Below are 141,953 nucleotides of genomic sequence, written 5' to 3'. Positions count from 1 at the left end.
AAACTGATTTGGCTTTCCTGCTTGCAAATATGCTCCCTAACCCTTCAAATGCAGATCAAGTTTTTCCTCGTGTCGTCCGACGCTTTCATACAATTAACTTGTTTTTTCCTCTCGGTTTCCTTCAACCTGACTATGGTCCAGATTTGTACTGGCAGCATAATCTCTCTCCAACCCCCATCGTATCACTGCACAGCAGCCAAGTCACAGCACATAACAAAGAGTGTTGATTACATAGCCATCCATAGCTATTACCCAAGAGGTGGAAACCACGAGCCATTCCAAACAGCAGGCCTTTAGTTCACCGCTATTCCTGCATTCCCTCACTGCCTGGGTTGTTCTTCCCAGAAACACTGACCACTAATGATAGTGGAGCAACACCTGAGCATCCTGAATGACAGTGTGCACCAGGTTCTCGTGGGAAGGACTTCCATAATGTGATTCAGAGGAATGATTTCCTGAATCTTAAACCACAGAATTTTCCTCAGGCAAATGTCATATAGCAATCGAGGTTGTGGTCAAAGGACAACATCCACACACCTGAAAAAAGGCTTTTAATATTCAGCAAATCTTACACAAATCAATACACTGTATCAGCAGAGTTAGAATTGATGCTTATTGAAATACAGTAAATATCATTTTAGCAACATGTATTGACAGTCCTGCAAATTTGCGATGGCTGGTACTGTTGTTGCATGTTGACTAATGGGCAGATGGTCAGAAAACGCATCGATTAGATGCTGGGTTTAATTACGGAGATAGCTTCCACATAACAAATAGTTTGTAATGGATAGGAGTAAATAGTTTTATTGTTTGGAAACGTGCTTAGTTTAGCTGTAAATTATCCACAATTATTGACAGATTATTGTGCTTGTTTTCTCCCTGCTGATTTCCCCTGAGAGGTAAACAGGCGGCACAGAAATTATAATGCATGCAGCCATTTGAGTTTCACTGTAAATGTATTCTCTATGGCTGCAGTGTGTTTAATGAAATGGTAAACAGTGTGTAAATGCAGTGCTAACTAATTTTACCAAACAATTAGATTTTACATCAGTCAAGTAGTTAGATCAATTAAGACATACTGCATATTATTGTTGTTTTTTTGAGGGTGTTTCCAGGTGGGTAAAAACAAAAAAAGAGTAAATTTGTAAGGCTTTAGGAAAAGTTCATATTCATTTCTGTTGCTAAGTAATGGAGTAAGCATACATCCATTCATTCACTCACCATGCAAGGAATAAGTCATTTGTGAACATGATACAGGGAGCCTGCTAGCGTCTGTGGGCCAAAGGTAATTTAAATGGACTGAGGCAGAGTGGAAAACTGTTCTGTGGTCAGATGAATTTTAAATTGTATTTTGGAAAATATGGATTGTGCAGCACGGTGGCACGGTGGTTAGCACTGCTGCCGCACAGCAAGAAGGTCCTGAGTTCAATTCCACCATCAGGCTGGGGTCTTTCTGTGTGGAGTTTGCATGTTCTCCCCGTGTTTGCGTGGGTTCCCTCCGGGTACTCCGGCTTCCTCCCACCGTCCAAAGACATGCAGCTTGTGGGGATAGGTTAATTGGATAATCCAAATTGTCACTAGGTGCGAATGTGAGTGCGAATGGTTGTCTGTCCCTGTGTGTTGGCCCTGCGACAGACTGGCGACCTGTCCAGGGTGTACCCTGCCTCTCGCCTTATGACAGCTGGGATAGGCTCCAGCGCCCCCCGCGACCCTGAAAAGGATAAGCGAATGGATGGATGGATTCTGCATCCATCTGACTAAGGAGAAGAGGAACCAGCTTATTATCGGCATTCAGTTCAAAAGCCTGCATCTCTGATAGTATGGAGGTCCTATGGTATTTGCAGCTTGCACCATGAGTGCTGAAAGCTATACGCATGTTTTAGAGCTTCCATCCAGGTGCCATCAGGATTATCAGGAAAGGCCTTGTGTATTTCAGCAATGCCAAAGCTGAAATTCACACTGCAGCTTTTACAGCAGTATGATTTCATAGTGAAAGAGTAGCTTGTCTGCAGTCTAGACACCAAATGAATACATTTTGCACATCATAAAATGAAAAATACAACACAGAAGATTGAGGACTGTTGAGCAGCTAGACTTATATTTCAGACAAGAAATATAAGTCGGCCAGCACTACTCTCTCAAAAGTCCAGCATCTGGTCTCTTGAGTTCCCAGATGTTTATGGACTAAGTTAAAAGAGGATGCGATGCTACACAGTGGTAAACTTGATATTGGCGCAATATTTTGGAGACATATTGTTGCCATTGATTTCAAAATGACCATATCTTTACCTGAAAATAGTCACAATTTAAATGGTAACAGTTTTCCACAGGTTTATTTTGTGCTCTCGGTACCGATTTATTTATAGCCTCGTCTGCTTAACTGTTTTTACTGTCATTTACCATTTAAGTAGTAAAATCACAGCGAAACTCTTTTTCTCACTCTTTAAAGACTCTTTAATTGATGACCAGTTTTATCCATAAAGACTGATTATTATCCCCACAACATGACCTCACAGGATATGCGAACACAACTGTCAGGATGCTCTGTTCTCTAGAAATTAAATTCTGAAGGCCATAATGTCAGATGACACATTGAAGACAGTCCAGGGGTCATGGGAACAGGAAATGCAAACTACTGAATAATGCCAGGTAAATGAAAGACAGAGAGGGGCTGGCTGTGCTCCGAGATGAACATGCACCCTGTGGAAAATTAGAAGCACTGGAGACTAAATTGCCTTCAGCTGGACGCACGGCTCAGATGCTGACAGAAGAAGGGACGAGAGGCACTCGTGCTGTAGCACTGATTGGCATGCACGAATACAATTTGCCTGTTCCAAACAGCACTCATTAGGATTTTTGAGTGGACTACATTGTACCTCTCTGACCTTCTGCTGCTCAGATATCCATAATGGGCAGTTTGAGAATTTGAGTAGCTAATTACACGGACATACTCTATGCACTGCATGCAGAAATGGTTATCTCACATGTCCCAGTACACCGGACAGGTACATAATCTCCATTTATTTCTGCAGCACATGTCATATCTACTGTGTCTGCTGCTACTTTACTTTGACAAAGGCTGCGCACAGTCAAAAACAACGAATAAATTATCCAAAAATTTATTTAGAAGACTTCGTTTGCAGTCACATTTAGAGCATTTCTTATTTGCATTGCTTGCAAAACTATTAATATTTACATAATAAACTTTGTCTACTTTAGTAATCATTCTGTTCATTGCAGCAGTGAAGTTCAGCACGGATGTATTTCATCAAGGGAGCAAAATTCCTCTATAGTTTGTTCTGCTTGTTTGGATTCTAATTTTCTCAGGTGATACACACTACAGGGAATTAAATTAAACTTCCAGAAAGAAACTGATTATGCAGGGCAGGCTTTCTATTACATGGCTTGGAGCAAGTGTAAACATTGCCATATTGTAGCTCACTGAGAGTCTCTCAGCGTTTGTATTCTGAGCTTCAGTGCTCGGTGTCTTGGAGACGCCCGTCTCTGTCACTTGCCGGGATCAGCCCAGCCCAGATTAATCTAGCAGACATGGTAAGCATCTCTCCGTGTCTCTCTGCTCTTTTGGAAACTTGATAAGAAATTCGCAATGCCTCCTATCACAATTTAGAACCACAGAGGAATACTACAGTAATGAGTTTTTTCCAAGGGCATTTGATTCCCATTCTCCAGGTGGAAGATGGATATGATGATGATGAAGTCCCTCAAGACCCTCAGGCTATAGTCACTCCATAGTGTGATTTAAAAGGAGACTCCTGCAGACTGGAAAGCAGGCAGAGTGGCTAATGGAAAGAACCCACGGAGACATAAGGATGAGATAAACAGAGAGGAAGAAGGGAAAAGAGGAGATGGTAAAAAAAGAGGGAAAAGAAGGGAAAGTGCTTCCAGTTCCCTTGTGTTTCGGCGAATGAGCATCGATCAGGAAAAGTGTCTGTTACTGTCCGATGCTTCTGAGAAGAGAGTCTCACTAGTGTCTAGTGCGAACATCAACCAGCCAAAAAGCACCATGTGGGACTGCTCTCATAACAGGTGGCGAGAACTAGGCTGCTAGAACTCTGCTTGAGAAGGCCACTTCTTCTGATATCACGTAGACATTATGTTAAGCCCTGTGTTCTGCTCAGTCTAAATATTACATTCATCAATTACTGCTAAATTTGTGAGGGAATTTGCTGCATTAGAATGAATAAGGTGGTGCTGTTCTGAGGAGCCATACATCACTAAGGCTTGGTTCAGCTGTCATTAGCAGGGGGTTGTGTCTGTTCTTGTCAGAGATGCTGGGAACAGCCCCTCAGAGGCCTATGGGTAAATCTGTCCATGCTCCTGATTCACTGGGTCATAAACATTGCAGGGAGTTTGTGATTACAGGGCCTCAGTTTGAACTATCTGGGTCTGGGTTGAATGCAGGCTGCGAGGGATGTGCCAGCTTGATGTAAAAAGACCCTCTCATAGAGGACAGGTACAAACAGCACTGAGTGTGGAGGGAGAGGCGCTGCATGACAGAACAGGATTTTAGGTTACAAGCTTCACAGGCAATGACAGCTTAACAAGATGGCACATTTGTAATTATCATTTATAACTACCGTATCATTACCTCTTCCAAGAGTTTGCTTTCCAGCCAAACCATCACAGTTTTTGTGTTGCCCAGCAGGTATTTTTATATGGCCTAGTTGTTGCAAAGGGTAAACTCTTCCTTCGGGGGATGGAGCTGAAAAACTATAATGTAGATCCTCCTGCAGTGAACTTGCTGGCCTCTAACTGTACCAGAAGTGAAACTACTTTCAAAAGGAAATCTGCAAAAGACTAAATTTTCTTTTATTTTTGATCTGGAGCAATTTAGTGTGCACTAATGTATTATCGCATTATCTTTCTATTGTTGTGTTGTTTACATTACATTACAGCTCTGTAAAATGAGCAATAAGCTTTGCTCTCAGTTTAGAAAACAGAAAACACCCTTTCATGTAAAATCGAATGCAAAATGTATTTGCATATTGTCATAGACACAGCACACACAAGTATAAATGCTGGTAATGACATCAGACACTACTGTAAGCCAAATAATAGGCTCTACATAGATTCACTGCAGCTTTTTGCAGCCATAAAGCAGACAGTTTATGCTTAATCAAAGAATTTTCTGCCATTTTTCCTCACAGAGCTACATTTCCAGGCTGTCTGGCAGGCATTTCATCTTTTACATAATGTTCCTTTGCAGATAAGTGAAGGTTTTGCTTTGCAAATCTCCCCAGGAGAACAGTAATAAGTTCTGAAGACTAATTTTAGTTTTCTTTTGAGGTATTAACTTGTTTTCATTATAAAAGATTTTATTTTTCATATATTTTTCTAACAACTGTTATGTGTGAAGTCAGAAAAAAGAATTTAAACTGGGAATGCGTTCAAGGATGAGTGAAAAACACCTGCTACATTCTAGTGGTTAACACATCTGGCATTGGGTGATGTTCCCAAGTATAATGTCTATCTTGATGATGTAGTGATAGACTCTGATAAGTAGACTGATCCATCCTAAAGTCAGCGTCGTAATGGCTGCTCCAGGCTTCTTTATGCTCAAACTCATCTATAGACAGGTCCATAAGGCGGATTCAAAGATCACTAGAGGCAGTTTCTGGTAAGGACCAGATACTATTCGTGCTTTTTTAAACTTCTCTGTGATGTTGCCCCTTTGATCAGATTCTCATCCAGGAAATGCATGTTCCAAAAGTAGCACATTTTGCAGCTTAATCTTAATCGTAGTAATGTTTTGTAAACACAGCTACAGTATAACCATGCCAAATGATTTCAGCTGATGAAATCCCTCCCTCTCTCTGCACAGTGACAGTCTGTTCCCCCAAAAGGTCATTTAGACTTGAATCAGCAGCATGTTTTGGGCCAAAAATACTCTGTTGTTGGACCATCTCCTTTCTGCCCTGGTAGTTTGCCATATTTCCATGAGTTCCCTGTTTGTATTGGATGCATGCAGCAGCATTTTGTCGGATAACAGCTGTGGGCCCCAGTAATTGTCCTTGACGGTATGAGAGAAAGCCGTTTCAACTGGTGGAGATCGGGGTCATGCTGGCCATGTCAATCAAGTGACTTGACCCAACCAGGCCGAGATGGATCACCCAGTGACAGAGTCAGAATAAACTGACTCTTCTGTAATGGCCTGTCACCATACCATTTTCTAGGTGACAGAACACACATTTACAAGATTGGTCAAAGGCTCAGCCGTTGATAGTAGTTGATTGATTTTGGCAGAAAGAAAGAGGAAGAAGCACAACAAAATATTTTTGCAGACAGAAAAACTTGAATTTTATGTTTAACATTTTATGTTTAACATTTTCCACTGTTGAATTATGGATTTATTCCCCTTTGTTATGTATTTATTCCATAGCTTCATACCGATACTTCCTATGTTTTGTATAATGTTTTTAGCCATGCTACCTATGGCTGTGCCAATGACAAAAAAAAGGTCCATATCCACGCTGTATACTGTGCCCCTATTTTGATCAGCTGATTTTAGCGCAAGTGCTACTGGAACTGATAAGCAAGATTGATAGGCGGGGAGACTAACGATTACCAGGAATTGAACTACTGGGTCTTGATTCCCATCCATAGTCAACATTAAGTCTTTATCCTCATGGCACGGTCATGTTTAAGCTAAACAATTCAAGCATGTTTTGTGACACATAGGCAACAGCACCCTGACTCCCATTAGGTATAGGGATGGACCCATTGTCAGACCTTACACTGGTGCAGTGGGTCCTGGATTCCTTCTGTTGCACAAAAATGCCTGGCCTATTTTGGTGAGAGTATGCAGGCAGTTCCTGGAGGACGAAGGAATTGATACCATTGACTATCTCCCATGCCTTGACCTAAATCCAATGGGAGACCTCTGGGACATTATGTTTGGGTCAATCCGATTCTCTCAGTTTGCACCTAAGACTGTCCAGGAGCTCAGTGACGCCCTGCTCCAGATCTGGGAGGAAATCCCTCAGGACACCATCCATCATTTCATTAGGAGCATTTCCCAAACTGTCATAAATGCATGAAATATAATAACTTTGGTGAATTTTTAACTTTCCGTGGATTACCATGAACATGCCAAACCATCCTCATTTCTCGGATACTTGGTTTATGACCAAAATACCTTCAAAACTGATAACAATCTCATCATTACATTTTATTCAGTGCTAATTAATAATAATTACTAGTATGTCTGCAGAATCAACTAATATGGTTGATGTACATCTGCCAAATGTGAACATCCAGGATGTTAGCATTAGCATTTAGCTCACAGTATTGTTTTAAAGATGTTAGCATGGCTGTAGTTGTTTATTGGAATAGTATGAGAAATGGTAAACATCACTAACCCATGCAATAAAATTAAGAGGTTTTTGAGAACAGGATTCGTGAATCAGAGTGAATTGTAAAACTTAAAAAAAATCCTAATGAAAAGTTTGATTTCTCCATTTATTGCATCTTTTGTCTTAGTACCATTATCCTACCATCTCCAATATTCCTGCACGGAGCCTAAATTATGTTGTTTTTACAGCTCTGTAGATAAAGCATGTAGTCTTGTGCTGCTGTATCTTCTTCATGTGCCCATTTCTCTGTTTAGGATATCATTACTGGGACAGGGGCACAGGGAGCGATCAGTATGTGGGTGCAGGTGACCTCCTCTCTTCCTGGACTGATTGTTAGTTGATGGATCTTGTTTGAGAGAGGAGTGAGCAGTGATAAGAGTCAGCGAGAGTGCACCGGTACTGCAGATAGAATGACCTGCCACAAAGAAATCTGTGGAGGGGCAAGAAATCCTGCAACAAGATACGCTTCTTTTTAATAATGTTCATAGAAGGAAGCGAGGAGATGTTTTCACTGAGCTGCTAACCATGAACAGAAACACTCACCTCACTCACTGACATTCACTCTACTATTAATGTCTTATCTTGAGTCAATAGGGATGCAATATGGGGATATTGCTATGTGTGTGTGTTTCTATGTGTGTGGCGAGACAAAGGCTGCTTGTTTACAGTTTTTCTGAACAGGATCTAGTTACAGTTATGTTCCCGCCACCATGGCAAAGCAGGAAACATGTATCACTTTGTGGCACGGTCTTCTTTTGCAGTCGGTGGACTGAGAGATCACAACATAATTTCCAGGCAGGAAGGAACATGCTGGTGGAACATGCGTGAGGCAGAAGGCCACTGAACAGGCGTGAACATTAACACAAACACTGCCAGTCAAAATGACTGATTACCTTGGAGGACGTGCTGTGAAAAGTCAATTCAGCACTCAAACCCCCCTCTATCCTCCAGCCTTTACATTCTGGCCCACCACAACCTCTCCCTGGGGTATTCAAAATGTACAATCATTAAAATACTACTAGTGGTTGGCCTCTATTGTAATTTCTAAGTCATGTGGTTTGAAACTCCTTGTGCCTAAGCTGTTGCCATTAGTCTCCCACTGACACACCTACAAGAATTGATGCATTTTGTTTTAAATGTTCCTGAATCTATTCTGGTGCACCACTGTGATGTTAAATTGATTTTACACAGACTCGGATTCGGCGCAGCTAAAAAACATGCAGTGTGGAAAGAATGCCATATCTCCAAAGGAGCATCAGTAGAACACATAAATAATGTAGAAGATTCAGGAAATGACATCATACTTTCTGTATTTTTGAGCACTTAGATGAATGAAAACCTAATGAAGTTAAACAATGGAGCATTTTTTGGCGTCAGAGCTTTAGCAGTGTCTCTGCTACTTTAAGTGCTCACATACCGGTTGAGTCTCCCTCCCTGTGGACTTGGGCTTGGCTTCTGTTTGCTTTCTGTATTTATAGTCTATTTTCTGCCAGCGGAGGACTAGCTGTCCTCAAACTGCCCTTCATGTGTGCAGAAACAGTACTCTGTCCCATTGTGCCAGCACATATCTGGAGCTGACATATCACATTATTCTCCCTCACACTTAGAAATAAAAAAAGAAAATAGTGCACCACACTACAGATTAGGGCTGACAAATGTAAACTGCACCAACAGGTGTCTTTACATACAAGGAGCTGTAGCAGAGGATAGACTGTTTACAAGAAAATATCATTTAATGATTAGTCTTTTGTTTGCTTTTTTGGTCTATTAACACATGTTCCTTTAAAACACTCATTGTTTATTTTAGACTCAAATGAGTCTTAGCTATACATATTGCAGCATTGTCAAGAAACTCCTCAACTGTGCATATGGCCTTTCTCAGTAGTTGTTTGCCTAAAGCCCTTTCCCACTGACCATGTCAAACGGCCTTCTGTGGATCGTGAGCCTTTGACAGGAGAATAGATTGCATGTATTATTTCACAGGAAAAAAAACAGCAGTCTATTGCCTGAGGGTTTGGTTGCCTATCAATGTCCTTCACGACTGTTGGAGAGCGGATGCGACACACTTTCTTCTGTCAACATGAACAAGAAGAATGTCGCTCAGGTCTCAAATGGAAGCGTATAGTAAACAGAATCTGCAGGCTGGGGCTGCTTTTACATTCACAGTATAAGATATGAAATATATGGATCGATAGATAGATTTGTGTTATATTACCTTAGATATCAGCCAGTTATTTCATATATGCTCTTAAAACTTGAATTAAATTTTACTCTTATGCAGGGAACCAACTTAGACAAAAATGTGCCATTTATTTACAAGATGCTCCTCTATGTCTCCACCCACATCCATCCTCTCTCTTGCAATGTGACAGGTGTAATCATGGACCAGGACAACATTTTATGGGGGCTTCTTTAATAACCACCAGAACTGTTTGACCTCTGCGAGTCCCCCAAAGGCACCGCCTCCCCCAGCCATCCCCCTACCTTAGCATCAGGACCCGGTTGACTGTCCCCTCGCATCACCCTCCCTCCCTTTTCCCCAAACATTCCCCTAGCCTCCATCCTCCCATGCTGACATGCTCAAATGCTCCAGTAATGTCTTGTAGGTCTAAAGGTCATGCCTGACCTGTCACGGTGGATTGGGCCACAGACATAACAGCGCTCTTGGGTGGGTGGGAGCATAGAGAGACGTGCCTGTCTCCCTGCCAGTCATTTCTCAGCACTTGAAAATTGAGTAACCATGTGTCACATATAGGGTTAAAATTTGGTGTCACTATTTTGCGTTTGACACTGGAAGCACATAGTTTAGTGTTGGATATTGTCCATGGAAAATAATTAAACTTTTAATAAATTGCAGTAAAGGTTGAGGCCACCCATTCCCTCACAGACAGGTGTTGTTTTGATTGATTTCTTTTGGAAACCTGAAGAGACCAAAACAAAGATTAAGTGGGTGATGGAAACCTGCTGCATGGGGGACGTTTAAATAAGATCGATTAAAGTGTGCCGACATCGATGCTGTGCTCAGTTGTCTTGCTTTTGGAGAGGAAGTAGGGATCAAAGCTCAGGAGGCAGGAAGTTCTCTGTGTTGCTCTGATTGATCATTACACCATACACACCTTTTTGTGTGGGTGTAAGATGACTGCCAGTATTTCTCATGTTTTTGGTGCAGATGAAATATTAATACAACAGTGTTAATGACAATAATTATATCATTTTGGGTCATTAAGAGAAACCAAAAAGTCAACAAGCGTCTTGTGAGCTCCATTACTTGTTAGATTTTATGTGCGCTTTACACACTCAAAAAACAGATTCAGGTCCTCCTTTCAAAGAACACATGCAAATTATGTTAGTTGTTCACAAATGCAATTAAAAAATACCAAATTAATTTGATTTTCTTTGTGTAAACCTAAAATTATTCAAAACCAGCAGAGGCTGATTCTGAACACAAAATGAATGAGTTTGTTGGGGCACTGGGGGTAGGAGGAGTACATTTTTGCACTTAAGTATTTGTAAACTCAAAGAAATAAATTCAAGCCCCTCTTTAAGCTTAAACATTATTTTTAATCTCATTCAACGCAAATGTAGCACTCCAGCGTTACTGCAATTATTATTCGTGTGGTGAACCTAAATTATTTTCTCTCAAAGCAGTCTTTGTCACAAGAACACAAAGTTACTGAGTTACACAACGGTCCGCCTTCTTTGAAAATTTTGCGCTCTTTCAGGATCACCTAAATGAATCCAGCTGCTCTTGGCCTCTCTGTACTTTTTGGATAAAACTACACCTTCAGGTAAGGTAACATATTATTTTTCCATATATCCAATTGTGTATTTCTTTATCAGCTAAATCTATAATGCTATTTATCATAGAAGCTTGTAACAGTTGTCTTTTGAACTTTTGGTGGTGCTACCATTCTCTTCTCTGCTTGAATACTATTTTTTTTTTTTGACAATATAGCCAGGTCTTTTCAAAAGTGCCTTGTTTTAGAGGAGAAATTGTGTAGCTGCCAACTTTTAAGTCGGAGCGTGTGCTAGCTTATTAGCAGCTAGCCATTGTGCTCAATGAAAGATGATGTCCTATAGCTAACTTCTTTCTTACTGTTTTCTTTTTATAATCTAAAAATGTGGTATTCTGTGTTTATTATTATATGCCATTTTCTAGTAGAAAGTATCGTTTTGAGGTGTCTTTAAAAGCACTACATAGTTTACTGAGGGTGCTACCAAAAGCGAACCATGTGGCCGGAAGAGTAACTGCAGGCAGCACAATGCGCACTCCCATGACGTTCAAACCTATTTATTATTATAAAAGATTTCGGCTACGTCCACACTTACACAGGTATTTTTGAAAACGGAGATTTTCCGTTTTCGTTTTAAAAAATAATCCCGTCCACAGGTAAACGCAAAAATGAAGGAAAACGCTGCTAGGAACATGCCAAAGCAACAGGTGGCGATATATTCCTAAACTCAGCTAAAAACAGTTTAGGTCTTGACAAACTTCACTGATGGTTCAAATGTTTAGCAACTTTCAGTGTGTTGATTCAGCAGTCTGTATTTAAACTTCTAGTTTATTATATTTGTGTATGTTTTATTTCCAGGTGAATGCAGAGTTCCTGCAGATCACTACAAAACCCCTGCAGGCGAAGTTCTTGGCTCAGCTGGACAATTTAACAGACAAGCTGATGCAAAATTTTCAGGGGAGCAAAGGAGCAAAGGGCCAAAAGATCAAGGATATCATGGCGATCAGTAGTTTGGTCGGTACTAATGATAAACCCATCAATTAAATGCAATCAATCAATTCCATTTTTTTCACCATTTTTTTTCCACCCTTGCATTAGTATGATGACATCGACATAAAGAGGGAGCATACTCTTAAAAGCCTGGTGATCTACTTTAATGAAGATCCAGACCTACTGTTCAAGGAGTATCTGGTACGCTTATCACACCTTCTTTTCTAGATTCAATTTGAGTTAGGTTCATCGCACACAAAATCCTCATATATTCAAAAGAGACAATATAATTGTGAAATAGTATTATTCTTAATAGTCATTGTTGAAACTTGCACTGGAGAGCACTTTTTAAGGGGATAGTTTCAGCAAAAATTCAATTGTTCATTCTTTTGGTGCTGCCATGTAGGTATCTACTGCCTCTATAAACACAGTAAATGTGGACAAAACATTCATCCATTTTCTGTCAGTGTTTCAATTCAGTTTATTTATATAGCGGTATATCACAACAACAGTCATCTCAAGGCACTTCAGAAAGTAAACACTCCAGTGGAGTTCAGTTTATTATGCCAATTAGTAAAAAGTCTTCATTATAAGGAACACAGCAGATTGCATCAAGACACTAACTAGTGTCACTGCCATTACAGCAATCTCCTGGTTTCAGGAATAATGTGCATAAAACAAGCTGTTTCAAAAGGTTCCCAATTGTGATGAAATAAGGGAAATTGACCCAGCCCACACACACACACACACTGATAGACACTGGAGGAGCTCCTGCTCTATATCAAGCCCCTCCCAAAGGGAGGTACATAATACCTGAACCCAAACTATTGATAGGAAACAGATTGACGGGTTTTATTTATGTTTGGAGTGTTTATAGAGGCGGTAGAGACCTATGTTTCAGCACAAAATGATACAAAAGCTGAGTTTTGCATAATATGTCCCCTTCCAAGTGACAGAGCCCTTAAACCTGAAACAACCTGTTTTTCAGACCTCCTCCACTGAGGATGAACGGTTGAGGTCCACTGCAGCAACTGTCACTGTATTTACACCATCAGAAGAGAAGGGATTCAGGAGCCAGAGGATGTTGGAGTTGTCATTGAAGGTACTACAGTTATGAACAACCTCGGTAGTGTCATCATGGCATTCATCGTCCTCTTTGGACTGATTTATGCACTTGATCTGAGCTATCCAAATGACCACAAGTACACTTTTGAGTTCTGTCAGAAGATTTTGATGAATCTGGATGGACAAAGGCTCAGTACAAAGATGCAGCAAATGAAAATGAAGATGTTTGCTTAGGCAAACAAGACCCAGCACAAAAGTTGATTTTGGCCTTTTTATATCTTTTGTTCAAACTGTGACCTTTTTTTCTTTCTTTTTTTTGGCCAAATGGAAGTTGTCTATTTTTGTCTGCTGTTATGTTGTGAGTGATGTGACCTTTAATCTGTACTACTATAGATGGATGAAAAGACTGGGGATTTAGCTCAGAAAAAGTTTCATGGTTGTAACCACCATTTTCTTTTTGATTGCTTTTGGGATTTGCAAAGGTAATAGAAAAATGTTGACAAGTTTTGTGTCTTCCAGTGTTTTAAAGTTGGTCTTCCCGTTCTTATAAGCTTGTAAATGTTTACATGTAATTGGTTTTGGGGAAGTAAAGTTGAAAGATTTTTTTTTTTATTAAAATACCTCCCCCTTGGTAACAGAAAAATGTTCGTCATGAAAACACACACACACACACACACACACACACACACACACACACACATATATATATGTACATATATATGTATATATATATGTATATATATATATATATGTATATATATATATATATATATATATATGTGTGTGTGTGTGTGTGTGTGTGTATTTATGTATATGTGTGTGTATTTATGTATTGTTGGGTTGTTTCAAATCTTCAGTGACTGCCATACTATGGTGTGAATTGAAATGTTTAGTAGGTTATCATTGTGAATTTGCAAGTGTCACTATAAATATATACAATGATTCTGAAGTGAAATCTGATTTTACAGATTCCAGTTTGTTTTCAGTATTGCCTAGTAGTACAGAGGTGTGTGCTATTCAGATTTGACATTCATTACAAATGTACGTCAGCACTTTTTTGTGAGCACTTTGATTTTTGTTAAGGTTGATTTGACCATGTGACATGTATGTTTATTTACAAAATATTCTGTTTCTGCTTTTAATTCAAGTGAATAAACCTGAGTTGTAAAAACAAATTCATTTTGTCATTATTTTAATAATTAAATTAGTTTTCTGGTAATGAAAATTATGATTTAGTTGAACTCAAAATAATGATTTCAATGCAATGAAAATCTAGCTCAAGTGAATGACATTGTATTGAGTTGGACCAACCAAAACCTTTCACATCATTTTAATGTACTTTTTTTCATTTTAGCAGTATTTACGAAATTGTGTTCTACTGACTCAATTTAATTGAATTGTCATGATGTATGTAGATTAGGTTGGACCAAAATAGATGTATTACGTGGAAAACCTGCCATCAGTCCAATTGAGTTCATCCAATGACTTATTTTTTTGAGTGCAGCTGTGCTATGAATTACTTGTATTTATTTATTTGTTTTACAATGATAGCTGTTAAATTATCAGAGAATATGTGCTTAATCCCAACAAGAAATGCTGTTTCTTACTCATTATTGCCATGATTACGGGCAGTAACTTGTGACACAGGCCTTAGATGTTGGAGAGCTGCACAAGGCAGTGATCCTGCTAGTCAGTACAATGAATATAAAGCCAGGTCTTGGTAGAGCAGTCATGGCCTAAGAAACTCAGCAGGAACAGTGATGCTACATGCAGGCAGGATGCATTTCTGATTGTATGTGTTCTCTTTCAGTGTATATCTCCATTTGTGTTTCTTTGTACATATCAAGGGACCCCAGTGATGGATAGGGATGTTTCTATTTCCTCTGGATGTTCCTGACAGGCCATCCATCCTTGAACAATTTGGCAGTGCCCTCAGAACACAAAAAGGCTGAGAAAAAAGATGGGCCACACAACTGACAGTTGCCTTAATGAAAGACTCATCGGAGGCTCCAGGCAGCCATGAGACATGAGACAAGTTTCACTGTCTTGGATGGATGGAAGAATAACACGCTGTCAGGTATGGGTGGTCATTGAAGCAGGAGGAGATTATGAGATTAGTAGGCAACAAGTTTTGGGTGATGGAGCTCTGGTCAACCGAGGCTGCTTTGGAGATATAGCCTAGTCTGAGGGTTACTGGTAATGGAGACGTTTCATTTAATATGGCGGGGACAGAAAAGATGTGCAACAGATTGATTTTATGTAGAAGCAGTTTCAGTGTAATTACGTTACGTTTAGTAAACTGAATTGGAATTGATGATTTTTATGTTGTTTTGTAGAGCTTTAGTCAGTGTTAATGTGGGTTTTTTTAATAGAAACATGTTAGATTACATTTTAATGGCAGTAATCTTGTAATTTCTTACCGTCTGAAAAAACTGAACTCATAATTATTTTTGGAGAATTGAACAGCCCTTTGAAATAAAGTTACATACGTTGGTTGTGTTGTCCAGTGTCTGTATAATCTACTTTTCATTCACCACTAAGTGCATTTACTTTTTGCACAGCAAGTTGATATTGGTAGCATATTCATAACCCACAACATGATTTTTCCTTACAGTGAAGCATTTAGCTGAAAGCTGAAAAGTACTATAAGGTCCTCCCTGTGGGTCCGGTCCCCAGTTCCTGCGCCTGGCCCTCTGTGGCAGAGTGGATGCCATTCATGGAGGGGTCTGGTGGGCGACCATTGGGGCTGGGTCCTCTTGTGACACTGGAGGTATGCCCCGACACTCTGGTTGTCCTAAGTGGTGTCCTTCCTGGGCTTTGGGTCTGTTCACTTTCCCTCGGCTTGTGTGTTTCCAGGGGTTCCTTTTCCTGCATGACCAAGCTAAATAGAAAAGGACTTAAGCACAGAAAAAAAGTGCTTGGTGAATGCAACATGTTGCATAAAGCACTTTAAGTGCTCAAGGAGAGTAGAAAAGTGCTTTATAAGAAGCAGTCCATTTACCATTTACAACACTACCTATAAAGGAAATGGAATTAGCCCTTACATTAGGATTGTGGAAGGTCACATGCACATGATCACAAACTGAAAAGAAAAGAGAGAGATAGCAGGGGTGATAGAACCTTGTACTAGTGTCTGAAAGCTAACATACACGTATCATCACATTAGTGCAAAACTATCCAAATACTTTGCAATGTAAACACTGTCCTCTCTGCCTTCTGGCTAGCTGACCTGAATTACCTAACCCTACATTTTTCTAGTATGCAGCTGTATGCCAAGGAGTCATGGGGAGAAAGCAAGACTGCATGTATACATACCACCGAAATCAGTGAGGTAAGGTTCTGGGATGCTGGCAAGCATGGAGATTTATACTGGCCAGCTTCATAGAGTCGTTTTTGGTCTATGTAGCAGCTCTATAACTGCAACCTAACCTTCTTGGCAGTAACTTGCTCGCTGTGATGGATGGATGTGTTTAAGTCAGGTTAAAAGTCCACTCCCAGCCACTCTGTGAGACGAACAGTATTTAATCTTGAATCCTGAAAGGCTGCCGGTAATATAGCTATTGCTGGGCTTGATGAACAAAGTCAGGAGACTTGCTCCATTGAGTCGAGGCTGGATGGATGAAACCCTTTCTCCTGTCCCACTCCTCAGATTACCCACCTGCTCTGATCATGGGCAGCGTGCACAATTGCATTAGCTGTCGCTCTCTACTATTAAGGCTTGCAAATGAATCTGAACGATAGCGCAGAGTCACCGCAACAGACTTCCAAATTTGTTTTGACTCTCCTTGATGTCATTTCCATGTTGTAAGTGATTGCTTTCGCTTTTCCGAGAGCTGTTTGTGTGTTTCCCAATGGGAGCGGGCCAAAAACAAAGCCAGGTAATAAAAGCAGCATTAGCAGGGCAATTAGGCTACGGTCCTGCTTCGGCAAAACAAATCATTTCATCGCATCTTTGACAATAGGGCATCACGGCTCTTCTGAGTAGCAATATTTCATAGCCAATTTCCTGCGCCTCAGCTTTATTCACCAACTTTTGTCAATAAATCGCACCTCATATCCATATTTATTGAGCTGAGAGTTGGAGGCCAGGAGTGCTGGGCCCAGATAATGAAGACAGCGTGGACTGAAATCTCTCCGAGGTTTAGCACTTCCCACTGATACTCATTCTTCGGATGCATATACAGACCTTGCAAAACTGACTTGATGCCAGATCCATGTCTTGGTGATCAGATAGGCAATAAATTATTTTGACTTACATGAATTCACATGTGTATGCTTTGTTCATTTTCATGGCGCGATTTGTAAATAATACTACAGACCACTTTCAAGTACTTTGTATTTAGTGAGGAATGTATTCCGAACGTAGGAACTGTTGTGTTGTCCCAAAATTGCTTAGCGTGTTACATACCAAATCCTGCTAGGACTAAATCTTGCAGAATTCAATCCTGCAGTATCTTTGAGTGGAGATAACAGGCATGGTTCTGTAGACAATATATGCCCTCCGCATCCGTATCCATGCATGAATAGTCCTGCTCTCACTATAAGAGAAAGTAGGATTATGTGTCTTAGCTTTTAGAGTCTGATTTTCCTCCCCGCCTGCCCTTTTCTTCTCTCTGCAGAAGGTCACCTGAAGGAGGCAATCCCTATTCCTCTCTGTTTTCTCTTTTATCTGAGGGGCTTTGTGGCCAGCACTGGACCCCCATCCACTGATCACTAAAGCAAAAGCTGTAGTGCAAACTGAGAAGCAGAGGAGAACAGCTTGATGCATGAGATTGCTGCCTTTTATCCCCCTGGTGAGAATAGCAAAATGAGTGCCTTACTATAAAGCACGGGACGGGATTTAAAATATGTATGAGTTCTGGTTTTCTAATACATTGAGCAAACTTACTTATAGGATGGAATCGCTGTTCCCTCCCAGATTCAGAGCAAATGTGTGTGTAGCATGGGACAGGCGAGTGTTCCAACACCCAGGGGATATGAAGATATATTTACACTCTCTTGTTTTCTGCTGTTTTATGCCTGTTGTTTACATACAGTGCTGAAGAATATCATGGGTACGCCCCAAAGGGAGATGCCACCTGCTATCTACCCCCTTGTATTGTAGCTGTTTGACCATGAGATGAGGTTGCTCTATGTTTTACAGCTACAAAGTATAACTTTGTTTTTGAGCATTTAACTAAGTGAGATGTAACAGTGTAACTGCTATTTGACAAATGTTGCTGGTTGATACCAAACTTGATGCCAGAGGCATTTGGCAGAGATGATGCATGCTTCTACTTGGCTGAATGACTGATGGGACAGTAAAAAATGAATCACCTCCAAGCAGGAGGAAGGGTTAGCCATGCTATTGAGGAACATTACCCCCCTCTGTATGTAATGAGACATACTTAAAACAGCAATCATCCCCTCCTTTGAACTCTGGGTCACAGTGTGGAATCAATCCCTCAGGTGATTGAAAAGAAAGGCCATATGTGAGCGAGAATGAGCATATTAACCAAGGTCACATGAGCTGCACACACTTTCTGCATGTGGAATGGATGTTCTTTCAGAACTGCTGAGTGTGATTAAATCTATGGCTTAGACTCACATTCAGGCCCTAAATCATCAGTCAGGTCATTACGTGAGCTATGAGGTCTTCTCCAAAGCTGTTTCTTTCAATTGAATTAGGGTATTATTCTGGATAATTTGCTTTGGAGATTAGCACTTCATACAGGCTACAGTGTTCATAATTGCTTTAGGATGAACAAGGAAGAATAATTTGAGACAGAGACATCGGAGTGGGTAGGAAGTAAATGTCTGGACAAAGAATTATTATTTTAGGTGTATTTGTATTGTTCCTACTTATTAAAAGCTGTATTTCAAAATTTAAAGTCAGTGTCAGCCATTTTCAGTTTTTCAATTTTCATTACTTTGTAGCTGATAGCTCATTGTTAGTTTTATATTTCCATGTGGAAAGCAAGACCTCACAAACCTCTTTCTTTTCCGTTGCTATCATCACAACTGGGCAGGGAGGTGTGAGGTTTCATAACTTTATAACAGTGAACTTTAAAATGTAAAGTAATATACTGACTCATATGGAAGAACAGCTTTTGTTTCATTGTTTTTGTTAAATGTTCTGGTCTTGGCTGACCGTGTGTGTGTGTCATTGCAAAGCGTGGTTCTTTAGATAGCTCCTGTAAAATAAACTACAGCAAAGAAGTTTTATGTACATGGGCAGTTGTTTATTCAGCTGTCCATCTGTTGAAAATTTTTATCAATGTAATGATATCGTAACCATGTACAAGCCACAATACTTTATAGATGGGTAACAGGGGTCAAAATAAAGGCTCAGTGATGGATGTGGTCTAAGCCATGAGTACTAAAATAAAGAGGAGCAGGGATGGGGTCGCTCAGTCAAGAAAATACATTTAATTAAAAGTTATCAATTCATTTGCTTGTCGCTGAGAGAAATAAGAATTTGATCAGCTACAACGGAGCCAAAATTCTGGTTTCGCATATTGGCTGTGTGCCCATGTAACATACAGATTGCAGTTAATCAGTTAACAATTACAGATACTCCTGGTCTCAGCTTGTTATATGTATGAAGCACATCTGTTGACAGAATAATTTTCTTCCAATCCAGCCACTGCACCACTATGGGCAAGACCACAGAGCTCTTAAAGGATGTCAGGGACAAGGTTGTAGAGCTGCACAAGGCTGGAATGGGCTACAAAGACCATCATCAAGAAGCTCGGTGAGAAGGTGAAAACTGTTGATGCAATTATTTGGAAATTGAAGAAATATAAAATGAGCACTAATCGCCCTCAGTTTGGAGCTCCATGCAAGATCTTGCCTCATGGGTTGAGGATGACCATGAGAAAGATGGAGGATCAGCCCAAAACTATACTTGATCTGCTTTAATGATCTGAAGAGAGTTGGAGCAGAAGTCATCAAGAACACCTTTAGTACCACAATACTCCTTGCTTCTGCAAGGTCCCCCTGCTTAAGAAGGCACATGTACAGGCCTGTCTTAGGTTGGCCAGTGAATATCTAAATGACTCCATGAAGGCTTGGGAGAACGTGCTGTGGTGAAATGAAACCAAAACAATCGCTTTGGCATCATCTTGACCCACTGTTGTTGGAGGACAAGAAATCCCCATAGTCAAGCACAAAGGTGGAAACATCATGCATTGGGGCTATTTTTCTGTTAAAGGTTCAGAAAGACTTCGCCACACAATAGATGGGGCCATATAGTGCAAAATCTTGTACAAGAACATCCTTCCCTCAGACAGAACATTAAAGATCATGGATGGGTCCAGCATGACAACAACTCCAAAAAATATCGAGTCAAGGGCAACAAATGAGTGGCTAAAAAAGAAGCACACTTAGCCCCCATCCTCAGTTCTATAGAAAAGCTGTGGAGGGAGCTGAAGCTTTGAGTCAAGCGGCAGCCAATGAATCTAGAGGATTTAGAGTTTCTGTAAAGTGGTGTGGGTTAAAAAAAAAAAGAATTAGTGATCAACAACAAGAAACGTTTTACCTTTTGCTTGCCAACTAGGGTTTCTCCAGCAAATCTGTGTGAATAACTCCCGTTCTTGATCTAAGACCGTGATAAAATACCTCTCTGTTGTGATTTTAGCTTTAAGTTGGATAGGAAAGGCCCAGTGACATATACATATTCACCACGTAGAAGATAAATCCTTGCCGAGGGCAAAGACATCATGGAAAACAGAAAGCTATAGTGCTGTGGTAATGAACTGACAAGACCTGCTCTGCAACTGCACTTCCATAAACCCCCGAAAGCAATTTACGAGGTCAGAGTGACCAGAACACCTCACCCGTACACAGAGGACTACAACAGCCTTTCAGATCACAGTTATAGTGTCAGCTAACATGAGATGGCATGGCCTATTGGAATCATGTGTGACAGCCAGAAGCGCACAGGTCTGTGGACTGAATGCAGTAAATATTTGGCCAAGCCAGCATTGTCATCTGTTGATTGTTAACGCTTCCTCGCTGTGCCACTCTAACACTATAAATGTTTTCTGGGATCACTGCCAGAGACACAGCGTGTAAAATATATGATATATATATATATATATATATATAAAATGATGTAATATTGAACACTCAGTTAGATGAACTTATAGCCAGAGGACAGTGGTTTCAATTATTCAGGGGAATGTAATTACAAACCTCAGCATCCAGGGTTGTGCAGTTTTGCCACAAGCAAAGATCATCCAGGGTCTGTTTTTATTGATATTCTCATTTTGCCAGAGTCAGGGATTTCAGCAATTCTACACCACAGATCGGCTGAACACAATTAGGGCAGCGTCTCCCATGAGAAGCTGGCCACATAGAGTGCCTGGATAACAAGCCCATACTGAATTAGTAATATGCTAAATAAACTACTGTTTGGATGGAAAACCCAATATGCCAAGAAATGGAGTTGCAAAAACTCAGTTAAGGAAATCTATGGGGTCTAAGAAGCATGCTGCTGATGCTATTGATTTAGGATTGCCAAGGTAATAAGGGATACCTTTTATTACACACTGCCTTAATATCTTTCTTGTTTGAAGTGATATATGATATATTAAGTTTTCAGAATTTAACTACAGAAAGGATTGAATGGCTTTACATAACTTTATACAATATTTCATACAAAATTTCATCAATAATATTCTACACTTTGGTTACTTACCTCTTTCTTCTCCGAAAATAAGAAGACTGGTCACACTTTGTTGGTTAAAATGAACTGGGGGCCAGGGGTTGGGTAATTTTAGGCTTTGATGGCTAACTCACACCATTAGTCATCAAATAAATTCTGGCCACCCCTCTGGTCACACTACACAATCAATGATGAAGACTGTTAACCAGATGTTCGAGTCTCTCTCTAATGGGAATGACTATTCGTCCATGAGTTCTGCAGCTTTTCATGTCTATGTCTGCAACTGAGTGCAGTCCTTCAGGCACAATCACAGAAGCGGGGTTATCTCACGTGAAACTGCAGATTTTATATTGTTTTTCTGCTAAATTTCAAGACAATTGCAGATTGACTTACAGAATAATTATTTACTCTTTTTCTGTAAAAAACCTGACTTGTTATTCCCTTAGTCTAGTGTACTATCTATAAGTATGTGTATGTAAATATAATTACATTGTAATTTCAAATGAAACACGGCAAAATTCAACTACAGGAGCATTATGCCCATAATCATAGCCCATACTATAATGTGTTACCACCTGATGAACAGCTAGGCTGACTACCTCCTAGTCAGAAATCCCCCCCCCCCCCCCCCCCCCTCAAAAAAACCCCCAATCATCTACCTGTTGCTAACCAACAGACATGCCATTTTGTGCTAAATAAACAAGCTGTTGGCTCTTTCTTTTATATACCTTACACAAAGAGCTGTGTTCATCTTCTCATCTTAATGAAAGTCAAAATGGTGAACCATTCCTTTATTTATTTATTGTTTTGTATTCTACACCAAATCTGGAAGAAAAGCCCACACTGGCACCAAATTGAGCTCTGAAACTTTCCTTTAATCCTCTGATTAGCTCTTGAGGTTAACACTCCAGTCGGTGTGAAGGTGATTACAAAAGAAAGCTTAAATCGCTAAATTGCCTTTGGAGCCATTGGCTCCCTGTTGTTATTTTTATTTAAAAGTAGCAGTTGGATTTGCAAAGAAAGGAGGTGAAACAATGAGTGGTCATTGTTGTTAGCAGTCTTTACCTACTGAGCAATAGAGATGTTTCTTGTGCAAAATACAAGATGTCCTCGATGTATTTGTTTGTTTTCATGTCACTTCACAAGACCGTTTCCCTTGTCCTCCCTCCATTAATACAAATAAAACTGTATGGTGCAGCCTTGCATGAAAATGTAATCTTACTTTTATACCATCAGAGAATGCTTCGGTTGATTCAGGGCATCATCAACATGTACGTTATCCGGGTAATGCCGGTGATAGACCTTGAGAGCCTCTGTAGTGCAGAAAGCATTGAGTCTGTGTTTTAAAGGCAATAAAATCTCTCCAATATGCAGCTTATGTCTGTACTCACCTCTCACAAGCCTATGCTTCTCTTTCCACTTTGCTTGCAGTGGCAGTGGAGATGAAATACTGGCCCCCAGAAAGCCATTTGGCACCTAATTGAGCAATCCTATTACTTTTCTCTCCCTTTAGACTGTGACTTTCATTGCTTCAAAGCGATGGTTGAAAGCAGGTAAATGATTGTGTTACAGTAGGTGTGAGTATATGTGTATTTAAGTAACTTTGTTGTGACAGCCTGTATGTATACGTGTGTGGTGTTTGTCCACCCGTGTGCACCCAGATCCCCTCTTCTCACCTGAGCTACCTCAAATATTAAAAAATGATTGGGTTCAGAGATGGACCACATTCACCAGAAAAGACTCAATCTTAACTCCTCGTGTGGTGGTTGATAGAGAACCAGTTCACTATTTGTGACCTTGGAAACAACTTAAAAAAAGATTCTGTTTTGTGGGTGAGACCTGACCTCACAGTATTGAAAGTGAATTTACTGGGATTTATTTTGTATTTATTTATTTATTTTATTAGGCTGCATCTTCGTAGGCATCTGGGAATGATTCATTACAGATACAGTTCGCACAAATGTTGGACTTTGATTCAGCCATGGGCACAGAAAAACAAAATGGGGAATTATTCTGCTAATAGCTTCATAACTTTGCAATAGTCTGAAATAGCTTTTCCTTCAAATTACTTCAAACAGACATAGAGCCAAGTCCTGAAGTCCATTAATCCAAAATTCAAAAATCCACAACTACTCCAAAAAATCAGAGAGAGGCCAATATTTAAAACACAAGGAATTGGGTGGGGGTTCGTAATGATAAAAAAAGACTAATCGAATGCAGGTGTGGCACAGAAACAAGAAGGGGACTGAACAAAGGGTGGAAATGCAACTAAAACGTTTTAGGAAAGAAATTTCAAAATAAAACTGGAACTGACAAAATGGAAACCAACATTATAATACTGCTAGTTTACTTCCAAAAAGGTGAAAAAGTAAGCAAAGGCCAGAATTTTGTGACTTTTATAGGTCAAGCTGGATCAAAACAATTGGTAAACCAGCATGTTTGACCTAATTCATTTAGATTTGTTTGCTTTAACTCTGGACCCCTGAAATGTGCCCATAAATGCAGACAGGTTGGGCAGCTCTCAAGTACAATTAGCTTAGAACACTTAGAACACCTTCTCATTCAAGTTCAAGTTCTGGACTTCTATTTATAGCAAAGATGGCAGAGATTGCCACAGGTTTAGATGAAGAGCACTTCCTTTGTTATCTTTTAAAACACTCCTATCAGTGTAAGAACGTACAGACTTTCCTGCATGCCTGTTAAAACTGTACATCCCTAGTTTTGTTCCAGTTGAATCAAGTGCATGTAACTTGTAATTTCCTTTGAAAATGTAAAAGGCATGTGATTAGTTCAATATTTTTTCTCAGGATTTCCATAATTAGGCTCCCTGACCAGAATCTTATTTCAATCTTTGCTGGTTTAAGATATGCACAGACATTCTTTAGAGATGATTAAATAATCTTCAATCAGCATTTAACCAGGAGGGTGTCATGTGGGAATTGGAAATGGAATCTCGTGGGGAGATGTCTGTCCTTTGTTAGATGATGCACACACTGGCTTTGTGCGTGTGCATACTTGTGCGGATGTATTCCTGATTGGCTACATTTATGTGCCTCCTTCTTCTTTTGATCAGTTGTTAGTTTCCCTATTTTGCGGACATGCTGGTAGACTAGATGAAACATAGGCTTGTGGTGTACTGTGTGATCATGAGGGTACGCACTTCAGTTTTACATATTAGCATTTCAAAAGAAAAACTACAGCCAATACATGGTTAAGAAGCTATGTAGGCGAGAGTGTAGCTAGCAGTGCTCCATTAATTATAGACATTTGTAAAACAGAATGTGACATGATGCTTTGGAGCCAGCTATGCTCCTCATACCTAATGTTGTGTCTATGTTATTGCCACTGCAAGCTGGAAACCTAACATGACTAATGTTGCATTTTCATGTGTGTGCTCTGGTTTTATCTTTGTCTCCGTAGGGGCTCATCAGGGCTTTAGATGTGTGGCTACCACAGAGCAGCTGTCCGTGCCCATCCATTGTCCCGCATTTTATATAATCAGATAAACAGAAAATGGGGGAGAAAGTCTTTTTTTTTTTTCTTTTGCTGTAGCAGGTCATGGTGAGCGTGCAGCGCACCTTACTGCATAATTCAGCAGGCTTGATTAGTTAAATTTCCCAGGTTTATTTATTCTATTTCAATGTGCCTTGAAATCCCATTCACTGTGGAAGTTCTGAACGGGAATGCAAGTTTTTGCTCATTTAGTTATTAATTCAGAAGTAGAGCCACACGATGGACGACTGCTTTCAGCTTCAATTTGTTTGAACAATATAAATGATTTTGACTCAGCTCATTTCCTTTGCCTCTGCCTGCTAATGTCTTGATCCATCCAAGGATAGCCTAGAACCTCTAATTACTCTCTGTGCTATTGATGTATTAGCTCTCATTCAATGATAAAGAAAAGACTGGGTCCCTAAATTGAATTGTCAACTCTCCTCTCTCTGAAACATTAATGCTATTCCTACTGTCTTTTTGCTGCCTTTTCACAACTAACTCACGTCATTAAATCTGAGCATTTTCAAGGCTGATGTCTGTGATTTATTTTTATCAGAGATTTCTGCGAATTCCTAGAAAATCTGTGACAAATGTCTCTCTCTGCATCCCTTACACTGCTTTGTGTTTGACTGTAGGTCATGGCTGTTAAGGGCCAGATATGGCTCGAAGGGACCCAGAGTCTTATCAGTCCCAGCAGCCCTCTTTATGGGCCACAGAGCCTCTGTGGGCTTGGAGCCGCACACATACTGGGACTGATGCTCAGCCTGCTGGGCCTGGTGTCTGCCTACATAAGACCCAAAGCAAAACATCCTAGCTGCTGTCCCAGCAGTACCCAGTAATGTATAAACCAGCTACTGCAAAGTTTAAAACATCCTTCATTATTTCTCAGTGATAAACTGTAATCTCATTTTATCATACACTTACACATTTATACACATACTGCATAAATTGTACTGCACACACATGGCATACTACCACGAATTAAAGCAAAAGTAGAACACACCATTAGAGAGAGGAAGTGGGATATGCCCAGTGGCCAAACCATCACTAGTTATCACAAAGGTGGAAACCCAATTTGCAGTTTGGTCCAGTGGCTCTGAGAGCATTTTAGGGCGTCAATTACTTCAACCACTTACACTCCGGCTGTAATTGCAGCAGACCAGGGGAGGATGTTTATTCATGCGGCCATGCATTGACGGCCTTTCACCCGTGTGCGTCTCTGCTGAATATTTATCTCTGCACTCCAGTGATACCCAGATACACAGACAAGCTTACAGAAGACCCCCTACCTGACTAAATCCATAGATGCAATCTTCCCTAAATTATTAGCTTTGCTTCGCCATATAGCTAACGCTATGAATCTATATCGGTAAAGCCAGGCGGACCTCGCAGCTGGCAAAATATGAGATCTCAAGGTTGGGATTTCAAAAGGAGGATAAAATCAGAGGCACAATATTTGTTTTTTAGCGCTTTTGTTTTCAATCTGTAGTTGCATGTAATTATAAATCCCCAGATATTAAAAAAAAAAAGACTATTTTCTCCCATGAACGGAGAGGAAAGGAACAGAAGTGTGCTACAGCAATGAAAGGACTATGTTTTTTTAACACGCCTCGAGCTCCACGCCCAGTCTGTCTGCACGTGGCCACATGCTGGGAGTGATAATGGCTGGACATGGCCCTCTAAACCTATTAACAGCAAAGACCTGGAGGACATCTTAGGTCAACTGAACTCCTCCTCCTGCTGTTTAGATGTCCTGCCAACAAGTTTTTTCAAAAAGGTCTCAAAGACTTTAGAGTCAGACCTGTTACAGATCGTCAACTTTTCTTTATTATCAGGTGTGTTTCCAGAATCACTAAAAACTGCTGTAATCAAACCTATACTGAAAAAGGACAATCTTGACAAGACACAAATGAACAACTACAGGCCGATCTCAAATCTCCCGTTTTTAAGTAAGATCATTGAAAAAGCAGTTTCTCAACAGCTCAGTTACTTCTTAAAACAGAATAATTGCTACGATGCCTTCCAGTCAGGTTTTAGACAGAATCACAGCACTGAAACCGCTCTGACCAAAGTGTTCAATGACATATGTCTGAATACAGACAGTGGAAAAATGTCAGTCTTAGTTTTACTGGATCTCAGTGCAGCATTTGATACAGTTGACCACAACATATTACTCAAACGACTGGAGAACTGGACAGGTCTTTCAGGAACTGTACTAAACTGGTTCAAAACATACGTAGAAAACAGGAAATACTTTGTATCAATAGGTAACTTCACATCTGAGCAGACAAGTATCACATGTGGAGTTCCCCAAGGTTCCATCTTGGGACCCCTTCTGTTTAACATCTACATGCTCCCACTGGCACAGATTATAAACAACAACAAAATAAACTATCACAGCTATGCAGATGACACACAAATATATATCACAATGTCACCAGGAGACCGAGGCCCTGTACAGGCTCTTGGTAAATGCATTGAGGAAATCAATGACTGGTTGTGCCACAATTTTCTCCAGCTAAACAAAAACAAAACTGAGGTAATAGTCTTTGGCGCCAAAGAAAAACGATTACAGGTCACCAGAGAACTTCAATCTATACATCTAAAAACCACAAACCAGGCGAGAAATTTGGGTGTAGTGATGGATGCAGACCTAAACTTAGAAAAACACATTAAGACAATAACAAAGTCAGCTTACTATCACCTCAAGAATATATCAAGGATAAAAGATCTGATGTCTCAACAGGACCTGGAAAAACTAGTCCATGCATTCATCTTTAGTAGGCTTGATTACTGTAACAGCATCTTTACAGGTCTACCTAAAAAATCAGTCAGACAACTACAGCTCATTCAGAACTCTGCTGCTCGAGTCCTCACTAAGACCAAAAAAGTGGACCACATCAGTCCAGCTCTGAGGTCCTTACACTGGCTGCCTGTCCGTCAGAGGATAGACTTTAAAGTTCTGATGCTGGCCTATAAAGCTCTGAATGGTTTAGGACCAAAATACATCAATGACCTCCTGACCCAGTATGAACCATCCAGATCCCTCAGGTCATCTGGATCCGGTCTTTTATCAGTTCCCAGAATCAGAACCAGACACGGAGAAGCTGCATTCAGCTTTTATGCTCCTTATATCTGGAACAAACTCCCAGAAAGCCTCAGATCAGCTGAAACACTCAGTTTATTTAAATCCAGGTTGAAGACTCACCTGTTCTCAGCTGCATTTGAATAAAGCACCAAATCCACACTTTAAGCTTAAATTTCAAAACTTACATTTAACTACTGATTTTATCTACTGTTCTGATTTTATCTGTTTTGATTTTATATACTGTTGTTTGTTTGTTTGTTTGTTTGTTAATTAGTTAGTTAGTTTATTTGCTTGTTTTAATCAATTTTAAATCATGCTTTTTATTTGTTCTTGTTTCTAATGTCTCTGTAAAGCACTTTGAATCACCTTGTTGTTGAATTGTGCTATACAAATAAACTTGCCTTGCCTTGCCTTGCCTCTCTCTGGTAGTCAGCTGGTCTCTGTCCTCAGCCAGAGAAATGGAGGGGGCAAGGGGAGAAAGGCAGGGTGCATTTCTGTGTAGACAGCACTCAATAGACTGGTGTTGACAGCTGAGCCGGTGACAGGCTGGATTAAACCCTGGGTTGCCATTTAGAGTTTACCTTGGGTAACCTGACCCAGTGCCTTTTCCCCAAGGCCATTACTATGATTTTAAATGAGTTTGCACTGAGGGGAAAAAAGGATGTTTACACATCCCATGTAAGTTACTTGGGAATAATAATATAGCATTTCAAGGGAACCATTTTACTGCTCATTATACCCCAAATCCAGCAGCTTTTGTTCAGTCAGAACTCGGGAATTGTAATGGACATAGAAGGATCTGATATAGTGAAGAATACGTATTAGCGCTTTTCATCTAGTCATCTTTGTATTTTGCAAGTTGGGCTGTCTGCTTTGTACGTTACATTTTTCTGTGCATTTCTCATGTATTCTTGCCTTGCTTTTCATGTTTTATTCAAATTCTGGTTTATATTTTTCTTATTTGGATGTTTGTATGTTTGTTTTGGACTTTAAATATGCTGGATGCTTCTCCTTACTTCACTTCACTACAAATTTGCCTCCCCCAGTCTTTCGCTATCCACGTAGCCTTGGATTCTATAATGTTTACAACATCTGTATCTGTATGAAAAATAAAATATAAATCTAACACCAATTTTTTTAAGCTAAGCAGTTGAGCATGTTTAGCTGCTTGGCTCAAATAGTATTAAGATATTCTAATATGGATGTTTTGTTGTTGTATCAAGCAATCAAGTGCATATTTCAGATCCATATACAGAGTTTTTCTTCCTAGTATCAGTCAACTCATGAAGGTACTTAATGCGATGAAATCAGGGTAGCGATAAAATTACTAACCACATATTACAGAACTTGACAGGTGAAGCACCTGTAACTAAGGGTGTATAATTTCGCAAGGAGTAAGCAATTTAGATGCATTTAATTAAAACTGGAGAAGATCTGACATTTGATTAAAGTATAAAATATTGGTATGCACCGCTATTCCCTCTTTCTCCTCTGTCTGTGTCACAGCTCACATAAGATAACATGATAATTGGAGGGAGAAGCCTCGCTTGCCAACTGTTTATTTTCATCTGTTTCCTTTTCCCTGTTAGCAAGTGATGTGCATTTTCTGAGACTGGCCAAACTGGTTAAGGATCACTGCCAGGGGACTGGCTTTGCTCAGAATGCCAGAAAACAGCCCGTTTCATCTTGTGAACAGTGAAGCGGCCAGGGTTAGCATGGAAAACAGATCAAAAGCAGGGCATCATCCAAGGTGACAATGACAGAGACTTCCTCATATCAACACTGACATACAAACCTCTTGCAAGTTGAACTGAGGGAGGTATGGGGACTATCTTCAACACCCAGAGGCAATACATACTGTCAGATAATCAATGAGTCTCTGTATGTTTTGGAAGGAGAAACAGAAATTAAAAGAAGGGGGCATAAAGAGCATGAGGGAAAACCTAGAGAGAGCCAAATTTAAGAAGGGACGAGGGAGCTCATGCCAGATGTGAGAGCATTAATTACATCCAATCAAAGGCAGTGCCAGCCTGGTGACAGTGGCAGACATGCAGGATGCACTCAAGGTCATTAGCTGCGTGCACACATGCACATACACAAATGCCAACACACTTGTGTCTGATGCACTGTCCCACGAGGCTCCGGGAGAGCTTTGAGAAGATATTGTTTCACACCATGAAATTAACTCCAGATTTCTAAGCGAGCAGGTCCTGAAAAATTCATCATCCCGTCCTATGCCACAGAGTTGCAGCCAGAAATATCCCTAACTGGCCACGGATTATGACTCTCTTTGGAAAAGAAACAAATTAAATGACATTAGCAAGTTAAATAAGTAGTCTATTAAACTGTTTAAGAGTTCTTGTTTCACTGTGTTAATGGTGCTATGAGTCTGTGGAGCCAGTGTTTTTGTACAGCTCTAAGAGGATTAGTGGTTGTTTACTACGGCTGGTGTCTGGGTAATGATGATAAGGCAGACAGTGCATGTTGCAGGTGTAGCAGTCACTGCCAGGCAAGGAAAGATGGCTTCTGGGGCACAGCAGCAAGGGATGAGCGCAAGTGACACATTGTGCCACAGGTTGTTTCCCGTGGATAATTCAGAAAAAACTAATTAACTTCTTATAGAGGCGCGTCATGGATGTTTTTGTGTGCAACTATGCGTATTTTGTAGATATTGCTACACACAGTAGGACAAAAACAGCAGCTTATCTGGACAATAAAATAAAATAAAAAATGAAGTAACAATCTTTTGGCTTTTGTTGAAAACATCTACCTGATGCTTTTGGTTCTGAAGCAATTAAATGAGAGTGTTGTCTTGTCACTTCACATACAAAGGTCACCAACCTTTTAAAAATGCAGCATTTGTTATTGACCTGTATTTTTGCTTTGGACGCAACCTAAAATTAAATCTCTTTTTTTTTTTAATGTAGCGCATTCATAATAAAGTGGCGACATGCAAATTTATGTTTGATTAGTGTCTTACACGTGCCGGCTCAGCTGAGCAGAAGTAAAGATAGATGGAGTGGTGGTGACTGTCATCATTACAGCCTCTCTTTTCACCTGCTCCCTGGGGGATGCCGTATCATTGTGCTCACTCCAGCACTAATAGCCCTGTCTGAGAGCTAGCAAGCCACCTTTCGGAAGTAATGCTTCCTGTAGCAATTTAGGTTGCTGTTCATCTGTGGCATGTCCCATGCGTTGCTGGAAATTACATCAGAGTGCTGATGTGGAGAATTTGCCCCAAAGAATATGTATCTTCTGCAGACAGTTAGAATTATGAATGATGCACGCAGAACAAGTCAATCAGGTGACCATATCCCTAGAAGTAAGAATGCGCGCGTTTGCATGCATGACACGAACGTGCGCCTGGTGAGCTCGCTGTGTTTTCTGCTGAACACACAACAACTGCCAAACAATCAGAATTCCAACAACGTCCTGCTGCAACCTCCATGTCTGTTCCTGAAATCTTGCATTGTGCTTTACACATATGTGAATTTTAACCACTTTATTGACCTCAGGAACACTCCAGTCTATTTTCACCTCTCACTGACCCTTCAGGCAGAACAGGGAGTGCTGTAAAATCCCCTCAGCCACCTCAGTTAGGCTTGGCTGCGTAAAGAAGGAGAGCTCTCTTTGACTGCTCAGGCTGTGGATTACTCCTCAATATGGGATTACGCTCCAATGAATGAGTGCAGACACAATACCAGCAGTTCAGCTCTGAAATATACAACAGAGATTTAGCTATAGAGCTGCAATGGAATATCTGCTGATCGGGTATCACTTGATGTAGCTGGGCACTGCTTTCTCTCTTTTGTACCATCTCTGTTGCCTTAATCGTGGTCTCTCAAGATGCTCACTTAATGAGATGCCATGTCTCCAAAATGTATAATATGCATAATCCTGACTGACAGGTTTTTTTTCCCAGTCTCGCTCCCTCGTGAAATCATCAGTGGGTCTTTGAAATATCAGTCACAAAACGCAGTGAATAGGGATACTGACCTTAACAGCGGAGGGTCAACTTTCAAGATTATCTGTACCTGCCATCCTAAAGTGATTTTTACCAGAAGAGTGAATCTATTGCTCTTTCTGCAGCTCTGTCTTTCATTCAGCGGGTATTTCGACTGCCCTGTGGAGTGAAGAAACTGACAATTTAAGTTCACTCAAGCAATCAATAAACCATTCATATTATCCCTACATATAGGTTAGCACAGCTAGCCATATTCCGAAAGTCTTGCTGTAACTGTTAAATAAGATGTGCAGATTTTTACACCTGATAAAATGCCAGAATATGTAACGCTGCAGGCTACTACCTTTCTGTAGTACATTTTCTATAGTTTTTCTATTCTATCATCATAATTGGTCCTTATAAATCAAATGAATTAATTAGTTAACACAAGTGATGAGTGTAAAGCAACCCAAAGTTGTGCAGATGGCTCAAACCATGAATTTAAAAAAAGAAGAAGTAGAAGAAGGAAGTATCCTTCCTGGCTGAGATCATAGATGAATCACTGTGTTTTACATAGTTTCTCTAAACGAGTCTTTCCTTCATGTTTGGATCAGTGCCTTACATTTAGGTCTCAAAGATGTAACAGGGACTGTGTATGGCTGCCATGTTATTCACCACCCAGTCAGCCTGATTATATGTCATGTCGTGTTGCCAAAATCATTTAGAGATGAATTACATTTTCAAAGAACATAGCTGCTTCTGAAGGCATCATGAAAAAGTTAGGGAGAAAACTTTTTTTCCCCTAATTTGGAGTTGGTATCCAACAGCCCTGCAAAAAAAATCTGTTTTTCATGTGATAGATGTGTAAGGTCCACAGTTCATGTTAAAAATTCTCTTTTACAACATCGTCCTTGTTATGGGCATTCATGTTGATATGAGTTTAGGTTTGTTTTGAATTTCTTAAAAAGACAGAGACATTTACTTTTATTAAGACTGATAAAATGAAAGTTATAGGATTTATTTGGAACAAGGCTTGAAAACATATACAGTACCCTGTGCGTTATGGTATACAGCTTAAACTAAGTGAGCTGTTTAGTATGTTTTCATACTTGCAAAAACATTTGCACATTTTCAAATCAGCAAATTGTCTCTGAAGACATGTAAAAAGATATGTACAGTAAACACAAGTACAATGACAATCAAGGCCTTTTACACAACTCTAAAATGTAATCTTGAAGCTTCTTAAAGTATAATTTTGTTTTTCATCTCGGGCAAAATATTGTACTTTGAAGTTGTTATAAGACTTCTTTGACAGAGTTTGAGTCGCTGTTTTCATACCTTTTTATGTCTTTGTACTAAGCTAAACATGTGCCAGAGCTTTCTTTGTACTGACTGACATGAAATAGATATTGATCTTCAAATCTAACTCCGGGAAAGACGGCAAAGTGGTGCATTTCACAAAATGTCAGTTTGTTCCTTTTAAGTGAAAATGCTGACTATTATTTCTGTTACAGACAAGTACTATGACAAGATTTAGTGTGAGTGCAGGTTAATGTAGATCATGTGCTGTAGATGCTTAAGCTCAGTCTTTAAGGTTATCCGGTCGTTAAGTGATGACACGACGAATCCTACTTCCGGGCCTAAAGTAGTCTGCGTTTAATATGGCTTTTGTGTTGTTAACATGTTTAATGTTTTGTATTTTCTTCTATTTGATCTCAAAAAGCTCCTGAAACAGTCAGTGATCACTGTTGACCTCCCTCGGCTTTTATTACCACTAATCATTTATTTAAGCTCAGTTTTTAAAACCTTAGGATGTAACTACAGCCCAGCCCATGCAGCAGTATATGAATGACTAACCTCGTATTGTGGATGGATTATCTCAGTTGTTCTCCTGGCTGGAGTTTGGTCCTTTTACAGCATCCTGCCATGCGATTACATTTGTTCCTGACCACCGAGAACACTCACGTTAACTTTTATCGAGTGGAAAAAAAGTTAGCTTGTTTATATTATGCTAACATAGCTGTGTCGCTAGCGGTCACGTAGCACATCATTATATACCAGCTAGCCAAACTTCAGTAACCCTACAAACGTCACTGCTGTTTAGTTTTCTGTCTTCATTTATGCTGGAAGTGATAGCAGAGCTGTACGTTTGAATTTGTTTCCAAAACCCCGCAGTCAGGACATGCTATATTGTATTTAGATAGAAGCTAGCGAGCTAACTCCCTGCTAACTTCTAACTCCGTTAAATGTCATAAATGTCCGTTTTCATGGATGCCTGGATGTTAACCTCTGGGTGGTCTTGGGTCGATTTGTGCCATTTTTCATTGTTCGTATACACGCCATTTGCACTGTGTTGAACGGAATATAGCCAACTTTCCCAAAAAAAAGTCTGGTTACATATATTTCAAAATTCCAGTCTGACTCCCTTAAATTAGCTTCAGTGGCTGAGCTACAGATAAACTTACACTATTGGTCCTAGTGGTCGATTTGTGCCCCATTGAAACCCATTATAAACGCTATTTCCCATTCCACGGTCATTACAACCAAATAATGGGCCATCTTCCGAATGTTGGTGGTACTCGGGAGTCCGGGCCTTGGAATTGTATCTTTTGGGAAATATTTGATTTCTTTGTTTTTTGGGGCTAAAAAAAACAGTGCGGCCATGTGACGAAACTGGGATATAAAGGGTTAAAATCCGCGAAATGTAATTAAAACTTGATATGAATATTTCAAGGAGAAGTAGGTCTAAAAGATTGGCTAATTTAAAGTGGAAAAAAATATTAATATATAGATATTTTATGGCACTTTTCATGGCGTGGTCGATTTGTGGCTCTAAGCCCAATAGTGTATGCATTTTTCTAGGACCCCCCAGAGGTTAAACTCAATTGTTACACCTGGTAGAGCAGAACGCTGATCATTTTATTAAAGATGAAAGACTTTAGACAGTTTTTCAACTCTCAGTAATGCCATAGTGATCGTTTGATATATGGACCTGCAGCGGAGTTTAGGCCCAGACATGGCTAGTGACGTCAGACTGAACGACCGGATAGTGACAAAATACAGAAGAAAAAAAAACTTTTAATCACATCATCTATCCTCATTTTCTGCCATGTTGCAACATTTTTACTAAATATAATGAGACTAGATTTCATATGTTATGATATAACTTTTTTATGTGCGGGTCTGTGACATTAAATGCAGATATAATGTAATGGATGCTGACCAGGAGTAAAGCTTCAAAGTCCAAATAAAACACAAAAAACTACAGTCAGACATGTATCCTCTTTTTTTATTCCTCTCTCATTCTTTTGATGTCTCTATTTCTCATTCACCCTAGCTGTCTTAATCTTCTATCCAAATTTAAATCTGCACAGTTTATGACCCTCCCTCCCCATCCCTCAAACCACTTCAGCAGATTTCAAAACCGTTTTGCATCTGGAGTTTATCACTCGTGACATGGACTTTAAAAAGGGGGAGGGGGGAAAAAAGACCCTCTATTAATTGTCCGTATAAAGAATAATGAAGAGGTGCAGAGTTATCCGAAGAGAGCGGCTCAGGTCCTCCCTTTTTGTCGTATAAAGGATTCATCTCAAAAGCAAAAGCTTTTGTGGTGCAAATTACACCGCTTCTAAGGACACCAATTTTCTCCTTTTAACTCCTTAGGTGCAGTGTATCCCCGTTTGTACACCAGACATTCAAATATCACACACCATGAAATTTCCAAAATTCTAAACCAGTGCTCATTTTGAGCATTTCTGCCTGTTTTGCCGCGTTTGCTGCATTCCGGCTGTCCGCATCCTCACTTGCTCAGCATTAATTTTTCCTGCAACACCACATATGCACGAGTCCTCATTATCACATAATTGATACATAATTTAGCTGAAGTCATGGGAAGCTAATTGCCTGTCATTCTGTGATATTAAACATTTCACACCTTCCCCTGTCCTCATCAGACCTTCACTCTAAAGGACATCGAGCAGACAAGCCTAAATCTTTGTCTGCTTGTTTGTCCTTTCACTTTTTAGGACAAGATGTTTAAAAGAAGCTGACGCTAAGTTGAGCTTTAAGGTCACATGAGTGCAGTCTAACCTAACTTGAACCATTGAGAAACTACAAAGCTGCATGCCTGAGGTACTGGCCAATATTAACATCCTCTTAATATGCTTCTGTCAAGAGGAAATAACTATTATAACAGCTGAAGACAACAGGAATGTTTACAGAAGCCAAATTACTCTCCAGACTTACGCATCTAGTTAATGCATGCATCATTAATATATTTTTAATGATTCAGGATCCTCTTAGGACTATTTTTTTCATATATATATATTTTTTTTTTTAAAAAACTCAAAAGGCTTTCCTAGAAAGCAGTATAACTGCTGACTTGGATTATCCTGGGGAATAGAGTGAAATTGAATTGCGGTGGAACTCAGCTGACTGCATGAGAAAAGCACAGAATCTTAAAATAGCAGTCCATTTCATTTCCAAGCAATGGATTTGAAAATAGTTTTCCTATCTCCAGAAATGAATCTCCAGTGTCTCAGAAAACTTCTTGTGACATCTGGTGCTCTCTCAATATTTTTGAGCAAAGATGTAGCCGGGCAGCATACCCAATCGCGCCGTGCATTACAGCTGAAAGAACGAGATACAGATTGGTGTTTGGCATCCCTTTCTTCTGAAGCTGCCTCTGAACCCCATTAAAGCACGACAGCTAAAGTTTCCAGCACAATAATGCCACATGTTCGCTGTGCATCAGTGGCTTCAGCACAGACAGAGGATTCACAGTTTAACCTCATCATCCAGTTGTAGATATTAATGAGAGGAGGATGACTTCATCTGTCATTCCCCATTTTGTGTGTGTCAGCCTCCATCCATAAAACAATCAGTCAGGTGGACTTGTAGGGCAGTTGGTTTTGCCCACAGAGTGACTGTGTTTTTTTAATGGCTGCCCATTATTCATTCCCTCGGATTAACACATAATTCCTTGCGTTGACACACTACCCCATTTATTTTAGATTAATCCTGGAAATGCTACAGGTCAGAGTAATGTGTGGACTGTAAATGAAGCATTGAGCAGAGGGAGCTTTTACTCATAAGACGACTGTCTCCACCCAGTGGTCGGTTTGGAAACTGAACGCAAACATAAAGGAGCTTGACTGTAGACAAGATATGTTTCCATATTGTTGCATAATATTATTCATGTAACCCTCCAAGACCACTTCTTAATTTCTCTCTCCCATCTCTCCTCTATTTTCTTTTCTTCCTCTGATTTCCCCTTGATGTCTCTAAGTCCTCTCCCTAAAATCCACTCGGGTGTGCCTAATGAATAGCATTCATCAAAGTCCCTTCCCTTTGATCAGAGCAAATCCACCATGCCATGCTTTGTGCTCGACTCCCTACTGTAATGCCACTGTGGACACTCCCTGCAAGCAGCCGTGCTCATAAGTCTTCTGTGTTGGAACAAAATAGGGGTTTGCTTATATGCAAGGTATTAGGCAACTGACCTCTGCTTTTAATGATACATGTTTAGTTTGGGGCTCGTTACTGTGTGATGCATCTCCGTAACTCTGGCTTAGTCTGAGGTGAGGCAACAAGAATCAGCCTTTTAAAACAAGTATCTGCAAGCAACTTGCACATGTAGTTGGGTTTTTTTTTTTGTTTTTGCCATGGACACCTAATTAGGCCAACAACACCAACAATCCACAGTCTGTTTTGACCCCCAAAGCAAATTAAACTAATGAGAACGGAAATATGATTCTGACAAAGTGTCAAGTCAGGACAGGTGCAGAAGGACGAAAGAGAGAAGATTCCTTCTGAGTGGATAAATCCATTAACTAATTTAACAGTTAACCTTCATTGCACACTACCCCTCGCCCCATCCAGCACCACAACAATTATATCTGACTCTACGATATGAGCTCTGTGCCTAACATTAGCATTCATCAAGCTTTAAAGAGGAAGTGATGGAAGGGGGGTCTGCAGCTGGAGCTGGTGTCATGTCTGGCAGGGAGACCCATCACTTGTTCAGACAAAGCTCCCAATCAGGGTGGAGATATATGACATCAAATTAAGCACTGATGAATGAAGCCTGAGAATATGAACCATTTAAAATCCATCCTCTTCACCAGTTTTACCGTATCGCATGAAAATGGCCGAACAGTCCATGAGATTATTGCCATTTTCAGAAATTACCTTGAGCGCAGCTCGGCTATATCTATTAGCAGATAATATTATTAGGTTATTTACCATTATTAGAAAACATAAATAGGATTCGTATATAGAAGCAAATAAAAATTCTGTTCTAGTTAAGAACCAGAATAAAATGTGCGCACATTGTAAATGTGTGTGTCCGTGTGTGTGTGTGTTTAAAGTACAGGGGCATCTAGATGTGTTTAATGACTGCATGCTCTTGTAAACCAGTATCCAAAGGGTAAAGAAATAAATCTTGCTTTTTTTTATTAGATCACATCCTAAAACCATACTGAAACTGACAGTATATCGAATAGGAACCCCGGGCGAGTCCTGCTTACACCCCCGCCATGTACTGTGATAGAAAAAACCATTAAAGTCATAAATAGAAAGTTTCTAATGAAATATCAATTAGGCCATAAGAGAAGGCCAGCACTACATTTTACGAGTACAGAGCTCATTAAGAGGACTACTAGCAAAGCTGTGAGATCATTTTTTAATTCCCCACTGATAATCCAATTAGTTCGCAGTGGATTTCTCCAGGTTTAAAAATCTTTGTTAGTGGAATAAAGTTTCACTGTACAAAGGATTTATAAATCTCAAAAGCTCCTTAAATATCAGTTATGATGAGCAAATGGAGGATAAATTCACAGCTACAGTATTCCTAATGATCGCACATTTTTAGTAAGTAATACCAATCAGTCCTGCCACACGTGTATAATTTTATCTGAAGCTCAAGCTTTCGTTTATGATCCTGTTGCTCATATTTGCTGTTTATTATTATTATTAATGGGAGATAATTTTGGTAGCGTCAACTCTAGTAATAGTCATCTCTGCAGTTGTTGATATTTCAGCACTTGGCATGGTAGACAATAAGAAAACATGTATTTTTCATCAGGCATCTTTTCCCCCCTTTCCTCACTGACCTTCAGCCCGTGAAAATTCAACTCAATAATTCAGTATGCTCTGCATTCACCCCCCCTTTGGACACATACACACTAAGCGCATACGTGCACCACACAAACACACACATACAGCTTCATGGTAATGTGATATATGGATTGTGATTGTTGCTCCTGGGGAATGTGTTTTCCTACTGACAGCTGACTTGTATCTTCACCTATATTTTGTGTTGGATTACATTCGTTTTCCTCTGTGATTTTTCTCTCCCCCTTATCGTCGCTCATCTGTTTTGCTAGCAACCAATGGCTATAAGCACATAAATCCAATTTTCCCATTTCTCTCATTTCCCACTGCTGGGATCAGTGGGTTGATCTAATTGGCTTGAAAGTGGAAACATGTTTTCCCATCTCTGTTTTTTGCTTTGGCCACACGATTTCTTATTTTACTACAATTCCCCTTTTCATCATCCTCATATGAATTTGATATGCATATATATGCATTTTATTGGGAACCATGTTTACATTAAATAAAGTAAAATATGTGTATATACTTGCACATAATCTAAAGAAAGAAATGCACCCAGGTGCTTAAACAACTTCAAATTGGCTATCCTAATTCCAAAACACAGGTGGATTATAATGGTGACCGAAGAGGTGTGGCTGAAGCCAGAGCTTATCTTATCACACACAGCATTTTTCTGTATTTGAACTCACACTCTTGAAATGTTGCATCAATTATACATGCAGTAGGCACGATCCATTTTGTACTGCGTCGTCCTCGGCTGTGTCTGCGTCCTGTTTAATTTCACACCTGACTGTCCCAGACACAAGTGTGGCAGTCTACCTCCACTTCCTGTTAATCTATCACAGACAGCGCCGCAATCCACCTCCATTTCATTTCACACATACAGTGAGATCTCCCAATGTCACTCCAATCTGATTCATCCATGACCTCCTGTAAAAACACCCATTACTGCAACTGCAGAAACAACGCTGTGTCTGATGCTTGAAAATTGAGTGTTTGGGGTAGAACTGGTAGTGCAGTAATGTGTAATCTTAGTAAGAAATGTCTTGTATATCTGAAACAGTATTTTTTGAAAGAATTTTTACACATATGGTGATGAAGAGACAAAAAAATCGATCCTTGACATTGAGAGTATAGTGTTACTATTTGACAGGGTATTAAAATTAGAAAGTAAGTTTGTCAGAACTTTTCTTTGTCTCAGAGTTTATTCTTTTAAGGCTACCAGTTGTGACTGCATTTATAGAAAGTGCACACTTGCAATTGGATCCAATTTTACATTCATCTGCCCCAGGGTTGCTTTGATATTCTTAGATGAATATGGTGAAAAGCTAATGTGTGCATTTGACATTATTACAGTGAGAGGAAAGATGATCTGTAGTGCTGTTTAGCTGCATGCCAAAGTAGATGATCTGAATAAAAATATTCATACAGAGTTACGCCAGCACTTTCACACGCCCACCACCACTTGAAGGAAATTCCGGTGTGTTGATGCGTTTTCAGGAGAATAGCTTTGTTGCATAATTGATGGTGTACGAAGAGCTTCCTGTTTATGTGAAGTATAATCCCTGTTTTGTTTCATTTCATGTCATTAGTGGACAGATACGAGTTGTTGAGTTGGATTGCAATGCAGTCAAAAGTGCTGCATCAGCAGGCGCAAAAGTGTCACTACAACAGCTGTACAACCCAAAAGTTTGCCAGTGAGTCTGTCACTAATCATTAGGTTTTTTTCCTACGGGCTGCTAAACTTTTCTGATAATGTTTACAAAGCTGGGAGCTGAGAGCAGCTCTTACAGAGTAACTGAGAAAAAACTCTAAATTAAGGTGGAGAAACGGGTTCGGAGTTTTCTTATGGGTTCCATGATTTCTTTTGGGTTTTGTGAAGGGATTGTGTTCTGCGTCTACAGATCTATCGTTTTTGGTCCATCCTGTTCCCCCTCTCCTGTCTCACACTATACGGCCCGATGCTCTGATGCGACCTGAGTGCTCACACTGTGCGTCCATAAAAATGAAGTTAACAGAAAATCTGTCGCTCGCTCTCCCTCTCTGTCTTTCACTCACACAGACACGCACACCACCATCAACTTTGCTAAATTGCTAATGAAAAACATTGATCAGGCAGCTGTGATTGAGCAGCAATGTAAATCCAACTATTTTCACGGTTGTTGTGGTCGTGATCATTTTGTGAGGCCACATCGAAAAGGCTCGGATGAGCTTTCCAAAGTTCTACAAGTTGTGCCTCCATCGCTTGTGTCCAGATCACACGCTGCACTGCCGTGCTGCTCCGTCTTTTTCACCGACATTTATGTGTTTCGCGTGCGCAGTGTGAGCAGCTCCAGTGACACCCTCACGACGGACGTGAGGATTTCAAACAGGTTTGAAATCCCCCGACCAAGCGATTGATGATCGGGAGCTGGTCGTGAGGTGTTAATCGCTTCTCGTTACCCCACGTATACTACACGATGCACGACGCACGATGAAGGCCAGAATCGGGCCGATCACCAAAACGGTCGCACGACTGAAAAATCGGCTCAAAATGGGCCAAAAATGGCACAGTGTAAGCCCAGCTTAACTGTCATCGGACTCTTCCCCTTGTCACAGCTTCCCTCAATGCTATGCACCCTTGTTACATGTTTTCCCCCTAGCTTATTAGTTTTGAATTCTTGGCTTCAGCCCTGCCTTGTTTTGCCTTTTTTCTTTTATTTTGAAATTCTCCAGTATTAAAGTTGTTTTGAGTTCATTTCTTGTCCCATGAGTCCTGCATCTGGGTCTTAATCCTGCCTGTCACACGCTAAATTACATAATTCAATTAAATGGAGTAAAATTTCATTAAACAGTTAAAATATCTTTTATGTTCTATTTATTTGATACATTATTTCAGACAATTCCAAAACGCCTTTTCAATAATGAAATAAAGAGATATATTACCTTTTTAATACTACTTTTTAATTTTATTTGGTGATTCTTTAATGTACATTTTATCAACTGACAACTGGTGATGCAGAGAGTGCATTTTTAGTTTGATTGTATTCTCTTTTTGCCAGAGTTGTATATAATTTTACTCTCACTGTGTTCATTTCAATTTGCTGATGAGCTGATCGTGGTTCGTGAAGTCACCAGACATCATGATATTATATTAACACTGTTTAAGACTCCAAATTTTAGCTGTGTGTCTTAGAAATTAGGTTTAAACCTGACTTTAGGCAGCTGTTCCTTCTAAGTTGTATTTTTACAATAATCCCTTTGTCAAATAAAACCTGTAAAGGGATCCTGAACCCTGAGACTTCATAAGACTTGAATATCTGCCTCCTGAGGTGTAACTGACATTTTAAAGGTCTATGAATATAAATTGCAGCTTTGGAGAAATTTACGATGTGGGTCATGATTTTGAAACTTAGAAGTTACTACCTGGGAACAACGTATCAATATATTGCTTCCATGCATGTTCTACATTATTTTAAAGGATTCCCATTGCTAAATCTGAATGTTCGAAACATTTTTAAAAGACAACAGCAGTTTCATAGAAAAGGTTTATTAAAATATTATGCAGCGGTGCCTATGTGCTAACATTAACCGCCAGTTTACTAGTCTGTAGTGCACACTCTAAATGTATGGCATTTAAAGAGCCACTTAAGCTCATCTGATCATGGATATGTTCAGCAGCATTCTAGAACTTGCAGGCCTCCTCAGTCTCTCTGTGTTGGTCTTCAGGGAGCGGAATCGCTTTCCTGACCTCAACAGAGAGAACAGTCTGTTGTTGGGATGGCTGAGGTCCTTCACGATCTTCCTGGCCTTGGTCCAGCACCGCCTGCTGTAGATTGAGTGCAGGTCAGGGAGCTCGGAGCGGATGGTGCGCTCAGCTGACCGCACAACCCTCTGTAGAGCTCGTCTGTCCTGCATGGTGCTGTTCCCGAACCAGGTTAAGATGTTTCCTGTCAGGATGCTCTCTATGGTGCAGGAGTAAAAGTTCCTGAGCACCTTGGAGGGCAGTTGGAAGTCTCTCAAGCGTCTGAGGTGGTAGAGACTTTTTCACCACGGTGTTGATGTGACAGGACCATGACAGGTCCTGCGTGATGTGAACTCCGAGGTATTTGAAGCTGTCCACTCTCTCCACTGGGCACTCGTTGATGACGGGGGTCTGGTAGTTCCTCTCCTGCTTAGTGCTGAAGTCCACTATCAGCTCCTTTGTCTTACTGACGTTTAGAAGGAGGTTGTTCCTCTGGCACCAGTTCTCCAGATTCTGTAGCAGGTGTTGTGACACCTTTTAAAGTTGTTTGATACGGTGGCCCTGAGAGGCCAAACGGACTGCAACTTAAGAAAATACCAGCAATAAGAAAAACGCTGCAAAAGCACAACGGAAATACGAAAACAACAACGGAAATAGGAAAAAAGAGATTTCCAAAAGCACAAGGGAAGTGTTTCTGGGGAGACAATAACCCGACGGACCAGTTGCAGGAACCCAAAACATGGTAGGTGTGTTTTATCACGATTCATATAATACTGATGACGGTTTTTTAGGCTAATAGTTAGGCTAACATACTTACCTCTCATCTTTTCTTTCCTCAGAAACTGCAACTGGTCCGTCAGGTTATTGTCTCCCCAGAAACACTTCCTGTGTGCTTTTGGATTCATCTTTTTTTTTTTCCTATTTCCGTTGTCATTTTTCCTATTTCCGTTGTGTTTTGTGTGCTTTTGCAGCATTGTTCTTATTGCTGGTGTTTTCTTAAGTTGCAGTCCGTTTGGCTTCTCAGGGCCACCGTAGTTTGAGGCCTGCTACCCTTTGTCTACCAATGTCTGTTCTCAGTCAGTACAATATATGTTCGTATTATTGTTTCTCAATTAGAGCACTGCTGAGTATATTAAAAACAAAAAAACAAAGCAGCTAAAGACCAAACTAGATATACTAATTATTTCTCATCTATAAGATGACTTTCAGTCATGTAAAAGTCATACGTCAAAAATTATAGCCTGCCTACCTTAAAAAACTGGTTAGTGAAATCATATTTTGAAGCCTTGACCCTGTTATTTTGGCAACTGCCAGTGTGTGTGTGTACATGTGTGTGTGTGTGTGTGTGTGTGTGTGTGTGTGTGTGGGGGGGGGGGGGACTTGTTTAAACATCTTTGTGAGGACTAGAAATTGGCATGCTACTATACTTGTGAGGACAGGCAGTCATCTGTGGGGACCAAACGCTGGTCCTCACAAATGTGAAAGCATTTTTGAAGCTCAAAAAGTGGTTTTAGGGATAGGGTTGTGTTTAGGGTAGGGGTCACTTCTCATTGATAGGGTTGGGTTATGGGGCTAGGAAAACTATTATGTCAATTTAAAGTCTTGGCTAAGATTTGAAAGCGTTTGTGTGTGTGTGTGTGTGTGTGTGCGCCAAAGTGAACTGTATGGATGTTTTATAGGTACGGACATATTATTTATGGTCTGATGTACACACACACACATATATATATATATATATATATATATATATATATATATATATATTAGGGGTGCAACGATATTCGTATCGATATTGAACCGTTCGATACAGTGCTTTCGGTTCGGTACGCATATGTATCGAACAATACAACATTTGTAATTTATTTTATCAACTTTCCTTCTGACGATGCTGTCTGTGTTGAGCGCTCAGTGAATCTGCGTTCGACTACTCCGCCTAGGCTGCACTGTCGAGCGCAGATCCACTGAGCGCTCAACACAGACAGCATAGTCAGAAGGAAGAGCGCAGGGCAAGCTAGCAAGACAGAAGTTAAGCTCTCCTTGCAAGACGGACCTCCCCCACCCTCATTCAGATCTGGCGTTTGGAATTATTTTGGTTTTCATGTGACGTATGACCCTGAAGGTAAGCGAGTCATGGACTAAAGTAAAACAGTATGTTGGATGTGCCACGCAATGCTTAATTACATGGGTGGGAACTAGTGTGTTAGCGCAGTTAGCTCGTTAACGTGTTGGCCGTCTAGCCCCATGCACGGGGCGATCGGCGGTAGCTCGTTAACGGAGATTTGCCGTGTTGTGGCGTTAAGGTCATTTCAACGAGATTAACCTGAAAGCACTAGTGGGAACACAACGAATATGACTGCACATTTACATCATCCTAGTGCAAAGACAAAAACAACAAGCATGCTACTAACTTTAGCCGAGTCATTTAGACAGCTGCTAGCACATGATTCTCCTTATGCTGCTGAGAATATAGCCCAGAAGAAGCGGATAGTATAGCTTTTATTTTGGAAAGAGACATTTCTCTGTAATAAACTCTCTTTTCCAAAGATGAGTGATTCCTCAATCAGATACAGGGCTCGCAAAATCGCTAGCCCGACGTCCTGGGGCTAGCGATTTTTTTCAGACGGGCTACCCTGCCCGTCGGGCTATTGTAGGAAGGAAAAATCTATGTCAATGCTTTTGCATTCTTTCAGAAATGTAGCTGGGTAATTATGTCATTGGCATCGGTGAGCCACTGTCAATATGTGACATATTGAAATCGCGTTTGAATTTGCGCTTGTTTTTTTGCTTTCACTTTGCAATCGTGCCAACGGTGTATAGAGAGCAACAGCACTGATCTGTGAGTGATGATAATTTGTGAACCAATTCCTCTGACATCGTCTTATTAATCGTTAGCTTACTATGCAAACATGACAAGTGAAATCTTCCGCAGCTTAAACATGTGAGAGGTTGATCGCGCAGAGCATCGCTGAGCATTGTGTGAGTCCGTGTGTAAAAGCAGCAGTATATATATTTCAGTTCTGCTGAGCCAAATAAGACAGGTCGGGGTGAAGAAGTGACAGCCAAAGAAAAGCTTACCACAAAACGGAGAAGTTATAACAAATCAGACTATAAGGCAAAAAGAAAGTGCAGCTTTATGGTTTCATGGACAAAAGAATTTCTGTGGCTGCAATATGACGAGCTAAATAACCAGGGCTGCACATAAGTGGTCCGCAGGTGCGCATTCGCTGTCAAAATAAAAAACGCGCACAAGGGTTAGGGTTAAATTTAAAAACTGTACTTTTGAGTTAAAATATATATTTATAATTTTAACAAATGACAAATTAAAAAGGCATGAACATTTTTTTTGTATCGAAAAAATATCGAACCGTGACACCAAAGTATCGAACCGAACCGAACCGTGAATTTTGTGTATCGTTGCACCCCTAATATATATATATATATATATATATATATATATATATATATCTCAATTAAAAGTGCTTCAGAAGTAGGGATGGGAATTGATTCCAATTCCGTTATCGGATTCTCATTGGCTCCACTTTGAGAGTCACCACCATCTCTAAGCAGCCTACTAAAGACATTACATTCATGCTAATTAATTACATGCTATGTGGTCAAATATGTATGCATGTTGGAGGATTTCCCCTCTTTGTTGTGATCAGTGTTGGGGTCATTACTCAAAAAGGGTTAAGCAAAAAAAGTTTTTACACATATTACACACTTTTCTTAAAAGTAATGCAGTAGTTACTTAACTACACCCAGGAAAACGAAATTCATTACACTCCTCGTTTTGTTACTTTCATGTTAATCTGTAAAATGATCTGAAACACACCATCTCATAATTACCAATTAAAAATATAAACCTGAGGCTAGCCCCACACACCAACCCAAATCCCAAACCTAATGAGGACACGCATATCTTTCTCTTAGGATTTAGGTATGGGCACAAAGGCGACAACACAAATCAAAGAATAAAAAGTCGCACAAAGAGACTTTAAAGCGACGCGATTCTACAGGTAGAAACATGAACAGGTAGAAACGGAGATTGTAGCCAGACTGCTCGTCACTTTGTTACCTGTCGTAGTTCACCAGCGGCTGACTTCACTGCAAATGACGTCTCACTTTATTTAGCCAAGTTAAACATAACTCTGGGTGCTTGGCTAGCTTAGCATTAGCATGCTGTCTTGTTGTTGTGCAGGTGCTGCAAAAAGCCGAATTTGTGTTAGCAGTATAATACAGCTGTTTCTATCCTAGAGCAGTCTCCACTTTACTATCGCGCTTTCGTCATTTTGTGCAAAAATAAAACTAATGTCTTTACAAATACAGACAACGCCACTATTTTCCTCCTCCGACACACGAACTGAAATCAGCTGATCGCAAGAACCAATAAGAGGGAGGCAGACTAACGAATCCAAGGAATTGGGACTATTGGGAACCGGTTCTTGATTCCCATTCCTACTCAGAAGGCACCAACACACAGTCAAGAGGTCAGTGACTGGAGTTTGATGTAGTGAGGCTTAATAGACCACTGCCTACTACAGCTGCCTGTGCTGGCATTCGCCTTACTGTGGTAACATCCTTTATTATTTATAATTTTCAGCCTTAATGAAATTTAAACAGATGTATTCTGAATAAACCACCGCTGTACATTTGTCATGAAGGCCAAAATTAGATCGCACCTTCACTCTGAGTCACACCTGGGTCAACCTTTCTTTCACTGTGGTTTAGTGCAGTTCCTCACTCAGAATTTGTGTCTCTGAAAGAATGCTGGCTTCTTTCTATATCATAAGACGAGGATTTTTCTGTTACAGAGCCGTAGGCGCTGCATCCTTTCCTTGTGTTAAACCTTAAACTGCAAGTGCTTCTAGTTACTGCTGTCCTTTTATAGCTGCTATGAATCTGAGTCTTTGTAACGATGGTGTTTACACAAGAAGGCTGTGTGTATTCATTCATTTAAATTAAAGTGATGCACACGTAGCCCATAATACAGCAATAACAGTGATTTGCTTTTACACAGATAACAAATGAAACCAGGAGGAGTAATAGCGGAGTCGATGACATTGCTGAGCTTTCCTGATCTTTCAGGATGTTAGCCGGTGTGACAGCGTAAAAGCCCTACGTCATTTAGCACATTATTTCTCAGGTTCATTGCAGTACACATCTACAGTAAGCGAGCAGCTGAATGAAATGCTGGAGACAATGTTATCTGAAATTGAACTCAGTTTTCGAGCATGAAAGTTCCTATCGGGTAGAGATGGGACTGACCCTGAGAGATAAATGAGGCTGCGCAATTATGTGTCTTTATCAGGTTCAGACAGCCCTGGTGCTGGTCATTTGGGCTGTGTCCTTGTCATCATTTCATGAATGGCACGCTGGCCAGGAATTGCAGTGCCATCGTGGCTCCGTGGCACAGCGACAGGAAAGGTGCCTTTTAGGGTAGTTATTCTTTTTATAGAGCATTAAATCACTGATGCATGCTAGATGGGACAATTTAATGTTGGTGAAGGGGTTACACTTGCTTCCCTCACATCACTAAACCATATCAGAGGAGCTTTTTATGGTATGTTGTGTATATTCATATATATATATATCTCATGAAATACATCTAAAGGATACCTGTTAAAATGTTGAAGCAAGTGATAAATATCATGCACGTCACTGTTGTACCTGTGCTTTCCAATTGGTCTTTTTAAGATTATGATTTAATCCATTGCTACTGACCTTTTGTGCTCAGTAACATGCTCACACACACACACACACACACAGTGGAATGGTCATCATGTAGCATGCATGTGATGCGAGCTGACAGTGAAACACTTAGTGTCCGAGAAAAATATTCGGGCCAGTGAGCTGCTCACGCTGTCAGCAGGGCAGATGCAGTGGCAACAGGATGCTCCTTCCGCAGTGTGTTAGAGCACTGTCCTGGAAAACTAGTAAATGCCACCTGCTCCCGGAAAACAGCAGGTTGTTTGCTGGAAACAAATGACATCATTGAGATGCCAGTGCGGACTGACTGACACAGACGTTTATACTCTTTTGCAAAGATTAAATCAATAATAAGCATTTCACTGCATATCGTACTGTGTATGACTGTGTTTGTGACAAATAAAATTTGAATTTTTAATAGATGAGGACGGCAGAGGATGTGGAGGAGAACCCAGAGCAAACCTGGCTTTTGCTTTCAGCTGATTTTTGATGTACTTTGTGCTGTATTTCCTCATAGTGAAGTGTTCACCTCTTGGCTGCTTTGCTAAAAGTTTTTTCTTTTTGATTTGCACTCTTTAAGTTAAGGTGACAGGCTATTTTTTTCCCCTGCCACTCATTAATTCTATACATCTGAAGGATGAGCTGTGTGAAAAATACACTTGTTCATTTTTGAAACCGTGTAAAGCAGAAAATCATTTGAGGAGCAGCGAAAAAAAACAACACAAAGGCCTATTTATACCGTGGCTCATTTTCCATCAAATGCCACAAACCACATGGGCTTTATCTTCTGCAAAGAAACACTTCTCAAATTACTAATAGATCTTGAGAAAACAAAACCATTCTGTTGGATAGATAAGCTGTGTAATAACCCCGCTTTATTCCTGAGTATCAGCCAAGTGCGTAGACACCATTGAGATACACATAAGCATGATTAGGCAATGAGCAGCTAGTCTTTTCATAACTCGTTTAAGGGCCTCATTCCACTCCAGCTTGTCTTTGAGATAATGTCCTATTTAATTAGAAATTGGAGATATCACATTGTTTTTTAATGAGAGAAGCACTTTTCCAGAGCATATGAGGCATCAGAGGATCATACACAAGAAGGATAATGGCGACATGCGAGGGCTTGAGGGAGTCAAGCGAGATGCATTTTCGCTCAGCTGCTTTTTATTCCCTATTCTCAAAATGCTTTCCTCCAATATACCTTAGCATGGAAAGAGGGAGCACTTTGGGTGCAGTTCCATGCAGTGAATGTGTAAAAAGAGAGAAAGAAAACCCCCTGATTCACTCACCTATTTTAATCTCTTTCTAATATCCTTTTGTCTTACATTTACAGAAGTATACAAAAGAAAACACACAAACACACTATAATGCAGTAATTCACCATTGTAAGAACTCCTTTGTGATTTCCTGCTCATCTGCATGGTGGGAATGACATGCAAATGTATTTGTTTGCTTGGAGAGGACATGGTAGGGGAGCGGTGAGGCATGAAAGCTGGTGCTGCACTATCCTCTGCCAGCTCAGTGGCACGCTCGGGGGCTTTGACCTTTTACTGTGTCGGTGTCATGGGGTGAGGGGGTTTAGAAATATATGCTTTTCTTTGACCAGGGGCAACCAAAAATCCACCAACTGTTTTCATTTCTTCTGTGTCCAGTACCTGCTGGAGCCAATGAAAAAGGCCCTCGAGGATTTAAAGTTATATTGGAATTTGAAGGTTGCTAAATGCAACTCACACTGCCGATGCATCTCAGTTAACAAGGCCAGTTAATGACTTGTCAGCTGGCAAAGGTTAATGCATGATGTATCAGTGGAGCAAAGGGTAATTTGTAATAGATACACCTTCTTAGGGGAAGGCATGCATGAATTCATATTCGATTAGCAGGAAGAGCCAAAGTGGAAATCCTTCCAAGAACCTTAGAAAATAAGTCAGCTTCTACATGTCAAATAGGTCCTTTATAATGATTGTAATGTTGCAATCAGCCTTTAAACTCCCATTATTAGCAACATTTATACCATAAACAGGGACTCGCTTAGATTCCACATTCTCAGAAAGAAAGTACAAAGCCTGCTGCCTAAAGAGTGCTTTCCTTTTAGAGCTAAACCTAAAGTGGATATTAAGAATTAAAGCTGAGGAGAAAAGTGTTGGAAACCATAGCGCTGGTCTTCACATATGTGCTGAGATATCGATGCTGTCGACTTAATGAAAGGAATCCTGTCAACGGGTCTGCTGCTAATAAGAACTGCGCTATCATAACTGCGGTGCCCCACAGGCTGCAAAACGTCAATGACAGCATTGTTACTTGAATAAGAAATATCCCTGTGAGCAGCATGGCTTGAGCCATCAAACTGTGATCACTTGTAGTCGCAGGCAGGGAATAGATAAACCAGAGCTGCAGCCCCTGACAAAGTGCTGACAGACGCCACTGCTTTGCTTCACCACACATCCCTGTGATTTGTCACCGCTGTGTCACTGCTTAATGTGGAAAAGAATTATGATTGACACATATCCTGGACAAAAAGGAACAACAAATAATTCTGGACAATTACTGAAAACACATTCATGACAAATACTGAGACCTGACTCACATTTGTTCATTAAGTCGTCTCTTTCATTGTCTGCCGTTCATCACAGCAAGAAAATAATACAGAAACAGAAGGTCAAGGATTTCTAGCCCTAAAATCCCTTTTTTTTTTCTATACATCCTTTCTGAGAGTTTCCTTATCTTGATCCCTTCAGAAAAAATCTCAAACTTGGTCCCTTCTTGTAGCTTACCTACTTAGAGACTGAGCGCTGGCATTGTCTCCTCCGGCCACGCGTCCCCCTCGGTAAAGTCCTTCTCTGGAGGGCTGACACTGCTGGCTCTGTTAAGATTAGATTTGAATTTATGAAGATTGCCTTACCTGGTGCACTGCCGTAATCTATGCTGGAGTAGTAATTCACGTTTAGACTCTCATTTCCAATGCAGTCAAGAAGACCCATATTTCACAGTGACAGTGTAATCACAGGTCCACATTAAAAAGTCATTATTGTTTAAAATCGTCGGCCTGACTGAGAAAACACTGACTTTACTATTGTTGTTCTTCCCATTCACTTGGGTGTTTACCCAAGAACAGAGGCCGCTGTGATTTAAATGTGCGCTTACTGCCTTATTGATCACATGAGGTCTTGAACACACACCACTGGATAAAATCATTGTCTGTTGGCTCCACTTGAGCTTTTTTTTTCCTGATTAGCAGGTAATCTCAGTAACAAGCTTTGATCCCTGTAGATTAGCAAAGGCATAAGTGCAAACATGTTTGTTCTGATAGCTCAAATGTGCTATAATCCGTCTCTGCTTTATTGCCAAGTGGTCTTAGATGTGAAGGTTTTTGTGTGTTTTTGTGTGTTTATCTGTAATAATACCCAGCTTTGCTTAATGCTTGAGGTTATGTTATGTGGTTTATAAAGTAATGGATCCAATTACTTGTTTTACATCCCAGACACCAAAACAGCCAGCTTATTAAAACAGGCTTTTAATTATTTTTCATCACGTTGAGACTCTGTCTTGTTTTCCAGTTAGTAACTCTCACCAGATTTCGCCTGTAACTCCTGCCTCTCGTTGCATGAGATTTCAAGGTGCTAAGCTTTTCATCTTGATTTCATTGCGTGACAGAGGGAGGAGGGAGTCATTTCTTCCCTATAAGCTGCATAAGTCCTCAGGCATAGTGTTTTACAGTTGACAGATCAACACATGAGACTGGCTTTGATCCTGATGCTGGAGGTCCTAGTCACTGACTCTCTTTCAGTAACAGGTAAAATCAAAGAACAAAGAAACGTTAGACTCGGTTTATTTGATCACGACATTATTGTTCGTCTTTTGAAATCACTCTAAGGGATGTTAACTTATAGAAATTCAGTTGTTGTTAGAAATATTAATGGTAGTCAAGCAAATTTGATTAAATTAGTGATTGTAGTGTTGTTGTTGTTGTTGTTGTTAAACCTCTTTCTGACCTTATCAGGATACATTCACTGGTCCACCATTATTGACCTCCTTCTCCATTCAAGCTTTAATCAGCATGACTTCAGTGAGGATCAATAACTTCTTTTCATTTTTCACACTTTTCACATTTTTTTTACAAATCAATATATGCCTGATGGGTTGTTCTGCAGTCACCCCTCCATCCTCACACCAAGGATGACTAACACTGTCTTCATTTGGCTTTTCCTGTTCGTGTCAAAAATGCAAAGTGAAGTCATTTCTTCTCTTTTTTTTCCCCTCTTCAAGAAATGTATTTAATACAAACCAAGGAAATTAAGAGTTCAGATTCAGTGTTAGAACTGAAATTGCTCTGTACTTATGTACAAGAGCGTTTACTTCCTCCTTGATCCATTTAAAGCCATTTAAAAAATGACCCAAGTGCTACGCATGTGTTGTCATGGTCTGGTTGGGCACCTGCAGGTCTCAGACAGCGGCTCCTCCTCCTTTAGGCGGAGTCCGGTTGCCCCTCCCTGGCTGACCACCTGTGAGCAATCGTGCCAGCGGTATATCAGACCTGCGCTCTCAACCACTCATCGCCTGAGTATCTGCTATTCCCATGTTAGTTCAGTGGAGCATCCTAAACCTTGTCTTAACGCCGTGTGATGACTGACCTGTCTTTTCTTGTCCTCAGCGATAGCACCCGGAGTGGAGATCTTGTTCCCCTCGCTCCCGTCCTCCTGGACCTGGGCCGCCAGCTGCTCACACAACGTGGCCTGCCGGCCCACTGCTCACCTGCCTGCCTCCCCACGCCTCGACCGCTTCCGGGTTTTCCGCTCCACCTGTCCCCTCCATCTGAAACCAAGTAAGGCAATTCAATTCAACTGCGGAGGATTATTGGTTGTCTGCTGGATCCCTCTGATCGTGATCTCCTCTTGTTCCAGTGCCCCGGCCCCTACCTAGTCCTGTTTCTACCTCCCCGCTGTCCCCGCTGTTCAGCCGTCTCCTAGAGGTGTCTAGGTCGCCCTCATTATCACAGACGAATCCTACGCGCCACTAGTGTGGTGGCGTCGCTTTGTGTTTCACCTTTGTTTTCCTGTGGGCGGAAATAAATCATTTGTTTTCTGTCACCTCGCTTCCGGGTTGGTTTCTGCGCCTGTGTCCATCCCTGTTCCCTCGTGCCGTTGAGCCGTGACATGTGTTATTTCAACAATAGAGGGGCAATGTGGTTTCTATGAAATGCATATCCAACCCCAAATCAATGGGGATTACAGAGCCTTTGTTAGTGCTGAAGCTTTGTTTTCCTTCAGATTTATGATCGTTGTGGGGAGCTGGCAGGAGCCTGTGTGATTACTGCTTACACACTGATTTATACCTCACTTTTAATTATCTGAGGGGGTCTACAGCTTGTGTGCCAATACATCCTTTCTTTTGGGACCCGGAGGAGGAAAAGGAGCCCTCTCTGGTTTCCGCCCCCCTGCTTGTTCCCTCTTTCCGTCTCTGGTACGAAACTTAACCAGAGATGTGCTGCACCTCTGGCAGCGTCCCACTCCTCCCCAGAGTCAGGCAGACTGATGTCTCTGACATTCATACACAGTGTGGGATCTGAAAAGAGGCTTAAAGGAAATATGAAGCTGCTGTCCACTGGATATGTAACTGTGAATAACACTCTCCAAAGGCCTATAAATTTTATATTGTGAGAGTCACACAAACCACTTCTGTGAGCCCATCTTCTTTGTAAAAATACAATAGCCAGGTTTTATTCCAACAACAAGCTATTGATAAGGATACTAAGGATTTTGTTTAGACATGATTTAAGAAATCTATTAGATCCTAAACCCAGAAGATGATTGAATAAGAACACAATCAGTGACTGTTTTAGTCATAATAGATGTGTTTATCGTCTAATCCTCCATGTAATATATTATTTATGATGCTGGTGAGACACAAGTGCCATTTTGGTTAGAAGATGTACATTATGATACTAGAAAAAGAGAATCCAGAGACTTGGTCAACCATCTGTTTTTGAATGACACTGGGTTAAAACCAAGTAAAAAAAATAAGTTTGCAAAAGACCAAATACTGTGTTATATATTATTAGAGTAAATTACAATGAAATCTGTGATTTAACCAGAGGTGGCAAAAGTACATACTTTCTTTAATTAAGCAGAAGTACAGATACCTGTTAAAAATAGTCCAGTAAAAGTTGAAGTACTGAAGGAACCTTTTTACTCAAGTAAAAGTGAAAAAGTACAGGCTCTGAAATGTACTCAAAGTAAGAAAGTAAAAAGTAGCTTTTTGAAGGTCGGTTCTACTCTCCATTTTTGTTCAAAGGTAACTGAACATTGTGCTATATTAATATAATACAAAATATTAGTACATGAGATCACAAATATTGTTTGAATTTAAATTTAAATTCTAGTGAATGTACTTAGTTTGAATCTGTTATAGTGGACATAAGCAGTCAAAGGTCATTTTAAAACCAACTGTTTTCTGTTGTCTTTATTGCAGAGGGTGACTTTGCTGACACAACTAAATAGTAAAATGAGCACAGTCAGGGGTTTAAATGGGATTCAGTAAGTAGGGGAACCCTCAGTGTGAGGAAAACACTAACAGCTGCAGTAGATGTTCTTTATGTAAATGCTGTGATCAGATGACCTGCTGTTCTTTGTGGATTTACACAACTTAATCCAACAAGATGTTCACAGTTTCACAAACTGCACTGTTTCTACTGTCTTTATACTAGACAGTACGAAGTGAGTTAATTTACAAATCAGCAGCTTAAATGCAGTTTCATCACTGCTACACTTTGCAGGATGTTTCACAATATAATAGCACAAAACTTATCAAAATCCATCATATACAAAAGCCCGTCCTGTCTTTTCTTACATCTTTCTTCATCTCTGAGTGAAGTCAGCTCTCTTTCTTTTCTCTCCCTGTGAATTCAGCAGCTCGGCCTTTAGCTAGCAACACACTGGGCGACAAACTGCACATGAACAGTTTGTGTGTTTGCTGATGTTTGTTGAGCTGATAGAAACGTTGAATTTGAAATTACCTGCCACTTAAAAAGCTGTCACTCCTTTCATCCTTTGTCCTCTTCCACAACCTCCACCGACTGCACCTCCCGAGTATAAAAGATGATACTGTTAACCCAAACAGTAGAGAGTACAGATATTTGTGTTAAACTGTAGGAAGTAAAAGTCAGAAAAAACAAATACTCAAGTAAAGTACAGATACCTGAAAATGCTACTTAAGTGAAGTAACGAAGTAAACTTATTAAAAGAATATGCAACCTCTTAAGAATGGTAAATCATGCTTCAGCAATCCACGCTGAATAACACGCAGTGCCCACAACATCCTTAAAATCGGTTAATAATGTTAAACATATCTTGTGATAATCAAACCTGACCAGCTTCAGTGCAGTTCACAGAGTAACATGCATTTAAGGAGGGCTGATTTCAAGCAGGACTGCTTTGTCTTTGTTAATTATTTTTAATGTCCATCATTAGGAAGTCCCTTGAGGGATGAATCCCATCGTCTCTGTTTGAACTTAATATCAGCAGCCAGGCTGACTGTCCATTAATCCCTCTGTTGTCTCAAAGACGTGCTGAGACCAGCGACAGTCACGGGGCATTAATGAGCTCGAGTTGAAGATTTTATGCACATAAAAATAATACTAATAATAATAATTAACTGGTGCTCGTTTTGTTATTGATTAATTTTCTCAACTTAGGGTCACGGGGAGGCTGGAGCCAATCCTAGCTGTTACAGGACGCAGGTTGGCAACTTAAAACAGCGTTAACACAGATCAATATTCACACCCACGCCATAGTGTCACATGGTGGGTTTTATCTCATTTAACTGCAGTTTCAGTCACAAAGGAAATCAGGAATCTGAAGTTGAAGAGCAAAGCTAAAACCAAGAACATTTAGTCCAATTAAGAAAATATAATATAAATCCATCATGGCCTCTACTTTTAAGAAAAGGTGAAATTTTTAAGGCACAGGATGATTAAAGAAAAATGCTTTCATAGTTTTTGCTGTCTTTAAGTCACTTTTCAATCCTGGCTGCTCCTACCTGAGCCCTGAGCATATGCAGATGACGGGGAGTCGTGGATCTTGCATCGTCATGCGCATCTTTCTCATTTCCTTGCATGAGCCCTTCATCCCATTTCTTTTCTTTTCTCCTGGTTCCTCACCTCAGACCACTTCAATCCTGCTTAAAATTTCATAGCTGAAAATCAATGATGGGTATATCTCCTGATTAGATCTGTGTTCAAGGCTGTGTTCTGTGTGGGCAGGTGAGTCATTCAGGGGTCTCCTCCATATGGGGGGGTCTGTGATGAGATTTTTAAACAGGTGGCGCCCTGATTAGAGGAAAAGAACGTTATACCTCAGCAGAAATCTTTTGCACGTTCTGACCTTGAAAATTGGTTCAGATCACGTATCTTGGTGTCACTGTTCCTTGATGTCCACTCCTGTAGGTGTGTGTAAGAGGTTTGTGGTGAAGGTGTTGGGCAAAGGGGAATAGATGATGTCACATTGATGGATTATTCCTCTCATTGCTAGCTCCAGCGATTAGGTCAGCAGCCCAAGAGACAGCAACACGTCTTTGTGAAATGCTGATGCTAGACTTACTTACTGATTATAAGTCACTGCATCACTGCCAAGCAGATCTGTACACACTCACTGAGTTGCAGTGAATAATAGAATGACTCCACTCAGAGCAGGGGGGCAGCAGACCTCAGAGACCCAGGGTGGGGGTTTTTTTCAGTCAAATCTGAAGATGGCTCTGCGTGCTCAAAGCCCCTATTCTCTCAGCACATGCCTGACTCCTTTTTGTTTCCCTTTGTGAATGAGGAAGTGCGAGTGGCAACAAAGATGCACAAACCGCTCACACAATGTCATCCCTTTTCACAATAATGCTATTCCCCTCTTCCCAGCAGCCCGCTTTCATTTGTTCAGTAGTGAATTCTCTGGCTGTTAAACTGAGGGATTGACTGTGGTGCTTGTCAGGCTTTTATCTTTTGCCCTGATTCATTTTCATTCCCACTATGAAAGGGAGTACAGAGCGGCATCCGGAGCTATTATTTAGTCCGAGACAAGACGATCTTGCATCACAACCCCAACACGTATCATCTCATGTGAGTCATACCATTGTTTATCAAAGACGTTGCAACATTACTGTACTAAGAGAGATGATTGCACTAGAATTTTATGGACTATTATAGTGAGAGCAATGGAGCTGGTGACCACAGAGTAATGACATCCATCTACCCCCGCCGCTGGATTTAACAATACATAAATGTGATTACAGTAGGAAAATGGTTTATTCTTGTCGTATTACTGTAGGAGAATTGCACTATAAAAAGACCATTTCATAAGTTAAGGGAGGGTTTTTCTTTGATGATGGTCATTTCCTGTTTCTGCTGTTTCCAGCAAGTTTTTATTGAAAGACCCAGTAGGATTTCCTGAAATGGCCACTTGACTTCTTAAATTGTTGTCATCAGCAAAATCGGTAGTTCCTTAGCAGTGCATCCTAGAAATGGTTTGCTTCCAGTGGTACATTTCTAAGCCGCAAAGTCGATCCCAGTATGAATGTGACTTTTCTGTTCCCGTAGCATTCTCGTGAAATGAACTATGAGTCATCCAGGAGGTCATAAAATAACCCAGAACAACGTCTGAGGTACTGCAGGCCTCACTTGCCTCAGTCAAGGTCAAAGTTCATGATTCAACAATAATAAAGAGACTGGGCAAAAATGGCATCCATAGGAGAGTCGAACCACAAATGATCCAAAATAACGCAAAGGCTCATCTTGCATTTACCAAAAAAACATCCTGATGATCCCCAGGATTTTTGGGAATTCTGCTCTCAACCAGAAAATCCTGAAGGAATGTGTCCAGCCATCAGTTCATCCCCTATTGCTCAAGAACACTTAGACTATGCAGCAAGATTTTGATCTGAAAAAACACATTGGCAAGTCCACCTCTGGACAGACCAAAAACTAAAATCCTCCACTGTGGCTGAATTAAAACAGTTCTGCAAAGAAAAGTAAGCCAAAATTCCTCCTCAGTGATGTGAAATAGTTTTCTGAACAGAAAATAAAAGGATGCAGCGGAGAGGAACTGCGACTGTAGTAAAAGCCTCGTGTGTAGCACTGGGGCTGCGGCATCATAAAGATAAGAGACAGGTGTTTTCTTTGCTCTCCAGCCATGTGCCACAGTGTTGCCTTTTGTCTACACACACACACACACACATAGACTTCTTTGGATGGATGCATTTTATAGCTTACATCGCAGAGAAATACACTTCTATTTCGCCTGATTGCTGTTGCCTGCTGGGCAGTTATCATGCTATTGTCACTGTTACATTGGTGGAACTAATGGATCTGATAGAAGCGTGTTTGCCGAGCCCGGGACGATGCAGTTATGCATAGGTTTATGTGGCTTTGGTGCAGAGCTACACGTGTTCAATTTTCTAAATAAGTTATGACAAATTGTATAGCTGTTGTTTTTTTTTTTTTTCATAGAGCTGGGAAAAGGAAACAAGTTCATCATATATCTCCGTCATCGTGACACTGGTTCTATTTTATAATAAATATTGTATAAATTGACAAATCTCTGCAGTCACATGTGAAGGAAAGACACTGAGGATTTAATAAAGACTCTGCCACCCTCCGTGTTTAAAAGAAGGCACGTCTGCCCTCTTCAGGCTTGGAAAATAATTTGGAAATTAAAAAAATAACTGGGTAATGTAGATGATCCGATTCAACAATGTGTTCCCTGCAAATATCACAAAATCCAATTAACCCAACAGGTGTGGCAGGTGCAGCACTGGGTGTATCACAGCAGGTGTAGCTTTTTACCCCCATGTCTTATTTTTTCTTCCGTGAAAGCCCTGAAGGAGAATATCTAACTGAACTCACCAGGTAACTTATTTGCAATTAGATTTGTTTTATTTGCCCCATTTCTCCCAACCAGCATCTGTGGCTGCTGCTGGAGCCAATTACTACCACTAAAAAAAAAAAAAAAAAGTGCAAAGTAGAAATCTGGTTGTGTCGGGGTGTGAGTGTGTGAAGGAGAGAGAGAGACAGTGCATTTACAATTTGTGACAATTCCCATCCAGAGGCTAAGATTCTCTGGGGGACTCCCAGGAAATTACACCTTGCTCTCATATCATTCCATCTTTCCTGAGCCTGTTGAGCCACCCACTTCCTCACCACTTCCCCCCACCACCGCTACACCTGACACAGTTACTCCACTGCTATATGCCGGCAAAATGTTACAGCGGCCCAGTTTTTGAAAAGCCATTTCATTTTTCACTCTTGTCTGGGTCTTGCTGTAATGGGCTCCTCTCATTCCACATGGTTTCATCAGTAATACACATTCAGAGCAATACTTGCTGGCCTTCTGCGACCTCGGACAGTGGATGCAATTATGACAGGCCTAATGCCCTACCAAACTGCACTTCCAGTCTGCTTTTAGCAGAGCCCTGTGCTGTGCTGCATGTGCACTGTTCAGTTAACCAGCACGTGCAAGATCAAATTTAAAAATGACATCATTGTTGATCCAAATGAAAATTGAACATATGAATCCTTGCCAAATCTGAAATACATTCTTCATGATTTCCTACGGGCACGATTAGCAATAGTGAAAATGTTGCATTATTTTATTAATACACTTCAAAAAAGAATATGGGATGGATTTTGCACTTCTTCAATCTTTAGTGCACAATCAGGACAGAGATGTTTGTGTACGATACAGTTTCAAGAGGATGGATGCCAGGATCAGAAATGGGGACTTGCAAGATATTGTTCCCCACAGAGGGTTAAGCATAGGTTGTACTGAGCTTTCCCTTCTTTTTTCTAGTGCCAATGGGGACTAAAACAAGAGGCATGTTAAAGCCTAAAGCCCAGCAGGTGACCTGAAAGACAGATGTTTGGCTTTAGTGAACTGATCAAGTGAGAGGGACACCATGTTTTCCCAAGCCTGGTAATCCTTTGTAAAAAGGTAGAAAAGTGCTCCATCCTTCTCTGCATTACCGTATGACTTTTAGAAGCTTCCAACATTCGTTTTCTCCACTTGAGAGTGCATCATACATTGTGCCTTTATTCTAAAATTCCACTCATATATATGTACACTGTGGGGATGGACATGGGCAGCAACAACACAGGCTGTGGCATTTAAACCCTAAGTGTCCCACCAGCAGCCTGAACTGTTGATAGAAGGCAGGATTAATAATATGATGTTTTCTACAATAAATTCTGACCCGACCATCTGAATGTTACAGCAGAAATTGAGTCTTATCAGACTGGGCATGTTTTTCAATCTTCCCTTGTTCAAAAGTGTGAAGTTAGCCTCAGCTTTGTGTTCTTAGCTGACAGGAGTGCCACCTGGTGTGGTTTCCTGCTTTAGCCCATTTGCTTCAAGGTTCGACGTATTGTGTTTTCAGAGATTCTCTTCTGCATACCTTGGTTGCAATGAGCGGTTATGTGAGTTTATGATGTCTTCTCATCAGCTTGAAGAAGACTGGTTATTCTCTTCTAACACCAACAAGGCATTTCCACCCATAAAACTCTGGATTTTTTTTTTTCAGACCATTCCCCTTAAAATGGCTGTATGGGAAATTTTCAGTAGATCAGTATTTTTTAAAATGCATAAATCAGCCTATCTTCAAAGCCAATTATATCACATTTTCTTCCCCATTCTGATGCTCAGTTTGAATGTCAGCTGCTTGTCTTGACTGTGTCTACATCCCTAAATGCACTAAGTTGATTTAATGTGATTGGCTGATTAGAATATTGCATTAATGAGCAGTTGAACAGGTGTACCTAACAAAGGGACCAGTGCGTGTATGTTTTCTGCTTCGGCTTTCCCATCAGCTTTGTTTGTACTTTGTATTCAGCTCTAATTAGCGACATGCTAAACACTTGCTAATTATCAGCCTGTTAACATTGTCTCTGGGAGTATGTCAGAATGAGCTCAAATCATCAGCATGCCCAAATAGCCTGTAGTTTCTGAAAGCTTAGCTGTGATTCTTTGCTTTTTCTTTTCCAGGAAAACCAAATACATCAGGCTGGATTAAAGGGTAATACGTATAAAAGATGCATGCTAACAACTTTGCAGCAAAATTGATTTATTGAGTTTGAACACTGGTGACCGTTTCAGCTGAGCTTTAAAAGTGATACACTGATGGAAAATAATGATGCAAACTTTACAGTTTAGAATAAAATTGACAATAAAACAGGGATGTAGAAATGCATGTAGGGTATGTATGTCACATCAGTGTTTAAATAATTAATGTGAGTTCATGGCTTCCTACATAGTATATCAACACATGGCATACAGGCTGACTCTTTCATTGGTTGTTCTGGATTCTCCATGACTATATGCTTCTACTGTGCCCTTCACCGTACAGCAGCAAGGCATTCGATTTATAGAAAGCAGCATGTGGTTGGGATACATCCTGTAGCGATAAAACCAATATTGCTACATAATTATCATAGATTTTTTTTTACAGTATAACCACTGCACTTCTCCTTGAGGGGAAACTGTCAGGATGTAGATGAATTAGGATTTTATTAAGCTACAGTAATACATTTCTCATATCTACTATTTTATTGTAGGTTGCCTCTATTGTCAAGAGAGCCTACAATAAAACACTAAACGCATCAGTGGTTGCATACTAATTTTATGTGAAACACAAAGCATGTTGTCATGTTGTTTAGCATTAGCATTTTGCTTTATATTTGAGACTTCCAATAATCCAGACCTGCTGGAAAAATATAAGTAAGACGTTATATCTTCTGTGAATATAATATGTTTGTAAAGAAACAAAATATGGTATTAGATGAAAAGTTAAACTAAATTAACCCTTTAAAGCCAGTTGGAGCAGGCACGCTCCGTTTTGCGTAACTATTTTTAAATCCCGGTAGTTAGCGCAATTTTTTTTTTTTTGTTGCATACGAAACCGGAAAAGTTGTACTTACATCTTATGCCATCAGCTAACCCTAACCCTAGGTCACGGTTTCCTTCCACATATGGCTTTGCAAAAATTGCATACAAAGCATTTGCAGCAACAAAAACACAATAATCCAGAAACACGCTTTGCCAATCCGATCAGCTGTTTGTAATACTTCCTAAGTTGGAATAGACGTCAGCGCGAACTATCGCATGTCCGCCATTACCTGCGGACATGCGATAGTTCGAAACCGGGCAGGTAATGGCCCTGTTTTACCTTCAGGGCCTTATAAGCCTATACTGGTGTTTTTAAAAGTTATATTCTACTTTATGACTTTCTGTGTCGTTTCTGGGATGCTTAGAACTCATATTGCACTGCTGGAAATAGTTTATTTTGATGCATATGCTGTTTTTTTGCATTATAAAAATTATTTTTCGTTTTTCCTGCAGTATATAAAAATTGGTGTATTTCAGAAAAAAACTATGAAGACACTCAAAATAAATTTCCTGTGGTGGGAAACTATTTTTTGCAACTTTTTTGTATTTACAGTTTTGAGGGATAAACCTCTTAAATTTCTCTAACTAGAAATATATGTTAAAAAAACAAAAACAATTTTCAATTTTTTTGTAGTTTATTGCACTTTTTTGCAATTTATGTAATTACTATGCACTTAATGCATACATATCATTAAAATTTGGGCTATAATGGTTGTATTGATGTATAGTAACTTGAAATGCTCCCAAAAATGGCTCCACAGCATGGGAAAAAAATATAATATAAGTTCTGGCGGACTTAGTTCTATGGTAGGTCTTAAAGGGTTAAAGTTGTACTCTGTTTGGATACCTTTACATAATTCGTTATGTTAGTTTCCTGATGTAAATACTTCCCTTTGCAACTGAAGTCATCAGTTTCCTTGAGCTCCCCTAAAATGTGTAATAGAAATGTTACAGTATACTTATGTTTGATAAATGATTATTTATCTTTCTACAGAAAGAGTGGTTCATAAATAGATGGGTACACTTCATCAGCTGGTCATTAAAACAAATATCAAATCAACTAAACAAACAGCAGCAGTTCAATGCATTTAGGCTTGTAGACAGGTCAAGATGAACTGCTGAAGTTCAAAACAAGCATCAAAATCTGGAAGAAAAGTGATTTAAGGGATTTTGAATGCAGCATGGTTGTTGTATATGTATATAATAATATTAGCACTTCAGAAACTTCTGATTTATTGTTCAAATATGGAGCAAACTCTCTGAGGAATGTTCCCAGCACCTTGCTAAATCTATGCCACAAAGAATTAATGCAGTTGTACCTGAGGAAAGAAGGGAACAATTAAGATTCCTAAATTGCTTCAAAGCCAATTACTGCTATGGCCAACTGAACTAGGTAATGGCTTACTTTTTAACCTGAGGAATTCCCCCAAAAATAAATGTTACACAAATTAAAAGGCTGCTCTGGATATTTATTTCAACTTTTATAGCTGGCACAAATCCACTACCAGCTGTTTCCAGCTAGCCATATGTTTTTCCTCGGCCGAATTTACTGTATGGAAGGTAATTCTGCAGTTTTAGTACATTTTACCTCTGCATTGTATAACACAAGCTCAGCAGTACATCGCAGCACTCACAGGCACAGCAGGTTAGTCTCTATGACTGCCTCTTTGCGGCCTGTCAGAATGAGCCATGGCAGAGAAGGTGGGATTGTCCCACCAGAGATGTATGCATCGGGAAGCTGTAAATCCTCCCCTGCCTTCCATTTGTTTACACCTTCTGTTTCCTGCCAAACAAACTACTAGATTTCCCGTGAGAGTTCCAGACCCACACGCAATGTCTTTAGTGGACACGGTTTTTACAGGCGTCACAGCCAGATGAAAACAGTTAAAACATCATTTTTTTAAAGGTCTGTTTGTTTGGAGCAGGGAGCAAGGCTTCAGCTCAGTTAAGATATAGGAGGTGCTTTAAAATCGACATGTCGATGATTGCTGTCATTCCCCTTTGAGTAAACGACCTGATACATTTCAACAACAAGCAATTATGTTCAGCTTTTATTCTAATCCATCTCCTTATCCGTACATCAAAACCTACAACACAGTGCAGGGAGTAGCTTTGAGACAGGGAAAAGTAATTACTGGGGAAATTTCGAGCTTAGAGGTAGCTTTGTTTCATAAAATCAAGTCCTTATTTATTGTCTGCTCCTCTGTTTTTTCTACTACTTTTTACTTTTTTTCATGTGGTTTTAGTTTGACAGTTTTTTGTAGCTTTTTTCTCTTCTATTTTTTAAATTATTTACTGTGTACTGTGTGCACACTTCCAATTTTTTATCATTTAACCAAGAATCCAAATTATGTCAAATCCCAACTGGATTCTGTTAATTAAGTGCCCTGAAATTTCACCCCAAGCTCCTTTCCCTATTATTTTGCAGTGGTTTGAAATTGTTTAACTGGAGCCACCACTAGACTAAACAGTGCTGGTGTTTGTGTGTGAGTCTGCACCTAATATTTGAGTTTTATGTCTCTGTGCCAGAATGTTTTATTAACGTGGTACCTCACAGAGGAGTTGACGTATTTCACCAGTGAAGGACGTGACCCTGGCTGTTTATTTCCCATGATGAAATTGTCCAGAGGTTGATGACTCTGTAAATAAGCAGTTCGTGGAGCGGCAGCTCTTGGCTTTCGGTGACCAATTTAATTATTATTGTTTAATCAACACAGGGCAGATCAGGTGTAGATCTCCCACAATTTTTTTTAATGTTACAGTTCAAAGAGACATGAGCACTGCCTCTGTGCCTTGGTTGTCTTATATGCTCTTGGTTCCCAAGCTTGGAAGTCCCTCCAATGACTCTTGGCTGCTGAGTGGGCGCTTGTGAATTTTCCCATGATCCACAATTAATATACACTTCCATTTTAGTGTACAAATAGTAAAGTGAATTAAGGCAACTTTTTGTTTCGAGCATAATGTTTTTTTATACTAATGTGCAAAATGAGCTACCCCTCATTTCTTTATGTTTTCCTTCCAAGGAGCCAGACTCTTGTTACTCTTTTTAATCAGTTTTTACTAACAGTTCTCCGGCTTTTGAAAGTTTTTCTTTGTACTTTCTTTGTCTGCTTTTTCTCTCATTTCAATTCAGTCCTTGTACCTGACCATTTACAGAAATTTCTTTTATTAAGCCACTTTACACTGACCTGTGAATGATTCAAGACTAAAAAAGGCACCTAACTAAAGGGATGAACCAGTGTTGTGTCCACACATAAGAGAATACAAAGAACCAATTTTCCATCCATCCATTCGCTTCCGCTTATCCTTCTCAGTGTTGCGGGGGGCGCTGGAGCCTATCCCAGCAGTCATAGGGCGAGAGGTGGGGTACACCCTGGACAGGTTGCCAGTCTGTCGCAGGGCCAACACAGGGACAGACAACCATTCACACTCACATTCACTCCCGCATTCACACCTATGGGCAATTTAGATTTTTCAATTAACCTATCCCCACAAATCGGGGACCAATTTTACATTGTATCTTAAATGTATTTATTACTAGAGGCCTGTTGGGAAAAAAACACACTATTTGTTTCTATATTTTTAGTTGAATCAACAAAAAAATGACAAAGATAACGATTTTACAGGCATATTTTGAAGGTGATTCCCACAAAAGAGTTGGCTAAAACGTGATGTGCAGTTTATTCTTAAAAATCTGAGGAAACCGAGCAAGTGAAGGACAAAATGGGCAGATGAACAGTAACTGAAAGTCATGTCTTTATGAATCTAAAAAGTCTGGCCCTTCACTTTCTCCATCTGCTTACTGAAGCCTCATCAGAAATGGCCTCAGTGAAAGGATGGTTTTCAAGAAGTTATTCTTAAGGAAGGAACGAAGGAGAAAGTGAGGTCAGTATGCACAGAGGAGCTCAGGAGAGAGTTACAACAGAGAGGGTCTAAAGGCTCTGTTATGGTTTGGGGCTTTGCTGGCACGGTCATTGGAATTATAAATGCAGAAAAGTGCCATCTGATTTGCAACAGCTTCGTTTCTCAGCATGACAATGATCCCAGTGATCCTCTGCTTATATTAACACCACTGCAGAGGTTGTTGGTTCACTTGTATATCAAAGCATATTATTTTTGATCATAATCCTGTCTCAAAGTTGTCAAGTCTGCACGTCTGCACCCAAATAAAAAAATTCTGCTCTCTCCATTCCATTAAAAGATCATGTCATCAGTGTCTTGCAAAACCAATTAACCTCCATAAGGAGAGCTGGCCATTGAGAATTTAATCAAATACTGCCAATTAATGGACATCTTGTGGTAGGAGCTGTCTGTTAATACCAGAACAGCTGAAAACTGGGCAATAACACAGTAACAGGAAGCCTGGTTTCAATAGCTTTCATTAGTGATTTTCTTCTTGTTCCTCCATACATTTAGAAAATCCATTTTTATGATCATCTCATCATTTCAGTGTCATTATCTGAAAATATCTTCATGAGCACATTCAGTGGCAGGTTTAAGAGTGCAAGAATATAAACTCTTTTATTCTCTGGGGTTCTGTTACTATAACACTGCATGTTCATAGTTGACTATATCAGCCATATCACAATGCTGTGTCAGCACTGCCTATAGATTCACTGTATGGTCAATCTATAAAGTCCTCTGTCCTCCCGCACATGCAGCTGTTAGGAATTGTGTTGCAAAGGGAGAAATTAAAGGGCCAAGAAAATGGGAATCTATAAACGTATTATACCCTGTTGTTAATGGAAATGTCATCAGCAGAAATCTCACAGCTCTACTGAGTGATGAGCCAATTTCCCCGAGTCTTTCTAAACCACTTGCATGTAAAATGGCTGGAAATGACCAGGATTAACTATGTACAGTAGCACCAGTTTGCCACCAAAAACAAAACGACCAAATTTTCCAACCAATTAAATTTAAAGGCCTTTTATCCCAGTTTTGAATGGACTACAATAAAAAAGGGAAGTCTGGAATGAAAGTGGAGCGCTTCTCTTGAAGGATGGATAATGACACATAAACATTTACTGTGTTTGGTCACTCCCTGCTGGTCACTCGCCTTCTCTGCCCTTCCATAACAACCCCTTATTCCAGATGAAGTGGGGAGTGTTTCTCTGGAGCTGCCTGCATCAGTGGTTGATTGACCATGACACTGAGCTCCTCTTGTGGCAGAGGATAAGATAAATCGTACACGAGGAGCTCACTACATTAAAGTTTCCTCAGCGCTATATTAAAACAGGATTAAAACAGTTGATGTTCCCTTTTTTTATGCAAAAAAAGTTCAAATGCACATAAAAATTTTGCAAAGGTTTTGCATGGACTTTTTTTACTGCCTGGCCAACTTTCAGAAATCTAAGTGGAGAAGTGGAACAAAAACAACCCATTCATTTTTTGCGTTTTGGGATCATAAATCAGCCCTCTCCGAGGGCCTTTTTAGTTCCTTTGTAACCGACTTTATATAATATGCAAAAAGAAAGTGATCCTTCAATCAGGATGTTCATAATGTAGTATCACACACAAGTTTTGGTTTCACTATTAAGTCATTCTCTCTGACTCAGTTTCTAATAGAGAAAACTGAACACAGTACAGCCATCACCACTCTGTAGTATCCCTATTAGGTTCCCAGATTCATGTTTAGACTCTTGTCTGTGCTCAAGTGCTCTTCTCACATGTCTCATATTGAGAAAATTGTTAGATTAAAGTGTTGCTATGAAAGCCTCCCAGACCTCACCATTATTTTTTCCCCTTAAGTGGAGAAAACATCTATTTGCAAGCACTTGATGGACTAACCCACACCTGCATGATTATGCGGGAAGAAAGGGGGAACATGGGACACTGATAAATGATTAAATGGCAAGCAGAAACAAAATCAGTGAGGCTGCAGGTGACTTCTTAACACAGGTGGCAGGTAGGCTGTTTTCAATCACCTGTTTCACGACACCACAAAACCTTTAAAAGGATTGCTACCATTATGCTCATGTCAGCTGATGCAGAGTAAATGTGGCATTCACATTCTAAAATAAGTCCATGAGTCCAATATCACAGTATTTCTAACTGCATCTTAGCTGATTTGCATCTGTAGCATGCCCAGCGCAGCTCTGAATTGTGCTGGTGTAGCTAACAGAAAAAGAAAATGCTTTAAGTGCTTGTTGGTTGAGACACTGTAAACAGCATGACTATGCAGCCTCAAACAGTTGGTTTGAATTAAAGCTACAGTGGGGCAAAAAAGTATTTAGTCAGCCACCGATTGTGCAAGTTCCCCCACTTAAAATGATGACAGAGGTCAGTAATTTGCACCAGAGGTACACTTCAACTGTGAGAGACAGAATGTGAAAAAAAAAATCCATGAATCCACATGGTAGGATTTGTAAAGAATTTATTGGTAAATCAGGGTGGAAAATAAGTATTTGGTCAATAACAAAAATACAACTCAATACTTTGTAACATAACCTTTGTTGGCAATAACAGAGGTCAAACGTTTACTATAGGTCTTTACCAGGTTTGCACACACAGTAGCTGGTATTTTGGCCCATTCCTCCATGCAGATCTTCTCGAGAGCAGTGATGTTTTGGGGCTGTCGCCGAGCAACACGGACTTTCAACTCCCACCACAGATTTTCTATGGGGTTGAGGTCTGGAGACTGGCTAGGCCACTCCAGGACTTTCAAATGCTTCTTACGGAGCCACTCCTTTGTTGCCCGGGCGGTGTGTTTTGGATCATTGTCATGTTGGAAGACCCAGCCTCGTTTCATCTTCAAAGTTCTCACTGATGGAAGGAGGTTTTGGCTCAAAATCTCACGATACATGGCCCCATTCATTCTGTCCTTAACACGGATCAGTCGTCCTGTCCCCTTGGCAGAAAAACAGCCCCATAGCATGATGTTTCCACCCCCATGCTTCACAGTAGGTATGGTGTTCTTGGGATGCAACTCGGTATTCTTCTTCCTCCAAACACGACGAGTTGAGTTTATACCAAAAAGTTCTACTTTGGTTTCATCTGACCACATGACATTCTCCCAATCCTCTGCTGTATCATCCATGTGCTCTCTGGCAAACTTCAGACGGGCCTGGACATGCACTGGCTTCAGCAGCGGAACACGTCTGGCACTGCGGGATTTGATTCCCTGCCGTTGTAGTGTGTTACTGATGGTGACCTTTGTTACTTTGGTCCCGGCTCTCTGCAGGTCATTCACCAGGTCCCCCCGTGTGGTTCTGGGATCTTTGCTCACCGTTCTCATGATCCTTTTGACCCCACGGGATGAGATCTTGCGTGGAGCCCCAGATCGAGGGAGATTATCAGTGGTCTTGTATGTCTTCCATTTTCTGATGATTGCTCCCACAGTTGATTTTTTCACACCAAGCTGCTTGCCTATTGTAGATTCACTCTTCCCAGTCTGGTGCAGGTCTACAATACTTTTCCTGGTGTCCTTCGAAAGCTCTTTGGTCTTGGCCATGGTGGAGTTTGGAGTCTGACTGTTTGAGGCTGTGGGCAGGTGTCTTTTATACAGATGATGAGTTCAAACAGGTGCCATTCATACAGGTAACGAGTGGGGGACAGAAAAGCTTCTTACAGAAGACGTTACAGGTCTGTGAGAGCCAGAGATTTTCCATGTTTGAGGTGACCAAATACTTATTTTCCACCCTGATTTACGAATAAATTCTTTACAAATCCTACCATGTGAATTCATGGATTTTTTTTTCACATTCTGTCTCTCACAGTTGAAGTGTACCTCTGGTGCAAATTACTGACCTCTGTCATCATTTTAAGTGGGGGAACTTGCACAATCGGTGGCTGACTAAATACTTTTTTGCCCCACTGTATGTTAATGAAGTGTGGCAGAGATCCCGTGATTGTCTGCATCATCGTATCCCAGATAAAATGAGTAAGCTGTGAGTGTCGTTAGTCCTGTCTCATCCTCTGACATCATGTTTTGTAAGCATTTAATTGAGACCTAAGACAAAAGCTAACAGAAAAAAAGAGGAGACAGCTTTGAGGAAAGCCACGTTTCTATATGTGATAAATCAAGAGGCCTTATTAGACTGAACAAGTGGGAGTCGACGACATCTCAAACAGCCAGCAGTCACATCATAGCTGTTGTCACATGTGAATTGCAGTGTCACTTAAATTTATTAAGAAGTCAATGTAGTCTTCTGTCGCTGGCTGTTGTCAGTAATTTACCTCCCACACAGACAAAACAAGCCTTCACTTTTTCTTTTTGCAGACAGATGCTGTGGGCTGTGAATAAGCAAGGAGGGCCAGGAGACATGTGTGCCTTCAGATGATTGCACACATGTCTCCTGGCCCAGATTTTTGTTTTCTATCTTGACTGGTGTTGTAAAAAGATTGATGAATAAAGACATCACTCTAATATTTGAATGTTCTTTGTTTGTCTCAAAAGATCAGAGACGGACAGCAGGGATCACTCACACTGTAAAAATATATGTAGATTTGAGCAGATTTGGTCACCCTTTTCTGCAAAGCTTCATCAGAAGTGTGTGTTGAGTGTGTGAGATTCCTTTACATCTGTGGATTGTCCACTAGGGGTTGCAAGAGTAGAGCAAAACATAATGAGCTCACCAGAGATGCCATATAAGGCGATTCCTTTTAATCAAGAATTCTTAATGAAGTGATTTTAATACACTGTGACAGAGATGAGTCATTACAAACCAAGTTAAGAGGTTCCTTTCATTAAGATTTTAAGATAAGCTATGTTTATTAGTCTTGACTGAATGTGTAACATGTGTGACTTTTTCACAGTAACCAGTTATGATCGTTTAGGCGATAATATCGCAGCCATACTTCCTAGTTTTCTTCTCCTAAATGAATGTTGCCCTTTGTTGCAAGGCACAGTTGGAGCGAGACCTGATCAAAAAGAAATCTGTGTTAAATGATGTATAGATGTGTCAGAATCTTAGCAGGGGGATTTGCGTTACTTTGTTTACCTGGACAGTGTTTGTCAGTAAAAGTCACTGGGTCAGATAATTGAGTAAAAAGAGACAGATGGTGGCAGCGTTTACTGCTGATTACATGGAGGTCATAAACTGCCTTTCAGTAGCTGGGGGTGTCAGGACCAAGCCTATTAAACTGCCAGAGCCTGAGTCTTTGAGGGATGCTGGTGCACCAGTGGGAAAGTGGATGGGTTTAAACAGACCACAGGAATCAAGAACAGAGCATAATATTTATATCTTTAAAAAGGGATGCAAGGTTTCATATTGGATGTGGTGTTTTGTGCAAGCTTGCAGTCCTGCAGGATATCTTGGCGGCCTCATGTCAAGAAGAATACTTAGTCTTGGCTTCATATCTTTGGACTTGGCATACCGTAGCTTGGGATGTAGCTGCTGTCACTCATACAGAGGAATATATTCCATATCAGAGACCTCTAGGCTATAGCAAAATTGCATAGAGTAGCTGTATGTGCACAATGCGGGAAATATAAATAGTATATGCTGATGTAGGGTCATGCGCAGTGTTGAGAAATGACGGGAGGACACAAGAGCAGCAATGTTCCCCTGCAAACCTGCTGGACAAAGCAAAATGTGTTAATCTAGCAAATACTCTTTTTAATAGCGAAAGATTTTCTCATTACATTAAGTCGTGCAGAGAAAAGTTCAAGTATGCATGAGGCAGAGAAACTAAGACTAAGGTTTCCAGTATTAAAGTAAAGGATGCATTGATTTTAATCTGCTGATAATTAACAGTAAAGTTCATCATTTCATACCAAATTGCACACTTGTGTACTGAGGGAGTGCGGTGATATATAAACCAGTCCAACCTGCAAAACACTGCAAATGTGCATTACACAAACCATTAACACTAATTTAATATACCAAAGTTTACTGCTCTGCAATAACCTGCAGAAGTTAAATTTATATCTGTGAATGACAGTTTCATTCCACTCTGCAGTCTGCTGCTCGCTATCTCTTTACATTAGTGTGGTGTATTGGTGTCCCTGGGCAGTGGGGGCTGTGTTTGCTGATCATACTGATGTATAGGTCTACCAACTCCACGGGACAGGCAATCAATATTCCAATAACAGGTAGATTTCCATTCTCACCCTGCGGACTAGTGACCATCAATCTATATCTATGTCAAAACAATTGTAAATAAAAGATCTGTGTTTCTGCGTTGGGAGCAAGTCAAAAGAGTTAATTGTCCAACAGCATCCCAGCCAACATGCAAAATGCAAGACAGCAGTTGTACAGACATCACATGCATGGTATATAGAAGTGTGAGTTTTTTATGATGTCAACTTTGCATATCAGTTTTATGGTGATTTATATTTTATAACTACTGTTTTATGACGTATTTGCAAGAGCATCAACTGTTTAAATATTGTTTCTCTCATCAGTTGATTTCAGTGTAGTGGGCATTACCCAGGCTGAGGGCTTCCAGATCATTTAACGATGATGGAGTTTTTTCATGGTTGGAAAAACACAGTATTTTTGAAAGGATTGTTCTCTATGTTTTGGGTGGGCTTCCAGTTGCATAGTTGCCCCAATAGATAAAGATCCAGTCCCTTCACAGTTCAGTGTGTCGTTTCAGTTTGGCTGGCCTGCAGTTTTGAAATGGAGATCCACACTCTCTGCCAGTGGCCTTCCAACTCACTCATATCAGAAGCTTTGCTTACTGTCTAACTGCATTATGGCTGTGCAGCAGGATAGTAGAGCAAGCACAATTACGTGTCTGTTTTATCCAGGTCTCTGGGCAGGAAGGAGATAAGTTGGCCTGCATCAGCATAATGTCACCTCACAGCTTATAGATAAATTTGCGCTGTTCACAGTTCGACACCTGACCCGAAGTGCGAGTTTAATGCCTTCTCATCTCCCATTCCCCAGCTTTACTAACCATTAAAATCCCATCTTGCTTAGCAAGGTGCATTGGACACTAATGGAGACTGACTCTGCCCATTTGCCTTGTTATACACCATTCATTTCCTCCTCCTGCCAAGCTTATGACCAAATGGACTGACAGTAGGGATGCTGCTCTCAGAGTCATGATCTTCTATATGATCCAGCAATCAAGATATGGCCATATCACTCATCTCTACATCCCGTCCATTCCTGTTGGCACAGGTTTGCCTCGGATTAGTGTTGAGTGTTAAGGTAAGTGAGCAAACATCCGCAGGAGGCGCTCCTCCTGAATAAATATTTGTTGTCCTTGTTTGGATAGTGAGTCTTTTCTCTTATATGGCTATTTCTAATGATCCTGTGTTTTTCTCTGCGGTTTTCTTTCCGTTACAGAATTGTGCTTGGTTGCACTGTATTCCAAAAACATGCTAACACAGCATTTGGTGAATAATTCTTATGTATGTCTCATTTATAAATCATGAGCAGGGCAGTAAGAATCAAAATTTCCTCATACTGTTAATATGCATAATGTACTGCACACAGCACAGTATCAGAGGAAAAAAAGGGGTTCTCACAAAAGTGAATCGAATTATATGCAATATTTAAAGCTGTAGTAGATAATATACATGTGCCACTATGTTTGCTTTTCATCATCAAAACATAAACCTTTGCAGTTTCCCTGTTCGAGGATTGGAGAGAGACTCAATGTGCTCAGCAGACTCTGGAGGAGCTACTGTACATGTTTAGAGCAGGGATTGGCTGAGAGCGCTGTCACTCAAACAGCAAATACTCTCCAACTTCCTCTGTCCTCCTTTCCTGGTGCAGCCTAGGAGGAGGGAGGGGAATGAATCTTTTCTGTGTGAGTCGCCAGTGCTCCCTCAGACTGCTCCTTACAACCTGTCCTTGACTTACTGTGCACAGACGAGACTGAGAGGAAGCTGCACTGCTCCCTCCTCCTCCTGTCACATTCCTGTTTTGATTCATGTGAGCGGCAGCGGTCTGAAAACATTTCACTGTGTGGCTGCTTCTTTCTACCTGTGGTGCTTCAGCAGACTGGTGAAGGGAGGAACGCTCGTCCTCGGCCGGTGGAGCTCTGATGGGAGGCAGCGCTGACTCTGGCTGGGACTGGGGATGCTGAACAGAGGGAGGGAGGGCCTGTTTGAGCTGGGACAGCAGCTCCAGCAGCAGGGGGAGTACCAGGCCGCCCTCCACTGCTTCCTCAGCTGCCTGCTGGGACTGACTCATGTGCAGAACTTCACCTCTCTGCCCAACTGCTTACACCAGGTGAGCCAGATGGGAACTGGATATACTCACACCCACAAAATGTCACACAGCCATAGATTCTGTCTTTCTGTGTGTCTTTCTCTTCCACATGTGCCAGCATGAATTCACGTGTGTGTTACCTACATCTACACATTTTTTGCCCTACCATGTATTTGCACAGCTGTCCAAACACATGTGCATCACAACACAACACAAAGGACACATTCAGTATATTCAATGTCAAACCTGACAGCACAGTTCATCATGGGTCTCTGTGTTGACACTGTAAAATCATTCGGTCTCGTAGAACTGATGATGTGCATGCTGCTATTAGCGGTGCTGAGTTCAAGCCTAATGTATTCCATAGAAACAGTGGCACTGTTTATGGTAATAGCGTAGTATCCCGTTAATATTTCCCCCATGGTGTGTGGGCTATGCGTGAGATCAGAGGCATTATGTTTGGGCTCTGTGCAGCCAAGGCCAAAGTCTTAGCAGATTAAACACTGGGGTTGCTTTAGAAGACCCTCCCACAAAGGTAGAGCTACAGTTTTAACCGTCTTTGCTTGTGCCTGAAGGAATGTCCCTGATGTCAAAACATAGCCTTTACTCCACAACTTTGGAATGCATGGCATGATGTTGACCAGCCCAACAGTGCTGTGAGGAGAGCACAATTATTTGTTTTGACAGCTCGTGACATCATGCATACGCCTACCCGTCTGTGATGTTGGAAGTGAATTATTTAATATTTAACTACGTCCCTTGGTTGTTTTTTATGCTTTACAGATTGCAGAACTCTTCATCACTGAAAAGAATTGTATCCTTTACTAACAAAAGAGGAAAAGCTGATCTGACACTTTTTCTGCCCCTGTCCTTTAAGCCTCTAGCAAGCAGCTAACTATAAAACTAGCTCTTCGACTCTGTAAACCTGTTGTGTAAAGGCTTGTCACTGAGGCAAGCTTGGCAAATTCCACCACAATGAACCGTGTAGACCCTTTATAGAAAGCAATGTAAAGCAGAGAGGATGAGGGGATGTCTTTGAGGCATTTGTCCCCAAATGCCTCATGTTTTGTGTGGAGCCCAGGTTGTGTGTCTGTCTCTTAAGAGGATTTGTAGGCTCTTATCTCCACACAACAGAGTGGGAAAGCACTAATTAACCCGTATCTGCGCTGACTAGCCTGTGCATTGCCACTTCACTGCTTCTATAAACTATAGCTGTAAAGGACAGAGAGATAATAGAGAGGTGTTATGTTTCAGGATATATTACCTCCATGGCTCCTCTCTCTGTTACTGAGACACTCCAACACTTTACTTGCCAGCTCAGGTTATCTACCTCAGCAGGGCTCTAGCGCTCACTGTCCATTTTCCAAAATAGGTCAATTTGCTGAGCTTCATTTTGTCAATAGCCATTACAGTTCGCCCCTCTCAGCATGGAAAGGTATCTACTTACAAGGGTCATCTTCCAAGATGGGGTTAAATTTTTTTAGCATACGATACACTCTTTCCTGAAGTCAGTAAGAGTAGCGTGTGGTGTCATGTCAGATTTGGCTATTTTATTATGCAACGCATATTGTTTTGGTTTAATGTGAAATTACAAGCATTGCAGGTCAGATACAGACTGAAATAGTTTGCATAACAATGAAAAAGGGTTATTGCAGTCACGAAAACAACGCTTCGAGATTGAACCATTTTTGCCGTTTAAATTGCTTCCAACCTTTCAGTTCTTTTAGTATTTTTCATGATAATCACAGAAGCTGAAGCAGTGATGTTTTGGTGCATTTGTGAATACCCTCTGGGGAGGTGAGGTGAGGGGTCAGTCTGCTCAAACTGGGAGCAGGATGTGGGAACTTTTTAGTGTCACGCAAATGCTGTATGAGAACAGGATTGGCAGCGTCTTCTCATGTGTTATTTCTAACCAAAAGCATGATAAGAAAACCAATGAGTCCAGACAAATAAACTATATTAGTTGCACTTGATAGTCATAGTACCAGTGCAATGACTGCTTAAGGCTTGATGTGTTGTTATCAGAGCTGGAACCGTCCACAAATGACCTTTATTCAAAGCCAAAGGCTGTTTTAGCTCATGAGTGTTACTGATATGTGTTTCATGGAAAGAAAACTGCGTGGCACACGCGGACTTTAACTTCCAATAAAGGTGGATTTCGGATAAAGATGCAGTTATATCCCGATTTCAGATTTCTGAAGTACAATTAGTTAAGTTATATCTAATTAAGTCACGTTTCAAGTTTCTTAGGTGTACTATTCCACAGCAAATTCCAATTTCCTCCCTACTAAAATAGGTTGTACACTTGAGGTGAGCACACGTGTAATCAGATGCCTTTGAAGGTTCCAGAGTTTTGGAGTGTAGTCCAATTACAGTTTCAGAGAGGGTGTGGATGAGAGAATGGAGGTCATTCCCAGGAGAGCATTGTGTGAGGTTCCTGTTGTTGCATTGTTATAGTCCAGGCTGACTAAAAATAGCAGACAGAAGTAGCGCTGTGACCTTTGGTGACGGCTGTTCCCCTCATCCTCCCTCACAGATGGTCCGGCTAAACAGGTGACTCCCAGGAGCGGTGACAGGTATTTCTAACCATCTTGTAATAGAGCTCTAAGCTTGCTCAAAAATGTGATCAAAGCAAAAGCAGTACAACAGTCATCCTTTTCCAGTGACTTATAAAAGTGCTCAGTTTTTCTTCTGTACAGCACATTAAATTATTTAAAAGCACTTCCTCTAAAAGCATTTCAACATTCATCCATCACCATTCCTCATCCTGTTACTAATCAGCTCAGGAGTACACGTTTTCTTGCATTTCTTACATCTTAGATCTTGTTTTGTTTTAATTGTAGTGGGTCTTTGTCTCTCGGGCAAATACGGTACTGTGCAGAAGTCTTGAGCCACACCATGTTTCTTTATATTTTGCCAGGAAAATGGGAATTAGTTGCACAAGTTCATTGAAACATGTGCAAACGTGTTTCCCGATGGATCTGCGTTGTGTCTAAATCTGTCTGTATTATCTGTGTTCATACTTTCATCAGTTTTTGACAAGATCCCCAACACAACTGACTTAAAGATACAATTTAAAATTGCTCCTTTGCTAATCTGTCTGTTCTGTGTAGACACGACACTGTTTTATCCCCCGAATGAGTCATACTTCAGTGTTAAGTGGGTTAACAAACAAACAAGGAAAAAAACTGGACAGGAAATGAGTGAAAAACAGCCAATGTCCAAAGATGAACTTTGTGAAGATTTTTCAGAAAGACTGGGGCACTGTGCTCAAGACCATTTGTGGAATCAAAATTTAAAGAAATATGGGGACACTCAAGAATTTTAAACAATTCTGTATATGGCTTGGCTCATGTTTTTTTTAATAGCATGACGCACTAAAAAATATTTTAAAAATTGTATATTATATATTATGAAAAACATTATAGGATTTATTGGCATGTAGCGTCACAGCAGAGCTGAAAAGAGGCACACATGAGAAATCTGGTGTTAAGTCGGACATTTAAACAAGCACGCCTGAGTTTATTTTAAGCCTTCTCCGTCCCAATTGGTCTTTAAACTCACCTGACAAACATCAACGGTGTCGTTTTACAGTGGAACAAAAACCAAGTGCATGGAATGTTTCAAGCGAGCTATTTTTAGGACGCTTAAAATAGAGTCTTTTCATGGAAACAAAAACCTGCCAAATCAGATCAGTCCAAAACATCATGTACAAAAAATATACACAAAAACGACAAAGGAAGGCAATACAACAGAGATATGAGTCGTTATGTGGCATGTCTATATTATCAGACTGAATGTCTGACATGTTTTGGCTCACAAAACCACAAAAACAGCAGGCAGAGTGACTGACCTCTAATCTAATGTGTCCTGGAGTACTGTATGCTGTGTTTGCCCATAGGTTTGTTTGCACGTGAGGTGAAAAAAGTGTGTTGTCTATGAGCTGTGCAGCAGAGACTGTTTTTAACTTAAGCAGCTGCCTGTAATCCCTCTGATATCCGAGACTGATCCTTCACCCATATAAATAGATGGGAAGGCCCTCCAGTTCATACAGGCTGAAAAAATGTTCTATGAAGTGGCATTGATCGAGCTCACCGCTCTTCAGGGGAGCACAGGCAAGTACTTTTCATGTTATGCTATCAAGGAATACTTCTGGGAATATGTGTGAAAACACATAGCATGTCCTATAGAGCGTGCACTTTGAATCCGTGTGGTTTTGGCATGTCCTCGTGATTTCTTAGAATTTCGATTTCTCCGAAAACCACGACATCTGGCAGTACTCTGGTGTAAAATAAATACACAACTCTTTCAGCGAATTGCTGAACGTTTTCCGAGAGTCTTGTGTTCACTGCACAAAATTTGTCATCAGGTTTGTCCGTAGCTCAGTATAACTGCGGTTTCACTTGGATTTGAGTGGATCAGTTACTTTTAAAGGCATTTTTCTGGTGATTAAAACAGTTAATCAACACATTGTTATTTTTCTTCACCAATTTTACTTTTGTAAAAATGAAGGAATACTTTTTTCTTGTTGTTGTTCAGGCAATATGACATCGCATTTTACCCAACTCCATCTTTGTTTACAATATACCCGGTCGAGCTTTACGCGAGCATTCACAGCAAGGCTGCTCATTCATCACCTGCTGCTGCCGCTGCTCCAGACGCCTGCCTCTCTGTCTGCTGCTGAGGCAGCAGCGCAGTGTAGCATGGGCACAGTGGAGATCAGGGATGGAGTAGAAGACAAATGGCCACAGTTTCTCATTACGAGCTGTGTGTCACTACAGAATACTGAAGCCCCTGATTCAGCACTCATTCAGATTGGATGCTGGACTTCTCTGGGGGCAGAGCTGGCACTATAGCTACAGCTTACAGCTTTCTTTTCCTCCCCAGTGCTTTCAAAATGTGCCCTTTCCTCTTTTCTCTGTTTCCCCCAATGTAATTGTCATTTTGTCGGTTTTGTAATGCAGACTAATGTCTTTACCTCTTACAATGATTTATTTGCATTTAGATGTGGCGTGGATTGCAAGCCAAGCATCTTCTATGTGTGTGCTCTGTGTGTTCAGTACTTGCATGATGTTTGTGGTGTGTCACTCTGCGTGCGTCTCAATGCTCCAGGGGGTGTGGCGAGTGTGTTGTTTGACTCCCTTATCTGCTCCCTCCTGCCCTTATCTCTTGTGTCTCCAGTCCTCAGTTGGCTCCTCTTTATTGTTCCGGCTTCAAGTCCACAGCAGTGCCAGACAAGTTGATACAGACAGATACCCGGCTTTCGGGGAGATTAATTTTTTGTTAAACTCTTCAGTGGAAGAGGAGGGTAGCGAGGAGCAAGGTTAGCTCAAAAGAGCGTTGTCGGGTCGTGATTCCATGCCCTGTGTTTGTGTAACAGGGCCTCAAGAGGAGGCTCCGCTGGGCTCCGCGGGATGGACAACCCCAGAGGAACTTTCAGAGCAGGCCTCCCAGGCACAGCACCTCGAACGGCTGGCTCAGCTTTGCATCATGAGCAAACAGTAGGTAAAACTGTGTCCTCTCAAAGCCTCCGTTACGCTGTAATTAATGGGGTGTTACATGTTCCGCTACTTTCAGGTCTCTCTGTATTAAATAAACTGACTTTTAGTGCTTGCTTTAACTTATTTATCATTTATGCATGATGTAGGCATTGCTGTGTGTGTGCTTTTGTATATTCTGCTGTATTTTGCCCATCATCGTCTAAGAGAGATGAAAAAAATGTTGCTGGCTTAAATATGACAAGGCAAACTGTAAGTTTTGCCTTTGTTGCTGTTAAAGATTTTAATCATTTTGATTATGAATAACCCATTGTTTATAAAGTGAAGTCATCATCTTATTAATAATAATGTCAAGATGAGTTAAAAAGGAATAAATTACTGTCACCTAACTTCTTCGAATTTTCTGTTTTCTAAAGGTTTGATGACCTTTTCTGTTGCTATCTCTTAATCTTTATTAATTATCCAAAACTATAAGCGCAGCCATCGCTATTACACATGCAGTTTTCCCATTCTGGAAATTTCTGCAAATTCCTTCAACCAAACAAACCACAGCTTCAAGCCTTTTCAGCCATGGTCAAATTTTCATGCAGATGTAGAAAAAAGAGACACCACGCTCTATGCGAGCGTTACAGAAGGAACACCTTAACTGGATCTGGTGTCTCCTGTTGCAGGGGTACTTTGTTAGGCCACAGAATGCACCCATTTTCTGTGCCTCTGTTTTCATTGTTGGGATTAGGCCATTTAACCTGATTGCCTGAGAGGGTGACAGAGGGTGGAAGGTGTGCTCGGTGGAGGGCTGGTTACACTGCTTCATTAATGCAAGCAGCATGCAGTAGTTAAAGTTAAATGAGATGGTACTGATTGTGCATGGCTGTGGAGGATTGCATTTCTGCTCTTTGGTGGTTTCTTTCCAGACTTCGCAAACTTACTCTGAAACGATTACACAGACTGAACAAAATAATCAAAAACTGCACACAAACTGACTCTGGTTTCTTTAAATAATGACCAATCTCTTACTGCGCCCGCTATAAGCGGTGGTTTTAGAGCTTCCTCCTTACAGACAGGAAGTTGTAATTGTTACTAAATCTTTTAACAATGTCATAGGAAGTCCTTTGAGCTAGTGAAGGGCTTTTCTGCCTTTGCTGATCACGTATCCTCTGAGAAAGACCTTCTAAAGCATTGCAAACTGACACCTGACCATTACTAATTGAAGGAAAGTATGGGTTTGGAACAGCGAAGCTGACATCTGTCACACTAAACAGAGCTTGCTCTACATCTATAGGCACACGTGAGGGTGTTAGGGTGATGAATGTCCTTGGCAGACTTTTCAGTGCCAATATGACTGGAACAGCTGGCAGATCTTCAATGAAACCCATCGTGTTCACCTAGCTTAACACTAAGCAGGAGTGAGGCAGAGGGGCCGGAGATAGTAAACCAACCTGTGAGCGCCATGCCCTTTGTAATTCACCCTGAGAATAGACAGTGGATGGCAGCGCTGGCAGAAAAAGAAGGTTTCCACTTCCTCCATAAAGTACCTGAGCATCCGCAGCCCTGCTGTCCGTGTCCAATCACAGCACACGTGTGTTTAGATTTGTCATGCTGATGTGCCCCGAACACAGAAACTGATATGCTCCCCTGACAATGAAGCGCGTGCCTTTTCTGCTTCATTGTGGTCTGGAATTATTATCGTCACTGGAAATATTTGCCCGTAACATGTTTATGTTTTCAAACGGAAGAAAAATGTCGGCTAGATGATGTTTGATAATTCAAAGTCATCCATTATTAACATACTGTAACACATTTATTGTCAGCAAATATTTGTTCCAGAAAAACAAAGTGGCGTTGCCTTTAGTTTATTCGTTTCATTTGTCTTTCCTTTTCCTTTTAGACCTCATCTTGCCCTAGAATACAGCGGTAAGGTATGTAAAAATCGGATATTTGAACCAATAGAATATTATAACTCTTCTGTAAGCTTTAAAATAATACATCTCTGCTTCTTTCAGGCTACAAAGATTCACCAGAGGGCCTTTGGAAATGACCATCCAATTACAGCTAGAAGCCTTGAGCTCATGGCAACCGTATATGCTGAAATTGGCAAGACTGAATATTCAGGTAAAGGATAGTTGAATAATACAGACTAAACACTTATGACACAGGGATTTACTGTACGCACATAAATATACAGTGAAAACAAACATGGGTGTATGATTCAGAGAGTAGTATATAGAATAAGGGTGGAGACCTCCGTGTCTTATGATGTTAATCCCTGTTGTAGAGCGCACACAACACAGTCTCATGCCATGAAAATGTTAAATTAATTCACATTTGTGGTGATGTTGGACACAGGAACGTGCAGAGTGACAGTTTAAGGTTGTGGATTTGTTGCACAGTGTGCATGCTTGGCTTACCTGACTCTGAACTGTGCATTTTGTTAAGACGTAGAAACAGTTTAGTGTTGAGTCAGCTTACAGAGACACCCGTGCAGAACAAGAGCAGCTGCACCAAGACATGAATATAGACCATTAAAAAGGGGAAAAATACTTGTTGTTCACCTCAGTTTGTCTTAAAATGTTTGGTGAAACGCTGGAAAAATTAAGGCTCTGTGCATTGTTTTGTTTCATTTTGCACTGAGCAGAAAGGGCTCCTTTTTGGCCTGCACCATGATGGCAGGTTTAAGTGTTTACACCCCATGTCCCTCACATACCCTTGACCATTAAGTAGGTCAGTCAGCCCCTCCCTCTGCTAGAACATTGCCTGCATGTATTTTCAAGCTGATGTAGACTTAACTGTAACTGTATGTGATATGTTGAAATTATAATTGCATATGTGTCCCAAAATATCTGAGCCTTCACTTCATTTCAAGTCATCTTTGATTCAAGTCTGCACCTATTAAAAAGCCAAAGTTCTCCCCAGAAGTAAAAACATGGACTAAATAACTGACCTAAGATATTATTGTAACTAGCATGTTTTTATTAATAACTGAAGTCATCTGAGAGAGAATTTATCCAGCAATGCTGACACATACACAATAGTAGGCAACTTTAGGCAATGTGTGTGTAGTCTGTAGTGGCTAATTTTTATTTCTATTTATTTCTTTTTTATAAACTGTGATGAGATCCAGATTTTTTTAGAGGGCCTGATATAATTGATAGCTTTTTCACACAGTGAGCACTGTGCAGTTGTGCTGAACTCCCACGGCTGCACTGTACCCGGTGCAGACGGAGTTAACACACTTCCGTCTTGCCTCCTGTACATTTGCATGTTGAGCTTGAGTTCTGCTCTGTCTTGACTGGAGACTCCGATGTTAAGCTGCTCGTCTCATGTTCTGTATGGTCATGGTTCTCTTCCTAGACTCTCTGGGTCAGTGTGTGTCTGCACTGTCCAAACGTTTCGCTGCTGCAGAGTCTCTCAGAGACTCGGTCAGCTGTCTTCCTCATTCCCACCGGGAGAAACACTCAGAGGTACGCCACAGAAAGGATACCCACCACCATCAGGAAGACACACTTAAACCTAAGGTAGGTAAAACACCTGAGGGTATCTGGTTGGTGTTATTCTGATTTATTTCTGTGTTATATGAGGCAGCTTCTTTGGAATAGATCTGTTCCAGCTGTTTGCTGCTGGCCTTTAATGCAATAAATGTGCTCAATGTGAATTTTATCTAATGTAGTTAACCAACAGCAAAGTCCCCACCTCCATCCTAAAGAAGCCAAGTTCCAACTACAGACTAGACACAGAACTCAACCACAAACGTAAAGGCGAGCGCAGAGTTCGATTCAGGGAGCCTGAGACCACAGTGCACGGTGAGAAAGCATGCACGCAAACAATTTGTAATGAGTCCATCCTGCTCGGTTTTAGGCTGCAAGATGTGTTTGCACAGAGAACATGTTGCCCTCTGGTGCTTTTCATTGGTATTTTTATTCTTAAAAATGTGTTGCTATCCCAGCTTAGATAGGAACCCTCAGCCCAAAGCTGCACATGCCTTCGAATTTACATTAAAGAGGAAACCCAGCTAGTATTAAAACACCCAGAAATTGCATCATAAACTACTGTCATTTGGGGGTTCTGTGCTACTTAAAAATAACGTAATGCCAAGAGGTGTCCACACATGAGCAAGAGATTTATTCTTTTTAATTAATTATGCATGCAAATGAGGCACTGTGGAGTCTGTTCAAGAGAGACAGTGGCGACTGAAAGGGTACAGCAGCTGGTTTGTAGCTGCTGCACATCATGAGGTCAGCTTTCAGTGACTGACTGACCTCTTTTCTTTTGGCTTTGCAGACATTCCTTATTGTGACTGTTTAGGTGGTAAGTCTGTCTGAAAAATAACGTTACTAATGAGCACACGAGAGTTTCAAAAGTGCACTCATAAAGAGGAAAGAGGCTGTCAGGCTTGTAGCAGCATTAGCATTAGAATTGTTAGGACTCCACGTGGCACACATGCTATGGGGAGTTTAGCACGCCACTGTCACGTCTTGTTTAACAATGCCTGGAACAGCAAATATTAATGTAAGCTTAACTAATCTACAAAAACATCCTCTGAAACCTGACACTTGAGGCCTCGCCTCAAACGACAAAAGAAATGTGCAATTCAAATGCTCGTCATTTACAAATCAAAACTCTGAAAAACCGGTCTGGTTTTTTTCCCCCTGTGCAGCCTATGAGACTACACCATCCCGCCCCCACCTTGCCCTGTTCACCTGCCTCTTCCTGCTGATGTCATTCCTGGGCGTTGCCATGTACTGCACAGACCGTCGGCGTCCACAGAGAGTGTGCGAGGAGCTGGAGGCAGCTTTGGCAGTCTACCTGCTGCACATGAAACAGCTTCTGTGGGGCTGCTGGATATGGTTGACAATGCAGTGACTGTTATCAACCACAGGTGGAGACATGGAGCCTCTTTTAATTTATTATTAATTTTTTGTTTTTTTGTTTTTTTAGATCCCTCTTTTTCCTATCTTTGAAGGTGCCCGGGCCTACAAACACCTCAGCCATTTGGCGAGGCTCTACACACTGTCTGTGGTTTTATTCCACTCTCACCATGAAAAAGGGAAAATGTGTAATCCCAGAAATATGTAGCTTCCATGTCTGTATGTATATATGTACTAAGGTGGTGGGCATGCCACTCCATATTTAAGTTGTAACGGCATTCTGCACATCTGCACCGTTGACGCTGACATGTAACACTCGCATAATCTCCACAACAGTTCATTTTTTTCTTCTATTCATGTCACAGTCTGCTGTCTGTGAGTGAATGTTTCCGTGGAATGCAAATTTATTTTGTTACGGTACATGATTTGTGTATACCAGATATTACACAGAAATGAATGTGTATATATGGCTCAATATACTAAGGACTATCACAGTATTTAGCCTTGTAATTGCACATCAATGAATGTAGAGAGGTCTGGGAAACGACTTTGATTGGCACTTCTGATTGGCACACTGAGACGAGGCAGACAGAAGCATGAATGTGTAAACTGTTTAATGATGGTCTGAAAAAAGAAAACACAGGGCCGCATCACTTCACGGAATGACTTGGACATGAAAAACACCTTGTTCTTTTCCAACTGTCTGGTCGCCTGTCAGCTGAATGCTAGTTTCACGGAGGATAATAATCTGCAGCACAATATTACCTATCATGAAAGAGAATATACTCAATCCAAACGAATGCTTGTGCTTCTGACAGTGTTCCTCTTTATAACCGCCTGAATCCCACAAAAATACTTTATGCTAAATGTTATTTATTCTTCTATATTGTATATCTGCTTCTACGCAACTATCGGACTTCTGGTTATATGGATTTTTTTTTACTTTTTGTTATCTGTAGCATTTATATTCAAATGAAACATTCAGGTTTTAATTCTGATGTCAAGTGTATGGAAGTGCGTGGGTTGAACGGATATTTGCAATACATAACAGAAAAAAAAAAAAAAAAGGTAATTGCTATTTTAGAGGCCAAAAACAGAAATTTAACAGAGCCAGACGTTATTGTATGAGTCCCTTTATCAAACAAGGCAAGTCAAATTCAAACAGCCAAATCACCACATAAATGGATTATAGGAATCAAAGGGCACAGTGATGCACATCCCACATATCTCTCATTATGAGCAATAACACACATCACACATATTCCATTAAAACACTTTATACAACAGGTTTCAGGGAACTCAAAATAAAACGAGTTTGTTTGTCTTTTATTTTGGAGATCTCACGTTTGACTGTAGACTGCAGATGTACCGGAGAAAAGGAATACTCTCGACTCTGTACTGTCAAACGAAATCGTCATTAGCAATAAAACAATACCCAGTGAGCTTATGTCCTGTAGATGCACATTTAGCTTAAAGCTGCATTTCACTGCTGTTCAAACATCTACGGTCACTTTGAAAGAAGTGCCTTTATGGAGGGTTTTCTTAGTTCCTACCGTTTTTTGCTTTTTTTTTTAATTTCAGTTGTTTTTGAAATAAAAACTGTCATTGCCTATCAAAGTGAAGCGGCCGACTTTCCTTTCTTCCCGTAACCTCTGTCAATAAGTGAGCGTGGGATTTAACAGGGAGAGGGAGAAGTGCATGCAGGTATACTTGTGTGTCTAGTCACAGTAATATAGAGTATATTGGTTTGTAGCCTATAAAGTGTGCAGAAGAAGCCTGAGTTGCTAAATGGCACAAGATAGGATCTGTTTTCTTATCTCACACAGATTGCTAAAAGCCTTTTAGACTGCCTGCCAAATGCACGAATGTGTAGAGCTGCAATTTGTCTTTTTTTTTCTACTTTTTTTTTGTTATAAAACACCTTTTGTAGCTGCTGATAAATGTGTAAAGATGCTGCAAACGCACACACTGTTTATGCTGGAGCATGCAGTTCTCACTTTGCAGAGACGCACTGTGGATACTGGCAGGAAAAAAAGAAGCCTAAGTTAGGAACACATTTATTGGTGAAGAAAAAAAACTCCTTTATGTCTAAAAAGCACCTGAGAAATTTTACATGCTTTAGATCCATGCAGAAATTTCACAAGGACAAGATCCACCGGCCAAACTGGCCAAACCATTAATACCGTTTTTTGCTAATCAACAACGTATATTTGATAAAAGATGTATTTTTTTGTTTAAAAGAAAAAAGTTTTAATACTATCAAATCTGGGTTGGGGTTGAATAAGGGATGGATTATCTCAATATAGCACAGGAAAGGTTAACAACCATCTGTAGCTTTTATTCTCAGTTACTTCTGGAAAACAGCTAAAACTGTCGATTTGATTCAATTCATCATCGTGGGAGCAAAAGCCAACCGATTCTGATTGTCTACACAGGCGAATACTGGTGTTGGTCACGGCAGGCAAGAGGACTACATGGTTCTATATGGTTAACTGTGAATGAACGTGTATGTTTGTGCGTCTTGCTGATTTCTAAATCAGGCCGGTCTTGAGGTCAGAGCCACGGCGTGAAGAGCGGCCGAGCAGCAATTCCTTCTCGTGGATCAAGGTGTCGAGCAGGTCCTCTTGTCTGTAGTTGTGGTAGACCTTCAGAAAAGCCATCACAGTGATCCCGAGCCAGGTGAGCCAGGCGGCCCACAGCCCAAACTGAAAGAGTAAAAGCAGTCATTGCATTTACTACGACTGTTAAATTCGTTACACTGTCTGTACGTTAATTTTAAAAGATTTTTACCTGAGCTATAGCAAACTGGTCATAGAAAGCAGAGTTGTCCAGACCCAGTTCTAGATCAGTATCCTGCATGTCTTCACAGCTAAACAGAAAGTGGCATTTAGAGGGACTATACCACAGCATCATCCGGAAAAAGTAGAACACCTGCGCTTCTCTCTCACCTGTTGGGCATAGTCCCACCTTCGGTGATGGCGTCACACCACAGGTTAAAACCCACACTAACGATGGTGCTGGACAGAAAGACTGTGAACACCACCAGGGAGCTAATGAGCAGGTTGAGGAAGGCATTGAAGATGGAGCTGCAGGCAGACAGAACAGAAATACAAAACAAACTGGGTTAGGGCAGGCAAAAACCCTCAACATCTCTGGAGTATGTTACAAAACTGACACAGAGGCCTATTACTCTGCATGACGTATGCAACTCTGATGATTAAGTCTTTCAATCACACATCAACATAATGACACATAAGTTGCTTTGATGTCACAAAAATAGTAGGTGAAGCATAGGCTTTGATTTCTAGTTTAAAATGAGTATTCCCCCATCTTTGGGAGATGGCAGTGACTTGACATTTTACAGGATGCTTCCGTGCCCATTTCCATCCGCTATAAAATAGAGTATAATACATGCAGGCTATGAAATATACAAGACAGTGCACGAACAAGGGCGTGGGAGATGGACAGGAATGGCACATTTACACTCAGACCGCTGGAGTGGTATTGCTTCATAAGCTTCTATTTAAGGAAGAGGCACAAGTGAACGGTCACTCACTCGTCGTGTCCTTTGCACAGAAAGAACAGCAGCCTCCAAGCCTGCACTGCGGACAGGATGAGGGACGCTATCCCGACAAAAGTGATGAAGCTGCAGGAGGACTCGGGTCCCCACTCCTCCACGATGAAGCGCTGCTTCATCACAGTGATGTTTTCATTTTGCCACATACCCCGCGTGAACAGCAGGCATTTCCCCCCGAAATCCTCCGTGTTTTCAGACAGAGGCACCACGGCGATAAAACCGAAAACGAAAGCTAAAAAATAAAGGATGCACTGGGCGAAAATCAAATTGTCGAGGGCCATTTTTCTGTCTTCCCTGCTCTGCACTCAGCGTCCTGGAGCAACTGCGGCTGCGCAGTGGAGACTGACGAGCGGAGGCGCAGCATCCGACGTTGCTTTGCTGCAAATTAATGAGCAGGCAGAGGCCTTCAGGGCTCTCCATCTTATCTACGTACAAGCTGTGGAGACATTCCTCTTCACTAATATACCCGTTCGCAGTGGCTTACGTATATTACAGTTAGTTATGATATTTTTAGTGACCAAGATAATAATTTTCTCTCCGCCGTAGGTAGAAATAATAATATAAAAGTTCTTGTATTGACACCCCTTTCCTTTTTTACAATCTCCAGTATTTTTACTGAAGCTAGATACAGTTAAAAATGCCCCTTGATGGCACTATTTTAGTTTTTTCTACACATTTCCCCAATATTATAAACTCTGTGACCTCCACAACATAAACTAAAGTTCTACATCATTTGCTGCACAGCACGATTTCCAGAGACTTACATTGAACTGCTAAAACTGTAAAATATATAACTATATATACTAAAATATATACCAAAAACTTACTGATAATAATACTACTATGAACATTTTCCTGTATAGGAAAGATATTAAAGGTGCAACTCTAAAAAGGTTCAGCATAATCATCTCCTTGGGCACAAGCACACATTTTGCACACACATAAGTGTATACTCACAAATTAGAGTAATGGTTTGTTTATACATGGTGACAGTCCTTAAGGAAGGGCAGGTAGCTGTCACAGCCACCTGACACGCTTCAGTGAGCCCATCTGGTGAGCTGGCCAAGGTGTCTCACCCTTTTCTTGGCCACCTAGCTTTTGCACTGCTCACAGTGCCCTCCAGTGGGCAAGACACCTGCTGCCATGTTGCACCAAGGTCTGAATGTTTCATGTTGACAGTATGATCACTGGCCTTCACGCAAGGCCAAACCTGGTGAATGTGATGTTGTAGAATACAGAGATGAAAAATGTGGAATAGCTTTTACACTCAAGAACATTAAAAATTCCAAACATCGAAGTGTGTTTGGAAAATCCACTGTGGGTTGTGTATTCTGGGTGCACAGCATCACCATCAGAGGTTCCTATTAAGATGTTTTCGTTTAGGAGATTAATAATCATGCATTTTTCACCACAACAGTCCTCGCAACACAATGACAAGTATTTATATGAGAGTTTTCCACACATCATGTGGCTATTTGTATCCATCTTGCAAACCGCAGGGTTTTTTTTGCATCATCTGCCGGCACATGATTTATGTGTCATTTTCGCCACCGCACTCTGATTTCCACGATGGTATCAGCTTTTAGATTAGCTTGAGTTAGTGTGTGTGTGTGTGTGTGTGTGTGTGTGTGTGTGTGTGTGTGTGTGTGTGTGTGTGTGTGTGTGTGTGTGTGTGTGTGTGTTGAGCTGAAAGCTGATTTCACTCCAAGACTTTGAGACAGTTTGCTTTTTAGCGTCATTAGGCATTATTTATTATCCTCCTCGTGCATTTTTGCTGCGTTCGATTTTTATTCTTGTGCTCATGATATATTGTCCGGATTTCTATTTCCTTTTTTTTTTTTTTTTTTTTTTTTTTTTTTTTTGGCCTGTCCCGTTTGGCTCTTTTGCATCAGAATTGTTGTCTAAAGGCAAAGAAAGATGCCCAACGGATTTACTTTACCAAACTGACCATCCCAGCCTTGCCGTAATGGTCCATTTGATTCACCTTTTATTGTTTATTTTATTTTCACTTACTGAATACGGGACAGACTTGACTGGGGGAAAGAAGGGGAGAAAGAAAGAGGGAAAGAGAAACAGCTGAGAAGAGGGACGGGGGAGAAGGGCAAAAGACAAAAACCAACAGAACGGGCAGAGAAAAAAAATGCATATATCAATCACCTGGATCACCTGCTGAGAAAGAAAAAAGAAAGCAAGCAGAAGAGAACAAGAGTAATAGAATAAACAACATCACAATGATACATGGGAATATGACAGTAAATACTAAATGTTAAACATTATTGTGCAGCACATAAGATCAACAGAACACAGTGTGCTTTGAGGTAGGAGCCAAAAAGGGTGTAGTTTGTGGGTGTGATCACCCGTGTGTACACCTGTGAGCATGGACGCGCTTGTTTTTTGTTTTTTTAAAAGGTTCCTTCATGTAATAATCTGCTAGAGGGTGTGGGGGGGCCACAGCCCCGTCCTCCAGGGCGTGAAGCAGGTGTGGAGGAGATCCATCATTTTCCATCACAATCCATCATTTTGTACTGTACACCATTTTTGCTATGATACAGACTGTGCTGTTTGTGAGATGTGTTTTTCTTCTTTTACAAAAAAAAATAAAGCTTATATTGCCAAAAAACATAACTGTGCTGGTATGCTTCTCGTGTCTTTTGGCTACACTTGAAATATCATCTAGTCACAAATACAAGGTCATAAGGAAAAGCCGAACAACTTCATAAGGCAGTCCCCCGGCCCTTACACAAAGAGGAGATTACACGCACAGAACTCCAAACCCCACTTTTAAATAATACAGCATGTGTGGGCTCGTGAACTGGGCACCCAGGGGAAACCCAGAGCAGAAGTGTGTCAAGCTGAAATATGTGTTAAGTTATTCACCCCGCGAACAAACCACAGAGGGAGAGAAAGAAGGAGGGAGGATGGAGGGAGGGAGGATGCTAACCCAAATGCAGTCCCTGGGCTTTGTGCAAATATGAAGAGCAATGGGCAGAAGAAAGCCTTGGGAGGTCATCCATTTTTCATGAGATGCAATGGCAGCAAAGCAAACATCCCTTTTTTTCCAAGAGGAGGAAACCAGTGAAGAATCTAAAGTGCACAATCATTTTCAAGGACATCACAAGTGCATTTTAAATGTAGTGCATCTATACTTGAATCGAAACACGCAACGTTGTTATGTTCATCAGAGGAAAGTCAAAAAAGACATAATGTAACTCAGACTTACTACTCTTTACTCGAGTCATAGTTCATAGCAATATTTAAGAATTCATGTCTCATCATTTACTGAGTATTGCTGACACGAGACATTACAGCAGAAGATTAAGGGTGAGGTGGGACAGTACCACTGGGCGGGAACAAAGGCTGTCAAAAGTATCTGACCAGGTGATTGGAGGATGAATCTGGTGGAGGTTAACACTCTTTGTGGTAAACTTTAACATTGGAGTGATTTTTTTTCCCTTTAGATTTTAATTTAAATATATTTAAAATGCATCACATAAGAGGCTGTTCTTTGTCTTGCAGATGATCATGCCCTCTTCACTCGTTTGCCTTTTCTCGATCCTGCTCTGCCACTCCTTATGGCTCCTTGGGAAACCTTCCCCGAACTGCTCCAACCTGCGGGCTCATCTTTCTCCGCCTGCAACACGAAACAACAGCAAAAACAGACACAATTACAGCCTCATATCCTGAGCAGTGATGTGGAGGACCTGATGAAATATCCTGTACCCATTAATCTTTCCCCAGGGGGTGCAGGAGACTGGGAGCACTGGGCCAGCTACTGATTAAATGCTCCTAATAGAGGCCATTCATCTCCCCTTGAATCATGAACGTTTCAACATGCAACATCACCCCACACAAACGCTCCCCGCCTCTCTCTGTGCAAATATTGGTGTTTTCATAAAGACAGGAAAGTCGATAGTATTTAATTTTGTGATATCTTTTTAAGCGGCCGTGATTTCTTAGTGGGCTCCTAAGATTTGATGGATGACTTTGTTTGCTCCACATGGTGAAAATCTCATCTATAACTGTGCCAGTAATCATCACGAACAGTCATGCTTGAGGTCATGTGGGGCCAAATCCAAATTTATAGTTTGAACTAATAACTGCTTAATATCTCGATTTTATTATTATCTTTAGTCGCACTGGCACAAAGAACATGATAGTTTGATCAGTCGTTAAGTGTTTGCCTTCAACTAATTTCACTCATTAGTGATTAATCTCTCTATCTGCCAATTAAGCAAATCCTACAAGTATTGTTTCTGGCCTCGGTGAACAATTAGGTAACACTAACAGCCCTTCCTACTAAACAACCCCCTGGAAACCCACGCTTACACAGAAACTGCAGGGTAATGAATGCAATGCCATCACTCCAAACATGCACTCTACAACTAAAATAGATTGGCCCTGATAGACACATTTTTGTACAGTATAGGCTGTTCAGTCATGCTCAGGTATAATCATCATAAATTAGCATGGCCTAATTGCGTTTCACCTGCCAAGCGCCATATGGTCCCTAGTTCAGAGCAAAATAATTAGGTGACTACATCCCAATTAAACAATTATCCAATGAAACCTCTGTAAAATAATTATGTGGTCATATCTGCACAGTGCTATTAGAAGTGTAACACTCAGGTCAACGCACAAGCAGCATTTAAATGGAAGGAAATGTGTTACAGAGCAGTGGCCACTTTGTTTTTGACAAATAAATGGTAACCATGTTCCTGGCATCTTATGGATGTTTCACCTGTGCTCCAAGATACTCCAGAAAAATTCCCCATAAAAATCACGTGACTTTGGACAATGACATCATTGTAGGCGGAGGTCTTAAAAGCAGTGATGTTTATGCAGAGGGACGGGAGAAATGTGGATGAAAGGTACTAAAGAGGGGACCTGCCAGGCTGTGATGTGATGAAGTGAAATCCTCCGGGACTAAAAATGAGATCATCCAAATATTACTGAGCATCTTAACTGGAACAATAGTGACCCCTATTGACAATTTTGTGATGAATGCATAATAGACTCATCATAACACATGTTGTACATTTTACGGTGTGTGTCAGAACAAAGTACCTGATTTCCATCTCTGTTTTCTCCTTTTTGCTTTGCAGTGAAGTCCAAAAAATTGACGAGTCCACAGGAATAAGGCTGACCTAGAACAAGAGAAAGTCCCTTGTCATCTGCAAATGAACAGAAATGTTATCAATATTGTTTTCTGTTGGAATTTCCTTAGAAGTCATAATCCAGTGATGAACACATCACATAAATGGGGATCTTGGTAACAACAAGTCTGACACTATTATCTTTTATGCAACACTGCTCCACTGTTACGTCTTTAACCGCTGTCTCTGCGACAAGGTTGGGGCATCAGTACGGGCCAACAGGCCATCGCTCCCTGAGGCTCAACGGTGATCAGCAGATGGAGGGAGGTCTGCCTGCGGTGGTAGACGGTACACCCTTTGACAGAAAACGTGGGGGAGGGAGGGGATGCTGTTTAATGGATCACTGAATGCTGCAGCAAGGTTAAGGGAACCAATCTCTGACACCTCACTTCCTCTCCAATCTCCCTCTCCTAGCAGCCAAGCCCCCCTGCTTTTGGTGCCTGCATCTTGCACCCCTGCAGTTCCTCTGACAAACAATTAGTTCTGACCCTTAACACACACACACACACACACACACACACGCACACATGCATACACACACACTGCAAAAGATAGAATTGTTTCCAGAGCTCTAAAGGTTGAGCAGGCAACATGTCTTGTTATCTCTGCTGATCACTGAGCACCAAATGGCTGCATAGATTCGTGCATACTTTTAGAGGTATATTATTATTTGTTTAGACTTTTTGTGATCCAAAATGCACCGGCTGTAATAGCTTAGCTCTGTAGCAGACACCTGGAAACACTACATCCAGTCTCAGCATCCTGTTTCCACCATTTGCCCATTTTGCAGTGATCGAGCCAGGCTGAGTGAGAGGATTCATTAGTTCTTAACATGGATTCAAGGAGGCGCTCATTCTTTGTGCCCAAATAAACCGAGGTGGTTTCAGTGTTGCAGGTTGGGCTGGGGTTGACAGATGTGTAAAGAAAGGTGGAGCTACACACAGAGAAGAGGAGGGAGCTGTCCTGCTTACCCATCCCTGGCGAGCCCCTGGGTATAGACCAATTCAAAACAAAGCTCTGATGAAGATCTGTCAGCATGTCGTGGGTTGTTTCAGCTGAGGTACATGAGAGGTGTTGGCTGGAGCATCCCTGTGGTTCGTCTTGCTGGTGGCATACAGTATACAGTGTAAACACACTCACAGAGAACACAGCTGCTAATTAGATACTGAACCAATAGAGTCACTATGTACTTTAAAATTAAAATTATTACCTACCTGATGAGGTTTCTTTTTCTGGACGCAGTGAGTTGGGGCTACCTCAGTGAAACTGAAAATCAGTGAGAGGAGAAGGTTGGCTGAGTGACATTTGAGGGGCCAGGACTGATATATTCATGAGCTCGTGTAGCAGCTAGTTATGTGATCACTCAGTGGATGACAATTAAGCCAGATATAATTATCAGGCAGCCCTGATTGTTGTCAAATTCATACTGGAAATTCAACTTGCACCAAATATCAACCAGTTTTAATAATTTACTTTATCATAAGCATTGTGAGATTTATGATGACCTCTGACCTTGTGTCTGAAAGAAGGCTTTCATATGTGGAAGGTCTTGAAAGCCCGTCAACCCCGATAGTATCTTCTTCCAGAAAAACATCTGCTTCATCACCTTCTCCCACTTGTAAAACGTAAGAAAGTGCTTCCATTTCTTGGGAATCTCTCAATATGTATGGTGTGTGCAGAGAATCCAAGACAAAGCTTACCATCTGCAGAAAGCATCAGCTCTACCATGCTGTCTTTGTTCAAGCTGCTGAAGGAAACAGGCTCTGTAGCGCCATCTGGTGTCAGCACCAGCTCAGGGATATTTAGGAAAACACCAGCTGATGAGTGGGGTCTGTGTTCTTCTTCTTGTCCCCTGCTTTGGCTACTTCTATCCGTCAGCAGAGAGGAAATCATCTGCAGGGTCAGAGTGCTTTTATATGTGTGAAGCGGGTCCCACTTCATAAGAGGCAAGGGTGAAGCTGAGGTAGAGGATGAGGCAGACAAGGATCTTAGATCCTCCTCAGAAGAAAAAATGTTCTCTTGAGTCTCCAGCTGCTGCTGCTGCTGCGAATACAAAATAAAATCTAAGGGTTGCCATTACTTAAAATCCCTTTGCAATTGTATATTGCAACCAGTATTACCAAAGACAATGAAAATATATACATTGTAAATGACAGGATCTTCTTCTTCTGGGTCGGCTGTATGTGCTGTTTGCTGTGTTTCTATTGCCATGTGCACTGGCGAAGAGCTGCATGTGAGTAGACGCAGAGCCTCGGTGGGCAGAAGCATTTGCTTGCTGTTGGGCATTCTCTCTGTGTGCTCTGGCCACACTACCTCCCTGAAATGAGAGTGCACGTCATAAATCTGGTGTCTAATGCATATTGTGTTTTAACATAATTCAAGCAGTTGCTCCAAGTGTGACATCTACAACCTCAGTACCTCAACTTGGAATCTGGTTTCCTCACTTCCTTCACAGCCTTTCTGACCAATTTCACCTGCTCATCTGTTGATACTTTGCCAACTTTCTGAGCCCGGTACAGCTTGGCAGACAGCGGACATGGTGGCATTTCTGCAAAACAATGTGATTAGATGACATCTCAGTTATATCCTAATACTGTTTAATAATATCTTTCATACCTTTCTTCATCTGTGTCATCTCTGTGGTCTCAGCTCCATCTTCTTCATTCTGATAAAGATTTTTAGGGAGAGTTAAAAGTCCTTTCTAGGCTGTCTTGGTATGTACATTTTGTCTTGCTGTAAATGAGTGATTCACCCACATTGTTTTCAACAAGAATGTACTTTAAAGCCTCTGTGCACAGGCCAACTCCTTTACAAGTCTGGAGGAAGTATTTGCTCATATCTTCAGTCTCTGTGTGGCCTCTCTTCAGCAGAGCCCAAGCATCAGAGTTACAACTGGGGGTTGAAAGCACAAATTGAGTCTGCAAGTGAGCTTTTATTTAGTAACATTATATTATCAAACATGTAGTACCTGCTTTGAATAAGTACATCTGCAAACAGCTTGGCATCATCAGTGGTCTCTACTGCAGGCCTGGCCCACTGGAGGTACCGTAATGCCTCTTGAGGCTGTTTCCTTGTCAGGAGACAATGGATGATGCAACGATGCTGCCAGGAGAGGGCAGGAACATAGGCCTTTGGGCTCAGTAACAGCTCCATGGAGGCCTGGGATTGGTTGTAAGATAGCGCACAGCACTTTGTTAAGTAAATTTCTTATCAATTAAAAGAAAAAATGTTGTAGCTCCATTCATTACTTATTATTTGCAAATTATTAAATCACTTTAAAGTATGCACATATCTCATTTGAGTCACCTGCATGCCATTTTGGCCGTTTCAACACTTATCTTTTTAATGTTTCGTTTTCAGCTGCATACCTCAGTGTGTCCATGATCAAGCATCCAGAAGGCTCTGATTTGTTGGGAAAAGGTGGATGGAATTGTGAACGCATGACAAAAAGCCTGAAGGAGGTCATCTTTGCACTGTAGGAAATTTGCCACATCCAGGATGAAGTACATGAGCTTGTGTCATAAAAGTTAAGACACATTTAACCTTAAGTAAGTGCACATAGAGAAGCAACAAATCAGTATGTTTCACAGAAAAGCTTTGCTGATTTGGATGGATACAATGGCCTGGACTGACATGTTGTCAATATGAGGGATCAGCACGAGCTTCAACAGCGCCTGCAGATTAGGGGGAGGATAACGTGGATCTGTGCAATCTCCAGACATCCAAATGCACCCGTGTTGTTTGCATAGCTGTGTCACCATGCTCTGTATCAAAGACTTGAATCTTCCCATTTCTCCCTCCTCCCGTCTAATAAAAGGTAAGGAAGTTAAAGGGGAAAAAACAGGTAGGAAATTGATAAAGTATGTTCAGAGAGAGACTTGCTCTAAAATGAAACCCTTTCAGAGTTACCCCTGTGTTTCAAGACCAGCTTTTCGGTGGCTGTGATCCATTTCCTTCCACATCTGAGTGATACGCTTCACTTCTTGGGTCTCTGACAGAAACAACAGAGAACCAAACATTAAGAACAAAAGGATTTAGAGGTATAATAACAGTTCTTCATCCCAGTTTATTGGGATGTGATGATATCTATACCAGGAAACTTTGGCAGAAGCCCCATGATGCCCCACCACTGAACCAGCTGTCCCAGCCAGATGTGTTGCATCAGCATCCTCTGCTCTCTGTTCCAGCAGCCATGTCGGATGTCTGAGGAGCTGTATGTGTCCTTGCAGACCACACATGGGACTCCCACTCCTGCATAAAGAAGACATTGCATTTCAGAAAGGCTTTTATCATGTCACAGCATTAAAGATTAGGATATCTTTAGCACAAACCATGCCAGAGGTGGGCTGAGCAGAGATGTTTTCTTCCCCACTGGGCCAATGTAAGTAGGTTCCTTAATTTTTGGAGTAACGTGTGCACTCTAATGAAGGAGCCGCGGTCCAGGAACATCCACAGACCCTGGCAACAGCTGAAGCCTGAGGGAATAATTAAGACACAATAGATCCAAAGATCCAAAGTATATGTTACTCAAAGTAACTTCAACTTCAAATTTAAGTTTGCACATTTAGAAAGACTGAAAATATGATGTAATATGTACTTACATAAGGTTAATAACTCCTTTTTAGCAAACTCTGCTGTCCGCTGTACCCAGCAGCTAAATGCTGGTGCGATTTCCCCCACATCAGTATAACCTTGTTGAAGATACAGTGTTAAAGGAAACAACAAACAACTGTGGAATTAAAGGGTCTTTGCAAAAATTGTACAGAGCACTGGTTTCATGATGAGTGGATGTTCCTTTTCTACCTTCAGCTGTAAGCTTCCTCAACCAGCAGATGATGGCTTTTATGTTATTGCTGGCCAATGCCTCAGACCACTGACCCTCTTTGTCCAGCATCACACTGAGCTTTTGGTATCGAAACCAAGACAAGGGAGATCACACACAAAAAAGTGGGTATACTGAAAACATCTAACAACTACTTTACCTACTGCATTGCACAGGTCTTTCAACTGTAGCCCATGTAATGTGCTTAAGTGGTTAAATAGCACGTACACTTAAAGCTAGAAAATCCATTTATATAAGTGTTTCCACACTTACATCAGGAAGACCAGACTGAAGCATGAGGACTTTAGTAAGTTTTGCATTTGTTGGGTCTTCACATACTTACTCGGTGTAACGACTGTGGTCTAGTTTTCTGCTGTGGGTCAGTGAAACTTCCCTCTTGGTCTCTGTAGTGGTGACTGCTGTGAGTTCTGTCTGCCCTGTGGATTTGCTGACTGGCCCGCTAGTAACATTCTCTTCTTACACAAGCTACTTTCGTCCACGTTAATCCTCTAAGCTCACTCTCAGTTAACATTTCATTGGCTGATTTGCAGAGTAGTCGTGACTGCATCGGTGTGTTTGCATGTGTGTTACAGGCGGGGAACAAAATAGGTAAGAATATCAGGGGTTAAAGTGAACGTCTTAAGTAAAAGAGAGAAGAAAACTCCCATTTTTTCTTCCAGTTTAAATCTTGTTTTTGTCATTTATGACCAGTGAAGTGTTTTTATTAACTGGCAAAGTGGTAAAAGTACCACATGCTTTTCAGATCACTGCATAGTTTTGTCATTGTCTTTTGCACTTGTCTTCATTTTGGATTGCCAGCTGGTAAAAAACAAAATATTTCAAAGAATTTTATAGAAAAATCAAATCAAAATGAAATAATAAAAGTAGCTGGAGCCTGACTGCAAAGTTTCTACCACTAGAGAGCACTGCAACTACAATGTGCTTCAGTTTTAAACTTTTTTTTTAAAGCATTTATTATTAATGTAGTCTTCAATACAAAACCCCCCACCAAAGACTGTATGTTTATTTTTCTGCATCATTAAAAGATGGCTTAAACTTTGCAGTTAGGGCAATACTGCTGATGCAAAGATGATTTTTTTTTAACTTTATCCTTTTGTAAAACTTTTACTGGTAACACACACACTCACACACACAGAGAGAGAGAGAGAAAGGCAATCGGCCACTGCTTTCACAGTGTCGAGACAGTCAGATTTGCATAGGTGGCAGAAGGTGGGTCCAAATCCCTTATGGGGCCCATGACTGATTAATGACTAAAGGGGATTAGGAGGTTCAGGACTTGGCTGCTAGTCTCACTCTGATGCTGCTGTGGCTGCATTCACGCTATCTGTGTCACTACAACTACTCGCCGCTCTGGACTAAATCTGACGATGTTTGTAAGAAAACAACCTGAAAATCAGAAGTGCAGTGTTATCAAATGTTCATCATGATCACACTTAGGTGAGTGCCGTGGATTTATTCGGGATTTTAGAGGGAGGGAAGAGTTGTTTCAGTTTCTTCAATATATTTTGGTTATATATAAATCATACTATTTCTGGTTGTATATACAGATGATCACATTTCAGCGCAGTGTTTCTTAACAGTGTTTCTGTTTTCTAGAAATTGTCCAGTTATATGAGTTTTTTTATCTACTCTCACTGCTACAGGCTTACAGACCACCTACAGTACAACCATAATGCAGCATCCACACGATATCAATCTCGGCTACCAGGCTAAGCTGCTTATGAAAGGACCTTCAGAGAACTGTACAACCAAACCCCCTCTATTTGTCCCTCCACATCCCCTGGAAGATAACCTGTTCCTCTTTCCAGCTCTATCTGTGTCCTACCCTTAATCCCACCTTGGACTTGAATGAAAACTCAGGGAAGTGTTACGGGCAATGGCAGTCTTAAGAGTTAAGTTTACCAAGACCAAAAGAGACAAGCTGGCCCAGGTGCTCTGGATCCTAAACTGGATCTCGGTAGTTACGGGGGCCATCCTGTTCAGCCTAGGCCTCTTCCTCAAGGTGGAGCTCCATAAACAAGGAGAGGTGATGGCTGAGAGGGACATCCAGTATGTTCCCAACACGCTTATAGCTGTGGGTCTCATCGCTTGTGCCATAAACTTCCTGGGTGGGAAAATCTGCTACGACTGTGTGGACACCACCAAGTTTTTGCGCTGGAAGTTGATCATGCTGCCCTACATCATATGCACCTTCTTCTTCACCTTTTGTGTGCTGGTAGGGGCTCTGATGTGTTACTGCATGCACTGGGAACTGGAAGAGTCTCTGAACCTGGGACTGACAGAGGCCATGAGGTTTTATAAGGACACAGACACACCAGGACGCTGCTTCCTAAAGCGCACCGTGGACATGCTGCAGATGCAGTTTCAGTGCTGTGGAAACAACGGTTATAAGGACTGGTTTCAAATTCAGTGGATAAGCAACCGTTACCTGGATATGTCCCAAAAAGAGGTGGTGGAGTAAGTACAAACTGCAGAAACAGGGTGCTATTTTGGTAAAGTGCATTCGTATTTAAGAGGCTGTGTTCAAATGGCAAACAGAGAAAGAAACAACAGAGTTGTTGTAGTTCTGTATTTTCTCATTTTAATTCAGTTTAGCATCAGCGTTTTGATAGGGGTTGACTCACAATCTTGTAGACACCTAAAGTCTAAATAAATGCGTCCTTTAAAACTTCACAAAACAAATTTTGACAATTTTTTTTTACCAAGCTAACATATATTAAAACTAAGGATAGTTCATCTTTGTTTTTTCATTTCATTTTAGTTAGTTTTGCAAGTTCACAATCATTTCACTTAGCTTTTATCGTTATTTTAGTCAAATAAAATGTTTTTTCCCTTCTAGTTTGAATTTTTAGTTGAGTTTTAGTTCATTATAATTTCCCTGCATCATATTTGATAATGATATATAATTTCTTACACTGTGCTATAGATATTCAGTAACACTGAAAATGGGCAGAAAAAATGGGCATGGCAGGAAGCACAGATCAGCACAGTATAATAATAAAATACTGTCTAAATATATAAAAAATATACTCCCAAACAATCATCACATTTAAAATCTGATCACAGAAGCACTGATCTATTAAGGGAAATTCTAAACTTTGTTTTTCTGGCTTTAGCCGAATCAGGAGTAACGTGGATGGAAAGTTCCTACTGAATGGAGTCCCATTCAGCTGCTGCAACATCAACTCCCCCCGGCCCTGCATCCAGCAGCAGATCACCAACAACTCTGCACACTTCAACTACGAGCACCAGACGGAGGAGCTAAACCTTTGGATGAAAGGGTGTCGACAGGCGCTGCTGGAGTACTACATACACATTATGCAGTCCATCGGCCTCACAGTCCTCATCACCTGGTTATTTGAGGTGAGGAAACACAAGTCGGAGTTGGTAGGTTTAAAGGGAAACTACACAAAATCTGATTAACTTTTTCAGCCACTTTAACATCTTTGCATCATGCTTTGTGTTTATTTCTATGAGCGAGCCGGTCAATAGGGGTCTCTTGTCGTTTCAGCTATCAGTGTTGACCGGGGTTCGTTACCTCCAGACTTCTCTGGAAAATGTCCTGAGACAGGGAGACCCCAACTCCGAATCAGATGGCTGGCTGCTGGAAAACAGCTTCATGGAAACTGCCCGCATGAACCTGAATATCATCAAGAGCCTTGGCAAGGGTAACCAGATAGACACAGCCACTAATGGAGACCCCAACATTAACGTCCCCTCCACCTCAAAAGCACACTATGGTCCTGACAATGTTCCACCAAAGCAAATAACTGAAGACAGTTGAACTTTTTCACTCAAAAGACTTCAATGGACGACATTCCTGAAGCCCACAAAGGGCCTTGAAACGTATACACATTACATTGGTGAATTCTTATCTCTGTACCTGTGGCGAAGGAATGGGCATTTTGTTTGTGGAAAATATATATGAACCCTAAATGATAGAATTTTAATATCAACACCATAATTTAAGTCAAGTCAATTTGTGTTTCGATGATCATATGATGGTCATATAAAAAAATTGATAGAGGCCTGGTGACATAATTTCCACCCAAATTAATCCATTCACTGAGCCCTCCTATAATGTGGACTGAGCCAAAACCATCCTCATAACTTTTCTGAAGGGTTCACAGGACCCACACCATGCTAACCAAATGTTCTCCTCAGTATAACAAAGCCAACACATTTCCTCACTTTAAATTCCTTTAATTTGTCACCAGTCTGCATACATTTCTATTATTTTTCTGTAAGATTACTTGTGCTTTAATCTACTGTTTACAAATGACATCTGTTGCCTGTGTAACATGTGGTTTTTGCAAAAAAAGACTCTGTACACCCGTCAGTTGCAACACTGGAATCAAAATGTACTTATATTTATTATTTGATGAAGACAACTATGGGTTAGAAGTTCAAGCACCTGTTCTTGTTTCCCATGATTTCATCTGAGCATGCCAGAAAACCCACTCAGAAGTTTGATTTACAGCAAGAAAAGCGAAAGCTCACAAATTACATTTCACAATTAAAGATCTGTAGTGACTAGTTTGTGTTTAGACTAGTAATACCAATATTGGATCTTTTGTGTGCCCTTTTCCCTGAGTTGCCTAACTGCATTAGCAAAGTTGTTACAAGGATAGCGAATATTAAACAGTACTTTGTTTTCACATAAGTAGCTCAGCAGACAGAAATCCATGAGAAATTCTTAACTACTTTTTTTTTTTTTTAGAATATTTAAGCCACTGCTACGATTCTCTCGTGCCTCAGCAATGTCACCAGGTTTTAATGCTCAAATATAAACTTTGCTGGGATGAGCTACAAAAAGTTTGACAATAAACTGTCCACTTGAGGACTTTGAATTCTGAAAAGAAGCCTTGCTGATGTGATCTGCTCTTCCTTCCTTTCTCCAACAACAAAACTGGGAAGTCACTTATTATAGCAAGAATACGTTTTTGTTGTCCTTTTCTTAAAAGAATGAACAGTTCGAGTGCAACTTCAGAATAACCGTTTAAAGCAGTTAACTTTAATCGAGAGCACATTCCTTTTTACAATGATTTATTCTAATCTTGGACACTACTGTTGTTGGGTCTGTTGTTGTTTTTAAACCCCATTCAGAGCTATGGAACAGACTACCTACAGATTGTCTTGTGTCTTTATTTCCACAGCCTGGAAATCATGAAGTCAAACAACACAACAACAAAAAAGGAAGAAATTATATATTCACACATTTGCTAAGTGAAATGACAGAAATAAAATGGAGTACCTGAAACCATACACTGGGATTTAAAAAAAGATTTTTTTCCTCTTAAATAAAACACTGCAATTGATCATTGACAACTAAAACTCAGATAATGTAGAGTCAACATCAAATGATAAAGGTTGACAATGTGTCGCACAACAGGTCATCCAATTATTTTTGATTACAAGCTTAATAAAGCTTAATAAAACTTTTTTTCTAAAAGCGATCTTGCAATATCATATTGTATTTGAATTCCCTCTATATAATTAATTTCACAATTCTGAAGGCAAGTAAGCACAGATGTGAGAGTTATGTAACTATAAGAATGGCTGAAATTCAGAAAACTGGTGCATCTAAGGACAGGATATGAGGAAGTCACTGAGACAGATTCCCGTATACTTTTCTGAGAATACTCAATCTGTTTGAAGCAATCTTGAAAATGATGTTTATTCTATATACGTTTTGCCCATTATACATGTGTCTATTTATAAGTAAAGGTGTCAGTAGGTTAAGGTTTAATTATTTGAGGAATTCTACATAATAAAGGGTCAAAGGCAAAAATGGATAGGATCTCCGAAAAAGGCTAAAGTTTTCCACATGAATGTGCTTGGAAACCGCATCTTTGAACAATTATAACTTATCACAAATCATAAGTTCTAACACAAAGAGAGAGAACGCAGAAAATTCACAGCATCATTAAGAAAAAAAACACATGAAGTGATAACAGAAACGTGTTAGTGTGTGTCTGATGCTCTTCTTTATTTGAATGAGCTTCTTTGCAAATAACATTACTCTGGGAGAAACTCATCCTCACAGCAGACAATCAAACTGAAACAAGGCGACTTGGGATTAATCAACAACAATCACCCTCTATCCATTTTGACTGCCCCCCCCCCACTCTCTCTGGATTCCAAAGGAGACTCATTTATGATGAAACAGGCTTTTCTGATTATAGAAGGGTTTGGGTTGATTGCTTGTGTGTGTCGTGTGCGTGCATGTGTCTTGGGAGCACAGGGGCCGTGCTCAGTATCGGCCGGTCACACAGCTGGAGCAGTCATCACAACATCTGCCACTCAAAAGCAAACATAACGTTGACCACCTCCAGGCTGCGGGCGATTTCTTCCAGGATGCAGTGCTGCTGCCACAGCTGGTTTAGCTTCCTGTAACGCTCTGGGCAAAGGTGCAACGGATTACCCCGTCTAAAACACAGAGAAACAAATGCATTCAAGGGTTTCTCAAACCCAGTATTTCACTGGTATGACAAAAAAATGTAGTCATACTTCGTAGCTGTGTAAACCACTTCTTTATGTCATAAAAAAAACTTAATGCTTATGCAAATCTGAAAGTGCATGAAGGTAGTATTATAGGTTAAAGCTGCCCAGGTGTTGGGCTTGAACTGCAAGTTGCTCATCGGGGTCTACTGTGAGAATGTGCTATCACTGTGCGATCAAGTTTTGATCAGCACATAATTATGAATTTGAGATCTGCAACAAAGCTCAAATAAATGCATTTTTGTAGTCTACAATGGCAACAGTTTTAGCTTCAACATTCAAGTCTACAAGTGACACCAAAGTTTCAATTACATTAGCCACAGTATTGCTGTACATTGCCCCTACGAGCAACATCATCCATCTACCTTTTCATAGATGGCACAAGCTGTAAAAATTGTCTGACAAAGCCAAACAGCTGACCTTGAGTACATCCTCCAGTCTGTATTATATAGTAGAGTTTAAGTCTAAAAATACAGAAGTAATACTACAAATAAACTGAATAGGTTCTTACCCAAGATGAGGATCAGTCTCCCCATAATCATCCAAGTACGGAGCGGGATACGTGCTCCCTCGAGTCCGACTGGCCATCAGCACAATTTCACACTCTCTTATCCTGTTATCATTAAACAAAATGTGATTCAGTTAGAAAAAAAAAAAGTAAACCCAAAAGACAAACTAATTCTGGGCTTGAAATACAATTCTACTAATGTAAAATGTGCCGTGTGACTGATTAACCTGAGGAACATCCCCACTCCTGCTCCACAGGTCGCAGCGTGGGCAGTGCAAGCCCCCACGTCCTCCCCTTCCAGCTGACTGAGACAACAGGAGCTCTGAGAGCACAGCATAGCCCCACAAAAGAGACATAAAGTCGGATGCTTCCTCTCATCATCGGTGGATTTTGGACACCTGAGGACATGATGCAGACGAGTGAGAAAGGATGGACAGAAGAGAACTAGAAGATGTCAAATGAGAGGACTCCTTACTTACTTGAAATAGCTGGCTTGATTGAGGAGAGTACTGTAATCTTCAGGAAGTTCAATCAATCGATTCCTTTTCCTGGGGTATCTGTTGAAAGAGTGAGTTTATTGGCCAACTGTAGGGTTTCAATAAAACTAAAATCTATGTTGAAATAATAAAAGACCCAAAGTCTACCTGACTGTCTGGATTTTGCCTTTCAGGGCTTTGGTTACAACTGGGCTCCCACACCACCTAAGAAATAACAAGAAATAATAAGTTACAAAACTACTGACTTCACTGGGAACTAGTGTAAGATGCAATAGTGTTTTCTCCGACCTCTGAAGCAGTGGACTAACAGTTTCTCTGTGATCGTGGAAAAGCTGAAACACATTGGAGGGTAGTGCCAGGTAACTGCATAGTGCCTCCATCTGTTCTTGAGAATCAACTGCACAAGACATAAAATGTCAGCATGAATGCACAAAACTTCCTCTTCTGAATTCCAAAATGCAATAAAATTCTGACACTACTACACTGAAACCTACCAGAAATGCTAAAAAGCTCCTCTGGAGGAGGTACTCCTGTAAGGCAATTGAAAAAGAGAGCAGCACAACGCAAGAATGGTGCAATTCCTGTCTTCACTCTTTCTACTAAAGAGCTGCCAGAAACATCTGGAAGGAGCCTGATGAGAAAACCACAAAATAAGCTGTCAAATATCTGAGAATTCACCATGAAAAAGGCTGAAACTAAGTATTTGTTCCCATTATAAACAGGTAATAGCCATTCTTGTCAAATTATGAGTTAAAAATATTTATCCAACTCTGACGGTCTTACTGTCCAATACATCAAAACCTCCTGACACCTGCCACAAATGCATTTTTGTGACTAATAGCAGACATTTAAATTATAAATTAGCATTAAGAAAGGAGATTCGTTTTTGCTTAAGTTTAGTGGCTGTCAAAGTTTTTTCTTTTTTTGATGTCCATAAAAAATATGTATGGAAAAATACAATCATGCTAATGTGCTTTAAGCAGGTGTTTGAAAAACACTCACCTTCCCGTGTGTTGTGACACTGCAGAGTACAACTCTGCTGCTGCTCTCTCCTCCTTCGTCTCCTGTCCATCCCCTGCTGCAGGGACGTCTGCACAAACAAACCAATTATTTAATCATCATAATCACTCCAATTATCTCTTACTACTGGCTAGCTCCCTAAGTGGTAGCTAACAGTGGTGTTATTAGATCACATTATTTTGGGGGCGGGGGTCTGTGATTTTGTACCTGCAGAAGACAAGAGGATCTGCAGCACATGAGCCATGGTCACCAAATGCAAGATATGCAGGTGATTGTATGCAGCGCTGACAGCAGATGGCTGTAAGTCTACAGTCTCCTCTTGATAAAGCGAGGGTATCGATAGCACCAATCCAACCTGACAAAACATCCAAGCGTTATAAAACCATCACACACCTGTTTCTTAAAGACATAATCTCTTCAATTTTAGTAAAAATTCAGAGGGTTGTCTATAGTTTCTCAATCAACAGAAAATAAAATCTCCACCATCATGTTTCCTCTTTACAGTCTTACATCTTCTGGAGTTCATGTTCATTTTCAATTGGAATCTGTTTTTATTGCACTTAACATAATACATTTATTGTATTAATCTAATGTATTAGCATGAAGCATTTGCTCAGACTAATATGTAAGAGCAGTTTCTTTCAGAGACACCTACCAGAAGATGGAACAAATCCACCTCTAGAAGAGAAGGTGTGTTCTTTCTGCTCATGACTGGTAACAAGACTGAGAAGAGAGAAAGGACAGTTAAACTACACAGTCACAAGTCTAACCAGCCTGAAGTTTCTCTGATGACCACATACCTCCCAACATATCAGTGAAGTGCCTTTGGATGACTGCCTGAGAGCTCTTAAGTCCCTGCGTTGCTGAAAACTGAACAATGGCCTTCATGCCTGCAAGCTAAAAGAGAAGCATTTCACACAACTTTCACAGAAACCCCCTACACTAAAAGAACTACATCAATTGTTCACTACTGAGTACCTGTCTGTTCTGTAAGGACCCAAATAGCGGCTTGCCCTCCTGCTCCAGTATGTTTTCTGTGAAGATTTGCAATTTTAAGACCCGCGCACATGAATACATGCAAAGGAAAGGAGTGACAAAAGCCAACAGATGCAGTACCTATGGCCTGAATAGTGAAGGCACATGTGTTCCAGGCCATAATGGAAACACGGGGGCACAGCTCATTGGGCGCAGTCTTCAGTCCAACCCTGTGGACTGTGGTGGCGCACACAACCAGCATCTCTGTAATGCTGTCTGAAAACTTTCTCCTAGAAACAACAAACAGCACAAAATTTAGAAAAGAAAATAACAAGCGCACCATTTTAAACTTTACTTTATGTGCAAAGTGCACGTTTCTGTTACTTATACTGTTCAAACCCATTTGACATATACTTGACATAATTTGTATGGATCAATCTATTCACCTTGGAGGACAGGTCAAAGGTCATATGTCATATTGGTGAATAGAAGCCAAATTTTAATGGATTTTTAACAGCTTTATAAGAATTGATTTGAGCTAAGTGTTTACAGACAGAAAGAGTGACGCACTTGCATGCACACAAAAGCTACCAAAAGCAAAACCTCCTTGGCAGAGGTAATAAAGGCAGAGAGAGGTGCACTCACGATTCTTGCACTCCATAGCTCAGAATAGATCTAAAGTCTGGTTGGCCCTCGCCACACAGCCCAGTGCTACCATTACTACTACTGCCTTCTGTGTTACGGTCTGCAAGAAAAAAAGCAGGAGAGAACAATCATCGGTTGCACTGTGTGGTGTGTTATTAGAGGTTCACGAATAACAAGAAAAACGTATGCAAGCCAAGACTACTCCGTAGTGGCTTCTAGTAAAATCCAGACTGTGTGCAAATTAAAACACCTTCTGCAGCTGTTTTCCTGCAAGCATTCAACTCCTCACCAAATAAAGCCAATTTTTCCTATTACTCTGGTGCACATCAACACACTAAGAGCATATCAACATCTTACTCACATGTGAATATGGCAGGTGTTACACATCGAAATGTGGACTTTTGTTCATTGGTGGATCAGTTTTACATGTGTGACACTACAAACCAGTATAGTGTGCGATAACTGTATTCTGGGTTCTATTCTTACCATTATCCTGAGCGATTGACTGGAGTCCTTTAATCCTAGCAGAGAGGATCTGGATCCAACGAGGCAGCGTCAAATGCTCTCCAATTATCGCTGCGTTTTCACTACACACAGAAAACAAACATGCAAATGACTTCTTTACATTTGCACAGATAATCAAAGCACTGCAGACTGGCTGGGAGTAAGAGGATGGGCTTACTAGTCAAATGTGAGGGGTTCTAATGGGATCAGAGGTACCACAGTATTGCACAGAGACTTGCACAAGGGGCACAAGTACTCTCCATTCTCCAGATCAATGATCAATTCAGCATGGAGCCGGTTCCTGGTTGTATTTTGGACTGCCTCATAGTATCTGTTAAAAAAGAGGAAATGACACCTGTACGTGAGTTACACCGAACTTTAGTTAAGAGGCAAAATTAGTCAAATTTGTTCCCTAGTGACTTACTTTTGCCAACACGTGGCATGCATGACATGTCCGCAGCTGCCAGTGTGGGTCCCCACAGCCAGATCCGGAGACATAAAGAGGGGATATGATGTTCCCGGCCCTTTAAGTGATAACCACAAGACAACGTATAAGTTAAATCTGAATCTCACAAAGTAAAATAGTATGATCAGTGAATGGAGCCTGACCATCTGCTCTGCTGCTTGGTATCTTTCCTCTGCACTGTGTCAGCACTGTGGACCTCTGGACACAAGCAGCGAGTCCCATGGCTGGAGCCTGAGCCATCACCTCCTGCTCCTCCTGGCAAAGAATGCAGGTCAGTACCTCCCTGTCAGCCGGAGTGGACCCTCGGTGAGGCCCAACAGCTACGCATAGCTCCCTCTGCTCCGTGGCACAGCTGGAGAAATAAATCAAACTACATTAGGTGAAAATTATTTCGTTTAAACCCTCACTTTTAAGTCATTGAAATACAACTACGAGGTGTTATGGAAAGGCTGTACTCACTCCCCAGTGGACGCTACAGTTTCTCCCTGTGTTCCACTTTCAGGCATGTTGTCATACAGCATCTTATTTGACTCAATAAAGTTCTTTTGCATTGCTGACATCTGGGCCATTATCTTCTGTCGGTGGAGCTTAGCCGCCTCTGCCTTCCTTTTCCGCTCTGCTTTTTCTTTGTCCTGAGCACTCTGGATCAACAAACCAGAAGTCAGAATGATTTAACTCAAAGATATATTTTAAGTCACTTAAGTTTTAGTTTACCTCTTCTGGCTTGGCTGTTTCCATGCTCATGGACACTGTTGGACTGGAGTTCTCTCTAAGGCACTTGACAACCTCAAACATCTAGAAGAAAAACAGTGTTATAAAATTATAAAACTGTCCTGTCCTGAAACATGATAACTACTGATTTAACATTATGTAACAATATCTTTAATGAATAGTAAGTGAATAGCCTACCTGTAGAACCCATTTAATCATGTCTTTTTGCGCTTCCAGAGAAGGCAAAGTCTTAATCTTGGACAACAAGAGGAACACTGACTTGCCATGTTCTGCACCCATTACTGAAAAAGAGGAACAGGGATTTTACTTCTCAAAAAGTAATTACACGATTTCAAAGAGACAACAAAGCTCATTTTTCCACTCACAACGAGCCTTTAGGCTGAAATCAAAGGTCACTTCCTCCGCAGTGACATCCTCAAGCTGTGATTTCTCTTCTAGCAATGCCTGGCCAATCAGGTGCAGCGCCTGTGTGATAAAGGAGTTAATTTTGTTGCTACATTTGTATTGAGAAATAGGGTAGATCTCGGGAGGGAAAATGTAATTTGTACCCTCTGGATCATGGCTTCCGTCCAGTGTGTTGGCCGGTCTTCTGCAGCTCTCTGCAGGACGTTTCTCAGGATGTGGACCATTATGTCACAGCAGAGGAGTTGCACTATATAAGAAAAGTCTGAACAAAAGGCTGGGGGCACCGGCGGACGAAGAGCTGAGCACAGACACAAGCGGGGGCAATGTTATTAGAGCCGATGAAATTACCAACCAATCTCCAGAGACATTTGGTGACAGAGTGGAGGGTCAGTCACCTTTATCATTGCCCTCCTGAGCTCTCCTTTTCTTCTGAGACTCTTCTGCCTGAAAGAAGTGTAATATAACCAATTAACCAAATATAGTCAACAGACACTGTCAATTTAATTGAAGGCGCTGGTCTACCTTGCTATGCTGGGATCTTGAGTAATGGTAGAAGAATGGGTTGAACTCTACTAGATGTTCTTTTTTCACTTCGTATAACCCATGTCCCGACACTCCTGGTTTTCTAAAAGCAAAAACCGAACACAGAGATTACGAACTCGTGAAATTTACTATTAAGGCAAAACTCAATCTGTTTTCTGGGGGTTTACATACTTAAAAGTGGCAACTTTGGTGATAACTGTCTCCAAGCCTGTTTCATGGCTTTCCTAGAAAGAAAAAACATCACCTTTGTCATTTATCCTCCCAACTAAACACCACAAAATGAAACATATAATTCAGAAATGAAGCTTTTTGAAGCATACGTTCTCTGGCAGGGCTTTGACCAGGCTACTATGAGCCATGGGCTCAATGCACAGCAGGTGGATAACCTCCCTCATTGTCACATCCTCTTTGGTCAACTGACTGATCCCGGGGACATAGCGCTCACCTGAAGAGACAGCACTGTTCAGATACTTTTTTAGGTTTTTTAACTGAATTAAGAAATATCTCAATTTGATCAGGAGACTTTTGACAGTTTACCAATGATGGCGATCAGCAGGTAGAGCATCTCTTCTGTTAAACGGTTCCACTGCGTCAACTCGTCCTGTAAAAGAAGCTGCGTTTCATTAACACGTTTGGTGGCACGACGTTTTTTTACTGGATGATTATTCATGTGGAGCTTGCCTGGTCTTTGCTTGAACAACTTCTATTAAAATAATCAAAGAGCTCAAATCTCAACAAGACCAGAATGAGGAAGTGGTTGGGGTCCATTTTGGAAGCAGCTATCTGTAATAGAAATGATGAGGGACGTATGACATCATCACGCCGTTTGCATTTAAAACATTAAAAACTGGCATTAAAGAAGTGTTAATGCCCGACTGACACCAACCTGAAGCATGACTATATCCTTATCGTACATCTCGTCCCTGCACTTTACATCCTGGTAGTAGTACACCTGTTTATGTGAAAGTATTTATTAGGTGGAGAAGAAAGACAACAGAAAATAAAAAAGCACTGTGCGTCCAAAGGCTCTAGTGTACCTGGCTCACCAGCGAAAGCCCATTTCTCCGCCACATTTCAGCCGAGACCTGTGCAGCCAGCACAAAGCAGCGCAGAGGATGCTCTGCCAGCTCTGTGAAATCATAGGTTGCCTGTAATGACAGAAAGACTTCGATCTCTAACAAACAACGCATGAGGAGCAGCAGTACCTCACCTATCAGCTGTCACTAAGACTACAAATCATCACATTTTCTCATGTCACTTACAGGATTTTCCAGGCGCTCAATTGCGCCAGTTCCACACAGGAGTACATACAAGCCTATGAATCACAATGTACACATGAGTAAGTCCACAGCATACAAAAAAAAAAATCACTGCAAGTCTTAAATACTACTTCTCCTACCAGCCAATAGTCTGGAGATGGGCAGATGTATGCTGACAGGCTCCCGTGAGACTTTATATGGACGGGCATGGAGGATGTGTTTGCACATATAGTAATCAGTGGCGTCCCTGTGGAAGGGCTGGTTATTGCACTGCTTCAGAACTGTGTGGCACTCCTTAAATGCAAGCAGCAAAATCTCATCCTAAGAGGGAAGACAAAGGCAATAAGTGAGTACAACGTTCGCTCTCCTCCACATAAGCAGATTAAAAATTTAAAGATATCACAGTTATGCTTCAAGAAAACTCACATCAGAGGAACACCAGTCCTGAAACATAGCAAGAATATGGCGGAGCTGAATCTGCAAAGTAAAGCCAGCTTCCCATTCTGGCTCCACAGCAATGTGTTGGCCAAGCTGTCGCTTCACCTCCTCCATACCCTGGTGTAGAAAGCGAAGGATTCATTAAATATCCAGAGTGTCTAGTTGTCTTAAAGTAATGTAACACTACCAATATTACATGATACATATTTAAAGACAGACATTGCATATATTTACAAAATGACACAGTGTGAGGACCATTTGTACCTGCATGCATTTAAGAAGACCAAGAAAGACTCTGAACCCCTTCAAGAACTGCCCCCGAAGCTCTTCGGTCCATATTGAGGGTTTACTGATCAGAATATACCTGTGTGGCAAAGATTAGTGACATCTTACATAAAAGGCCATAAACAGCAAGGTATAAAGAACAAGGTGTTGCCTTCTTTAATCACCTGAGGTCGTGGAAGATGACTTGGATGCGTGAAAACTTGTCTGAGTTGTAGCCCAGGAAGACGAAGCGATTGTTATCATCTAGATGTTCGCGAAGCAGTTCCATGACGGTATCAACTATCACCTTAATCACATTGCACTCTTCGATCAGCTGTCTGGCCTATTGGAAGAACACAAATGTAAAAGAAAGCATGGAATATAGGTTAAGGGTTACAACACATACTGTTCAATATTTTAATTACACATACATACATGGCATCCAACACTTAAACCACTATGACAAGATACAGAAATGGAAAAGTGCATGTAAGGGCACATATCAAACTGATTTGTCCAACTTCACCAAACTTAAATGGCCTCCTCAGTCTCCAGACCTCAATCTTTGGGATGTGTTGGAACAGGAGATTCATATCTGATTTAATGGCTAGAGTAGGGACTACTGTGGTTACATCTGATAAGTCGACCACAATTTGGATTTAGAGCCAGACCTAAATCCAATTTGTGTGTCTCTAACCCATCTCCCTCTTCTTTCTCTCTTCCTCCCCTCACACTGAACCATCACGAGTTGTCTGACTGTTGGGGTTTCTCTGTAACATTGTTGGGTCTGAACAGTACAATATAAAGGTGCTTGAGATGCCTGTTGTTTGATTTGGCGCTATATAAATGAAACTGAATGAAAACAGATACTTTAGAACAACCTGCAGAGAGCCATTTTCAGCATATATCACACACATATGGATGTTTGCCAGTGTTAATCCTTGAAATCATTCCTGCTAAACAAAGGCTAAACAAAGGTTACTAAAGGTTCACTTTTTTTTTTTCACCGGAAACGTGAATATTTAATTGGTGTGTTTAAAAAGGATGTGTACTATATTTACATGCAGTATCATATGACTTCTGGCATTGAAACAACACTCACTAGTGTGGGAACAGTGAAGATCTGAACAGACAGAGCTGTGATGGATATATTCCTCTCATGGTCATCATTGATGAAGTCCTTCTGCAGCTGCTTATAGTGCTGAAGAGACAATGATGAGGAACATATTAGTGGAATGGGAAAAAAAATGCAAAACAGTTTACATTTTAAAATGTTTTACTTACCTTTGTAAACTCAATCGCAAAAAGCCTCTTGCATTCAGTATCCATTAGCATGCTGCAGAAAATCAGCTCGTGCACTATCTTGCGAGCTCCTGGAGGAAATAAGAAAAAAAATGTGTTCAACAGAATCATAGTGAGGCTCAGGCTCAAGCTCTACACTACTGTCTGCAAATTAAACCATAAATAGCATCATCTGTAAGTGACTGGTAAGTGTGAGAGGCTGCAGGAGCTTGAATGGAATATATGACAGCACAACAAATACAGTGGCATAACACTTAAAAGGCATTGTTGATGAATAACCTGTTTAATATTTTTTCTTTTTTTAATAAGAACACCTCCTAAAGTCCATTAATTAGTGTGGGCTGAGGCCTGCTTACCTTTGAACATCCTGGCATCATGCAACATGAGTCTGCTAATGAGGCAAGGTCGATCTCTGTCCACGTCTGGCTGTAGCGCCACCTGACAGAAGGCTTGCCTGAAACCCACTGCACAAAACAGATTACCAGTCATACAGCTGTACATGTACAACAGGCAGTTTTCATGTGTCAGCACAGGGTAAACACAGCTGTTTCTGATAACATGAATCATGGCCCTGTTCCCGTTAAACTGGCCAGGCCACGTGTGTTTTTCATGTGCACCCACTGCACTGGCTGTGACACAGTAAACAGACTGTAATTAATTTATCTGTGACACTTGTGTGTTACCCTGCTATGACAAGCCAAAATGGCCATGTTGAAAAAGACCTATTTAGACATCTGCGAGCAATCTTTGCAGATCTAGGACATAATGTACGTGAGTGGTCTCCACTGTTGCCGACATTTATGCTTGTCCTGGTACAATGCATGTTAATTACTGTGTAGTCATGTCCCGGTGTTTTATGTACAGAGCCAGCAAATAGAAATAAATAAATAAAAATTAAATGCTGGGATGTTTTTCCTCCTGGGTCCCCGCTCTTTGTTGTGGTCAGTGTTCTAGTTTTTCCACTTCTCTGTACATTCCCTAACTCTGATCGTCCATTCTGATCATTTCAGCATTCTAATTCCAGGAAGGTGGTTACATTTGTGAAACCTTATATATGATGCTATGATTATTATATCTGATGCTATGACTATTTACCCTTAAACTGAGGAGATGATTGCTATTCTCTCACTGATGAATTCAAAAAACGCAGCACAAAAGTAGCTGGAAATGCACTGGAGGAATTGACTGTGCTGAACAGGACAATCGTAAGAGTTGCAGGTTCTTGGGAGGTGTATGTACGTTACAGCGTAGATTTCCCACCGAGGCATAAATCAGGCGTCGGGTGTACATATTCTGACTAAAAAGACACATTTAAAAAGTAACGCTAACAAGTTTGTGTGATGTAGATTACCTGAGTAACTTATTATTTTCTGCAACCAGGAGCCGAGGTGCAGAGCAAAAGTTTGATGAGCCATTACTACTGAGTGAAGGATCTCCACACGCAGTGGCTGCTGGGAAATTTGCACTGAGTTTGCCTGCAAAACAACAGAGAAAATATTTATGAAATGCAAAACTGAAAAGCGATAACATATTCCCAAGCTTAGCAGTGGGATCGTGTTTACCCTGATACGTTCTTGCGCTTGCTGGCAGGAGGTAAGGCTTCCTCTCTTTACTGCCCGCCGACCCTGCGTCCAACAGTTGACAATAATTATATCAAGTGCCTCCATTTAAATTCACAGTCATTTAAATTAAACCTTTCAGGTAAACAACCTAAAGAAATACCTCTTTATCAATGAGCGTTGTGTGTGTCTGTGCTTCAGCTAGATCACAGTTAACCGACCGCTGCAGGGTGTAGATCACATGGTCGTACGAGTGATGCTCATCGTTGTAGAGAACACAGTAATATGTATTGTCTTTAATCCTGTATGGATGAAGAAATACTCTGTCAAACTTAAGCAGAGTCTTTGAAGTTCAGATTATATTTTGGAAACTTGACAGGTTGTACCGAGGCTGAAGTTCAGCTGGCAGCTCAAAGTTCTCCTCCCACACCAAAAAATCTGTGACATAGTGCAGCAATATCCGGAACAGCTTCTCGGCACGTCCGTATAACTCCAGGTCCAGCACGCAATCATCCTACCCAAAATGAAAAAGCATAACGGAGGATTCAAAAATTCACATCTTAATTTAAACAATTAGAAAAATTTGGCACATTGCAGAGATGTGTAACTATAGTAAAAATGCATCATTTTACAGGTCAACACTGACAGTGGCAGAGAACAAAAACAAACAATAACTTCACACAAACAAAAGTGAACATGACATGGAATAACCATTATTAATTCCTCATTTCCTGTGTCTTACTGGGTATGGTCTAAATATTTGTCTTAATTAAAGCCAAGCAAGCAGCTGGTCTGGTAACATTAATATCAAATCCCCTGAGGACAAACATTTCACATAGCAGCACAGCATTTCCTCCAAATGTCCAATGTCTAATACGCTAACCAAACAAACGATACAGTGAGTTTATCTTGACGTTACATCACTGTGTGAGAGCAAACACTAGAATCTACTGTAATCTAACCAACAAGAGATCTGGATGGAAAAGAACACAAGGTTTTCATGTCCAAAGCAGATGTGCTGCTATGGTAATGTGATTTGTTGAGCACAGGTTCAGATCTGATGTAAAGAGCACAAAGCACCCAGCCAGATCGAGGCCAGGGATGCGCGTTTCTGCGAGGAGAAGCACCTGCTGTTTACGGAAGAAAGAAAAAGCGCAGTGCTGTCAAACAGTATGTCTACTCAAAGCCCCTGAGCATGACGGTAAGCACAAACGCTATGATCAGCAAAGAAAGGCCTGACAAACAACAGCTGCCAGCAAAATCAGCAGCCTTTTGTAGGAGACGCTGTGAACTGAATAAATCTCCAAACAGTTGTGCAGAATTAAAGGCTGCTCTTAACTAGACTCACCCACTGCTGTTTTCCACTAGTTTCAATTTAACATCTCTTAAATTTATATTTTAGATGATTTTCCCGGTAACTTTTTTTTCTTTTTAATTCACAGAGTCAAACCTACCACCAAGAGAGCAGCAACCAGCACTAAGATGGGAAAATAAGCATTCTGGGGTCACTGACACAGAATGGGACAAGTACACCCACCCCTCCTCCACTTCCTTCTTTCTGCTGTATTACGCAACTCACCGTTACCATGGCATTGGCTGCCCCTGGGTCATGTTTGGAGCAATAAGGGCCAATCTTCCAGGCTTCTACATCTCCACAATCACAGAACCCCCCGCCTGATGATGCATGCATCTGGAAAAAAAAGCATATCAGTGATGAGTGCATGTGATTAACAGACACACGCAATTGCAATTTCTTTAAACATGTCCTTTAGTTATGCAACACTGAGGTTCCAACATATATGACAAAGATCAAAGACGATATCCTATAATTTAGAAAGGGTATAGATAGAAATAGGATTGCACACTGTGCACACTGTGCAGAGAAGTGAATCACTTAAGAGTGGTGACTGACAATGACAAAGCATGGAAACAGTAGTAAGAAAAGGGGGAGGGAGTCCTGTTACAGATTAGAACTCCAGGGATGAGTGACTTCCATTCATTCAAAGGTTGGTACAGACACCGTCCACTAAAAACTGCTGGAATCCATTAAAAATATAAACATTTATACTAACACCAACCTTGTAGCGATGGCTTTTGTGAACACTATCCTGGAAGCAGTCCATGCACAGGACACAAGTGGGATCTATCGCACAATCCCTGCAAGAAGTGGAAGACATGTATTTTTTTACTTGGCAGAAAAACAAAAGTCTAACACTAAAGAGTGCTATACTCTAGGTCAGGTGTGTCAAACATAAGGCACAGGGGCCAAAATCGGCCAGGCAAACAAACCAATCCGGCCCACTGGACAACTTCGTTTTATAGCTTTTACTAATGATAATGATAATCTGGGGATTAAATGTGTAATTAAACTTCTTTATACCAATAAAAAGGGGGTCTTTATTTGGTCCGGTCCATTTCAGATCAAAGAAAGTTCTATGTGACCCAAAATGTAAAATGAGTTTGATATAAACTAAGCTGCTTGCCAAGTGTTCTCGCTTTTAGTCATTTACTTTGATATAAACATCTATAGTGCCTATTTTAATTCAGACCCCATAAAATTGAATATTTTACCACAGCTTTCCTGTAGAAACTTAGTAATTACAGGGATTTAGAAGAGCTGTTCAGACCTGCAGGAGTAGACCGTTTCGCCCTCTTTAAACACACGTCCACAGAGGTGGGACGAGGTACTCCCCTCCTTGAGCTTTTCCAAACCCTCTTGAGGATCCTCTCCAAAAAGGAAACACTCCAGAGGGTGCAGGAGACGGCTCTGCATGAGCTCCTCCTCTTCCTGAGGGCTGGAGTCTTTTAGGCAGAAGATCTGAGGCACCTGCTCCTTCAAGTAGGAGAGCAGTGCTGCTCTGCTGTCTGCTGCCTCCTGCCATTCCTGTGAGACAAAAGAGAAGAGCTTTACATCCTTGCTTTCTACCTTCTAACACAAATCTGCATGAACTCGCCATAGTAACGATGTGCAGATAAATGTTTCCTTTTAGTAATGCATTATGCCCAAAAAAACAAATCTTTCTTCTGAGGATCCTGACTTCTTCATGAAGGCAGAAGTGCACACCATGTTAAGTGCCGATAAAAATAAAAAATAAAAAAAAAAGGTTAGATCTAGATTAATCCATATTTAGTAATTGATGACTAATTTTTTCAGTCCTCGATTTGTAATGCAACTGTAGACTCTACATTAGCCTACAAATCTAAATAAACAGCATAGTATAAATAACCTTGTGCTGTGTGATTAATCTGTTCTTCTGCTTGGCCTTCAGCCCAATCATAAAGTAGACCGTATGCAAACAGGAGAGCGCCACGAGGAGCCGTTCGAGTTGCACATGAGATAAAACGGTTTGTTTAATTCACATGAAGGGTAGAATTATATTTCCGTTTGTCAACAGCAGTTGCATTATCATTACTCTGAAGACAAACTGAAGTGGACTAAACATAACTGTTCCTGAGAGGAATTATTTACAGTGGTTTAACTAATCATTCCAGACTTCAGAAGGATGGAATAGACTGGAAATGTGCAAATTTCCATATCAGACAGATGACTTCATTTAAAATGAATGGACTAACGCGAGATGTCAATTGGTCAGCTTTCTTAAACTTTTTTATATATGTGGAAAAATAGTCTCAAATTTTTCTTCTTTTTACAGTTGACAGTGAAAGCAAAAGCTCAAGTTTTCGTTTTAAAAGTAATTCAGCAGTCAGGGAGTGCAACCATTTAGGCATTTAAAATAAGCTTTATATTGAAATTATATTGAAATTGACATTAAACATACTGCTTCTACTTTTTTATTTGCATTGCTTTCCTGCTGTGTGCTTCCAGTGATGTGATTGTTTGCCTACTACTTGTCAACTACACAAGAACAAACATTCATAGGGGACAGATTGATTTTTTTCAACATACATACAAAGACTCAAGCTAAAAACTGAAAAAATAAATAAAAACACTGATATTAATAAAACACATAATTCTGTACACAATTATATTGCTCTTTTCATGGTTACTGACTCACTACACCTTCCTACACTTTATTATTCTAAATTTATTTTGACACAAGGAAAAAAACTGATAAAGCATAGAATAATCTAAATTTATAGGCATAATCTTTCTCTGATTTTCTATAACCATATAACAATAACATTCATTCTTCTGGGCACTGTAATAGTTTCGTCAGAATATCATATAATGTATTGACAGAAAGGATTCTGCCAAAAAATGCCTTCCGGTATTTAAACTGCTGTAAAAGATTTGCTGGCCTTTAGTCTGTCAAACAAATCTCATGAATTATATGAAGTCATTCTGAGTCAGAAAGTATATTCCTGTCACAAGGAATAAAGTGCAACGAGTTTTTTACAATTAACTTTTATTTATCTTTTATTCATCCAGGTAAAATTATCATTTAAATTACAAATGTGTAAAAGAGATCTCTTTATACATATTTAGATATAGATAAATAGATATAGATAAGCCCTTCATAAATCCTGTTGACTACAGCCTATTTACCAACAGAAACAAGGATATGACATCGGTAATCTGGTGAGCTGTTCTTCAGTATGATTATTCAATGGTACTGGTGCGTGCAGTGCTTTTGCAGTACTACACTCTTAATGTAGTTACTCAGACTGCACAAGGCATCACATTGTTTTCATATTTGTTGGAGTTGATATAATAAGACTGGATAGACAACATTTCTGAAACAAATCCATCGCTGCTGCTGAGCCCAGTTTCTCTTTCACACTGACCGACATGGCCGATGTTAATGATAGACGTAATGCAGCAAGAGCCCGAGGTTTGAAGACAGCCAGGGCGTTGATGCTGCAAAGTGTGTAAACTCATGGCAACTCATGGACAAAAGCGACTACCAAGATATCACAGGATGCAGCAGACGGAGGAAGACACATGCCGTGTTTTCTCTGTCGTTGGTGTCTACTCAGCCAAGTCTATCGAACCACTGACGCAGGGCAATAAAAATATTGCACTTAACCATTGCATTATTGACGGTAGTTAGGCAGCTAGCCTACAGCTAGCCGCAAGTGCTAGCTTGGGAAGTATGATAGCCTTTCACTGAGTGTTCGAATCGTATTGCTCAGAGGAATTAACACACTACACTTCACTGTTCTGTCCGAGCCCTTCGGTCACTACTGTCAGTTATATTAGCCAACTTAAAAAAAAAATCATACCTTGCTGAGCTCTAGTCCGTCTAGGTTTTCCTCACTCTCCGCCATATTCCATTTGCCGTAAAGGAGGAGGTGTCGCTAGGAGACTGTTCTTACGACCAGAACCTTTCGCCGATGCTGGTGCTGTATGAGCCCAGCCACTAGACGGCGCCGGTCGAGATTGCTCCGTACACGGCGGGGCTGGAGGTCAGAGTTGAACGTTTGACAGAAAGCTGAACATGGATTCCATATTTCACGAGAAAGTAAGTTAAAAATATATATCTCAAAGTATTCATGGCCACACTGTTGGTCGTCTTTATTCGGGAATGTTCTGGACTCGTGACTGCACTTTGTTTACCAGGATTATGTAGCTGTTACGATATATGGGGTAATGTTTAGCAGTATTGTTGTCCAGACAGCTAAAATGCTAACTCACTTGCTAATATGAGATGTTGAAAAGTTTCCATTCAGCTTGTAGAATCAACGCAGAAGGCGTCTTTACTTCCGCAGTCGTGTTATTTTTCTCATTTTTAGCAAAAGGATTAACTTAATATAGCAATCTTTTGTTACAGAGGACCAATAAGATCAGTTGTGTTTGTTGTTTACGTAGTTTAGCTAGCTCTGTGTTGGTTCCAGTTACTGATGCGAGAACAAATTATGAAATCGATTATTTCACCTTCATAAAGCTACCAAAGTTGTTGCGGACCCCTTAAAATCATACTGCCGGGTGAGTAACAAAACCATTTAACAATACCGATTCTTAATTTGCAGCAAGAGGGCTCCCTTTGCGCCCAGCACTGTCTTAACAACCTGCTACAAGGAGAGTATTTCACTCCTGTGGATCTATCCTCAATTGCTCATCAGCTCGATGAAGAGGAGAGAATGAGGATGGCAGAGGGAGGTATGGCCAGCGAGGAGTACAGGACCTTCTTACAGGTGATTAGAGACAGAGCGGAAAATAAATACCTCATCAGCATATCTATGGATGTTATGCACAGTTACGTCATTTTTCTTATTGTACTCAATCTATGTTTATAGCAACCATCAGGAAACATGGACGACAGTGGGTTCTTTTCCATACAAGTGAGTTTTAAAAATTCACTCTTTATAAGAACGTATTTCTTTTAATAAGTAAGTTACATTTTGTTTTGTTTTTTTTGTTTTATGATTGTTTTTTGGGTTTTCGTAGGTAATTAGCAATGCTCTTCGAGTGTGGGGCTTGGAGCTAATCCTCTTCAACAGCCGCGAGTACCAGAGCCTGATGATAAATCCAATGTAAAGCTCTCAGTTAGGATTATATTATGTAACAGCAAATTTGTATGTACATTTTAAGTTGATTTTGACTTCAATGTTTCAGAAATGAAAAAGCCTTCATTTGCAACTACAAGGAGCACTGGTTCACTATACGCAAACTTGGACAACAGGTACGAGGTACATGTTTTCATGAATGATATTAATGCAGCTTCCTTTACTAAAGTTTTTCATTCTATTTTCATTCCAGTGGTTTAACTTGAATTCCCTTTTGACTGGACCAGAATTGATATCAGACACCTATCTAGCCCTTTTCCTTGCACAGTTACAACAAGAAGGTATTGAAAAAAACAACTTTCATTCACTTGTTTAGATGTTGCACTACAGAAAAGATTACAGCAATTTATTTGTGCAGGGTATTCCATATTTGTGATCCGAGGAAACCTTCCCGAGTGCGAAGCAGAGCAGATTCTTGGAATCATGAGGGTCCAGCAGCAGCAGCGGCCCAGACTGATTGGAGAAGAGGAGGCCCAGACTAGTTCAGGGTATGTATGTGTAGCCTGTGTGATATGGAGGACCCAGGAGATGCTCATGAAGGAGTCACATACATTTTGTTTTGTACTGCTTAAAAGAAACTTGTGACTTACCTTTGACAACTGATTTAGTTGTTCTCTAACAGCAGCAGGTCAGTTGCTCTGGGCCAATCAGAGATGGCCTTTGGTGTGGAGGATGAAGTTGTGGATGAAGATGAAGAACTGAAGAGAGCTTTAGCACTCAGTAGACAGGACATAGATGTGGAAGATGAAGAAGCTGATCTTCGCAGGGCCATACAGCTCAGTATGCAAGGTACAGTATAGGTCATCTAAAAGTTTAAAAAATGTTGTATTGTTGTAATTGTAGTTTACAAGAAAAGAGACTACAAAATAGCACTGTAAAGTAAAATTTCTATAGTGATAGTTAATTTTTATCTATAAAAAATTCTGATTAGCACTAACATTGCTTTAAGTAATATGCATGCATATGCAGTATGGATATCTATTTTTCCATATTACAGGAGCAGTTATGAGCAACAAGTCTTCAGAGTGTGGAGTGGGAAATGTAAAATCAGGGAGCCAGGCAGCAGGAAGTGCTGCAAGAGAACAGAGAGAAGGCCAGAATGAGACACTTACAGCTGAGGAACTGAGGAAGAGAAGACAAGCCTACTTCGATCGGTAAGTTTAACTAAAACACTCCTGCAATGACAACTGCATATCGCACCTTCTTTTCAAAGTATACCGAGAAAGTATTGCATGGATTTTGATATAAGTCCACTGTGTTTACTGTTCAGGCAGCAGCAACAAACTCAGACAAACATTCCTCAACCAAAAGATACTCAACCAACTGGAAGCTCAGGTCAGCAAATCTTTTTTTTGAATGTAAATATAATACATACTTTGTGATTTATTTAATATTCTACTCAATTTAATGGAATCTAGTAACACAAGCCCACTTGCTTTTACTAGGTTCAGTAAACGCTGGCTCTGAAGGGGACCAACAACCAAAACCCAGCCAGTGAAGTTGTGGAAGGTTTGCCTGTATTGTTTACCAGCTGCCTGGATTGGCAACCCGGTACAGGGTTAGCTTTTCTCCCTCCTCTAACCTTTTGCACATGCGGACCTGAGGACAGTCAGAAGGCTGACAGTTTACCCCTGGTTAGTTCACTGACTATAAAGGCTATAAAGAAGAGGCAGCACTTAATCCGGCTCAGTGAAGTACTGAGATGGGGAAAAGATTGACGAGACTCATGATGCAGTTAATCCAAGTTTGCAATTGCCTTTTTAACCATGGCGCCTTCTCTTTCTATTGTATACACTTTTGTATTCTTTTTTTTGGCTTTTTTTTTGGCTTTGGCTTTGGCTTTTTTGTTTGTTTGTTTGTTTGTTTGTTTGTGTGAAAAACGGGCTACCCCTGAATATCACAGAAAGGGTGTGTTTTGTTATTTTGTGATGATGACATGTTGACACAGGCATTCTATGAAAGCCATATGAGACCAATGCTTTGGACCATAGATAAAAGCTTTTAAAGCTCTTTTCACCTATGGGATATATAATATTGCTGGCTTCATCAGTATGTTAAAAACGATGCTGTTGTGTCATTCAGAGAAAGGTCACTTTTACATTAATGTTTCTCACTGCTTCATTCAGACATGACCACAACAGAGACACAGAGAAACGCAGTATGCGCGTGATATTTGGCATATTGTCAGCACTGACTCTAGTGAAGTGTCATCATATCCTTGAATATATGTTCTTCAGCTACAGAGCAGGATCTGTGTATGTGTGTGTGTCCTGCATAGTGCTTCAAGATGAGCTGCCCCCACCCTTGCAGACAGGCTTGAGAGAAATCACACTTCTAGATTGGGAGTAGCAAAAATGCATTATGGAAAAATGCTTAAACCTTATTGCAGACATACATCCTGTTGCTCTTTATGGTGTTCTTTAGTTAACTGAGCAAACTTGAAAGATTAAAGAGAGGCACACACGGCTATATTCTCGTGCGTGTGCCTTTCTATTAATGCGACTGCGTGCTGAAAGCTACACATAAATCATACTAAAGCTGACGTATTAAGTTTGCCATTGCATCTTATACAGAAATGTGACCAGGATGCTCAATCAGGCATGGAGTCTGATTTAGATGTCATCAGATTCATTGGAAAGAAGAGGTGTTCTAAAAAGGGGCTAATGACAGTGAGTCCTTTTATAGTAGACTTGAGTGTGTAGAACAAAAAAAAAAAATATATATATATATATATATATATAAAAATGAAACGTGCACATCACCAGAAAAAAAGATCCTCCTTAAAACCTTTACTACCACTAACATCTGTGGGTTATTTATTCTTTACATCATCGACCTCGATACATGACAGTCTACAGGTGGTCTCCCCAGGCATTTAGAGAGCTGCATATTTTGGATGTCGTGGCTTTATTACTTATAAGTATGCATGTAGGCGTAATGAATAGGTGATTAGGCAAGGCTTACAGACACAATTTAAGGGTGTCTTGTCCTTTTTGATCAGATTGATGAAAAAAAATGTGTAGGACTTTTTGCTGAATCTAAATTGCTTATCACAGATGCATTGTTTTTTCTTATTTTTGTCCCGAATAAGTGGGGAACAAAGAAGCATTGTGTAAACATGAATAGTTCCAGCAGTGTATGATCACACAAGCCAAAATTCTGGCATTTCCAGCCTCGTTTTGTTTTGGGTTTTCTTTTTTTTTCTTTTTTTTGGGGGGGTACACGTTAGAAAATCAAAGATTCATTGGTTTCATTTATTTGCTGATTATGACCTTGAAAATGGGGGGGGGGAAGCAATTTCAATAAATGAAGAAAATGTCAAAAATGTGTCACATCACCTACCCTTTGAGGAAGTGGTTGATTTGACTTATTCTCACTTATTTTTCTCTACAGGACCGTAAAGTCCTGAAAGTGAGAATCTGTCCTTGTGACTACACCAAACTACAGCATTAAAACACTTTACATTCATTCAGAACATCGAACTGACCATTCAGCGCAAATGTGTCTTGATGCCTTCACTAACATGTTAGATGTCATGCAAAGTTTGGCTTATTGTGCTGGATGATTTTTAAGACGATTCCAAGATTTTGTTACCGTTCTGTTTCCTTTGGATCTACTTTTTTTTTTTTATTTAAAATGCACTTGTGAAAAATTAGAAAATGTTGGTAGTTGGGGTTTTTTTTTATTCTTATTTTATTCACTGTGTTCTTAAATTCATTATTTTTGTTATACTTCATGTTAGAACAGCACATTCTTTCATTTAATATATTGGTTCTCATTCCAGGATTAAAGTGAAAATCACTCCCAATGCTTCTCGTGTCTCATTTACTTATCGATTGATTCTTATGGATTCACCTCTGAATACATGTTTTGTGGTTAATGTGTAACATGTAGAGCACACTTGCACTTTGTTCCCCCAAAAAAATACAGAGAAATTTCAGGCACAATCTGGGCCAAGCTGAAAGGTACGTGTGTTATTTCGTTAAACTTAAAAACAAACTGAATTTCGGAGCGTTTTCTAATTATAATGAAGAAATGAGTATTCAGTTGGTGTAATCTTATATTTTTTTGTAGATTTAGTGATTGTGCTGCTGTACAGTGGTGCTTTTTTTTATTTCTCGTTTCTGGGTGTGCACCCAAAACTTTCCAGGTTCTGATTTTGATGTTAAACACAATGAAGATGGCCTGTTTTCTCTTTGTGGCCCTCCTGTGCTTTCTGACTCCTATCCACCAAGCTGAACCTAACAGTGCCACCATCTCAGATCTCTCCTTCAAAAATATGGACTTTGCCATGAACCTTTACAGAAAGATATCCAGTTACAACGACAAGAACATCTTTTTTTCCCCCCTGAGTATCTCTACTAGTTTTGCGGCTCTTCTAATGGCTTCTGATGGTGTCACACACAAGGAGATCCTGAAGGTACTAAACCTGGAGGCGCTGGAGAGGGCCGACCAGCCGGATCTTATCCCTAAACTATTTCAACTCCTTCACGAGAACGTCACGCAAAACGGATCGCTGAAATTTGATCATAGCATGGCCTTGTTTATCCAACCCCAATTTATCATAGAGAGGGAGTTTGAAACCAAAATCAATAAGTTTTTTAATGCAGATATCAAAACTGTTGATTTTGCGGACACAACAGAGAGTATCAGAGTAATCAATGAGTACATTAGGGACAAGACTGGAGGCAAGATTACAGAGATGATTTCAGCCTTGGACGAACAGACCAAACTCCTGTTAATGAATGCAATTTTCTTTCAAGGTAAATTAAATCTTTTTTGCACACTTTAGATTTTGGGTTTATGTGCTATTAATTATACTAATATTCATGTCTGCACCTTTGAACTTTTTTGTTTATAACTAAACGTACAATATTACCTGCTCCACAGGAGCCTGGAAGATGCCTTTCAACTCCAATTTGACTCGAAATGCACCCTTCTACATCGATAATTATAATATTGTGCAGGTGCCTATGATGTTTAAAGAAGACAAGTACTACACTGCAGAAGATGTTTCTCTGAGAGCCAAAGTGCTGAAACTGCCATACCAAGAGGGTGTTTCCATGCTTATCCTGCTCCCCAACCCAGACATGGACTACACTATGGTGGATGATGAGATTACTGCAGAGAGGTTTCAGAGCTGGATCGCAAAACTGAGAAAAATGTACATGCGGAAAAATGCCTCGCTTTAACCAAGTGTCTGCATATTTTGTTGTTTAGCTGTAAAAATTCTAAATGACCATCAAACAATGCCTGCAGCAGATGAGCCAGTCTATTCAACATGTCAACTCATGTCTTGTTTGCAGGAAACTAGAAGTCAAGATGCCCAAATTCAACATGGAGCAGTCGTATTCCCTGCATAATCTCCTACCGGATATGGGCATGACCAGTGTCTTTAATAATTTGTCCAATTTGACAAAGCTCAGTGAGGACAAAGGGCTCAAGCTGTCAGAGGTTAGTTGTCACTTTCGGTATCATGTAGCGACACATGTGCCTGTTCCCCAAATAGTGCAGCAAAACACTTTTAACCTTGCTGTGAAATTGTAGGTGCTTCACAAGGCCATGGTTGATGTGGATGAGACAGGAACAACTGCAGCAGCTGCCACAACAATCGGTATCATTCCATACTCCCTGCCGAGGACCTTCACTATAAACAGACCCTTCTTCTTCTTCATATACCATGAAAACACAAACTGCCTGCTGTTCATGGGGAGGGTGATTGACCCCACCAAAAAATAGTTTTGCCACTGTAATGTGTTCATTCTTAAGTGGCTTCTACATGACTAATTTGGTGGATGTTTTAATCCCAGACAGTTTAAAGCTTGTTTTTTTCTGTTCTGTTCCTACAACATAATTCACCAATAATAATAAAGATGTCACCTGCATCACAAACTTGGATCTTTTAAATGTGCGTACATCTCCAAATTATGACAACCAGAGTAAATGTAATCACTTAATTGACAAATTACTGCTGTAACTGCATCTGTCAAACAAAAACATCAGTACCACGTTCTAATAATGCACATCTTATCAGGTTATTAAACTGATGCTACTGGTTGACTATAATAATTGTAAATGTAAAGATTCTTCTTTTGCCTTAAAGGTTTTGTTTACAGTAATTTTAAAAAGAGGAACTCTAGACAAATTTATTTCATTTACCTGATCACACACACACCCCACCCACTCTAAAAGTCTCAGTTTGCATGTTAAACAATGTTCATGACAGTACAATCAAACAGCATGGCTAAAGTTTTCAAAGTTGCATCTGAGAAAACCATAAGAGCCCCTTTAGACAGATGAGACCCAAGTGCACAATGCACAACGCCATGTTTTGTGAAAACCAAACACAACATATCATATCAAAGGACTTTTGGGATCTTGTGGTCATTGAGTCATAAGTGAACTCTTTGTATGCAAATGAGTCAAATGATCAAATTTCAATGTGTAATGAAACAGAACATTGCGGGTTTGGGCAAAGCTACAACAGAATGGCTGAAAAAGGAAAGAATCAAGATGTTGACTCAGTGATCCAGTCAAAGTCCAGACCTCAACTCGACTGAAATGCTGTGGCAGGACGTTAAGAGAGCTGTGTATGAATGAATGCCTGCAACCTTCAAGAATTGCAGCAAGAGTACTCTTGCTACGTGGGCTAAAATTCTTAAACAATGATGTGGGAGACTCCCAGAGAGTCACACAGAAAACGATTACTTCAGTTATACGCCGTTAAAGGTGGTCCCGCAAGCTCCTGAAACATGAGGGTGTAGTTATTTTATTTTATTTTATTTTATTTTATTTTACAGGACGGCAGAGCCCAATGAAAACTTTCTTTTCCACAAATGCGTTTATTAATTTATGTACTAGATTATATGCTAGTTTGTCAGGTACAACCTTCATTAAAAAATAACTGTAATTATCTTTGCTACGAATAATAAATACTACTGTAGTGAAGCAACTCCCTCGGCACAAACTTCAATACACCTTAAGAAATTACAGCGTATTATCCTTGAACTGAAAGCTGATAAACTGAAACCCTTGACATCCTCGGCTATTATTTAAACGTTTATTAATTTTTTCTAAACGTTTATATAGGCGGTATAAGGGGTTACGTATTTAAAAAATGACCAGAGAAATTGAAACAGCGCCTGTTGTTTAAATAAAGTTTTTCAAACCACGTGATCAACACTGTCATGGCTGCGCCCTCGTGTCTCGCGTTGTTGTAATCGTAGCAGAAGTCTAAGAGAGCCTACACTCAGTCGAGGTAAGACTTTAGTACTTACTAATTCAACTGGTAGTTTACTGGAGACTTTGTACGCTTAGTTTCTGTTAATTATCGGTTAATAGTTGTCCGCTGGCATTAAGAAACGTGGGGTGCACGTGCGCTTTTAATAACTACACGTTAGGAACTTCACGAGGTCGGCTAAAGTCACTTATTTTACACCTTTACTTTTTTTCAGAAAAATGAAGACAAAGAAGATGAAGGCGAAAAACAAAGGCATGTCCACCGGGCTAGGGAAGCCAGCGAAACGTTGCATCGACATGAAAGGCAAATGGAAAACCATAGACCTCGATCCCAGCGTCTTCTCCGAGGAGGGCTTGGAGGGTCTGGTGTGTTTCGAAGAGCTCACGGATTACCGTTTAATAAACAGTGAGGAGGCTGCGGCCAAAGCAGCAAAAGAGCTGAAAAGGGAGAAGAAGAAGAAAGCACAGAAAAGAAAAGCTGGTGACGGCGAGGAGGCTGGAGCGAAAGGAGACTCTGAGAACAAAGAGGGGGAGAGCACAAGTGAGCCAGCGAAGAAAAAAGCCAAGAAAAAGAGGAAAAACAAGAAAGGGATTGCAACGGAGTCGGAAAATATTTCTGCACAAGACGTAAAGCAGAAGGATAATGCTGCCACTGAGGGAGGAGAGGATGAGGTAGCAGGTGAGGCCGATGAAAATGATTCTGCAGCCATCACTGCTGATCCCAAAGATGCAAAGAGAAGCAGGAAGAAGAAGAAAAAGGGGAAAGGGCAGCAGACAGTGCAGGATACAGTCCCAGAAGAACAGCCGAACCCAGAGTCTTCATCAGATCTGGAAAAAGAAAAATCCAGTCAAGATAAAGTGACAAAGGCCCCACACAAGAAGGCAAAAAATTGGACAAACGCTGCACTTTCTGGTTCTGAAGGCAAAAATGTTGACATGAGTGCATGGAAGGACCTGTTTGTCCCCCCACCTGTCCTGAGGGCACTGAGCAGTCTTGGATTTGGTTCACCGACACCGATCCAAGCCCTGTGTTTGCCTCCAGCTATCAGGGATCGTATGGATATACTGGGAGCAGCTGAAACTGGTAAGATAAAAGTGATAGGTTTATAGTGTCATGTTCTGTTCACAGATTTTTAAAAGTGGAGCTAATATGGATGTTGTACTTGCAGGAAGTGGTAAGACACTGGCTTTCGGCATTCCCATAATCCATACCATCCTGGAGTGGAAGAATAGCCCAGAAAAACCTAATGATGACGCTGAACCAGTCACAAAGGTGGAGAGTTTGTACTTACCACCTGTAGATGAGTGTACAAAATCAGCTGAAGAGGACCAAGAGGAGGGAGTGGAGGCTTCTAAAGAAAACGATGAAGGTGCTGAAGATCAGAATCAAGGAGACTCAGATGAAGATGAACACAGCGACGTAGAAGATGAACAGCTTGGATGTGTTCGGGTAATCAAGAATGCAGACTTTGATTTTGATGAAAAACCTGCTGGTGCTCAGAGTCAGCCCCTCTTAGGACTGGTTCTCACTCCCACCAGGGAGCTGGCTGTTCAGGTCAAACATCATATTGATGCTGTCGCAAAATTCACAGGTAAGTCATAGCTCATCAGAGTGTTACGATAGAAGTTTTCTCGTAAGAGATGTATAAATGTCAGCATAGCTAATGTTTTCCTGCTGTGCAGATATAAAAACAGCCTTAGTGGTGGGTGGAATGGCACAGCAGAAACAAAGACGAGTGCTGAAACGCAGGCCAGAGATCATCATAGCAACTCCGGGGCGTTTGTGGGATTTGATCAAGGAGAGGCACCCACATCTGGTCAACCTCAGGCAGCTCAGGTGAGTCTTAATTTAAGACTGTCTGACTTATTTGCTAGAGGTGGTAATCGATACAATATTATCACAGTACTTCACTTATGATATGATATTATCATGATTTTTATTATTTTGTGATATGCTGAGTATTCCAATAAAATATATCACCTTTTTTAAACTGCAAGTTATTTCCTAAAGTATTATTTTTTTATTATTTTACTTTAGTTTACTATTAACATTTAACTTGCGCTCATTGACCTTCCTATTTTTATGGGAATATAACTAAAATAGAACCAGCTGGCAGCCAGTTGATGAACTGTACACATTGAGAGACTCATTCAGACTCATGGAAACATGTTGGCTATCTGTCTGGTTTCATATATTAGATAACAATTATTTGCAGAGTGATTGCAGTCAGTCCAAATCAGACTACACCTGTTAGTAGGAAGGGTGCCTCCTATCAGGTGAATCGAGCCCTCTTTTCAAAGTTTTCCCAGAGTATTTTAATGTATTTAATAAAATATTAATATTTGGTGTTCCTGTATCAATACAATATCGCCACACAAAATATCACAATAAGTTTTTGTTTTTTTTCCTTCACCGATTACCGACACTGCTTTTAACCCTCAAATCATATCATGTGTGAAAGAGCCTGATTCTGTGTTCTGTGGTAAAGGTCTTTCAGGCAGGCCTATTTGTTAGATTTTTGTTATCCTTTCTTAATTCCTCTTCTTCCTATGACACAGGTGTCTGGTCATTGATGAAGCTGATCGCATGGTAGAAAGAGGGCATTTTGCCGAGCTGGAGAATTTGCTGGAAATGCTAAATACGACACACTTCAATCCCACTAGGCAAACTTTTGTGTTCTCTGCCACTTTGACGATGGTTCACAGCCTTCCCACTCGCCTCCTTCAAAAGAAGAAGAAGAATCTGGACCAGAGGAACAAGCTGGAAATTCTTATGGAGAAAGTGGGGATTAAGTCCAAGCCCAAAGTCATTGACCTCACCAGGAAGGAGGCAACTGTGGAGACACTGATTGAGACTCAAATCCACTGTCAGAAGGATGAGAAGGACTTCTACCTCTATTACTTCCTGCTCCAGTATCCTGGGCGCACCATGGTGTTTGCCAACAGTATTGACTGTATAAAGAGGCTGAATTCTCTGCTGGTTATACTAGACTGTACTCCGCTGCCTCTACATGCCAACATGCACCAGAAACAACGGCTGAAAAACCTGGAGAGGTTCGCTGAGAGGGAGAAGTGAGTTGTGCTCACATTTGCAGTAGCAACATCAAGTTGTCTTCAGCATTTATCCAGTAACTGTGTGCCACTGGTGACATCTAAACTTTAACTGTGGGAGTAAGGAATTCGTCTAGTATGCACAAAAATGCCTGAAATAGTTTTGTCTTTGTCTACTTTAAAACCATTTTTTAAATTTGTGAAAGTATTCACATTTTAAACATTTGACACATTCAAGTCCTGATGGTTTTTGTAGTTCCTGTAATCAGCAGCAGTCTTGAGCTGTATTTACTGTAAAACATTAGTGATTTCTTATTTTTTTAAAGGCACCTAGCTTTGACATTGCCATTTCTTTTGTTTCTCTTCACAGTTGTGTTCTCCTGACTACTGATGTGGCAGCAAGAGGCCTGGATATCCCCAATGTCCAGCATGTTATTCACTACCAGGTAACCCCTTAAACAGTTGCCCAAGGATTCTCCAGCATGAATAAGAGGTTATCAATTAGCCACAAAACAGTCCCTGCAGGTTTCCCGTGATGCACTCAGTGTTTATACACGACTGTGCATTTATCATTTGTTATTAAACTCTAGCTCTCTTCATCAATGTGTCTTTTGTCTCCCCTCACCCCCAACCAGTTTCAGCAGATGGTTGCACATCAGTCTTTTTCTGCTGGAGGTTTCTTCCTGTTAAAAGGGAGTTTTGTCGCCAAATGCTTGCTCATAGGAGGGTCTTTACCTTACAACAAAAACCAGCTTAAAAGATGAATGTTGGGCAACGGCTTATAACTACAGCAATGTAATGAGCACTGTTCCTCAAGAAGTGATTTGTTCATACCAGGTTCCTAGAACATCTGAGACGTACGTGCATCGGAGTGGGAGAACAGCAAGAGCGACTAAAGAGGGCCTCTGTATGCTGCTAGTAAGCCCAGATGACATGATGAACTTCAAAAAGATATGCAAGAGTCTTGGAAAGGACGAAGAGCTTCCCACATTTCCCATAGAGACCAGATGCATGGATGCAATCATGGTGAGATCCATCAGCATAAGGTCCTGTCCATTTTTGATGTTAAAGGGTTTAACTGATATAACTTGGGTTCTTCCACAGGAGCGAGTAAACTTAGCCAGGAGAATTGAAAAGGTAGAGTACTACAACAGCAAGGAGAAACACCACAACTCCTGGCTCAAGCAAGCAGCAGAAGCCCTGGAGGTGGATCTGGATGATGACTTATTACTTGGTAAAACCAGCACTTTTTAAAACAAGTTTGCATTTCAAAATAAAGTTTCAATGCAGAAAATTAAGTCCACACATTTCCACAGGCAATGCAAATGATGAGGATGCAGACAGAGAGCAGCAGAGGATGGTGAAGGGGATGAAAAAGGAGTTGAAGCGTTTGATTTCACTGCCCATTTTCAAGAATGTAATGAAGACCAAGTATCCTACTCAAATGGGAAAGCTCCCCCTGCCCCAAATGCCCCTTGCTGGGATGGAGAGTGCCCTAACCAGGGTTTCAACACAGAAGAAACCAGAGACGAGTATCCATCCACGGCAGAAAAAACAGAAGCAGAAGGCAAAATGACTTGTTTATTGAGAGGTTTATTAAAAAACTTCAAATGACACAATTTATAAAAAGGGTAAAAAAAAGTAAACAGCATTTTAAAGTCTCTAAATGTTTAGTGCACATTGTGCAACAGATGCTCATCCCCAGATGATGGATTCCTGTAAACTGCAAGATTTTATAAAAATCTAATTTTGTAAGTGTCTTCAAGCACAGTTGGAATTTATTCAACCGGAGTCAATATTCCTGATTCGAGCAGTTTCGTTGGTCATAGTTGTGCCCGAGGGTAGAGAATATCGTAATGAGATGTGTGGTAGAGGAGATGCAGGGATGGGTCCCCATTTTCTGGAATGATGTGGTGAGTCAGCTGTTGTCCGTCGCCTTCCATAGAGACGATGTGGATGGAGATGTCCAGAGCCTGAGATAGAGCCGAGATGTCCACATGATCACACTCCATCGCCATAGCCTCCACTTCCTTAACGAAGAGAAGAGATTTTAATCAAAATCCTTTGAATTATCCACTTTAAATAATTCAGAGGTTCTTTATGCAGTATATGGCAGCAACGCCGATACCAACTTCATGACAGTAGACATGTAGATCAGGTGCTTCCACAAAGTTGCGGAAGAAGTCTGCATTGTTTTGCAGGTGTGCTGAAGTGAGCAGCCTGAGATACTGCACAACACTGTCGGAGGTAGTATGCTCATTGAAGAGCCTGAATAGTGAAATTACATCTGCTTGGCTTTGCTCAACAACCTGAAGAACCTTCAACAGAAAGAGGAACAATTAGACTTTGCTTTTTTTACAGAAAATATGGTGCCTGTAAGATTTCATTCAAGAGTCATTTTCTGCACCTTTTTAAAATAACTACACAGGTCTAGCAGGATGCCAAACTGGTGAAGCGCAGGAGTAATACTGTGTTTTTAAAATCAGAACAAACTGGTGTGTAATACAGAGAGATATACATCCAGATGGCCAGATTCTGAATTAGGTTGATATACATACTCAGACTTCCTAAGCCTGCTGCCACCATTTTGGTTCCAGCAGAATAAAATAGTGGCAACAGGTCTTATAGTGTGATTAATTAAACAATGTTTTATAGCCATCTAAACCATGGAAGGTCTACCTGGGGGCTTTGGATGTCCTCCGAAAAGCCTGAGGAACTATCCATGAAGACTTAAGAAATGGCAAGAGAGCTGCCTGAGTGTTCAGGCTGTGTTAAATAAAATGTAGTCATACCAAATATTGACTTTTAAAGCTCACTGCACAAACTTTTTTTTTTTTTTTTTTTTTTTTTTTAACCTTAGTCTACATTACAATTACTTTGCACATTTCAGTAAAATGCTGCATCCGTTTTCCCAGGAAAATGTAAGGAAATAAGGGGTGATTCAAAATCTTTGTACAGTGTTGCAGTTGAAATTGTAGACGCAAAGCAAATGGTCCAATCAGTACAAAAGTAGTTGAGAAGCAGACTAATGCAGGGGTCCCCAATCCCAGTCCCCGAGGGCCGGTGTCCTGCAGGTTTTAGATCTCACCCTGGGTCAACACACCTGAATCACATGATTAGTTCATTACCAGGCCTCTGGAGAACTTCAGGACATGTTGAGAAGGTAATTTATCCATTTAAATCAGCTGTGATGGATCAAGGACGCATCTAAAACCTGCAGGCCCTCGTGGACTGGGATTGGGGACCCCTGGTCTAATGACTAGGATATTTTTACACACACACACACACACACAGTTATCATTTGTTCGATGCATGTACTACATACACATCAAACGGCAAGTCAAAGCTCACAGGCTACAAAGTGCCATTTCCCCCCTCATTATTTTACTAATGAGGTCTGAGGAGATGCTAATAACTTGTTGGAAGAAAAACAAAAATATGAGTGCATTTACCGTGTCCAGGTGGTGCCTGAAGAAATCCTCCTCAAATCCTGCAGAGACCAAAATTGCGCTGCCCTGGATTATCTTGTCCTTGAACCTAACATTGAGAGGGGCGAGACAAGCACCACCCTTATCAAATCAACGCTGTTCAATCAGGTGATATTAGTGACAGCAGTAATTAAATCTGACCTCTGCAAATCCCTGGCACTGTGTAGGACTGACTCCAAGTATGCGAAGCAGAAAGCTCTGTAGAAGCAGTTGCCGTCGCCGCAAACTTTTCTTACGGCGGAAAACTGGCTGCTCAGATCCTGAGAAAGGACAACAGGTCCGGTTATTCTACAGTCGTTATGAGGGGTGACCGTGACCACCTGCACTACATCAACCTCAGCCCCTTTTCGAAATAGCCTACTTGCTGTTTGGCACTCAGCATTTGCGCAGGGAACAGCGAAGAAATGTCCTCTCTACATGAAACCAAGCTGCCATCCTCCATCTGTGGACGAACAAGCAGTTTTACTACCTGGAAAAAAAACCCGCAGTTTCAAGAGTTACCTGACTGTGTGACGTACCTTCATATTTCAACAACCTGGAAACAATATAAAAAACCCGTAACGACAGTTAAGAAATACGCGTGTCAAAACATTGTTGCCTTTTCGTTCCTACTTTCTAAAAACCGGATGTTTGCGGAAACCACGTGCTTGTGTTAAAGGGCCAGATCGGGGTTTTTATAGCGTGCGAGCCATGTCTTCAGTTTCTCATGAAAGTACTGAATCAGGCTTTTATCTGCTAAATAGGATCATATTTGTATTAAAAATGTACTTAAAATTGTTTTTTATTGTTCATATACTATTTTTCATGCATCGTGCTGGTGGGGTGCTTACAATAAAGCTTTCGGGGCACCCAGTCATAGGTTTGGGTAAGCAATCCGAATCACCAAAGTAACAAGAAACTATAGCTTTTTACATTATTGTCGTGGCATCACAGGTTTTAACTCTGAAACGTGGGAAATGTGAGGCAATAGGGTCAAAGGAGATTTTATTGGCTGCTTGTTTTTGGTGTTTTGCATGATGCAAAGGTGGTGGATTGCTGTTGATTGAGTGAGCATTTACATAATTTGATTATGACCACTTTATTTATTTTTTTTAAATAAAAGCAACATTCACAATACAATGTGCCCAAATCCAAATTTACAACTTCGGATGACCTGTTAAACATGAGGATCTCATTTCAAACAGCTACGTTTTCATTTCCTTGTCTATGACGTCTTAAGTGCAAAGGTTGGTGCACACATTTTTTAAACACTGAACAAATGTTATAAAGGCAAATAATGAAAAAAAACCATTATGTTCTCCTACAAGCTTTTTTTTTCTCAAGGTTTTGGTAACACTTCATTTGCTACGAAGTGGTAGCAAATGCTTCTTCCCACCTCAAGAACGAACCTCCACTCTCAACAAACCATAAGAGACAACACTGTGATGAATACTCAAACTACAACATCAACCAAATGTCTCACTACTCCTGCTGACTTTACTTGAACTTTTGATTTGTGTTTTACTTCCAAAGCTTCTCATTGACCCCCTCTCTCTTTTGTTTGCCGCAGCGGTTGTGCTCGTCATCAAACTCCCCAACTCCATCATCCTCCTCGCTCTCCTCTCCGTGTCTACCTTGTCCAGAATGTACTCCTGAAAGAAATGGTCAGTCAAGATTTGGGTAAACTAAAAATGGACCCTAACAATCATCTCATCCTGCACGTAAATACCTTCACCATGTCCATCATTGTCAGCGCGTTCATCTTTTCCAGCGGTCCGTATTCTGGTAGGTAACACTGTTCTGCAAGGTTGCTGATGGCCATAAGCAGTCTTCCCACTTCTGTAACCTGAAACATGAAGGGCACACATGACATTATTTGATCCAAAGTTCCCAAGATTAATGAGCAGGGTCACATCCAGCTAATCTGGAAGGCATACCTTCTCTCTGGATAAGTCTTGCTCCATCTGCAAGTTAACCTCTGCCTGCTTGTTCTTCTCTTTGAGGGTCTCTAACTCACTCTGCAGTTCAGACAGCTCTTTATTGGCCATCTGCAATACATACAAAAACACATCAATCGCTATAAACTACAGTACTGCTATGAAGACATGATACATCTAACATCCGTATTTGTATATCTGACCAGTTTCTTTACGCTGTGTTCCTCCTTCATATTCTGCAGCTGCCGCTGGCCTTCCTCCACCTCCGCCTCCATACGTTGCAAACGTTGCAGCAGCTCCTGGTGTGTGATGGATAAGGTCTCATGACGCCGAATGATGGGCATGACTAGAGATTCAGACCCGTCATCGAGGTAATCTGAAACGGACTGTGTGCTTTACTCAACAGGCTAAACAAAGCAAGTTCATTTGAAGGCTCAATAATGAGCATTTGAACTTACTGCTGGGGAGATAATCTCGTGTTTTTATCAAATAATCCTCATAGATTTTGTATTTTGCCACTCTCTCCTTTAAAACTTGCCTCCTGCAAATTAAACCATGGCAAAGCCGGGCTTAAAAAACAACTTCATGAAAGAAATCTTTAAATGAAAAACAACATTTCAAGGTCTCACCTGTCTCTGAATCCTTTAAGCTGTTCTGTCAAATCTTTTATCTGCTGCTTTTTAAAAATGTTTTGCACCCGTGAAGCTTCACAGCTCTTTAACGCTCTGCGTTGCTTTGCTTCATTCTCAGCTACGAACTTCTCAAATTTCCCTACTTTTTCTTTAGTCTGCATGAAAAGAAAAGATAAAAGCCAGCCACATTAGGACAGTCTCTTTCAGATGATGGATAACTACTACTGCTTCTCATTTAAGGTGGTCTCAGCTCACCTCTTGTAGTTTTATTTCAAGTTCAGACCTTCGCTGAGCAAGGGCCTCCATGCAGGCTTTAAAATCCAGCCGTTTAAGTGCAAGTCGCTTCTCCACCTCATCCAGCTCTGCCTGTTTCTTCAGAACCAGGGTCTTTTGCAAAGTAGTCACTCCTGCCTCCAAGACTCTGCTCGAAGGCTACACACACACACACACACACACACACACACACACACACAACCAGAACGACTCAGATGCTTTAATACTGAAACCTTTGCAGGGTGCATTTATGAAAAATGCCTCAAAAGAAAAGTTACCAAGTGGTTTAAAAGGAGAAGTAAAATCAAATAGAATTAAAGGTATAAAGCAGGAAATAGAAGAAATAGAACCTGTGGAAGTGAGACTATTTTCTGTGAAGGCACAAATCTTACCACTTTTAAAACTGGTATGTGATTGGCATCATCTTCCCTTCTGTGTGTGAAGAGAAAACTGTCAGTAACAGTCTAAGACAGTAAAGGCATGTATGAATGGGGACATCAGACTAACTTGCTGCTCCTCAAAACCACGGGCCTACCTGCTGTCCTGCGACTGTGTCACAAAAATGTTGTTTACTCCATTTCCCACCTGGAGTTTTTGACCAGGACTGTTCTCTAAAAAAGGAAGAGAATGCGTCGTCATGTCTTTTAGTGGATTTGTCGCTCAGGAATTCTGATGCGTAAAGAAGCGTCTTCTGGTGTTCTTCGTTTAAACGAACAGAAGAACAATCGGGGATCTTTTCCGGATGTTTTTTCTTGGATTCGCGTTGCTGTTACCTAGTGACCAGGGGCCAAACAACAGGGAATGTACCGGGATCGTTTCTTTGTTGTCATGGCAAAAGCAGGGAAGCCTCGGCTTGGTTACCGACCGAGTGAGAGCGAGAGAACGCGAAGAGTGCTCACTCCGTCCCGGTTCCCGCAAAGCCTGAAACATGTTGTGAAAACCTGAGTTGTCCTTGTAGCTTTCGGTGTGTTCATTTTAAAGATCATTTTACTTATAATTAGTTGCTTTTAAAAAAAGAATAATTACAGAACAATACTTTAACACATGCACATACTTGCAATTACTTGTTGTGTTCTCAGAAATGATAAAAAGTAAAGACAAAGAGGCTTCTGGGAAATGTAAAATTCTTTAATTACAAAAAACCCGTAAAAGTTATTGTTGTCTTTTTACATTCCTTTTTTATTCTTACTTCAATTAGCTTAAAGAGAATTAAAAACTTAGTGTAATTATGTTTTACGGACATTTAAATATTGCTATGAATTAATAAACAAACACCTGGAAGGATTGTAGATACCTCCACAAAGAGCTCGCATTAAAAATTTGCTGCTATTCGGATTTTAACAGCTTGACATGACTTCCATTGAGCTATATGAATTCATTAAAACCTAAATTAAAAAGAAAGGGAAACGGCAAATCCTCCTGCTTCCCAACCTTTAAGCATGTGTTAAATGTTAAAATATACTAAGTTTTCAACTTTAAATAATTACTTTCATTTTTGTAACTGAAGAAGTTCAAATTTCCACCTTAAACAAAAAGGGAAAAAGTAAATTTGGTCAAATTTAATGTCACATTTAAAATGCACATGAGGAAACTCTTCCTCCTCAGTAGATGGTGCTAAAGTATGCACTACCATCATTCTGCAAAGGAAGGTCAAAAGAGCATTCAAGGAAAGTCACAATGATAGTCACAAAATTCATTTGATTAGAAAATTTGCAAAAAGAAAATGATATACAATGCCATGAAAAATGAAGTAAATTGATCCAGAAGAGTCTCGCTGCATGGCAGTGAAATATGTGAAGGTGGTGCAGAATAAATATGAGAATAGAGGGGCAGTGTGACGTGTGCTGTAGAAGTGACAGATGGGTTCAAGGTGGAGGTGGGATTACATCAGGGATCAGCCCTGAGCTCCGTCTTGTGTGCAATAGTGTCGGACAGGTTGATAGATGAGCTCAGGCAGGAGTCTCGTGGACGATGATGCTTGTAGATGGCGTTGTGACCTGTATTGATTTGATGCCAAGCCAAAACATTTGAGATGCAGTTGTGACATTTTACTTGTTCTTATCAAAGGCTCCTCTCGGGAGACCATAGTGACAATTTAATATACTCTCAAAACACATACAGGTAACAAATAAGAGGACATCAGGACTGTCCTTGCGTCTCACAAGAGTGGGAAAACTCTGGAATAGCTGCTGGTATGTTGTTTGGACTACTGCACTTTATACGTCACAATGCTGAGTTTGAGGATACCTTTGACTGACTGCAGCTGCTGTCTAGCTTGTCTTGGCGTTAGAAGGCAGCAAGCTTTCAAAGAAAACAAGTATGAGTGAGCCGAGTCTTGCTCGACTACATTCCTGTAAAACATTTTACTAATTTTACTTCCTGATGCCACCACGCATTATCTTCATAATTGTTTTTAAAACCACAAAATTCACAT

The 141,953-nt window shown here is 40.6% G+C and overlaps 10 protein-coding genes across 12 annotated transcripts; 5 read left to right on the top strand and 5 right to left on the bottom strand.

Moving 5' to 3' along the window:
- Positions 1-74,538: 74,538 nt before the first annotated feature.
- On the top strand, positions 74,539-86,866 carry lg19h14orf180 (linkage group 19 C14orf180 homolog). The gene is made up of 9 exons (XM_085343288.1): positions 74,539-74,919; positions 75,682-75,712; positions 78,927-79,013; positions 80,279-80,399; positions 82,285-82,315; positions 82,400-82,508; positions 83,748-83,911; positions 84,064-84,196; positions 85,051-86,866. The coding sequence occupies exons 1-9, from the start codon at positions 74,767-74,769 to the stop codon at positions 85,254-85,256; spliced, it is 1,035 nt and encodes a 344-aa protein (XP_085199414.1). The 5' UTR covers positions 74,539-74,766; the 3' UTR covers positions 85,257-86,866.
- A 926-nt stretch (positions 86,867-87,792) lies between these two features.
- tmem179ab (transmembrane protein 179a, genome duplicate B) lies at positions 87,793-89,257 on the bottom strand. Its single transcript, XM_085343448.1, has 4 exons — positions 88,818-89,257; positions 88,210-88,347; positions 88,052-88,130; positions 87,793-87,966 (listed from the first exon to the last, which is right to left on the bottom strand). The coding sequence occupies exons 1-4, from the start codon at positions 89,117-89,119 to the stop codon at positions 87,793-87,795; spliced, it is 693 nt and encodes a 230-aa protein (XP_085199574.1). The 5' UTR covers positions 89,120-89,257.
- Positions 89,258-92,358: 3,101 nt separating this feature from the next.
- LOC146612516 (uncharacterized) lies at positions 92,359-98,885 on the bottom strand. Its single transcript, XM_085343490.1, has 18 exons — positions 98,795-98,885; positions 98,593-98,682; positions 98,323-98,466; positions 98,084-98,242; positions 97,901-97,982; positions 97,609-97,798; positions 97,360-97,503; positions 96,960-97,150; positions 96,748-96,883; positions 96,608-96,656; positions 96,410-96,539; positions 96,134-96,308; positions 95,692-96,034; positions 95,504-95,606; positions 95,206-95,257; positions 94,963-95,095; positions 93,903-93,982; positions 92,359-92,469 (listed from the first exon to the last, which is right to left on the bottom strand). The coding sequence occupies exons 1-18, from the start codon at positions 98,883-98,885 to the stop codon at positions 92,359-92,361; spliced, it is 2,403 nt and encodes an 800-aa protein (XP_085199616.1).
- A 1,825-nt stretch (positions 98,886-100,710) lies between these two features.
- On the top strand, positions 100,711-102,618 carry prph2la (peripherin 2-like a). Its single transcript, XM_085342805.1, has 3 exons — positions 100,711-101,291; positions 101,951-102,197; positions 102,346-102,618. Exons 1-3 carry the CDS (start codon positions 100,711-100,713, stop codon positions 102,616-102,618), a joined length of 1,101 nt encoding a protein of 366 aa, XP_085198931.1.
- A 1,681-nt stretch (positions 102,619-104,299) lies between these two features.
- On the bottom strand, positions 104,300-121,682 carry ubr1 (ubiquitin protein ligase E3 component n-recognin 1). The gene is made up of 47 exons (XM_085342364.1): positions 121,637-121,682; positions 119,080-119,336; positions 118,531-118,609; positions 118,032-118,142; positions 116,839-116,966; positions 116,616-116,754; positions 116,456-116,518; positions 116,245-116,368; positions 115,250-115,357; positions 114,876-114,964; positions 114,694-114,792; positions 113,777-113,934; positions 113,592-113,691; positions 113,316-113,444; positions 113,030-113,210; positions 112,893-112,945; positions 112,668-112,778; positions 112,517-112,582; positions 112,312-112,413; positions 112,168-112,231; positions 111,951-112,075; positions 111,802-111,854; positions 111,610-111,712; positions 111,483-111,531; positions 111,231-111,385; positions 111,048-111,147; positions 110,860-110,963; positions 110,665-110,745; positions 110,410-110,591; positions 110,094-110,302; positions 109,909-110,008; positions 109,663-109,815; positions 109,467-109,567; positions 108,981-109,080; positions 108,477-108,625; positions 108,339-108,394; positions 108,161-108,257; positions 108,016-108,083; positions 107,568-107,715; positions 107,343-107,430; positions 106,835-106,971; positions 106,629-106,737; positions 106,488-106,544; positions 106,323-106,400; positions 106,071-106,241; positions 105,847-105,948; positions 104,300-105,263 (listed from the first exon to the last, which is right to left on the bottom strand). Exons 1-47 carry the CDS (start codon positions 121,679-121,681, stop codon positions 105,122-105,124), a joined length of 5,223 nt encoding a protein of 1,740 aa, XP_085198490.1. The 5' UTR covers position 121,682; the 3' UTR covers positions 104,300-105,121.
- Positions 121,683-121,818: 136 nt separating this feature from the next.
- atxn3 (ataxin 3) lies at positions 121,819-125,580 on the top strand. Of its 2 annotated transcripts, none has more exons than XM_085342399.1 (11): positions 121,819-121,875; positions 122,384-122,548; positions 122,651-122,695; positions 122,802-122,887; positions 122,970-123,036; positions 123,114-123,201; positions 123,279-123,408; positions 123,546-123,709; positions 123,918-124,074; positions 124,191-124,255; positions 124,366-125,580. In XM_085342399.1, exons 1-11 carry the CDS (start codon positions 121,852-121,854, stop codon positions 124,416-124,418), a joined length of 1,044 nt encoding a protein of 347 aa, XP_085198525.1. In that variant the 5' UTR covers positions 121,819-121,851; the 3' UTR covers positions 124,419-125,580. The 2 variants fall into 2 exon arrangements, with proteins under 2 accessions (XP_085198525.1, XP_085198524.1); XM_085342398.1 differs by having other exon boundaries at positions 123,543-123,709.
- Positions 125,581-126,826: 1,246 nt separating this feature from the next.
- serpina10b (serpin peptidase inhibitor, clade A (alpha-1 antiproteinase, antitrypsin), member 10b) lies at positions 126,827-128,871 on the top strand. 2 transcript variants are annotated; one of them, XM_085343032.1, is made up of 5 exons: positions 126,827-126,885; positions 127,071-127,683; positions 127,811-128,084; positions 128,227-128,374; positions 128,468-128,870. In XM_085343032.1, exons 2-5 carry the CDS (start codon positions 127,083-127,085, stop codon positions 128,657-128,659), a joined length of 1,215 nt encoding a protein of 404 aa, XP_085199158.1. In that variant the 5' UTR covers positions 126,827-126,885; positions 127,071-127,082; the 3' UTR covers positions 128,660-128,870. The 2 variants fall into 2 exon arrangements, with proteins under 2 accessions (XP_085199158.1, XP_085199159.1); XM_085343033.1 differs by lacking the exon at positions 126,827-126,885 and having other exon boundaries at positions 128,468-128,871.
- Positions 128,872-130,114: 1,243 nt separating this feature from the next.
- ddx24 (DEAD (Asp-Glu-Ala-Asp) box helicase 24) lies at positions 130,115-134,964 on the top strand. Its single transcript, XM_085342357.1, has 9 exons — positions 130,115-130,178; positions 130,375-131,243; positions 131,329-131,751; positions 131,843-131,996; positions 132,719-133,231; positions 133,581-133,656; positions 134,048-134,236; positions 134,315-134,444; positions 134,527-134,964. The coding sequence occupies exons 2-9, from the start codon at positions 130,379-130,381 to the stop codon at positions 134,784-134,786; spliced, it is 2,610 nt and encodes an 869-aa protein (XP_085198483.1). The 5' UTR covers positions 130,115-130,178; positions 130,375-130,378; the 3' UTR covers positions 134,787-134,964.
- On the bottom strand, positions 134,864-137,311 carry LOC146612510 (ubiquitin thioesterase OTUB2-like). Its single transcript, XM_085342358.1, has 6 exons — positions 137,217-137,311; positions 137,060-137,140; positions 136,840-136,958; positions 136,663-136,747; positions 135,343-135,528; positions 134,864-135,240 (listed from the first exon to the last, which is right to left on the bottom strand). The coding sequence occupies exons 1-6, from the start codon at positions 137,220-137,222 to the stop codon at positions 135,034-135,036; spliced, it is 684 nt and encodes a 227-aa protein (XP_085198484.1). The 5' UTR covers positions 137,223-137,311; the 3' UTR covers positions 134,864-135,033.
- Positions 137,312-138,143: 832 nt separating this feature from the next.
- ccdc197 (coiled-coil domain containing 197) lies at positions 138,144-140,158 on the bottom strand. The gene is made up of 9 exons (XM_085343514.1): positions 140,055-140,158; positions 139,912-139,951; positions 139,502-139,678; positions 139,244-139,401; positions 139,073-139,155; positions 138,818-138,990; positions 138,615-138,725; positions 138,407-138,523; positions 138,144-138,329 (listed from the first exon to the last, which is right to left on the bottom strand). Exons 1-9 carry the CDS (start codon positions 140,156-140,158, stop codon positions 138,144-138,146), a joined length of 1,149 nt encoding a protein of 382 aa, XP_085199640.1.
- Between the last annotated feature and the right edge of the window lie 1,795 nt (positions 140,159-141,953).

This window comes from Diplotaxodon limnothrissa, linkage group LG19 (genome assembly GCF_057381915.1).
Source record: "Diplotaxodon limnothrissa isolate DT_005_m linkage group LG19, D_limnothrissa_male_GT1.1, whole genome shotgun sequence".
Lineage (NCBI taxonomy): Eukaryota > Metazoa > Chordata > Actinopteri > Cichliformes > Cichlidae > Diplotaxodon > Diplotaxodon limnothrissa.
This window is presented reverse-complemented; position numbering and strand designations above follow the sequence as displayed.

Coding starts and splice junctions, on each gene's coding strand:
- lg19h14orf180 (XM_085343288.1), top strand. CDS start 74,767: ATGCTGAACAGAGGGAGGGAGGGCCTGTTTGAGCTGGGACAGCAGCTC. Junction 75,713..78,926: donor CTTCATCACTGAAAAGAATT/GTATCCTTTACT, acceptor CCATATAAATAG/ATGGGAAGGCCCTCCAGTTC. Junction 82,316..82,399: donor CCCTAGAATACAGCGGTAAG/GTATGTAAAAAT, acceptor TGCTTCTTTCAG/GCTACAAAGATTCACCAGAG.
- tmem179ab (XM_085343448.1), bottom strand. CDS start 89,119: ATGGCCCTCGACAATTTGATTTTCGCCCAGTGCATCCTTTATTTTTTA. Junction 88,348..88,817: donor CTGTGCAAAGGACACGACGA/GTGAGTGACCGT, acceptor GTCTGCCTGCAG/CTCCATCTTCAATGCCTTCC. Junction 87,967..88,051: donor ACCAGTTTGCTATAGCTCAG/GTAAAAATCTTT, acceptor TTACTCTTTCAG/TTTGGGCTGTGGGCCGCCTG.
- LOC146612516 (XM_085343490.1), bottom strand. CDS start 98,885: ATGCTGGACAAAGAGGGTCAGTGGTCTGAGGCATTGGCCAGCAATAAC. Junction 97,799..97,900: donor GCTGGTCTTGAAACACAGGG/GTAACTCTGAAA, acceptor ACCTTTTATTAG/ACGGGAGGAGGGAGAAATGG. Junction 92,470..93,902: donor AAAACAGAGATGGAAATCAG/GTACTTTGTTCT, acceptor TTCGTGTTGCAG/GCGGAGAAAGATGAGCCCGC.
- prph2la (XM_085342805.1), top strand. CDS start 100,711: ATGGCAGTCTTAAGAGTTAAGTTTACCAAGACCAAAAGAGACAAGCTG. Junction 101,292..101,950: donor TCCCAAAAAGAGGTGGTGGA/GTAAGTACAAAC, acceptor TTCTGGCTTTAG/CCGAATCAGGAGTAACGTGG. Junction 102,198..102,345: donor TCATCACCTGGTTATTTGAG/GTGAGGAAACAC, acceptor TTGTCGTTTCAG/CTATCAGTGTTGACCGGGGT.
- ubr1 (XM_085342364.1), bottom strand. CDS start 121,681: ATGGCGGAGAGTGAGGAAAACCTAGACGGACTAGAGCTCAGCAAG. Junction 110,592..110,664: donor AAACAGCCAAGCCAGAAGAG/GTAAACTAAAAC, acceptor TTGTTGATCCAG/AGTGCTCAGGACAAAGAAAA. Junction 108,084..108,160: donor CTTCACTGATATGTTGGGAG/GTATGTGGTCAT, acceptor CTCTCTTCTCAG/TCTTGTTACCAGTCATGAGC.
- atxn3 (XM_085342398.1), top strand. CDS start 121,852: ATGGATTCCATATTTCACGAGAAA. Junction 121,876..122,383: donor ATTCCATATTTCACGAGAAA/GTAAGTTAAAAA, acceptor CTTAATTTGCAG/CAAGAGGGCTCCCTTTGCGC. Junction 123,037..123,113: donor TACGCAAACTTGGACAACAG/GTACGAGGTACA, acceptor TTTTCATTCCAG/TGGTTTAACTTGAATTCCCT.
- serpina10b (XM_085343033.1), top strand. CDS start 127,083: ATGTTAAACACAATGAAGATGGCCTGTTTTCTCTTTGTGGCCCTCCTG. Junction 127,684..127,810: donor GAATGCAATTTTCTTTCAAG/GTAAATTAAATC, acceptor CCTGCTCCACAG/GAGCCTGGAAGATGCCTTTC. Junction 128,375..128,467: donor AAGGGCTCAAGCTGTCAGAG/GTTAGTTGTCAC, acceptor GTGAAATTGTAG/GTGCTTCACAAGGCCATGGT.
- ddx24 (XM_085342357.1), top strand. CDS start 130,379: ATGAAGACAAAGAAGATGAAGGCGAAAAACAAAGGCATGTCCACCGGG. Junction 131,244..131,328: donor ACTGGGAGCAGCTGAAACTG/GTAAGATAAAAG, acceptor TTGTACTTGCAG/GAAGTGGTAAGACACTGGCT. Junction 131,997..132,718: donor GTCAACCTCAGGCAGCTCAG/GTGAGTCTTAAT, acceptor CCTATGACACAG/GTGTCTGGTCATTGATGAAG.
- LOC146612510 (XM_085342358.1), bottom strand. Junction 136,959..137,059: donor TGCTGAGTGCCAAACAGCAA/GTAGGCTATTTC, acceptor GTCCTTTCTCAG/GATCTGAGCAGCCAGTTTTC. Junction 135,241..135,342: donor TACATGTCTACTGTCATGAA/GTTGGTATCGGC, acceptor CTCTTCGTTAAG/GAAGTGGAGGCTATGGCGAT.
- ccdc197 (XM_085343514.1), bottom strand. CDS start 140,158: ATGACGACGCATTCTCTTCCTTTTTTAGAGAACAGTCCTGGTCAAAAA. Junction 139,952..140,054: donor ACACAGTCGCAGGACAGCAG/GTAGGCCCGTGG, acceptor CTTCACACACAG/AAGGGAAGATGATGCCAATC. Junction 138,524..138,614: donor AAGACTTATCCAGAGAGAAG/GTATGCCTTCCA, acceptor TTCATGTTTCAG/GTTACAGAAGTGGGAAGACT.